The sequence below is a fragment of the Phoca vitulina genome, unplaced genomic scaffold (assembly GCF_004348235.1).
Source record: "Phoca vitulina isolate PV1807 unplaced genomic scaffold, GSC_HSeal_1.0 scaffold65, whole genome shotgun sequence".
Lineage (NCBI taxonomy): Eukaryota > Metazoa > Chordata > Mammalia > Carnivora > Phocidae > Phoca > Phoca vitulina.
In genome coordinates, this window is record NW_022589768.1 from 5,973,208 (window position 1) to 6,114,522 (window position 141,315).

The 141,315-nt window shown below is 47.4% G+C and overlaps 5 protein-coding genes and 1 non-coding gene across 10 annotated transcripts in view; 4 read left to right on the plus strand and 2 right to left on the minus strand.

Annotated features, from left to right (window-relative positions):
• WDR93 (WD repeat domain 93) overlaps positions 1–4,006 on the minus strand; it is a 43,359-nt gene extending 39,353 nt beyond the window's left edge. For 3 of the 4 annotated variants that reach the window (XM_032392047.1, XM_032392049.1, XM_032392048.1), the window contains exons 1-2: positions 3,934–4,006; positions 430–771 (exon numbers count right to left, since the gene is read on the minus strand). In XM_032392047.1, the coding sequence (XP_032247938.1) occupies positions 430–729 (300 nt within the window). In that variant the 5' untranslated portion in view covers positions 730–771; positions 3,934–4,006. Of the gene's footprint in view, positions 1–429; positions 772–2,508; positions 2,598–3,933 lie in introns of those variants that run through there. The other variant, XM_032392046.1, reaches the window with a different exon arrangement.
• PEX11A (peroxisomal biogenesis factor 11 alpha) lies at positions 3,964–13,417 on the plus strand. Of its 2 annotated transcripts, XM_032392050.1 has the most exons (3): positions 4,028–4,182; positions 9,374–9,489; positions 11,476–13,417. In XM_032392050.1, the coding sequence occupies exons 1-3, from the start codon at positions 4,127–4,129 to the stop codon at positions 12,045–12,047; spliced, it is 744 nt and encodes a 247-aa protein (XP_032247941.1). In that variant the 5' UTR covers positions 4,028–4,126; the 3' UTR covers positions 12,048–13,417. The 2 variants fall into 2 exon arrangements, with proteins under 2 accessions (XP_032247942.1, XP_032247941.1); XM_032392051.1 differs by lacking the exon at positions 9,374–9,489 and having other exon boundaries at positions 3,964–4,182.
• Positions 13,418–16,939: 3,522 nt separating this feature from the next.
• Positions 16,940–27,702, plus strand: PLIN1 (perilipin 1). Its single transcript, XM_032392091.1, has 8 exons — positions 16,940–16,988; positions 19,717–19,921; positions 21,680–21,762; positions 23,093–23,357; positions 23,684–23,856; positions 25,626–25,817; positions 26,208–26,453; positions 27,355–27,702. The coding sequence occupies exons 1-8, from the start codon at positions 16,941–16,943 to the stop codon at positions 27,700–27,702; spliced, it is 1,560 nt and encodes a 519-aa protein (XP_032247982.1). The 5' UTR covers position 16,940.
• Positions 27,703–35,178: 7,476 nt separating this feature from the next.
• On the plus strand, positions 35,179–59,114 carry KIF7 (kinesin family member 7). Its single transcript, XM_032392131.1, has 19 exons — positions 35,179–35,304; positions 36,865–37,219; positions 38,486–38,686; positions 39,030–39,423; positions 39,619–40,159; positions 40,664–40,780; positions 41,300–41,527; positions 42,241–42,362; positions 42,748–42,863; positions 43,034–43,186; positions 44,441–44,643; positions 54,994–55,191; positions 55,444–55,569; positions 55,699–55,875; positions 56,008–56,223; positions 56,852–57,058; positions 57,694–57,892; positions 57,973–58,119; positions 58,298–59,114. The coding sequence occupies exons 2-19, from the start codon at positions 36,892–36,894 to the stop codon at positions 58,669–58,671; spliced, it is 4,047 nt and encodes a 1,348-aa protein (XP_032248022.1). The 5' UTR covers positions 35,179–35,304; positions 36,865–36,891; the 3' UTR covers positions 58,672–59,114.
• A 293-nt stretch (positions 59,115–59,407) lies between these two features.
• Positions 59,408–103,616, minus strand: TICRR (TOPBP1 interacting checkpoint and replication regulator). Its single transcript, XM_032391995.1, has 22 exons — positions 102,954–103,616; positions 98,076–98,352; positions 96,900–97,138; positions 95,537–95,771; positions 94,462–94,591; positions 90,300–90,439; positions 89,075–89,293; positions 86,236–86,387; positions 84,976–85,073; positions 84,536–84,629; positions 84,363–84,442; positions 83,960–84,199; positions 83,370–83,466; positions 81,232–81,289; positions 79,716–79,862; positions 68,104–68,194; positions 66,981–67,042; positions 65,640–65,771; positions 64,896–65,053; positions 61,065–63,162; positions 60,854–60,979; positions 59,408–60,100 (listed from the first exon to the last, which is right to left on the minus strand). The coding sequence occupies exons 1-22, from the start codon at positions 103,614–103,616 to the stop codon at positions 59,988–59,990; spliced, it is 5,649 nt and encodes a 1,882-aa protein (XP_032247886.1). The 3' UTR covers positions 59,408–59,987.
• Positions 103,617–112,411: 8,795 nt separating this feature from the next.
• On the plus strand, positions 112,412–112,517 carry LOC116624327. Its single transcript, XR_004297870.1, has one exon. It is a non-coding gene; the product is annotated as a U6 spliceosomal RNA (small nuclear RNA).
• The last annotated feature ends 28,798 nt before the right edge of the window (positions 112,518–141,315 follow it).

The following is a 141,315-nucleotide window of genomic DNA, read 5'->3' on the forward strand; positions in this document are numbered from 1 at the left end:
AGCAAACAAATAAGTTGGGAATAAGTAAACATTTACAACACTAACCATAACCACAAGCCCTGTGATGAGTGGACAATGGCCCCATTCCCTGTACTTTTTTCATCTAGAATGCTGTGGAAAGAGCTACAGCTGAGACACTGGCAGATTCTCAACCATCAAGCAAGAGAGTGATTAATATATTCAGAAATATTTTTAAATAACAACAGAATATAAAAGACTTTCTGTATAATATTCAACTAATCAGAACACCCATTCCTCCCAGGTAATTACTAGATCCATTTTAATCAACATCAGCATGCCTAGTAATCTTTCAAAAATGCACCTATCTTAATGAGTAGGTTCCCTGTAGGAGTTCCTTCCCTGGATCAGGTATTTTCATTTCTTAACCCTCAACTGGGAAATAGGAACTCCTGGTCAGCTGCTCCATACCTTGTTTTCTACAAGTGGAGGGTAGGTGGTGGGCTGGGTCCGGCTGAACTCAACATCCCTCAGTGCATCCCTCTCCTGGATAACTTCCCAACATTTGTCGAACAGAAGGTTCACCATCTTGTTGATCATGCGATAAGGCTGTGGCAGGGAATCCACCTCCTGACCCAAGTCTACGAAGACATAATCATCTTCATCATCCTTAGGCCAGTCCTTCTCTGCTGGGGACGGCACCTCCAGCAGCCCCTTTCTCATAAAGCTGGAGAACCTCTTCTGGACTTGACTTCCTCTGGGGATTGACATCACAGAAGCTGGCACCGGGAACGTCTAGGAAACTCTGAAAAGCTGATAAAGGAAGCAAGCAAAGGTACTTTGAGAAAAAAGGGAAGTTACCAGAAGACAGCACATCATCTTCTCAAGCCCAAAAACCCATGGGGACTATCTATTCTAGAGACTGGCACTTTCCTTATTTATCACAGGATTGTTACCACATCACTAAAGAATGATCTTCGTATTATAAGGATATCAGCAGAAACGGGTATTAACGAGTCACATCTTCCAGGCCAGCTCAAGATGATGGGTGCTTTGGCACAGGGAGAGGAAATGTGGCATCCTTGTTGCCTTTCTCCAGCTCCTACTCAGAGAGTGTCTGTCTGGGTTCCAACTAGAATCCAACCGCTCTCCTACAACTTAGGTCTTCTCCTTCTTCCATCTCTGCAAGTGGCTGTGCCCAGGCCAGCTGGGTAGTGAGCCAGGACTGCTCTCCTTCCTTTCCCTCGCCTCCAACCAGATGCCCTTCAAGCACTTTTAATCCTTGCTGTCTCATTTGGTCCTTTCTCTCTAGGCCCACTGCTACCAACCGGGAGTTCTGTAGACCGAGTGCCAGGGCCTGTGAGATTTTTCTAGGGCCTACAGAAATGTTTGAGACTCGGAAAAAAAAAAAAATAGACTAAAACAAAACAAAATCCTCACAAAATCAAAATAATTAAACATTCACAAAAATATTACAACTTATCAGCTCCAGTCTGCATGTGTGCATAACGTTTCAGTCCATAGAAAAGAACAAGTCATCTGAACTTCATAAAACTCAAAACTGTACAAATTATAAAAAGGCTTTCAAAATTACAGTTAAATAAAGGCATTTAATGTGGCACATGGGGTCCATTTTAAGATGCTGCACCTGCAGCAGAGTGGGGTCTTGCACTGTCAAAGCAATAAAAAAAAAATGACCTGGCATGCAGAGGCAAGAAAACACAGCCATAATAAAAGAGAAAAGTCAGTCAATTGAAGCTGACTCATCATCAACACAGTTATTAGCAGACAAATTAGCAGACAAAACAGTTATAAATGTATTTCACATGTTCAAAAACCAAGAGGAAAGGTTAGCTAGCGATGTGGAAGTTGCAAAGAAACACAAGCTGAGCTTTCAGAGATGAAAACTACAATGTCTGAGATGAAGAATTCGTTCGATTACATTAATCACAAGTTCTCAGAGCAAAACAAATTAGATGGACAGAAGATTCGTAAATTTGAAGATACAGCAATAGAAATATTGAAATAAAGAGAAAAAATGAAGAAAGTGAGGTGTGGGAGAACCTGAAGTAGCCTAATATAAGTGTGATTGAAATCCCCATGAAAACTATAAACTCACAGATCCAAGTAGAAAAACAAGTCCTAAGCAAATGAAACACAGAGAAATCTATACCACAGCACATCATGAGCAAAACTAGTGATAAAGACAAAATTTGAAAAGCAGCCAGAGGAAAAAAGACATGAATAAAGGAACAAAATAAAGGATGACAGCAGATTTCCTAAGGAAACCACCAGTGAAGAACAGCAGAGCAGTGTTCTAGAACACCCAACCCAATAACAGCAGTGGACAGCTTTTTTTAAGTACACATAAAACCGTTATCAAGACAAATCCTATTCGGGGCCATAAGCCAGGTCTTAATAAATTTAAAAGTACTCGAGTCATACGAAGTATGTTTTCTGACCACACAAAATTATTTTAGAAATCAGTAACAGAAAGATATTTAGGAATACACAAAACCTAAGAAGACCTAAATAAGTGGACAGAGATACCTTGCTTGTGATTGGAAGACTCAATTTTGTTAAGATGTCAATTCTCCCCCAATTGATCTATAAATTCAACACAATCTCCATGATAGTTCCAGCTGGACTTTTTCTTTTTTCAAGGAAATTTAGAAGTTGATTTTATAATTCATATGGAAATGCAAAGTACCTAGAATAGCCAAAATAACGTAGAAAAAGGACAGAATTGGAGGATTAATACTACCTATTTCAAGAGCTATTATAAAGCCACAGTAATCAAGACAGTGTGGTACTGGCATCAAAATGCACAAATAGATCAGTGAAACCAAATAAAGCGTCCGGAATTAGACTCACATATGTATGCACAGTTTATTTTTGACAAAGGTGCAAAGATAATTCAGTGGAAAAAGGATAATTTTTTTTCAATAAAGCTGCAGCAATTCGAAATACACATGAAAAAGAAAATGAACTCTGGGGGTGCTCGGCTGGCACAACTGGTAGAGCATGCAACTCTTGATCTTGGGGTTCTGAGTTCAAGCCCCAGGTTCGGTGTAGAGATTATTTAAAAATAAAATCTTTTGGGGTGTCTGGGTGGCTCAGTCCTTAAGTCTCTGACTCTTGGTTTCCACTCAGGTCATGATCTTAGGGTCCTGAGATGTAGCCCCACTCACTGAGAGTGTGCTTGGGATCTCTCTCTTGTCCGCCCCCCACCCCATGCCCTTGAGCACACACTCTCTCAAATAAATAAATAAAAATAAACCTTTAAAAATAAGTATTTTAAAAGTAATAAAATAAAAAATAACCATATGGTATGTGGGTCTCTATTTGTAGTCCTCCCCTGGGGCCTGCAAATGTTAAGGGCAGGCCTGACCAAGGGAATAAAGGTTACAAAAATAGGTGACCTCACTTTTTGATTGTAGGGGGTGTATTTTGTAATATTACTGCTATGGAACGGGTGGGATTCCACGTCTTCAAACCCCAAAGAACCAACGTTCAGTGGTGCAACTTCGTCGTAATCGCTTCCTGTCTCCACTTTGTCCTTATTAACCCTTCTAGGATTTCCTCAGGTAGCCATCTTCTTTGAGTACTCAATGATCCGAACAGAAAATTCACTTTACCCAGATCTTCATGCCAGAACTACACACCACGCATTGGCTTCTCTCTGCTCTAACCATTTCCTTCCCCAGACCTGGAGCTGGTGTTGCTCAAGGGAAACCGAGGTACAGAGGTGGGAAATGATTAGACCCCAAAGTCCCCAAGCAAAACCTCAGGGGAATCTCCATTCGGGATGCCGCATGGGGTTCCTGAGTTCCCAGGATCTCCGGGAAGGCCGGAGGCTGAGCAGATGCCCCCCCCGCCCCGAGTCCCCCTCTAGGAGACCCTAGATGTCGAAGGGCGTCTGGGGACACGCGGGGAACCGCTGAACCCCGGGCCGGAAGCCTAGTTTCTGCTCACCTGCGCCGGGAGCGTGGCGTCGCCTTAGTAACGGCCACTTCCGGCCCCCACCGGAAGCCCGCAAAGTCGTTCTTCGGGAGGCGTGCCGGCCCCCACTGGGGCGGGGAGACTCAGCTTCTCCCCGGGGACCCGGCGACACCCTTGAGGACTCGCGACTGAACCCGGGGCGACACGTGGCCTCGGGCCGGGAGCCATGGACGGCTTCATCCGCTTCACCAACCAGACCCAGGGCCGGGACCGACTCTTCAGGTGAGGCAGGTGCCCGCGGCCTCCACCTCTTCCCGGTGCTGCGACCCGAGCTGGGTCTCGGGTCTTCCGGCGTCGGGAGGAGGGACTCGCCCAGTGGACGGCGGCGGGACGGAGTTCGGGTCCGGAGCCCTTCTCGCCGGCACTCTGCCGGACCGGACCCCGCGGTCCCGCCGAGCCTCCGCCGGACAGCCCGGCGTGTGGCCCCGGAGCCGCCCAGGCCCTGACCCACCAGCGCCCTCCTAACCTGGGAGAGACCGGGTCCTCTCCACTCAGCGTTCTTCCGGGATTTTTTTTTTTTTTTTTAAGGATTTTGTTTTTTTTAAGTAATCTCTACACCCAAGGTGGGGCTCGAGCTGGCAACCCCGAGATCAAGAGGTCCACCACTCCAGCGACTGAGCCAACTGGGTGTCCCCCGGGATTTTTTTTTTTTTTTTTGGAGATGAACTTTGGGTTGGCATTTGCGGCCAGGGAAGTCAGCCACTTGGTTGTGGCTTCAAATACCCCCAGGAAATGCTTACGGAGAGACAGAAGTCGTATTTATCTTCTGTTATTGCCCTGTCTACCTCATTGAGATTGTAGGGAAGGAAAAATTCTTCCTCTACCCTCAAGGTCTTTCAACTAGACTAAGAATTAAGTTTACACGGAACAGGTTCACAGCAGGGGGAAAATAAAAGGTGTGTGCACAGAGGCCCAGTATTGAAATTAAGACCTAGAGAAATGCCCCAGGCAGGCAGTGTTTCTACATTTTAGACAAACAGGCAATACATTTGTGAGGAATTGACAGGATAAAGAAAACAGGTGTTTGGGAGCTTCATTTAGGCGGGAATCCTAAATCGGATTTAGGCTGAGGGAGCAGGATTAGGAAAAAAGTAACGAGGTTTGTTTCTACAACTTTCTCTGTTTTAAAGCTCCTATCTCCGGTGATAAGGATGTCTTTTTACTTCCTTAGGAGAGGGAGGGTATTTTTCATATGGGAGATGTGTTTTCTACTTTCCGGGGGACAGAGGAGGGTCTGAGTATCCTTGCACTGGCTGTCTCTTAAGTAACTTTTATTTAGAATAATCAGTATGCCCAAGTGGCACATTTTGGGGTGGCCTACCCTCCTCCCCTACAGTTGCCTTTTCTGAAACTTCCCTGGAAGTTTCTTACGTTAAAAGTTGAGCTGATAAGTTGTTCCATTTCCTTGAACCAGTGTCTTAGTTCTGACAGTAGGTCATTTTAGTTAAACTCATTTCAGGAGGCAGCGGTGCAAGTGTGTTCTCAAAGTTAGGCCTACGGTTCAAATAATCAGGTAATAAATAAGGCATTTCTATGGAAACAAAAGAAAAACAATGATTCATGATTAGATCAAATTATAAGCCAGTTTCGGAGTTCTCAATGCAGCCAGTCGAGGATTTCTAGTTGTCAGGTTTAAAGCATCTTTACATAAAATGAGGGCAGACTGTGGCAATCTGACAGAGTTGCTTGGTTTGTAGTTTGAGTATCTCTGGTGATCATTTTGAGTGGCTCATAGAGCACCAGGCATGAAGATTGCTCATGTGTGAGCTGTTGTGATTTTTCTGAAGTTCACATCAAGTTGTTCATATTCAGTCTGCAGGGCTTTAGGAGAAAGGTCAGTCTTAGTTATCAAATGACTTCAAGTCAAAAATAGAAAAAATATTAGTTTGGAGAATTGTAGCCAGGCATTGGAAGAAACTAGAAGAAATCAGGATCTAGTCCAGTTTATAATGACTTGTATTTGAATCTAATATCCACAAAGGTGTGTTATTGAAACATAATTTTTTTTTCATATAATCACTCTCATTTTACCAAAGATAGCCAAATCAAGACTAATTTCTTTGCAAAATAAGCCTAGTTTGGATAAACTTGGCCTGATTATTTATATAAGTGCAGCAAAAATAGTGATTAATCATATAGGCTCTTTTAAATCTGCTTTGCTGGAGCTTTTTATAAGGAATATCCATATTGAACTTTAAACGGCCGTTTGATGCCAGAAGCCAAGCCAAATACTTGCCATCAGACTTCACCTGTAATACCTACAGGTTAAGGTTAATTCCTCTCTTCTTGAGGTCCCCCCGAATATCCTGAGGTTCTTGCACCTGTCAGGAAGTGACCTCCTTTACTCACTTGGTAAGATTGCTGGGAGCCCTGTAAGCAAGCTGTCAGGCTGTTTTTCCAAAGGGCTTTGCTTGCTCCATAGAGTCACCCTTAGTGCCTTAAACCAGTCTAGTCATATCCGAGTTAATGCCTGTCTCCCAAATGTGACTTTCCAGTCAAAGCCTTGGTAATATAACCCATGCTTCCAATTGTGTCCTGTTACAAGGAGAACAAACTCTTACTGAACTTACCCAAATAAATATGTTGTCAAAAAAAATACAAGAATTCAATGGGAGTTTTTGAATTCTGGAGGGATCAGATAGGGAGAAAAAGAAATTGTTGTAAATCATAGCTTAAGAGAAGAACTTTTCTTAAATCTGGAGAAACAAAACATTAAAAAATTATCAATGTTTCAAGCAAAAATGTCACAGTTGTAATTATCCTCCTCAGTTCATTTAGTCCCATGTTATTTATTCTTGATCTGCTTTAATTCTGTTCTTCCATTAGTTTCAAAAATTATTTCCCAGTTCAGTTTTATGATCTTAAGGTTATCAGAAACCTGTATTTGTCAAAGTTCCTTTTTATGAATCTCTCAAGATGAAACACATTTGCAGGAAACTTTTGTAAAAGGATCTGAGTAAAGTATTAATTGTCTATAAATGATAAAAAAGTTAAAAATGGCCATGGTTAAAGATCTGATTAAAGTTTGTCAGGGAGCAAGAATTCCTGTTCTCTCAAAGATCCTTCTAGCTAGACTAAGAATCAAATTGACCTGAGACGGATTAAAAGAAGAAAATCAAATTTAACAGGTGTACACACAGGGTATCCACCTAGACATGAAAATTCCAAAGACAGGCAAAATGAGGTGTGTGTGTGTGTCTGTCTGTCTCATCCTGAGCTAAGGAGAAGGGAGTACAGGTCTGGGATTTCAGAGGAAAGAAATGCACTTCACAGAGGAAAGAAGAAGAGCAGATGTTTGGTAATTAAATGTTTACCCTACCATACAGATGGGTCATTCAGATAAAATTTATCTCTGCTAATAACCTTATTCTGGGAAAGACCTTCAGTTTAGATTCTGTACAGTTAAGGGAGGGGCAGAAATTTCTCTTGAGCCCGTAGGGTCTGAGAGTAGTAGGATTAGAAAAAAGAAACGAGGTTTGTTTCTACAACTTTCTCTGTTTTAAAGCCCCTAAAGGATGTCTTTTTATTTCTTAGTACAGGGAGGATATTTTTCATATGGGAGATGTGTTTCCTACTTTCCAGGGGACAGAGGGGGGTCTGAGTGTCCTTGCACCGGCTGTTTCTTAAGTAACTTTTATTTAAAATAATCAGTGGGCACATTTGGGGGCAGCCTGCTCTTGGCCCCTACAAGAGTCTGCGTGTGAAATAGTTTTGTGAACTGTAAAACCAAGTACCATATGGAGAGCGCCAGACAACTAACTGCACCTCTAAGTACTGAAAATACTAAACAGAGATTGTGCTTTCATACTAATTAGTTCATGAAGTTTCTTTTAGAAATTTGATTGATTCTCGCTCAGTAATAAAGAATAAAAAGGAACTTTGACAAATACAGGTTTCTAAATCGTTAGGGTTGTGGTTTCATTTAACAGCTTCCCTTCTCTTCTGGGTGTGCTCGTGCTGATACAAACAGTCCAGTACGCATAGCCCCAGTCATGAGACTTTTGGAAGCCAACTTTATGCCAGATTTTGTTCTCAATGTGTTACCACTGTTAATTCATTTAACCCTCATCACAACCCTGAGAGGTGGATACTCTGAATGATTCCCATTTCACAGATGGGGAAACTGAAGCAGGAGGTTAATAGGAACACAGTGGCAGAGCTGAGATCTAAATCCACGCAGTTGACTCCAATGCCCACCATTTTAATGACCAAGCCATACCACTGTTGTAATTAATTTGGTAGATTTTTTTTAAATGGTCACATTGTATACAAGCTTCATTAAAAAGAAGGCTTCAAATGCAGTGCGCTCAGAATGTACCCTACAAGGTTTACAGTGAGGTTGGTTAATAAAATAATTGTTTAGGATATACTTTTCCGCAAGATCTGAGATCTCTGGTATTCATTTCCCAATCCCTGTGGTGATCTATAGCTCCTGTAAACTAACTGGCATTCATAAAATAATACCTGGGTTTTGGACGCATTCCTGTTATTAGCCCAAATCTGAGAAAGGGGGGCTTATTGGCGTGACAGGCTTGAGCCCTGTAGCCAGGAAACTACTTTAAAAGAGAGAGATTCTTTTTTACTTCATCCCCGATAACAAGTTCACCATTTTGGAAAATGTGCCACATTTTTATTGAGAATAATATGTGTAGCCTGCAGGGATTCCAGTGCAGTTACAGGCCTGGGGGAGACAGGCACCCGCTTTGTTAAATAGACTCCGGTGCGTTTAGATGTTTGATCATGTGATATAAAACTCCTCATGGGTTACACTGCTGTTAGTAAGGCAGTGTTATTTGTAGTCGTAACAATAATCACTTTACTGACTATTTAGTATTAAGCAGGAGTCTGTATTTATATAAAATCCTAACTAGTTTTGAAAGACCAATATAAAAGCATATCTATACATATTCACGTATTGGTGTGTATTTGATCCTTTTACAAAAAATTCAGTAATGTGCCAACTGAACTTTTCATTTGGTTCTGGTTTGAGTGTATGTCCGATCACATAAGTAGGTGGTGATACGTAAAAAGTTCATTTTAGAAATCTGAAAAATCGTTCTAACCGGAGAAAATAAAGAATATGGATCGCTGCAGACTTAACATGAGGGAGATTTTTTGCAATTTCCACTTTGACTCTACCCATTTCTCTGTGCCAGCAACAGGCCTTTTGAAGGGCTGTTCACTATTACTACAGAGTTCTCTTTCATTACCTTTGGGTCACATTTCCATCACATGTTCTACCCTTTGGCCTCGTGGAGTGACTGTTGCAGAATTGTGCTCTTGTAAGAGCCACTTATATGAGAAATTGTCTTGGAAACTTTGCTTTTAGCAACACATGTTTCTCCTTTCCTTACTTCATGAATCAAGTTTCGTTTGGTTTGTAAATCATTCTCATTTTTTTTTTCCATTTCAGAGCCACTCAGTACACATGCATGTTGCTTAGATATTTGTTAGAGCCTAAAGCTGGCAAAGAGAAGGTGGTAATGAAGCTCAAGAAACTGGAGTCCAGTGTGAGCACTGGCCGTAAATGTAAGTACCCTGTCTCCTGAGGGACAGTGGTTCCTGGTTTCAAATCGTCAGACCCTGTAATTTACAAAATGCTTTCTAGATCATTGATTTCTAATCCTTGAAGTTTTTTGATGAAGTTGACCAGTAAAGCTGCCTTCATGAAATGACAGGCCAAGAAGATTGAATGTTTGCTATAGACTGTTCACCAACACCCTCCTGTGTGCACATGTGGTGCTATACCATATCTCTGCTTAATCATAGCCAGTGGACATACAGTGTGTTAGCTCACCTTTAATTCTTAGAATTATACAACGTTTTGGCAATCCCTAACATGAGCTTCTGGCTTGTGGAAGGCCTTTGTATTCTCTAGAACAGAATAGCTTGCCTTTTCCCCTTCTTCTCTTGAGGGATTGCTAGAGGAAATCGAGGGGTGGTTCTCGGCCTGTTTGTGGGATGGTTTCATGTTACAGGCAAAAGTGAAGTCAGTGTCTTGCACTCATTTAATTCATTTTAATAATAAAGCATACTGGGAAACCCCATACTTCTAGTAACAATTGCATGCCTGAATCTTAGTTGTTTGATAAGAATCAGATGTTGTTACAGTAGGTAGGCAGAGATGTTAGAATGGAATGTAGAAATCCGATGTTGAACAATTATTTTTGAGCAACTACTTTGGGTAGAGAGCTGAGCTTTATAAGAGAAATAAGATTACATGGTATAAATAATGTATAAGATTTAGTGCCAAATATATTAGCTAGGATAGAGGGGGGGGGAAAGGTTTGGGAGGAGGTGGAACTTGAGGTGTAGCTAGAGAGAAAGGGAAGGAGAGCCTTTTTTCCCCCCATGAAGGCTCAAAACTGTTACGAGCAAACCATTGTATTGGAAGGTCAATGACAGAAGACTTAAGTTGTCAAGGGTAGGGTGAGCTTTTTTGGATGACTTTGAAGGATAGAATAAGAAGTTCTCAGATTCTTTAGTATGTTAGAACTCACAGGTACTTTAGAGGTCACTAGTCTCTGAAGTCCGGGGAGGACTTACCCAGGGTCATTCACCCAGTTGATGCAAGAGCAAGAACTGGAACCCAGGATAATTCATTACGTATTCTCTTTTGTGTTACTTTTGTTAAAATAATACCAGACATTCTCCTGAGATTCTAAGTCTCTTGAGGGTAGCCACTTTTGAGCGTTTGCTGAGTCTAAGATACAGTCCTTTAAGGAAAGTACTTCTTTTGTATTCTCCATAATGTTTAGGACTATAACTCATTCTAGTAGGTGCTCAATAAATATTTGTTGATTGATACATCCCTTAGTAATTGAATTACATGCTCAGATGAGGATATGCCTTGTAGTGGTTGATTTAATTCAACTAGGAGTCACATACGACAATATTAATAGTTTTCCCAGCCACTAAATCCTACCATCTCTACTTTGTCTTCCTGACAGTAGGGAGCCAAAAGGGGTTTGGACCACAAGATGGCAAAATGATAATGGTGTTTTATAAGAAAAGCCATCTTTGTCTGGAAAGTAAATAAAATCTAAGGCATCAGACTCTCCAGAATGTTGGCATCTGGGTCAGAGAAATAGCCACAGTGAATCAAAGCTTCGTATGTGCAAAAATAAATAAATAAGTAAATAAATAAATAAAGTTGCATCTAGACTTCATGTTATAGTACTTTTCTTCTAACGAAGTATAGCTGGTGACATTCAAATGTCACAATCCATACTCATGATTGACCTTGCCTGAAGGATGTTGTAAGCCAATGTTAAGGTATTTGCTGGAACGGAGGTGATAAATTTAAAGAGTCACTGTCTTTTGTGCCTTCCAGGATCATTTTGGGTGTCCTTAATATACTGCAAAGTCCTTCCTTATTCCTGAGCAAAGACCGAGCCTCAAATGACAGTCATTTGTCAAAACACCAGTGCTGGCCTCTCACCCTGATATAGGGCTTCTGCCTTCATATAACATGGTCATTAAGTATTTGTTACCTGTCGTGGGTTCTTCTTGCAGGGTTCAGACTAGGCAATGTGTTACACGCTGTGCAGGCGACTCAGCAGAGCGTTCACGCCGCCGACCTGGTACCCCGCCTATGCCTGACGTTAGCCAACGTGAACCGTGTGATTTATTTCATCTGTGACACCATCCTGTGGGTGCGGAGCGTGGGGCTTGCCTCTGGCATTAACAAAGAGAAATGGCGCATGTGGGCTGCCCGCCACTACTACTATTCTCTCCTGCTGAGCCTGGCCAGGGATCTGTACGAAATCTCCCTGCAGATGGAACAGGCTGCACACGACAGGGCAAAGAGGGAGAAGTCCCTGTCTCAGGAGCCTCTTGGGTACAGCGTGGCTGATGAGGAAACAGAATGGCTCCAGTCCTTTCTCCTTCTCTTATTCCGATCTCTGAAGAAGCATCCTCCCTTGCTCCTGGACACAGTGAAGAACTTCTGCGATATCTTGAACCCCTTGGACCAGTTGGGGATCTATAAGTCCAATCCTGGCATCATTGGACTTGGAGGTCTTGTGTCCTCCATAGCAGGCATCATCATCGTGGCCTGTCCTCAGATGAAGCTGAAGATGCACTGATGTGGTTTCAGACTGAGGACTAGTGCCTGCCTTAAAGACAACGTCTTAGGATGGACATTTGCATGAGGCACAGACCATGTCAGACTGCGCAAAAGACTTGTTCACGTGAGCATTTAGTGACCAGTGGCGTGAGCAGAGGTGGGGCCAAGAATGGAGAAAGGGGGCGCATGAAAATGTATATGTGTTTTTTAGAGGGCTGGAGTGACTTCTGAATTTCTGAGTATTTTCCTTTCATCCAGCATTTATTGAACATCTCTTAGGCTCATCGTGGGAGCTTACTGTTTGCTGAATGTATAAAAATTGAAAAAGGCCCCCAAAATTGAACATTAATATACAGCGACCTTTGGGTTGTGCGCCTCACTGCTTTTGCCCAACTACCGTCGGTCTGATACCCAGCCCTCTCCCAGACCTAGTACAGGCCTCTTATTCCTCTGACCAGATCCCGACCCCCCCACCCCCCCACCCCACTTCTCCCTAGAGGCCCATGCCTAGGCGTGGCGGGGGGAGGGGGGCTGGGCTTATAGCCTTTCATCATGGCAGTCCTGTCCTTCCTCTGTCCAGAAGTAGAATCAGAAACGCATCAGGCACCTTCATGGTAGATATGCTTACTTTAGGTAGTGCATTGAGTAAGCAGAAATCAGAAGCACATAGGACTGAGGTACACATAATATGGGAGGTCACAACAGGTGCCTGTGGGTGGCCTGTGACAGATGAGGAAACAGGTTTAAAAAACCAGCCAGCACCTCATTCCTCTGACTCCCAATTCAGTGTTCTTTCGAGGATAGTTCATTGCCTTCCTGATTGAGTGGAGGTGTGAGACTCCAGAATCCTGTACAAAAAGCCTTTTTTAGAACTTTGTTAGTGGTTTATATAAAAATTAAAACTGTGTCTAGATTCATCAGCTAGATTTTTTTATTTAAAGCCATATAACAGTTTGGGCACTACCACATTAATTTTCATCGAAAGTTATACAGTTAAGAAATTTCATGAATACTCTGAATGAAGGAGCATCACAATTTTCTATGATAAATCAGACTTCATATGTGTGAGGTGGTTGGGGGAGTGGAAAAGAGCAATAAGGGGCTAGTGGAAAAGGCCATTTATTCATGGTCCTACTTCCCATCTTGGGTGTTGAGTTATTTGTGATTGCAGATCCTCTGATTTGAGGGAAATGAAGCAGAAAAATAAGATGCCATCAGGTAGGAGGCCAATGTCAGTCCTATCAATAAAGCCATTTCACTTACCTGAATGGAAATGAGAAAAGAAATGTACACTAAATAAATCTCCCATAAATGTGAATGAGATTCTTTTTTTTTTTTTTAAAGATTTTATTTATTTGTTTGACAGAGAGCGAGAGCAGGAACACAGGCAGGGGGAGTGGGAGAGGGAGAAGCAGACTCCCCGCTGAGCAGGGGCCCAATGTGGGGCTCGATCCCAGGACCCTGGGATCATGACCTGGGCCAAAGGCAGATGCTTAACGACTGAGCCACCCAGGCGCCCTGTGAATGAGATTCTTAAAAAGCAGGTCCTTGGCTCTCATATTTTTAAAGTGATTAATCAAGATAATGAGATTTGAGAAAATACTTCGGGAATTTTAAGTGAAATGAAAGCTGCTAGGTCAGGGCAAGTAAAAAGTTTAAGCAACTGATTTTACTTTGTCCGGATCCTCTACTGTTGTAGATTAATTATGTCTAATAAATTTCTAGACAAAAGAGACTCCAGTATCTGTGAATGTGTTCTGGGAATGAAGAAGCGCTAAATGAAGGGCGATCCAGAGATGATCAGAGTATGCACAGTTGGTAGAGAGCGCTCTGGTAAAATGAGCTCTCGCCTGGAAGATCTAGGCTGAGGAGGAGGATGAAGAAAGACGTAGATTGGAACGTCTGGGTTGAAAGAGACCTCCGAGGTGATCTCACCCAGGACAGGGGCTTCTGTATCAGCTCTGTCAGGCGGAGCTTTGGCTTCTGCCTGGACAAGTTGGCCTTGAATCTGTGGCGGCGTGTCATGGTGGCATCCATCTTGGTACTTTTGTCCTCTGCGATTTAGGGTGGGTGATGGGGAATTTGGGGAATACTACTTCTTCTAGAGTTTGTGAAAACCTTAATGGTACCCTGGTACCTCCCTCCCTATACATCTTTCTCGTTTCCAACGAACCCTCCCCACCTCCGAGCCTCCACATTTCATGAGGGATTTTAAAAACCAAAGACGTTCCTAAGAGGTGTACAGGCCAGCACATTCACAACTGAACATTGTTCCCGGAGAATTTATTCAGCAACAAATGTTTGAATGCCATGCTTAGCGGTGGGATCCACTTGTGCGCAGGAGGACCAAGGTCCCTGTGCTCATGTGGGAAGGGAGGGGGCGGGGGGGGGGGAGGGGAGGAAAGAAGATAACTCTGTGTCCTTCAAGCTGTGGCTAGAAGACAGACTGCTCCCAGGGGACTGCCCTAGGCCCTTTCACTGCTTCTCACCCCTCACCCACATTCCAGACTCCCAGCCGAAGCTGCCAAAGGACCGGCTTTGTCAGCAGAACTTTCAGGCACAGAGCCCTATACACTCTCTGGCCCAGAGCCGTTACTCCAAAGGCTTGGAACAGGCCTTTGGCCCAGTTTGCTCTCCAGCCTCATGGATAATTTGTCCTGAACCTTGAAGTGAGGGCAGAGGCTCCTTTTTTAGATGCTTCCTTTCCTTTCCATTACTGTCTTGTATTTTAAAAGTCCGGGTTGGATCAATAAGTATTAAATGTATCACATACTTATAACTCCTTTTGGAGGCTCCCTGTTTGACTCTCCCTTTTCTGACCCCTCATTCCCTGCCTTATTATATCACAAATACAGGATTACCAAGAATCCATCAGAAATCTCCCCATCTCTTGCCTCTTTCTCCTATTGCCCACAGCATACAACTTAGCAGAGAGTCAACAATAGAGGTAATTCTACCAACAACAAGGAAAATAAGTTTTGTCCCCTCATTATCCATTTTATCATGAATAAACCCCAACACGGGGCTTGAACTCCCAACCCTGAGATCAGGAGTTGCATGCTCTACCGACTGAGCCAGGCTGGTGCCCCCTCATACCCATTATCCATTTTAAAAGACCCTTCTTAGATATCTGAAAACTATGGCTTACACTACAGTCCTCCATCATCTTTGAAGCCAGGAACTAGAACTTGGGCTCCTGCCTGATTTGTTGCTAAGGAAGGGATGTGAGCTGATAGTTCTTGGTTGTCTGGATGCTGTTGATCAGTAAGAGGATCCTGGTCAACACAAACACTTTTCCAGACTCAGCAAAATCCAGTTGGCTCTCCCACAGCATGTTCTGGTGGCACCTTAGACCAGGTAGAGTTCAATAAACTTCCTTGAAATCTAGGAATTTACAGAGGTTGAAATTGCTCCCTCAAAGGCTAGAATGTCAGGAAGTCAACCCCTAGCTCTGGTCCTCTTCTTCATTGAGAGTAATTTATCTTTTTTTTTTTTTTTTTTAAGATTTTATTTATTTGAGAGAGTGCACACAAGTGGGGGGCGGAGGGCAGAGGGAGAGGGAGAAGCAGTCTCCCCACTGAGCAGGGAGCCCAACGCAGGGGTCGATCCCAGGACCCTGAGATCATGACCCGAGCTGAAGGCAGACGCTTAACTAACTGAACCACCCAGGTGCCCCAAGAGCAATTTACCTTAATAATCGAAGAGTAGCACATTCAGGTGAACTCTGTTCCTGTGTGGGTTCAAATCTTACTGTTCAAAATTCGCTCTTAACAGTAAATAATAAGGGATGAGGGAAATGGGTTAAAAACAGTCCACAGGACACTCTGTGAAAAAGGAGCCAAAGATTATAGAACTTGAGAATTTTTTTGAGTTTTATGACCTATATTCCCACACCTTCCTTCTGGAAGACAGTTTTTTGGAGAACTGGGGGCCAGAAACATGTTACAGAACTGATATTTCATGGCTCTGGAATAATAACTCCTCTGGGGCTGGATCTCTGTCAGCTCTGCAGTCCTCCTCCTAGTTGCTCAAATCTTGCCAAAGCTAGGATATGTTCAGGGGACCCCGGCTCAAATAACCCAACGTTCTCTTCCTCTCTGCCCTCCTCCAACTGGGAGGTGTTAGTAGTATTGCCCAAGGCTTCCCTGGAGCAGCTGGAATTGTTTCTGCTGGGGGAGACACTCAGCAGCCTGGGCTCTGGGGGACTGAGGCAGCGTCAGCTAGCGTGAGTGCGGGGGGCCCGGGAACATCTGCCTTACCTGGTTTGTTTTCGAGAGTTAAAGGAAAGAAGCTGAGGGTAAGGGTCTCCTGAGAATTTCACTGAAGAGGAAGGGGCCGCAGGGAAACCACTGAGGGGGAGAGATTATTCAAGGTGAATAACCAAGACTGTAGGGTAGATATTCTGGGGCACTAGCTTTTCCAGAACACAGCCGAAATAGCTGGTTTTAAGTGATGACTTTCTTCCTAGTTGAACAGGGAAGGACTGGCAGGTACGCTTGCCTAAAAAGAGAGGAATTGTTGCAGAACTTTTGCATCAAAAAAAAAAAAAGACTAAAGCTGAAATTTATTCTTTTAGTCTCTTTTGGATCCTCATCTGGGAGCCCCTTAACTTCATCTAAAACCTCTTATCTCTTAAAGCTACCCTTATTTGTCATTTCTTACCCTGAACCCTTGTCAGAAACATCAGTCTTGACAAGTAGGCTGTGGGGCACCTCCTCCCAATGGGGCTCTAGGGAGTGACCGCTTGTCTGTGACATTCATGCTCCAGCCTAATGCCTTCTGTTGAGGGAGCTGGAGCTCCCCGGCAGCCTGGGCCTCATCGGGGCCATGAGAGGTTGGGAACTGACCCTGCGGGCCTCAAGCTGAGGGCTTTCTGATGGACCTGTGACTCTGCTTTGCAGCTTGAAGAGCTATGACGGCGGTCAACAAGGACCCAACCTTGGTGGATGGAGACCTCCCTGTAAGTAACTTGAGAAGTGGGGGGACCACTGAGCGGGGGAGGAAGGAGCAGGGAGGAGAGGTTCAGGGGACTCAGAACAAGTTATGTCTAGATTATATTCCTCTTTCATTGGCCATTATGTCTTTCATTATTCTTGCCCTCAGTACCTTTTGCAGGGTGCTCTTGGGGTGGGGGGGTGCCTACTGAAAACTGAGCACCTCGGAAGAAAAGAACAGAAATATTGGCTGAGTTGGTAAGGAGAGGAAGGGAACTACTGTGTTCTAAACCCTGATGCAAACGCCCACGCTTTGTCCGCCCAGGCGGGATGTAGATTCAAATGCCAAGCCACTGCATTCTGTAACTCCGGGGTGTCGTGCATGTTCTAGAGTATGAGAATGGCACCTCTCGGGGTTACACGACATACAGCCTGTGCTGCATATGGGAAAGGGTTAGAGGAACATTATTTCCGGGGTTCTGTGTCTAGCCTGGTTTTCACTGTGACTTGGAGCAGTGTGATACCTTTAGGGGTACTTGACCCTTCCAGGCAAGGCCTCTCTGATTTAGGCACAGTTCAGATAGTGGGTGAAACTTAAAAACTGTGAGCCCATATAATGCCCATCTTGTCCCAAGTTAGGCTTTAGCTAACTTTTGCACTTGGAATCACCACCAAGTTTTATATTAAATCATAGAACACAGAGGCATAAAATGAACCAGTGCATAGTTAACCCATCCAAACGGTTGGTGGTTTATTCCCTTCCCAGGACCTCTCTGTCCCTCTTTGGCTTTGCTTACAACAACCCCCGAAGGCTCTGTCCAAATGTTAAAGAAAATATTCTCTTGTTTACAGTCAGATTCTTTTTCTAGTTCAAATTTCAAACTCACCTGCAAAATAAAAGCTAAAAAATTGTAGCCTGCTGTTACAAGTCTCCTTGATGGGTCTCCTAACTCAGCCTACAAATGGAAGAGGCTAGGTCCTCACCTCCAGAGCAGAGCCCTGTAACAGGGACATAGTCAAACTGCAGAGAGCTCCAGCGTCTGAGTCAGGACCTGGGGAGCTTTCTCTCTTTACTTTTCATGTGGAGAATTCTTAGCCTTCCTAAGAGTGGACAGAAGAATATTAATACCCTTCACTAGCCGCAACAGCCATTAATCAATCCTGTGGCCAATCCTGCCTCACCTGCGCTCTCCTTTATCCCCAGACCTTGTGATATTTTGAAGTGAATCTTGCAGATAGGCCATTTCAGGCCTGAGTCGGAATCTTGACTCTGTCATTTACTAGCTGTGTGATCTTGGATAAGTCACCTCACATCTCTGGGTCTTTGTGTCCTCACCGGCAAAGTGCTAGTGCTGACCGTCAGAGGGTCACTGTTAGAATTCAGTGAGGTCTTGTCACCCAAGCCCCCCAGTCAGTGCCTGGAGTAAATATTTCCTCGTGCAGGACTAGAACCCACATTCTTTACTCAAAGACCAGTGTGTGTTCACTGAAATTCCTGGGTGACCTTAAGTTTCATTGTATGGCTGCATTAATAAGAGCACAGCACCCCAAAAATGAGAAGCAACAAGTTCACTGTACCCCACATGCTTAGACCACACCTGGAATGCTGTCTTCAAGTTGGAGTGCTATACGTTTAAGAAAGACAACACTAAACTGTAGCCTCGCCAGAGGGGCCACCAGACCAGGGCGGTAAGCTGAGCCAGGATCTGGAGCTATTTAGCACGGAGGAAGGACCACTAAAGGCAGGCATATTGCCTTCAAGTATGTGAAGGGCCAGCCCATGAATGATGAAATAAATGTGCTCAGTGTTGTTCCAGAGGGCAGAGGGTGGAGCAGCGGGTGAAGGCACATTGCAGCTCAGCAGCGCTGTCCAACGAGGGCCACAGGCCACTCTATGAGGGCCAAGGTCCATCCAAGGAGGCGTGTCAATACAAGCCTGCCGTGGAGGGGAGGAACGTGGGGGGATGGGGTCACTAGGTGATGGACATTAAGGGGACACGTGATGTAATGAGCCCTGGGTATTATGTAAGATTGATGAATCACTGACCTCTACCTCTGAAACTAATATTATATATTAATTAATTGAATTTAAATTAAAGAAAATGAAGAACTTGAGAAAAATTTTTAATTAAAAAAATTTAAAAAAAAAATACAAGCCCGCCAGAAAGACTATGGGAAGCTCTTTTGCTGCAAAGGCTCCTGGAGGCCTAAACTTCTGTGATTCTGTGCAGTTGGGCAGATCTCAACTTACCCCTCCTAGGTGCAGCCCCGACCCATTCATTTATTCAGCCAGCATTGCTGCCCTGGAGCTAGGCACTGGGAGAGGGACGAGTACACACACGATCACAGCACCCTGTGATGGAGGCGAGCCAGGGAAGAAGTGGTGGCTGCTGTTGTGAGGAGAAGGGTCAGGAAGCTTCCTAGAAGCAGTGATGCTCAAGCTGTGTCTTGAGGAAGCAGCATTCTGCCAGATATGTGGGTATGGGAGGGAAGGGGGAGCATGCACAGGCAGGGGACCAGCCTACGCAGGCAGGGAGGCCGTGTCCCAGTATCTCAGCAGAGCCCGGATTGAGCCAGGAGAGCATAGCAGGCTGGCTCTGGTTTTTCCTGTGAGCCATCCAGAGACCTCTGTGGCCTGGGTTCCTCCTAGGTTACAGCCTCCCCAGTGGGCTCCATGACCCGGGGCTGCCTTCCCGTGAGGCAGGAGCGTGCAGGGAACACCTTGATTGCCTGCCTTCCTTCCTTCCGCTCCAGGAGCAGGAGAATGTGTTGCAGAGGGTCCTGCAGCTGCCGGTGGTGAGCGGCACCTGTGAGTGTTTCCAGAAGACCTACACCAGCACCAAGGAAGCCCACCCGCTGGTGGCCTCTGTATGCAATGCCTACGAGAAGGGTGTGCAGGGCGCCAGCAGCCTGGCGGCCTGGAGCATGGAGCCGGTGGTCCGCAGGCTGTCCACCCAGTGTGAGTCCTCCGGGCACTGGCAGGCCACCACCTGTCTGTCTGTCTGTCTGTCTGGTAGATTGCTTGTCTGTCTGCCGATATGTCTGTGTGCCTTTTTGGCTGTCCGACGGCCTTTCTAACCACCTACATCCCGTTACGTGATCTTCTCTCTACAGCTGTAGATGATACAGTGAGAGACGGCTGTAGATACAGGTACAGATAGGGAGGTACATCTCTCCTCCTCTGTAGATGTCCCATCTACAGCCCAATTGGCATTTTCCTGGGATGACAATGATGGGCCAAAGAACTGGCAGGGCAAGGGATGGGCAGAGCTGTGTGGGCAGTGGTGGGAGTGAGGCTCGTGGTAGACCAGATGCCCACTTTGGCCCCAAATCCAGCAGCAACAGTAGGAGCTAGCAGAGTCTGATACAGAAGCAGGGGCAGGAGACTCTAGGTCTGGCCCAGCAGAGCCTGGGGGGGGGGGGGCGGGGGGGGATGGGAAGGTGTCCAGGCCCAGCAGCAGAGAGCTAGCAGCCTGGGCCATGGAGGTGGAGAGCAACTGTCCATACGGGCCCTACTACCTGACCCAGCCCTACTCAAATTGTTCTGCCCCATTTGAAAATATGGTCTCCAAGGAAAGGCTCTCTCTCTCTCTCTTTTTTTAAATCCCAGTATAGTTAACATACAGTGTTATGTTAGTTTCAGCCATACAACATAGTGATTCAACACTTCCACACATCCCCCAGTGCTCATCACGACAAGTGCATCTAAGGCAAGGCTCTTGACAGGGCTGAGGGAAATTCCAGCAGCACCAAGAAGTCTAGGACCTTCTACCATCCTGATTAGAGAATTATGGGTGTGTGAGGATTCTGCCTTGGGCCAGCCTCCTTGCCTCCAAACTCCTTCAAAAACTTCCCTGGGTCTCATTTTGCCCAGTCAGAAGATGGCCCAAGTCATCTGGGCTCTCTGCTGCTTGAGAATTTTGTGAAGAAATGTAAGCTATCTAGAGAGAGAATATATGAAAGCATAGAGAACTGATCTCCATGATCATGACTGCAGAGCTCTGTCTTCAGCAGCCCGTACCTCCCAGAAGCATCTACATACTCTGGCACTTGCTCCCCTCTCTGGGGGCAACTCCTTTCTCTTCCCTGCCACCCTCTTCTCACCGTTGATCATCTTACTCCTAGAAGGTAGAAGGAAGGACATGGACAGTCCGGGGCCTGGGCCAGCTGCGGCTTGGACTTGGTCACCTCTAGGACGAAGCAGTACTGGCCCTACCCCCAACAGGGCCCACCCAAGGGCCCTGTTGCCCCTCCTCTCACACCTTGTCTTCATGCCCACCCAAACCTCACCCAGACAGGGGAGGGAGGACAGGGAAGGAGACACCAGTATTTGTTGGTGATTCACAGAGTTCCTGTCACTCCCTCCTCACCACAACCCAGCACATTAGGCACCATTAGTCCACATCTGACAAACGGGGAACCTGAGGCTCAGGCACGCTGTGACTTACCCGAAGCCACACTCTGCAGACGCACGCACTGGGCTCTGCGTGCAGATCTGCCTGACTCCAGAGTTCCTACACAGAGGGAAGACACCGGCCTGGCCTCCCGGAATGGGGAGCTAAAAGGGGCTGGGGAGCGGGGTGGGGGGGGACTCAGGTTCCAAGATGCTTCCGATGCAGCAGGGCTGGGGGGCTTTGAGGGCTCTGAGGTGCCTTCCTTGACACAGAGGCCACTGCTAGGTCTTTGTGGCTCACCCCACTGTGGCCTTTGCTTCTAGTCATAGCTGCCAACGAGCTGGCCTGCCGTGGCCTGGACCACCTGGAGGAAAAGATCCCAGCCCTCCAGTACCCTCCTGAAAAGGTGAGCCCCTTTCCTCTTCTCTAATGTGCCCCGTACTCTGTTGTCCCACCTCTCAGGAGGAGAGGGCACAGGCTGACGATGCCATGACTGTCAGCCTTTCATTTCTATGGCAAGTGCCCTCCAAGCTTGGGGGTGGCCGCCTGCCCCTAAGGCCACAAGTGGGCTTAGTCCTCTCCCTGTGGTGCCAAATGGAGGCAGGCTTTCTGGAAAGCAGGCACAGCCCAGGGGCTAACTCAAACAGGGGCTTGGGGTGGGTCCCACTGCTTCTAATCCCATGATCCCCCTTCCCCACCCCAGGATACCTGGTGGGCCGGCACTGGCCACTTGGTAACTATAGTCACCTAAGGTCATGGGCCACACTCATCGGAGCTCAGGATTGCAGTCCCATGTCCTCAAGATCCAGCCCTTTATGGACCAGGAGACTGAAAAAGTCCCTTTACCTAGCTGTATATTCATTGGGTATTTGCTAGATAAGGGCCATGTCAGGTGCTTTGGGGGAATAAGCTTCATCTCACTGACTATCTACTCATCCCACAAACATTTACTGAGCCCTACCCTATGCCAGGGGCCACAATGCGATTTATGGAGCCCTCCCATTTAATCCTCTTGTCAACCCTCTGGTACGGGGTGGGTATCCCCATTTTACAGATGAGAAAACTAGTGACTTCGCCCTGGGCACACAGCCTTCAGTGGAGGCCACATGAGAGCAGGTCTGTTTGGCTCCGAGGCCTGTGCTCTTCACATTTTTCCAGATGAAGGGCATCTTTGTCACAAAAGAGCTCCCAGACTACTAAGAGAGAAAGATAAATTATCCCAATACAGAACTGGTAGGAAGATCAGCCACATCTCTGACTCAGTCTAGATGCAGATGGGAATGGGAGCATGTTCTGAGGGAAGGACAGACAAGACATTCGAGGAATTTGGGAGTGGAGATGCCTTGTGAGCATGAGAATATCGAGACAGGTGTCATCAAGGAGGTGGCCTTTGGGGGGTAAAGTTGGTTAGGATGTTGCCAGGCAGAAGTGGGGAGCAAGTAGGCCAGGAGATCCATGCACAGGGAGGACTGGAGCCCTTTCCCTTTAAAGCTCAGCTTAATCAAGGGGTCCAGATATTGGTGCCCCTCCCCTGGGCCTTTATTTTATTTTATTTTTAAGTAAGCTCTATGCCCAGTGTAGGGCTGGAACTCATGACCCTGAGATCAAGAGTCACACGCTCTACAGACTGAGACAGCCACATGCCTCTCTCCTGAGCCTTTAAACGAGGTCTTCCTGGAAGCTGGGCTCAGGGCTACCAGACCCACAGGCCTGACTCCCCTCCCCATCTCCCCCAGATCGCCTCTGAGCTGAAGGACACCATCTCTACCCGCCTTCGCAGTGCCCGCAATAGCATCAGCGTGCCCATCACCAGCACTTCGGACAAGGTCCTGGGGGCCGCTCTGGCCAGCTATGAGTTCGCCTGGGGGGTAGCCAAAGACACTGCCGAGTACGCCGCGAACACCCGAGCCGGCCGGCTGGCCTCCGGAGGGGCTGACTTGGCCCTGGGTAGTGTTGAGAAGATGGTAGAGTTCCTCCTCCCTTCAGCCAAGGAAGAGTCAGGTATCTACCATTATGGGGGGCTGGCAGACCCTTCTTGGGAAGTGAGTTGGCTGCCCATGCTGCCTGGGAATTAGTAAGAGGCAGCCAGGGCTCAGCCGGCCACGGCTCTGGAACAGGGAAGGCCCAGCAAGATTTCCAGAGGGATCTATCCTAATTTAGCCTCCTCTCCCCATTTGTGAGTGGGGAAAGTGAGTGACCCAAGTCACCGGCTCCACTTGTGGTGGAGCTCGGGTAACCACTTTCCAACCCTAGACACAACCTCAGCTTCCCCAGCACCCCTCTCTCTCTGATCAGCTTTCCTTGCTTTCCCCCCAAATCCCATCCAGCCCCTGCTCCAGGACAGCAGCAGGCCCAGAAGCCCTCCAAAGCCAAGCCGAGCCTCATGCACAGGGTTGGGGCCCTGGCCAGCACCCTCTCTCAGCACACCTTCCAGACCACAGCCCGGGCACTGAAGCAGGGCCACGCCCTGGCCATGTGGATCCCAGGTGTGGCACCCCTGGTGAGTGTCTGCCCTGAGCTCTGGCTGACCCCTAGCCTGGGTCCCTCCCATCCCACCCAACTCCACCTCTGGTCCTAGGAACATTCTCTCCTCCAGCTTGGGCTGGGACTTTTGGTTTAAGGACAGGAGGCCTTAAGGGGGTGGAGGGCCAGTCCTCTGGGCTTCAAGGAGAGGGGAAAGGACAGGCTGTGAGCCGAGGGCACTTCTGTCTCTCTCCCTCTCCCTCGGAGTCCTACCCCCTGGCATTCATCCTCACAAGGGAGCTTCTTGCGGTGGGCCCTCCCACCTATGAGGGAGCAGAGACCCCTAGCTGCTATCCAGGGACCAGGAAGTGTCACCTGTAAGTAAGCAAGGTCCCAAACCCCTTCTGCTGGGGAGAGAATGCTGGCTGGGCTGCATCCCTGACTCTGACTGCCCCCAGGTTGTAAAATTTCCCCTTTAGAGGCTTCTAATTTGCATCTTACTTGCACCTAAGGTAAAGCTGACTTTTCTAGGCCCAGGCAGGGCTAACTCGCCACCATACCCCACCCCCACTGTGTATTTTAGCAGACAGAAACTGGAATTTTTTCATAAGAACCTTTATAAGAAACAAAGGCCAAATAAAGGAAAACAAAGGAAATAAAAATTAAAGCATAAAGGTCAGCAAACAAAACAACCACTTCTCAGCCATCATTTGAATAACACTTTTGAAAGCATCATCAGGCCTGACTCATTCATTCAAACAAATGTTTGCTGAGAACCTACTATGCACCAGGTTCTGTGGCTCCAGTAGGGACATGGGAGTAGTGGTTCTCTTCTGTCCCCTGCCCTGGGGGATCATTTACCCGTGGGGGCTGCGACTGACCCATGTCCCAGCCTTACGTGTAGTAGGAGGGCCTGCTGTACTGTGTGACCTGTTCACACAGAACATAATGGTGTCCCCTGAAGCTGTATGAGAAAGAGGCCCTGTTCGGGGAGTTCCCTAGGGCTAGGAATGAGCCAGGCTGTGCCTCAAGGGGGCACCAGCCCACCTGCCCAGGTCTGTTTCCACCCATGGGACACTGGGGTCCTCTGGATTTTTTCACTCTTTAAAGATCTCCAAGTCTCCAAGGAGAATCTACTAAAGCTAAACACGCCTCCCCCCCGCCCCAAGACCCAGCAATTCAACCCAACAGAAATGAGAGCTTACGTCCCCCCATAAGACACGTCAAAATGTTCCTATCAGGCTTTATCCTTAGCCAAGAACTGGAGACAGCACAGATGTCCACCAACAGCAGGGTGTGTAAATTGTGGTGGATCTACATGGACTATGACACAGAAGTGACAAGGAAGGAGCTACCTTGACGTGCAATAGCACGGATGAGTCTCACAACACCATGTTGAACAGAAGAAGCTATTTGTGAAAGAAGACCCATTGCATGAGTCCATTTATATGAAGTTTAAAAATGGGCAAAACCACCCCTCTGTTGGCAGAGGTCAACATGTGGTCCCTCGGCGGGGGGGGTACTGGCAGGGTGGGGGCACCCCCACGGGAGACTTCTGCGGTGTTGAAAGTGGCCTCTATCTTGATCTGTGGTAGTTACATGCGTGTGTGCTTACAAAACGTCACAGAGCTGCACGCTTCCGATGTGCGCGCCCCAGGTGTGTGAGTGATCACTCGGGGACAAGTCTGGGGGACAGTCCGCTGGGGCCCGGCCCCTGGTGAGGGCTTTTGCGCGCTGGGGCTGCCCGGCCCTCTGCAGGCGTGGGAGGCCAGCAGCTCACGGGCCACCCCCCCACCCCCCCCGCAGAGCAGTCTGGCCCAGTGGGGCGCGGAGGCCGCCATGCAGGTGGTGTCCCGGCGACAGAGTGAGGTGCGCGTGCCCTGGCTGCACAACCTCGCCGCCACCCAGGACGAGGACCACGACGACCGGACGGACACGGAGGGGGAGGAGACGGAGGAGGAGGAGGAATCTGACACCGAGGAGAACAAGCTCAGCGAGGTAAGGCGGCGAGCAGAGACCGAGTGGGGACGTGGACGCCTCACGGTCCCACAGCCCACTGAGGGGCCGCGAAGCAGAGGCAGGGGGTGGGCCTCGGCCCCCAGACCCAGAGCCGCACCCCCAGACGGCCGGCTAACAAAGTACGTCCGTGCCCTTCTCTCGGCTGACCCTCCCAACAGCCCCAGCCCCAGAAAGTAGGCAGGGCGGAGACTGTCATCCCCGTGGTGCAGGTGAGGAAGCAGGTCCAGAGAGGGGAAGTGACCTGCCCAAGGCCACACAGCCCGGAAGAAACCGGCGGCCGCGTCCTTTCCCTCCAGCTCTGAGGGCGGTGGGGAGGACAAGGGCGGGGGGCGCGCCGCCGCAGGTGCTGACCTAGCTCTGGCCCCCCAGGTGGCAGCCCTGCCCAGCCCGCAAGGCGTCCTGGGCAGCGTGGCGCACGTGCTGCAGAAGGCCGCGTGGAGCACCGTCTCAGCCGTCACGTGGGCGCCGATGGCTGTGCTGGGCTCGGCGGCGAGGATGCTGGGCCTCAGCCCGGCCCGCGCCGCCTCCCCCACCAAGGGGAGGGCCATGTCCCTGTCAGACGCCCTGAAGGGCGTCACTGACAACGTGGTAGACACGGTGGTCCACTACGTGCCGGTGAGTCCCACCCACCCCAGGGGCCCGGGAAGGACGGGTAAAGCAGATTGGACCCAAGGGGCTGCAGTGGGCCTCCTTTCCCCAATCTCCTGGGCGCCCCAGAAACATTTTGACGAACTACGGCCTTGATGGGGGGCCCTTGCCAGCCCCAAGAGTATAGAGACGCTGGCGGTGGCCTGGGACCCTTTCCCACAGCCCCCCCTTCCAACCATCAGTCTGGGGGTCCCCAGTTGGGCCAGCCCTCACCTCAGGGGGGAGGCTTCCAGGGCGCAGCCGCTGCCCCATCCCGGTCCTATCACCTGTTAGCAACAGGAAAAACCCAAGAGACACCAATACTGTCCCTCTGGCAGTCCCCGGGCCCCTGCCCAGAGCGAGGCACGGGTTGCGCAGGCTCCGAAGGCGCAGTCAGGCGCCCACCCTTTAGAGTGAGCAAGGGTTGGGGGCGGGGGTTACTCAGTCCCTCGCTTCCAAGAGGCACGCAGGGGTCTTGGCTGCCAGCCTGCTCACCTCGGGCTCCACACGGGGCCAGGCAGGGGTCCCCTGCCCCTGGCTGGGACCGCGGGTGGGCTGAGCTGCTGAGCGCACAGCTCAGGCCCAAGGGCCGGTGGGAAAGCCGCTGACTTTCCACGGAGCGACCCCTGAGGGAGACCCGAGGGGTCCAGGCACTTTGGGAGGGGGGTTGCCTGCCTTGCCTTGGGGGTCTGGGCCGAGGAGACCATCGGAGAGGGCAAGGCGTCAGCGGTCTCCCCTGCTCCCCCGCGCGCGTCCCACACCCCAGGCTGTGCGCTCCGGAAGGCCGCTCCCGGGAGGGGTGCATGCGAGGGGCCCGGAGAAGCGGTGGGTGGGAGGCGCAGGGACGAGGGGCCAGGCCGGGGCCCTAACACGGCTGCCGGGCCCTCAGCTCCCCAGGCTGTCGCTGATGGAGCCCGAGAGCGAATTCCGGGACATCGAAGAGGCCGAGCGCCGGGAGGCGGAGCGCAGGGCGTCTGGGGCGCCGCCCGCCGGCCCCGAGCCCGCGCCGCGCCCCCCGCAGCCCCGCGGCAGCCTGCGGCCCGCGCGCAGCCCCGCGGCGCCCCCCGGCCCGGGGCCGGAGGACAGGGTGGACGCGCCCGCCGCTACGCGCCCGGCCTTCCCGGCGGTGGCCCGCGAGAAGCCGAGGCGCAGGGTCAGCGACAGCTTCTTCCGGCCCAGCGTCATGGAGCCCATCCTGGGCCGCGCGCAGTACAGCCAGCTGCGCAAGAAGAGCTGAGCCCCGCGCCTCCGCCCGCCCGGCCGCCGCCCCGCCCGCCGCCCCGACGGCGAGGCCGGGCCCGGCTCTCCGCACAGAAGCAGAACCTGCACTTCCGAGGGAGCGGTGCCTGCTTCCAAGTAGTCCCCTGGGAACCCGAGCCTCATTCCCGCGGCGCTGCCCAGGCACGCATTATCTTTTTAGCACCGTTTTGGGGCTTCGCTGTCCGAACCCATTTTTAAGAAGCGTCGGAGCAGCAGCTTGCTTTGATTCTATGCCTTGTTGTTTTGTTTTGTTTCTTAGCCAAAGGATTAAGCGCCTGACTTGAGCTCTCACTTCTTTAACCAACGTGTGGCCAAATGACATTTGACTTGTTTCCAAAACTTAGATCCATCCTCTGTAGACAAAGATTAAGCAGGAGTCTCTGACATATGTTTAAGGCCTGAGCTCAGAGATTCCTCTGAGTATCCAGGCTCTCGACAGACTACTTTGAAGAGAGCGACAATTAGGTGCAGAAGCTGTTGGATGTTTATAGAAATATTAGCCTCCCTTTCCGAGTACCCAGTACTCCTCGCAGGGTGATTCGCGGCCTGTGCTCTGTAGCGCCACCTCCTGGCTCACAGCCACACTTCATTTGCTTCCTTCCTGACTTCATCTGTACGTTCACTCTTCCACCATTGCTGGCGCCCCCAGGGCCGGGGGACGACAATGGTGACCCGTTCACCTTATAAAGAACTACATAGACCATATGTATGGACTCTGTAGTAGCCACAATTCATTCCAAGTCCTATTTCTGAAAATGTCAATATTTGGTAAATCTAGGGAATGCATACATATAATTGAAAAATTCAAATATTGCAAAAGGGTGTGTGTCTTCCTCACTGAGTTCCCCAGGTCCCCTTCACAAAAACCACCGTGCCGTCAGTCTCTCGGGTATCCTTCCAGGTACAGGTTGTCCATGTGCAAGCCCACTTTGTGCACACAGCTGTGGGATGTGATCCTCTTTCTTCATGTAACAATAAATCTTAGAGATCTTTTTGTATCAGCACCATAAATCCTCCTTGCTCTTTTTAATGGCCATGTAGTAAGTGCTTCATAATGTAGATATGCTCTTTGATTTAACTGGCTCCCTAGTGATGGACTTTCAGGTTGTTTCCTTTTTTTTTTTTGGTCCTGCAAACAGTCCTACAATAAATGTCTGTATGCAAAATGTTTTGTGCAGATGTGTAAGTATATCTACAGGAGAAATTTATAACTTGGAATCGTGACATGTGCATTTTATTTATTTATTTTTAAGATTTTATTTATTAGAGAGAGAGCACAAGCGGGGGGAGGGGTAGAGGGAGAAACAGACTTCCCGCTGAGTGGGGAGCCTGATGTGGGGCTCGATCCCAACACCTGGGATCATGACCTAGGCTGAAGGCAGACCCTTAACCGACTGAGCCACCCAGGCACCCCAAGAGTATGTGCATTTTAAATACTGTTAGATAAGGCCAAGTAGCCTTCCAAAACAAACTCAGTTTTTCTTGTTATTGTCATCTGCAGCTGCACAGGAAATTACTACATCTCTGTCAGTCCTTTTAGATGTCCATATATACAACCCCCATAGGCCCCTCTCAGACCTGTGAGCTCCCTCTTGGCCCCCACTTTGTTGCATACTTGAAAGCCCAGCTTTCTGAAACTGACTCTGGATCCTGGCAGATCTTTGGTATAACGAGTCCTTGGCCTTGATGCTTGGGTTTGGAATCTGAGGATGGACATGCACAGGTGGACATGGCCAGGACTCAGAGCTAGCCTTGGCACCCCACCCCACCTCTACAATCCACACCACCCCCAGCAGTTTCCTGGGGAGGGAGTGTGATCTGACAAGAGGGGCCCTTATAAACTGATATGACAGAGGCTACAAAGATAGAGTCCAGCCTAGCCCTGGCAGGGCTCCTGTGGGCAGCTGCTGGTGCAGTGACGTCAGGCAGAAACAGCCAGCTGTCTGGACTCACCTGCCCACACTGCTTTCTTCCTGGAGCTTGCGAAACCACACTCCTGACAATCCACCCCTCCATTGTCCTGTGGCTCTTCCTTCTAGACCATACCCCAGTTGGCACAAAAACTGCCCTCTCGGCAACCCAGAAGAGCTGGGGCCTCGACAGGGCTGTAGCAGTCAACACACTTGCTGGCCAGGCCCATACCCCTCACCTCTCAGGGCGCTGGGGGCCAGCGTATGGAATAGCACAGCCCAGGAAATAAACAGCTGAAGTTGTAAAAGATTCTATCATTAAAAATCTCTTGATTATGTAGCACAGTGCTCTGAGCCTGGCCCTTGGGGCTTCTGAACACTTTTTGGAGAGAAATGAGAGCAAAGTATCTCCTCTAAATGACAGAAATGTGCCTCGTTGTCTGGTGTGGGACTTTTCACTGTTCCGAGAGACATCACTTTGGCAAGTCTCCTTGCTCACGTGGATGCGAAGGCTCATCTACACTCATCTTTGGACGCTCACGACCTCGGGAAACCCTCCATGTCACACTGGGATGTCGGGGCCCCTCTCCAGAGAAACACCTTACCCCCTCTCTTCTAGTCCAGCTCAGAAAATGCACCTCCAACTCAATCACAACTTTTGGAGATGGAAAAAGAACCATTACCAACCACGAAATACATTTATCCATGCAGTTATTTACCACCTTTTTCTTCCATAATTATTTAGGATCTTAATATCTGAAGGACTTCTGTGTCTAGAGACAGCCCTGTGACTTGGGCTTTCTTGCTCATTGTATGAAGCAGAATTTTCCTAAACATTTAAACACTTCATGCTTAATCAAAACTTGTAAGATGCATAAATCAAATTATTTTAAATCTTGAAATGTTGGTTACAAACAGAAGTCAAATTCTCTTACATATTCCTATAAACCCTGAGTCGGTGGAAACTTCTACATGTCTCATCGGATCTCACTATAGTTAGCAGGCATCCAAGGGTCCCCTGTCTGCAAAGAGGGGACTAAGCCTGCACGTCCTGCTGGGTGGACCCTTCTTCTACCCACCACTCAACGTAAGAGACAGAATGTGAGCGGTACCGTTAGAACGTCCTGTCTGGCTTCTCCATTCCCACCCTGGCCCTGCCCCCAGGAACCATAATCTGGAATTTTGTATTTACTGTACCTTTGCTTTGCTTTATAGATTCCTTTCCTATCCATATACCTCATTCCAATACTATTTCGTTTTGCAGGCTTTGAACTTTAAGCGGAATTATATGTATTCTTCTGAGACTTACTTTTTTTCACTCAAAATGAAGTTCCTGAGAGTCACTCATTTTCACTAGAGATTTTTTTTATTATACAAATATTGCTGTGATCTGATTGTATCCCCCCCAAATTCATATGTTGAAATCCTATCCCCAAAGATGATAGGATAAGGAGGTAGGGCTTTGGGGAGGTGATGAGGTCATGGGATTAGTGTCTTTATAAAAGAGGCCCCAGAGAGCTCCCTTGCCCCTTCCACCATGTGAGGACCCAGCAAGAGGCACCGGCTATGAACCAAGAAGAGGGCCATCACTGGAACATGACCATGCTGGCGCTATGATGTTGGACTTCCCAGCCTTCAGGACTGTAAGAAATAAATTCCATTGTGTATAAGCTACCCAGTCTGTGGTATTTGGTGATAGCAGCCCAAATGGACTAAGACAAATATGTTTTATATTTAATACGTATGTAAAATTAGTATATTAATATCAAATATATTAACTTAGTCATTTGTATTAGAATTGATTCTGTTTTGAGAGATAGAAAGCCCTAAATAACAATGTGTATTAGTCAGCCTTTGCCATAATATTGCTGCATAACAAATATCCTACAGATTGTGGCTACGACAACATACATTTATTCTTACGTTTGTGGGTCAGCAGGTCGACTGCGGTTCAGCTCACCCCTGTGGCACTCCAAGTGGCTCTGCTCTGGCCTGTGGATCATCTGAACTTGGCTTCAGGCTGTGCATGAGTTCAGATCTGCTCCAGGTGTACTATTTCAGGGATCCAGGGTAAGTAAGGGTCAGTGGCTCTCTGGGGCATGCTCTCCCACAACAAATCACAGCCCCCTGCTTGCATCCTGTCTCCTCAGATTCCATTGGCCAAAGCGTGTCAAGTTCCCACCAATGGGGAGAGTGATCTGCTTTACTCAAAGTTCACCAATTTATACGTTAATCTCACCCTAAAAACGCCCTCACAGAGACATCTAACGTAATGTTTGACCAAATATCTGGGCAGTCCCTGGCCCAGTCAAGTGGATACATAAAATGAACCATCACATTTGCCAACACCATGCAGACCTGTCTCATGTTCATATTCTAAGCCGTCATAGTCATTCTGGAAGTCAAACATTACAGTGGTTACTTCCCGGGCAGCAGCCCTAAGCCATGCGGTACAAGAGATGTGAGGGAAAGCCGCTCTTAGGGCTCCCAGGAAAAGTTCCTTCGATCTGAAGAGTGCAGCATGATACGGTGCTCTCTTCCTCCTCTGGATGTTTTATGGTGGAAGGTGATGGCTGGGGAGAGAGACAAGCCAGGTCTTCTGTCACACTGCCACTGACCCAACCTGCCCCAGAGCCTCCTCCCTCTTGTCTTTCAGCTGAAATAACACACAGCCTTATTGTTCAAGCCACATCGAGTTATGGTTGTGTTCCTTGAAGCTGAGGGCTTCCTAATATAGATCTATCCAGAGAGACTTGGTAACTTCTACAGCCTTTAATTGCATCGCCTGTCTATGACAGGCAATCTTTTGTATACATAATAAATTTCTCTACTACAGTGGAGTTCAATTTTTCTTTTTCTTTTCTTTTTTTTTAAGATTTTATTTATTTGCCAGAGAGAGACACAGCAAGAGAGGGAACACAAGCAAGGGGAGTGGGAGAGGGAGAAGCAGGCTTCCCGCTGAGCAGGAAGCCCGATGCGGGGCTCGATCCTAGGACCCTGGGACCATGACCTGCTTAATGACTGAGCCACCCAGGCGCCCCCGGAGTTCAATTTTTCTAATGACATTTAACGTGACAAATATGTTTTTAGATTTTAATTAAAATTCAACCACACGTGGTGCTCCCAGTGCAACCAGTCCATCAGAGGTCACGGAGGTGAAGACACCATCTCCTTGAAGTGGCTGGTGGACGTCCCCATCACCTCTCCTGGTGCCACGTTTCCCCGGGGAATGACTACAAGATGCAACTCCATTTCACAAATGTGACAATGTGAGAAAATGGGAGTCTTAGAAATGAGGAAGCATTTTTTTTGATGTGGGGAGATAGACATTTCTACTGTTTTTTTTGCGGGGAGGGGTTCAGGACTGAGAGTACAAAACAGAGGTGACTGAAGACGGGACTCTGAGCTGAGGACAGGATGGCCTCCAGATGTGGGCCTTGATTTCTAAAGCATAAAATGCCATCAAGAGGATGCTTCTTTATTCTCCAGATGTGTCCTAAGTGCCCTTCTGTCACTTTGTGCCTACGATATGAAAACATGAGCCATAGTGATCCATATCCATATTTCTGCTAATGCAAAAAGGTTTTCCTTCCTTTCTTCAATAACTTTTACTGAAAACCTCTATGGAGTGACGGTGCCAGACCATGGGCCAAGGGAAAGAGACACAGGGGTAAATAAGGCACACTCCTTTCAAGGACCTCTCAGTAGGTCAATGGATCTACTAATGGCTTAGTAGGTACAATGGCTAAGTGACAATATGTGTATTATACGTGTGTAATATGTATGTATGTGCTTGTATATCGTAGGGCCGTAGTCTGAATGTTTGTGTCCCCCTGCAGGTTCATATGTTGAAATCCTGACCCTCAAGGAGGGGCCTTTGGGAGGTGATTAGGTCATGAGAGTGGAGCCCTCATGGTTGGGGTCGATGTCCATATAGAAGAGGCCTCAGAGAGTTAGCTTGTCTCTTCTGCCACATGAGCACACTGTGACCTGGACCCTCTGGGACATCCAGGAAGTGCGCCCTCATCTGACACTGAATCTTCCAGTGCCATGATCTTGGACTTCCCAGCGCCCAAAACTTGAGAAATAAATGTCTGCTGTTTATAAGCTGTCCAGTCTGGGCATGTGACATTTTGTTATATCAGCCTGAATGGACTAAGACACAAAGAGAATAAGAGTTGGAAGACATTGACCTCCAAGACATTGATTGTTCTTACCTGCCTCCTTCATACGTTGTGCTCTTTATTAGTATTATTATTGTTTTAACTGGCGTGTGTTACGGGACAGGGGGGAGACCAGTGAAGAGGCTCTCCAGTGGCCCAGATGGTGGCTTGGGTGGCCAGGGTGTAGAGGACAAAGAGCTTTGCCTGGACTGGAAGCTATGGGGGAGGGGCAGTCAGGATGAGAGGAGGAGACAAGGATGGCTGGAGTGCTGGGGTGGACGGTGGGGGACACACTGGAAGTGATGTGTGGGGCAGTCCCTTGGGCAGCACCTGCCCAGGTAAATGCAGGATGAATACCTCTGCAAGGCTCCCCTAGCTGTTCACCCAGAATAACCTCCCTAACTAGAGGTTGGCTGAGAACTCTACAGCCTCACCTCCCAGTGGCCTCTTTCTGGGGCACTTGTCCCTCCAGGAACCCGAGGCTGGGTAGCCGTGCAGTATACCAATAGACTAGTGGTTCCCCTGCTCATTTTAAACTGGGGGCTTCCAAGCCAGGGCTGTGGAGCCACGCCTTGTCAGGGCCTGCCCTGGTGAGGCTCCCCCAGGGGCAGCCTCCATCCTGCGCTGTCTGGCTTGCCGGCTTCCTGGTGGCATCCACCACCCCACCACCCCACCCGGGTCTTGGCGGAGAAGGGGCACAGCGACGACTCCGGTGTGAGTGCAGAGGGTGCATCCAGGGCCCATTCACACAGGGTGGGGTGGGCCTCCAGCCCAATCTCGAAAATCTCCTGGGGGATGGATCATTCTCAGCTTTAGAGCGAAAAGGAGGGTGGAGGCTTCCTGGGGATGGGGAAGGGAGAGCTTTGCTGAGCTTTGAAGGGGCGTAGGGAGTGCTGCGAAGAGATACAGGGGTAGCAATGGCGGGAGGAGAGAAGGTGTGCACCTGAACGAATGAATTAAGGAACAAACAGTAGCTTATCTTTCGTCCACTGTTACTCAGAGTCTAGGGTTGGAAAATCCAACCTCCCCTCGCGGAGCGAAGTCTCCTTGTTAGTTTTCGTCTTCTCACCTGTTGCAACTTGCATTGTAAGATATAGGTGCCCCGCTCCCTGGGCAGGTGGGCTTCTCCAGCTCGGAGCATCAGGCGGGCCTTGGTGGTCGCCGTGTCCCCAGAATTCCGCAAGTCTGCGCGGGAATCAGAGAGCAGCGTCTGCAGCCCCGGACCGCGCTGGGCCCCCAACCCCTTGGGACGTATGACCCCGCCCCTCTGACGAGGCCCCGTCCAAACCCCGCCCCTTCAGCCCTGGCCCCGCCCCGTCTGCGGACAGACTCTGCGGCGCCGCCCGGCTCGCGCCTCCGCCCCCGAGAGCCCAGGCGGGCGGAGTTGCGGGTGAGGGGCGGGATGTTTTGGGGGGCGGGGGTCCCGATGACGGCATCGGAGCGCGCCGCGCGGAGGCTCGGAGGCTGACTGCACCGCGGGGGGGGACTGTGCTCCCACCCAAGCAGGTGGGTGTGGGCCCGGGAGGGGTAGAGGTCGAAGACGGGGTGGGGGGGGAGGCGCGCGCTCGCCCCCTCCCCGCGCAGGCCTGGGCCGGGTGGCTGGGGGGGGGGGGCGGCACCTGGGGAGCTCTGACCGAGCACGAGGAACCCCCATCCTTGCGTACCAGCCTCCTGGAGGCCCTTTCCTGGGCGGGCGGGAGCACCCCCTTCCCTAAGTCGGGGGCCTGAGGCCAGCATCCCGGGCCTGGGCGGGAGGAGCGAGCGCCGACGCTGCGAGGGTCGGGTCCGCATTTGTAATCACTTTTCCACACTCCGGGAGCTCCTGTCCGGTGCCCGCCTCCGCCAGCGCCCGACCGCACCGGTGGAGTTGTCCGGGCGCCCTCGGCGCGCGGCGCTGGAGGAGCTCAGGGTGCGGGGCGCGCGCTGTGTCCCCAGGGCCCGGCACCCGGGAGGGACTGGATGAGTGAGGGAACGAACGAACCGTTACATGTGTTGAGAGTTAGTGACAAATTGAGGGCTGTGGGCCCGGGGGTAGGGGGCGGTGTGGACTGCGATAAGAGGAGAATGGGGACGGGGAAAGTTTTTTGGATGCAGTTTCATCATCACTGTTGGGCAGCTACTAAGCGACCGACCTTGTGCTGGGCGCTGATGATACAGCACGAAACGGGACAGCAGGGTCCCTGCCTCCCAGGTCCGTCTGCAACAGAGCAGCCAGTGCTGGTGGGAGCACCACTGGGCGCTGTGTGTGTGTGTGTGTGTGTGTGTGTGTGTGTGTGTGTAAGCCTGGGAGCGATGGGAGTGTGTTGCAAGCAGAGAAAGGTGGGCAAAGGTGGGGTGCAGGAGGTTAGTAGACAAGGTAGGCAGGGCTGTTAGACTTTTGAATATCAAGGGCAGTGGGGAGCCTCTTTTGGGAGAGTTTAAGCAGGAGAGTAACAGGATTGCTTTTGCAATTTTGAAAGATGCCCCTGGTTGTCCTGGCGGAGGGCACAGGGAGGCGGAGAGCAGTGAGGAAGCTGGTCAAGAGGTCAGTGGCCAGGACCCGGGCTTTGGCCATAGGATGCGGAGAAGCAGGTGAACCTGAGAGATATTTAGGAGATGGAATTGGCAGATCTGGTGGCGGGAACTTGGTCTCGAAGGATCTGACTGTTTTGAAGAAGGTGGGGCGGGGATGTGAGGTGACAAAGGCAGAGATTATGGAGACCCCAGTGGGTATTGGGGAAAGGAGTTCCCTGGTGTGGTGGTGGTGGTAGTGGGGGGGGTGTCCTAGGAGATGGGGTTCCAGGGGAAGGGTACAGCTAGAACACGGGAGCCCATGGGACTCAGGTGGTGGAGTTAGGGCCTATTTTGCCAGTGATGGGAGCCATGAAGTGTTACCTGTAGGACTGAGTCGGCCCTTGCAGTATTTGGGCGCCAGGCTGGTGCAGAGGACGCTCTGAACTTTAATCACCCTCCCTCCCTGCTCTCCAAGGTCAGGAGCCCCAGGATCTGGCTCCAGGTCACCTGCGGGGTGGGTCCAGCCCCTGGAGTACAGGTGCTGATGGGAGGGGCCTCCTCCTCTCTCTCTAGGGCCAGGGGGAGCCCCCCCTCCCCAACATGGGGCTGGAGAGCCAGAGGCTGCCAGGGGCTGAGGAGGCCCCGGTGAGGGTGGCCCTGAGAGTCCGTCCGCTGCTGCCCAAGGAGCTGCTGCACGGCCACCAGAGCTGCGTGAGGGCGGAGCCTCAGCACAGCCGCGTCACCCTTGGGCGAGACCGCCACTTTGGCTTCCACGTGGTGCTGGATGAGGACACCGGGCAGGAGGCCGTGTACCAGGCCTGTGTGCAGCCCCTCCTCGAGGCTTTCTTTGAGGGCTTCAATGCCACGGTCTTTGCGTACGGTCAGACAGGCTCCGGGAAGACATACACCATGGGGGAGGCCAGTGTGGGTGAGTGACCCTGCTTGAGGCCCCGGGCCCCGTGCTGGGGGGCCTCGCTGTCGCCGAAACTTCTGCCTTTGCCATTCCCTGTCGAAGGTGGGAGCGCTGGGGGAAGGAGAGCAGGTTTCCTCCTCAGATCTGCAGCCCACTGGGGGGACCAGCCATGGCAGTAGGCTGACCAGAGGAGGAAGGGAGAGTCCTTGGAGGTGGGGGGCCTTTCAACTCCAGAAACGAGGTCACACTATGTGGTTCTGGTGATCTCAGCGGGAGGGAAGGGGAGAGAAGTCGGCTTGTCTCTGGAGGTTGTCGGGATGCCTGCCAAGGGTCAGGAATCCGTGTTCGAGTCAGAGTCAGAGTAGTTGGAATGGGGACAGTCCTGGGAGAGCCGTGCTTTGGCTGCCGCCTGGTGAGGCAGCAGGCAGTTCAGTGGGGCTCGGGAGCAGACTCTTGGGAGAGATGCTCTGGGCCAGTTGAAGGAACTGCCCCCATTTTCACTGCCCCCATTTCTCTTAGGTTATAAAAGTATCCATGTTTGTCATGCAAAATTAGGAAAATACAGAAAAACACAAGCACAAAAGAAAACTTACTTGATAATTGCTTTTCAGCCCTGTTAGCATTCCAATTTCTTTCTCTGAAGAAATTATTTTACCTTTAAAAACTGGGATTATATTATACCCATTCTTTTATATCCTGTTTATTTTTCTTAACAATCTATCATAAACATTTCTCTATATCATTATTCTTCAAGCTAATTATTTATTTATTTATTTTTCAAGCTAATTTTTTAATGGTGGCTTGGCATTCTATGGTATATATGAGATAATTTATTTAACCAGATCCCCTATTGGATCTTAGGACTTTTGAATTTTTTTGAAGTTATGAAGAGTGCTGCTCTGAATAGCCTCTTACTACTCCCTTGGGATAAATTTAGGAGGTCCTTTAGATAACTGAGCCTAGACTATAGTAATGAGCTCCCTGTCCTGGGGAGTAATCAACTCAGGGGTATCTGCTGATCTAGCAGGGATGTAGTGGAAGGGATGCTTACATCATGAAAGGGGTTGGTGGGACCTTGAGAGGTTGCTTCCAACTCTGAAATTCTATAATTCTGCCTGACCACCCTGGAGCATGGGCTGGCTCAGGCTACCCAGCCATCCTGGCCTCTGCTGTTGCCTTCATGCTGGAGCCCCAGCCTCCAGTTGCTGGCAGGGGCCTTGCGGCCTTGAGCCCTGTCCCGCTGAAGGCATGGTGGCAGGAGGCTCTGTGGTGTGTCCCCAGCATCCCTTCACGAGGACGAGCAGGGCATCATCCCACGGGCCATGGCTGAAGCCTTCAAGCTCATCGATGAGAATGACCTGCTGGACTGCCTGGTGCATGTGTCCTACCTGGAAGTGTATAAGGAGGAGTTCCGGGACCTGCTGGAGGTGGGCACGGCCGGCCGTGACATCCAGCTTCGGGAGGACGAACGGGGAAATGTTGGTGAGGAACTCCCAGGGCCTCCACTGGCTGGGAGGGGGGCTTCACCTGCTGAGGGGTGCTTCACCCGTCTGGGAGGGGTACCTCCTAACTGGGGAACCCAAGCTCTGGAAGGTTGTGCCTTCCTGTCTCCTGTCTCCCCTGAGTTCAGTATATACTTCTGTACCCAGAGTGCAAGGCATTGAGGTGGGCTTGGGACAAGCTGGAGCCCCGAGGCCCACGCCACCCCCTCCCCCCCGGGTGTCCCGGGCATGGGGAAGGGGCACCTGGGTCAGGAGGAGCCGTAGAGGGCCAGCCCTGCTCTGCCCGCCCTCCTGGCCGGGCTCACCGCCTTCCGTGCCCGCAGTGCTGTGTGGCGTGAAGGAGGTGGACGTGGAAGGCCTGGACGAGGTGCTGAGCCTCCTGGAGATGGGCAACGCGGCGCGGCACACGGGGGCCACACACCTCAACCGCCTGTCCAGCCGCTCACACACCGTCTTCACCGTGACCCTGGAGCAGCGGGGGCGCGCCCCCAGCCGCCTGCCCCGACCCGCCGCGGGCCAGCTGCTGGTGTCCAAGTTCCACTTCGTGGACCTGGCGGGCTCGGAGAGGGTGCTCAAGACGGGCAGCACGGGCGAGCGGCTCAAGGAGAGCATCCAGATCAACAGCAGCCTCCTGGCGCTGGGCAACGTCATCAGCGCCCTGGGCGACCCCCAGCGCCGCGGCAGCCACATCCCCTACCGGGACTCCAAGATCACCCGGTGAGGGCCCTGCGGCCGGCGGCCCACGGGAGCAGGGGCCCCTCTCGGGCTGCCGAGCGGGAGGAGGCGAGTAAGGGATGGGTCCCCTCTGGCTTCGGGGCGCGCCGCCCACCAGTCCGAGGTGCCGGCCCGCGGGGTACGATTCGGGGTCCGGGCGCGCTGGGGCCCCTGACGCGCCCCACCTGGCGTCCTCAGGATCCTCAAAGACTCGCTGGGCGGGAACGCCAAGACGGTGATGATCGCCTGCGTCAGCCCCTCCTCCTCCGACTTCGACGAGACCCTCAACACCCTCAACTACGCCAGCCGCGCGCAGAACATCCGCAACCGCGCCACCGTCAACTGGCGGCCCGAAACGGAGCGCGCGCCCGAGGAGGCCGCGGCCGGCGCGCGGGGGCCCCCGCGCCACCGCTCGGAGACGCGCATCATCCACCGCGGCCGGCGCGCCCCCGGCCCCGCCAACGCCCCCGCGGCCGTCGCCGCCGCCGCCCGCCTGGGCGCCGAGTGCGCGCGCTACCGGGCCCGCACCGACGCCGCCTACAGCCTCCTGCGCGAGCTGCAGGCCGAGCCCGGGCTGCCCGGCGCCGCCGCCCGCAAGGTGCGCGACTGGCTGTGCGCCGTCGAGGGCGAGCGCAGCGCCCTGAGCTCCGCCTCCGGGCCCGACAGCGGCATCGAGAGCGCTTCCGCCGAGGAGCAGGCCACGCAGGGGCCCGGCGGGGCGACGGTGGCCAAGGGCCAGGTGTGGCCCCGCGGAGGGAGGGAACGGGGAAGGAAGAGGCCTTCATGTAGCCGGCCGTGCCCCGGCCCCTTGTCCATCGGCAGAGCGCATTGCCGATTCAGCGGCAGCACTGCTGATGACCTCGATCACATTCCTTACCCTCCCCGAGCCTCAGGGTCTCTCTCTGTGAAATGGGGCTAACATTGGTATCTACCCCTGGGCATGTTCTAAGGGCCCAAGGGGTACCAAGTGCCCAGCCCAGCGTGCTGTGGAGCCTCAGTAGGTGGTTCCTAATAATAGTGGTGATGTTATTATTAATAAAAGTATGATTAATAATGACAAGAGATGGCGCAAATAGCTTGCAGAGGGGACCCTGGCAGGGTGGGCTCTGGAGCCCCGATTGCTGCCAGGGCTTGCAGCAGGGTAGCCAGCTGGGCTAGGGGAACCCCTGGCAGGGCACAGGGAGGGCTGGGGTGTCCCAGAGACAGGCAGGCTTGTCCTGAAGTCTCTCTCGTTGCCCCTTAGGACGAGGAAGGGGCAGTGCAGCTGCTTGCCCTGCAGAGCCAGGTGGCCCGGCTGGAGGAGGAGAACCGAGACTTTCTGGCGGCGCTGGAGGACGCCATGGAGCAGTACAAACTGCAGGTGGGGGGCAGGCTTCCTGGAGGTGAAATTCAGAGAAGAGGGAGTTAGCCAGGGCGGGCTTCTGACAGGGTGGGAAGAGATGGGGGAGGAACAAGTGAGCAGGTGTGGAGGTGAGGAACAGAATGGTGCGGGTGGGTGTGCGGGATGGCGATGAGCGGGATGAGAGGTGGGACTGGAGGGGCAGCGGGTCTGGTCCCTGGAGTCAGGCCCTTTTGTCCCAAGGTAACTGGGTCAGCATTGATCCTGGCGCCCTCTGGCGGCTGTGATTGGCATGGAAGTGGCGGACTGACGGAGGGAGGGATAGGACCTAACTGGGTGGGGTGAGTTTGACCCTGAACTAGTGCGGGGGGGGGGGGGGGGGGGTGCGAGGGCCCAAGAGGTGGTCAGAGGTATTTGGCCCTTCTCAGTTTTAGCCCAGAGAGGGTGAGGTGGCCTCAGACCCGTTCTTCAGTTTTCTGTCTGCACCCCTGCGCCCTCCCCACCCGCGCCCCGCATCAGCACCAGGCACCTGTCTTCCAGAGCGACCGGCTGCGGGAGCAGCAGGAGGAGATGGCAGAGCTGCGGCTGCGCCTAGAACTGGTGCGGCCCGGCTGGGGGGCCCCAGGGCTCCTGCAGGGCCTGCCTCCCGGGTCCTTCGTGCCCCGGCCTCACACAGCCCCCCTGGGGGGTGCCCACAGCCACGCGCTGGGCATGGTGCCCCCTGCCTGCCTTCCTGGAGATGAAGTTGGCCCCGAGAACTGGGGAGAGGTGAGGAGGTGGTGAGGCTGGGTGTCTGTTGAACTGGACAGCCTTGGGCAGAGGAATGTGCCCCTCACCCCAGGCTTTCCTGGGACCAGCTGGGAGACGCCCCTTTCCAGTGCCCCTAGAGGAAGGGCCAAAATTTGGGTGACTCTGTAGGGCCGCTCAGAAGGATCTGCTGCCATTGGGCATCCCTGGGCTGGCTGCAGATTGTGGAGGTTACAGAGGGGATTCTGGCTTCCGGCACTGGATGGGAAGCTTGCATACCTCCAGAGATGGGGAGCTTATCACCTCTGAGGTTACCCCTTCTGTCTTTGCAAGTTTACTTTCCCATGAGCCCTAATCGCCCTGAGCTTGGCCTCCTACTTGGGACCTTTTGGACAAAGCCTGCTCCTGCATCTTCCTGAAAGCTCGGGGTCATCTCAGCTGTAAAAGCACAGAGGAGAGGGAGGGCGTGAGTTTGGCAGGAGTCTGTTATACACCCACCACTCGGGCAGTGTTGTTGGTGAGATAAAGACTTGGGTGCAGATGGCCTGTATACAAAGATAGGGCAGACTGTCACCTGAGGAGTCCCAGGTGCTGGGTGGGGGAGGGAGGGAGCTCCTGCTCCAACTTGGGATGGGCAGGGCGGGGCATGGGGGGCACCAAGACTGGTGATGGGAAATGCCTGGTGGAGGGCGCCCTGGAGCCTTCCTGTCCTGAAGCCCTTGGCACTCCCCTAGGAGGTGACAGATGGCAGAGAGGCTAGAGCCACGGCGGAGGCAGACAGGCCCGGAAGCGGCTCTTCAGCTGCCTCGGACGAGGAGGAGGAGGAGCCCCCCCAGCGGACCCTGCACCTGCGCAGGTGAGTGGGACCAGCTGCCATCCGACAGAAACCACCTCAGGGCCCGGGCTGGGCAGGGGGAGGACCCCGCTGTGGTCTCAGGGTGCCCTCACCTCCATTCCCCCGTGCGGTTGGGAAGAACAGATGGGGGCGGGGGGCTTGGGACCCAGAGTTCTCACTGGGGTGAATGTGCTGCAGGGTGGGCCGAGGCTTCCCGGTTCTCAGCCTTCAAGACGGCCCTCGGTGCCCGGAACAGCCCAGCGCCCCCTAAGCTCAGCCCCCCTGGCCTCAGTTCTTCCAGACTAACACCCTGGGGTTCCATTGGCCCTGAGGGGATAGAAGGCCCAATGGCTTCTCTTCCTTCCTCTGGCTGGGAAGGGTGCAGACTCCTGCTTCTGTCTTCCAGAAACGGGATCAGCAAGTGGAGCCAGAGGGTGGGGGCCTGCCCAGGGAGTCCACTCGACAGGAAGGGCCCAGAGCTTCACCTTGAGGAACTGGGTGCAGCCATCCCGGGGCCCAGAGGTGAGCTGGGTCCGGGGCGGAGAGGGCTCTGACCCTCCCCTCCGTGGTCCTGCACTAGCCATCCTGGACAGTCCACACCTCATCCCTGGCTGCCCCTGCCCAGGGCGTGCTTCTTCCCTCCCCCGCCACCCCCTGTTGGGGCAGCGGCCTTGACCGTGGGCTTGTTACAGTCGTTGGTGGGAGCAAGGCCCTGGCTCGACCCCGTCAGACCCCCGCTGCCATGGCCTCTGAGTGGCGGCTGGCCCAAGCCCAACAGAAGATCCGAGAACTGGCCATCAACATCCGCATGAAGGAGGAGCTCATTGGCGAGCTGGTCCGCACAGGTGAGGTGGTGGGCTTTCGGGTGGGCCTCCCACCTGAGGGTGGTTAGGAGCAGGGGCCAGATGGTTTAAGTTTGGTAACCAGCTAGCCTCTTCCAGCTGTAGGACCTTGAGCAAGTAGGATAGCGCCTCTGTGACTCAGTTTTCTCATCTCTAAAGTGGGGATAGTAATTGTCCCTGTTTTACGGGTTGTTGAAGTGAGTTAATTCAGCTGACGTAATTAGGCTGGTTCTCAGGAAGCATTACCTATGAGGAGGAGTTGTATTTACTAGTTGTCTGCTGTGTGAGGCAGTGTGGTGCACTCAGACCTCTTGGTCTTAGGGAGCAAACAGTGTCCCCAAATCATGCTCTGTCTACCACTGGTGATGTGTGTAAAGGGACTGGGAACGGTTTGAGGTAGTGACCAGCTGAGACTTTTTATTTTAATAGTTACATGTTTGTTACAAAATGCCTGATGAAGAATTTCAAACACATGAGGAGAGACTGGACCAGTGGGGCCCTCACCCCATCACCCAGATTTAGTGTTACGAGGTTTTCCCCACATTGATCTCTCCCTTTTCTCTTTGCTGAGTGTTTTGAAGCAAATCCCCAGCATCTTGTCATTTGGCCCCCACACATTTCGGTATGCTTCTTTTTGGACATTTTAACCAAAATGCCATGAGCACATCTAACAAAACTTCCTGTCACCTGGATGCCCAGGGCACGGCCGTCCCCGAAGTTCCTCGGCAGGGTCTGTGGACCGCTGGTTTGCTGGAACCCAGCTCCACACGTGTCCCACATGCTGTGTGTGCTTGTTAGGCATCTGAAGTCTCCCTTCTAGCTCCTTCTCAAAGTCCTGTAGAATGTCTCAACCCCCACCCCCTCAACCCCATGTTCTCGGTTTGCCTATTTGCTTCTTTATGGTGTTATTTAACTTGTTCCTCTGTCCTCAGATTTCCTGCAAATGGAAGTTAGTTCTAGAGGCTTAGTAATATGCAGGCCCAAGCTCTATATTTGTTAGTATGTATTAGGTAAAACTAAAGCCAATTTAACCCATTAATATCCCTGGATTGCTGTTACTGATAAGGCCCATTTAAAAAGCGGGTGATTTAAAAGACAGTAGATTAAGTAACTCATGGTAGCGGTGGTACCGCGGCCTGGCAAAGCCCGTGCAGGTGCCCCTGGCTGGCGGGTGACTGGAACCCCTCCCAGGGGTGTGAAGGGATGGTCCTCCTGGGGGAGAGGGGCGGCCTGTGATGAGCCCCCCCCTTCTTCCAGGGAAGGCGGCCCAGGCCCTGAACCGCCAACACAGCCGGCATATTCGGGAGCTGGAGCGGGATGCAGAACAGGTGCGGGCGGAGCTGAGTGAGAGCCAGAGACAGCTGCGGGAGCTCGAGGGCAAGGAGCCTCAGGACGCCGGAGAGCGGTCCCAGCTCCAGGAGTTCCGCAAGAGGGTCGCTGCCGCCCAGAGCCAAGTGCAGGTCAGTGTTGGGACCTCGGGGTGGTGGCTGGAGTCCTGGGATCGAGACACGTGGGTCCCAGGGCCCACGTTCACTGGAACCTGTGGATGTTCAGGCCCTTGTGCCCCCAGCTTCGAGCTGGTTTGGCCTCCCGGGGTGAGGCTGGTGTTACACAGAAGTTGGCAGCCTGGGGGGGCGGCTCAGCTTTAAACACGGAAGAGGCAGGGAGGCCAGTCCTGCCTGGAGACCAGTAAGAGGGGAAGGGTGGGCATCGAAAGCAAGGTACCCATTCCTCATGCGACCCTCGCCTCCCAGTTCCCCAGGCACTTACCTCTCCATTCCATCTTCCGTCTGTCTTTCTACCCATCCATCCATATGTCTGTCTCATCCATACACCTGTTTATCATTTTGTTGGTTCGTAACCCCCTCTGGAGCTTCCCAGGTATAACCTGAAATGGGTCCCCACACTCGGAGGGAGAAATGGAAGAAAGAGACAGCCACTCCAAGTGGGAAGGTGGCGGGTTTACTGAGCAAGGGAACTTGTCTTGGGTGCCCCTCTTTCTGCAGTGGGCTCTGAGCCATCGGCAGGGGGTCTGATTCACTTGGAAGTGGCTCCTTTGGTGGCTCTCTGGCTACACTGGAGGCAGATGCCCCAGCAACAGCATAGGCACGTGTAAGAGAGAATGCAGAATAAGACACTGATTCCAAAATCAGTGACAGCTTTTTCTAAGAGCCCCATGATTCGAACCACTGATTTAATAAGTTCCCGAGGCTGGGGGTTGGATCACTCAGGGCGTTCACTTATGTCCTTATGTGATTTAATAAAGATCATACATTAGCAGACTCATCAGCTGTGAACACACCACATTCTGTTTGGATAATGGCACCCAGGTGCCTCCTTGTGGAGTAATAATGTCTCAGGCCATCCTATTTTGGAGAATGGCTATTCTCGTCAGAGACATTTCAGTGTTCAGTAACAACAGACTTTGTTGGCTATCATCTAAGGCTTGCTGGATGAATTCAGTAAGGGCTTCTATGTGTGCTGTAACCTCCAGGCCAGTGAAGGGAACCAAGATGGCAGCCACATCTTGGGTGGCTCAATTAAGCATCTACCTCAGCTCAGGTCATGGTCATGGGTTCTGGAATCGAGCCCTGCGTCAGGCTCTCTATTCAGCAGGGAGTTTGCTTCTCCCTCTCCCTCTCCCCTCTGCTTGTGCTCTTTCTTGCTCACTGTCTCTCAAATAAATAAAGTCTTTGAGAAAAATAATAATACTGCAATAAACATAGGCGTGCTTGTATCCTTTCGAATTAGTGTTTCCATTTTCTTTGGGTAAATACCGATTACTGGATCATCATACGGTATTTCTATTTTTAATTTTTTGTGGACCCTCCATACTGTGTTCCATAGTGGCTGCACTGATTTGCATTCCCAGCAACAGTTCATGAGGTTTCCTTCCCCAACCCCCCATCCTCACCAACACTTGTTATTTCTTGTCTTTTTAATTCTAGCCAGTCTAACAAGCATGAGGTGATATCTCATTGTGGTTTTGATTTGCATTTCCCTGATGATGAGTGACGTTGAGTATCTTTTCGTGTGTGTTGGCCATCTGGAAGTCTTCTCTGAAGGAATGTCTGTTCATGTCTTCTGCCCATTTTTAATTGGATTATCTTTTTGGGGTTGAGTTGTGTAAGTTCTTCATATATTTTGGATACTCACCCCTTATTGGATATGTCATTTGCAAATATCTTCTCCCATTCCGTAGGTTACCTTTTAGTGTTGTTGATTGTTTCATTTGCTGGGCTTTTTTTATTTTTGATGTAGTCCCAACAGTTTATTTCTCTTTCTAGTTCCCTTGCCTCAGGAGACCTATCTAGAAAAAAGTTGCTCCCGCCGATGTCAGAGAAGTAACTGCCTGTGCTCCCTTCTAGGATTTTTATGGTTTCAGGCCTCACATTTAGGTCCTTAACCCATTTATTTCTGTGTATGGTATAAGTGAGTGGTCCAGTTTCATTCTTTTGCATGTAGCTGTCCAGTTTTCCCAACACCAATTGTTGAAGAGACTATCTTTTTCCCATTGGATATTCTTCCCTCCTTTGTCAAAAATTAACCCTATAAGCATAGTTTATTTCTGGGCTTTCTATTCTGTTTTGTTGATCTATGTGTCTTTTTTTTTTTTTTTTTAAGATTTATTTATTTGAGAGAGAGAGAGAGTGCATGCCCAAGTGGAAGGGGCAGAGGGAGAGGGAGAGAAATCCTCAAGCAGACTCCTCACTGAGTGCAGAGCCTGTCACGGGGCTTGATCCCAGGACCCTGAGATCATGACCTGAGCCAAAATCAAGAGTAGGACACTCAACCCACCGAGCCACCCAGATGCCCTATGTGTCTATGTTTCTGCCAGCACCGTGCTGTTTTGATTACTACAGCTTCGTAACATAACATGGAATCTGGGATTGTGATACCGCCAGCTTTTTCATTTTCAAGATTGTTTTGGCTATTTGGGGTCTTTTGGGGTTCCATACACATTTTAGGATTGTTTGTTCTAGCTCTGTGAAAAATTCGGTTGGTATTTTGATAGGGATTGCATTAAATCTATAGATTGCTTTGGGTGGTATGGACATTTTAACAATATTTGTTCCTCCAATCCATGAGCATGGACTGTCTTTCCATTTGTGTCATCTTCAATGTCTTTCATCAGTGTTTTATAGTTTTCAGTGTACAAGCCTTTTACCTCTTTTGTTAGGTTTATCCCTAGATATTTTATTATTTTTGGTGCAATTGTAAATGGAATTGTTTTCTTAATTTCTCTTTCTGCTGCTTCATTATGAGGGTGAAGAACTGCAACAGATTTCTGTACACTGATTTTGGATCCCACAACTTTACTGAATTCATTTATCAGTTCTAGCAAGGTTTTTTTGGTGGCATCTTTAGGGTTTTCTATATATAGTATGGGTATGTCATCTGCGTACAGTGACAGTTTTACTTCTTTCTTGCCAATCTGGATATCTTTTATTTCTTTATGTTGTCAGATTGCTGCGGTTAGGACTTCCAGTACTATGTTGAATAAAAGTGGTGACAGTGGACATCCTTGTCTCGTTCCTGACTGTAGGGGGAAAAGCTCTCAGTTTTTCACCGTTGAGTATGACGTTAGCTGTGGGTTTATCATATATGGCCTTGACTATGTTGAGGTTTGTTCCCTCTGAACCTACTTTGTTGAGGGTTTTTATCATGAATGGATGTTGTTAGTCACATGCTTTTTCTGCATCTATTGAAATGATCGTATAGTTTTTATCCTTTCTCTTATTGATGTGATGTAGCACATTGACTGATATGCAAATATGGAACCACCCCTGCATCCTGGGAATAGATCCCACTTGATCGTGGTGAATGATTTTTTCAATGTTATTGTTGGATTTGGTTTGCTAGTATTTTGTTGAGGATTTTTGCGTCTGTGTTCATCAGAGATACTGGCCTGTAGTTCTCTTTTTTGGTAGTGTCTTTATCTGGTTTTAGTATCATGGTAGTGCCGGCTTCATAGAATGGATTTTCCTTCTATTTTTTGGAATAGTTTGAGAACAATGGGTATTAACTCTTCTTTAAATGTTTGGTAGAGGGGTGCCTGGGTGGCTCAGTCAGTTAAGTGTCTGACTTTTGATTTTTGGCTCAGGTCATGATCTCGGGGTTCTGGGATCAGGCCCTGTGTTGGGCTCCCCACTCGGTGGGGCTTCTGCTTGACTCCCTCTCCCTCTGCCCCTCACCCTGCTCGTGCTCTCTCTCTCTAAAATAAAATCTTTAGGGGCGCCTGGGTGGCTCAGTTGGTTAAGTGACTGCCTTCGGCTCAGGTCATGATCCTGGAGTCCCGGGATCGAGTCTCTCATCGGGCTCCCTGCTCGGCAGGGAGTCTGCTTCTCCCTCTGACCCTCCCCCCTCTCATGTGCTCTCTCTCTCTCTCTCATTCTCGCTCTCTCAAATTAATAAATAAATAAAATCTTTAAAAAAAATGTTAAAAAAAATAAAATCTTTAAAAATAAATAAATAAACATCTGGTCCTGGACTTTTGTTGGTTGGGAGTTTTTTTTGTTACCAATGCAATTTCATTGCTGATAATCGGTCTGTTCAAATTTTCTATTCCTGGTTCAGTTTTGGGAGGTTATGTTTCTAGGAATTTATCCATTTCTTCTAGGTTGTTCGATCTGTTGGCATATTATTTTTCATAATATTCTCTTACAATCCTTTGTATTTCTGTGCTGTTGGTTATTTCACTTTCATTTCTGATGTTGAGTTCCCCCCCCCCTTTTTTTTTAATAGGTTTGGCTAAAGGTTTATCAATTTTGTTGATATTTTCAAGGAACCAGCTCCTGGTTTCATTGATCTGTTCTACTGTTTATTTAGTTTCTATATCACTTATTTCTGCTCTAATCTTTATTATTTCCTCCCTTCTGCTGGATTTGGGTTTTATTTGTTCTTTTTCTAGCTCCTTTAGGTGTAAGGTTAGGTTGTTTGAGATTTTCCTTGCTTCTTGAGGTAGGCTTGTATTGCTACAAATTTCCCTCTTAGAACTGCTTTTGCTGCATCCCGGAGATTTTGGACCACTGTGTTTTCATTTTCATTTGTCTCTGTGTATGTTTTGATTTCCTCTTTGATTTCTTGGTTGACCCATTCATTGTCTAGTAGCATATTTAACCTTCATGTATTTGTGCTCTTTCCAGATTTTTTCTTGTGGTTGATTTCTAGTTTCATAGCGTTGTGGTCAGAAACGGTACACGGTGTATGACTTTTATCTTTTTGAATTTGTTGAGATTTGTGTCCTAATATGTGGTCTGTCCTGGAGAATGTTCCATGTGCACTTGAATGTGTATCCTGCTGTTTTAGGATGGAATGTTCTGAATGCATCTGTTGAGCCCATTCTGGTCCAGTGTGCCATTCAGAGCCACTGTTTATCTTCTGTTTGATCTGTCCATTGATGTAAATGGAGGGGGGGGTAAAGTCCCCTACTATTATTGTATTACTATCGATGACTTCCTTTATGTTGGTTATTATCTGCTTTATGGATTTGGGTGCTCCCATATTGGGTGCATAAATATTTACAATTGTTATATCTACTTGTTGGATTGTCCCCTTAATGATTATATAGTGTCCTTCCTTGTTCTTGTTACCGTCTTTGTTTTAAAGTCTATTTTGTCCCATTATCAGTATTGCTACCCTGGCTGTCTTTTCACATCCATTTGTGTGATAAGTGGTCTCCATCCCCTCACTTTGGATCTGTAGTTGTCTTTTCGTCTGAAATGAGTCTCTTGTAGGCAGCATATAGATGGGTCTTATTTTTTTATCCTGTCACCCTATGTCTTTTGATTGGAGCAGTTAGTCCATTTACGTTCAAAGTAATTATTGATAGGAATGTACTTATTGCCATTTTGTTACTTGTTTGATGGTTGTTTTTTGTAGTTCCTCTTGGTTCCTTTATTCTATTGCTTCTTCTCTCATGGTTTGCTGGCTTTCTTTAATGATATATTTGGATTCCTTCCTCTTTATTTTTAGCGTATCTATTACTGGTTTTTGATTTGCGGTTACCAATACATTTGTGTATATTTTCTGCATGTAGCGGGCTATCTTCAGTTGTTGGTGGGTTGAGTTTGAACCCATTCTTTACTCCTCTTCCCTCCACGTTTTAGGTATATGGTTTCATACTTTACATCCTTTTGAGAGTCCCTTCACTGATTTTTACAGATAAAGTTATTTTTACTGCTTTTGTGTTTGTTACTTTTCTTACTCTTACTTATGGTCTTTCGTTTCCACTCAGAGTCACCTTCAGCATTTCTTGCAAGGCTGGTTTAGTGGTCATGAACTCCTTTAGCTTTTGTTTGAGAAATTCTTTATGTCTCCTATTTTAGGAGGCCACTTTCTTCTGATCTGCAAAGTTTCTGCTGAAAAATCTGTTGATGGCCTTATGGGGTTTCCCTTGTATGTAACTATTTTAACTGCTTTTATTTTTGTTTTATTTTATTTTTTAAGATTTTATTTATTTGAGAGAGAGAGCGAGCAAGTGAGAGCGAGAGAGAACACGAGTGCGGGGAGAGGCAGAGGGAGAAGCAGGCTCTCCACTGAGCAGGGAGCCAGATGCGGGGCTTGATCCTAGGACTCAGGGACCACGACCTGAGCCGAAGGCGGACGCTTAACTGACTGAGCCACCTAGGTGCTCCTCTTAACTGCTTTTAAAATTCTCTCTTTATCACTACTTTTTGCCATTTTAATTACTAGGTGTCTTGGTGTGGGCCTCCTTGGGTTGATTTTGTTGGGGGGGGGGTCTCTATGCCTCCTGGATCTGGATATCTGTTTCCTCACCCAGAACAAGGACGTTTTCAGCTGTTATTTCTTGAAATAAAATTTTTGCCCTCTCTTCTCCATCTTATTCTAGGATCCTTATAAGGCAAATGTTATTACACTGGATGGAGTTGCTGAGTTCCCTGAGCCTATTCTCATTTTGCATTTTTTTTTTCTCTCACCCGCTCACCTTGATTACTTTCCATTACTCTGTCCTCATCCATTCTTCTTCTTCTAGTTTATTTATTCCCTCTAGTGTCTTTTCAATTTCACTTAATCTGTTCTTCTCTGACTGGTTCTTTTTTAATCTCTTTGTTAAGGGTCTCACTGATGTCCTTCAGTCTTTTCTCAGGTCCAGTGAGTATCTTTATGACCATTATTTTAAATTCTCTATCAGGCAGATTACTTATCTCTGTTTCACTTTGGTCTTTTGCTGTGATTTTGTCCTGTTCTTACATTTGGGACATATTCCTCTGTCTCCTCATTTTGTCTAACTCTGTGTCCGTTCCTGTGTCTTCAGAAAGTCAGCTACAGCTCCCACTCTTGAAAGTAGTGGTCTTACGAGGAAGAGGTCCTATAGTGCCCTGCAGCACAGGGTCCCCTTTTTCCCAGAACCTGGCGTTTCCAAAATCTCTCGTGTGTGTGTTGCAGGCACCCTAGTGTTGTGGCTGAGCCACTTCTGCCACCAGGCCAGTCGTCTGCAGTGGCTCTCTTTGCCCGTCGTGGGCAGGGTTTGGTGCTGGTGCTGTAGGGGGCCATTCTGGGACTGCCCTGGGCTTGAGCTGAGTCAGACCAGGCATTTGCCAGAGCTGTGGCAGCACCAAACTGCAGGGCCCTTTCCCTTTGTTTTCCTCCGAGAAGCTTTCGTTGGTGCGTGCAGCTTGTAGTCAAACCAGATGTCTGCCCGCAGCCCACCGCTGGGTCCGCAGTCTGACTGGTGTGTGTGGTTATATGTCCCTCTCCCTGGGGCAAGAGTCACTTTGGAGCAGTGCTGGCTCCTCTCAGGGCTGTTTGCACACCGCCATGCCCGTGGCCCGCATTTGGATGGGCTCCCGCCAAGAGTGGATTGGAGGGGGCCGAGATGCAACACGCACAGGGGCCGGGCATCCAGTTTTAGCAAGGCTTGTGGGCTGGTCCTCTTGTGAGAGGGAACCTGCCGCCACGTCTGGGACTGACCACGGGGTGGGAGGAGGCAGATCTGTAACGCATGGGGCACAGAGTGTTTGCAAGGGTTGCGCCCTTCTTCCGGGGGAGGAATCCTGTCTCGCTGGGACTCAGGCAGGCCTGACTGCAGGGCGCAGATCCGCTTGAGCACGGTGGGATGGGACGGGGCTCAGTGTACGGAAGTTAAGTAGTGAGTGTTGGTGCGGCCTGGTTCCCGCAAGTGGCCGAGGATTGATGCTCGGGGACAGAAGAGGGAGAGGGTGCCTTCCAGCTCCTTTGTTCCTGGAGGAGTCTCCCAGTGACATCTGTTCCTCCAGAACGCCTGAGGTTAGTGACTTACTCTCCCTCCCGTATGCTCCAGGCATTTTTCAAACTCTGGCTTCTGTGCTGTATCTCCTTGGCTCATGTGTCGTGCCATCTCCTTAAGGGTGGGGGCTCAGCTTCCTGTCGCCCTCAGGGCTCTCCCGGAGCTGAGACTGCTGAGTTTTATAGTTGGCTAGTTGCTGGTTGTAAGAACTCTGGAAATTTGGCCCCTCTGGTTTTTAAAGCCAAATGCTATGGTGATCGTCTCCCATGCGGGCTCCCTGGTGTGAGGGTCTGTTTCTCTCCCTTCTCCACTTCCTTGGCATCCGTCCTCCTGCGGACAGACCTGTGGTCCAGTTAGCTCCCCACGGCTCTGCCCTCCCCACCCTCTTCAATGTGCCTCTTCTCTACGTTTCGTTGTAGAGTTTGTTCTGCCATTCTTGGACCGTTTTCCGGGTTGTTTGCACCGATGTGAGTGTTATCTACTTGTACCCTGGGATGAGGTGAACCTGGCGTCCTCCTACTCCCCCGTCTTCCCCCATCCCTCCTGCAACTTTCTGTATCCATTCAGCTTTCGTTGTAGCTCTCTCGCCACGAATCACTGCCCACTCACACGGCTGAAGCTTCCCCTGATACTCTTCATCTTCTGGAGTTTGTGGCCTGGACTTGGGGCAAGGAAACTGTGACAGCAATTTGCAAAAGGACTCCCCCCACTTTTTTCTTTAGTCTCTGTGGGCAGCGCTTTGGTTATCTCCCCGGGTGTTTGTATTTGGAAGACATGATGAGATTTACAAACTTAAGGGACAGAGAAAGCATGCAAGTTTTCTTCTTGAAGTTTTGGGGTAGCTGCTCTTTAAATTTTTCCTTTGTGGGGGCGCCTGGGTGGCTCAGTCAGTGAAGCTCTGCCTTCAGCTCTGGTCACGATCCTGGGGTCCTGGGATCGAGCCCCATAGGGAGCCTGCTTCTCCCTCTCCCTCTGCCTGCCGCTCCCCCTGCTTGTACGCTTTCTCTGTCAAATAGATAAATAAAATCTTTAAAAAAAAAATAAATTTTTCCTTTGTGTCAGGGGTCAGAGTCATGGGCCACTTTATCTGCTTCCTCATCAATTGCCACAACACCCTCCTCTTCGTTCTGATCGCCTTCTTAGAGATTCCATCTCTTAGCGTCTGAACCAGGCTTCGTTGATCGGAGGTGTCTTGTGCCCTCATCCTCATACCTTGCTTCTTACTCTGGCTTCCCACCTTGTCCGCCAGCCCGGAAGGCAGCAGACTGGGGGACATTCCCACGTCCATCTCTAATCTCAGCTCTTTAACTCAAGCCACGGCCTCTAGCTGGGCCTCGGTGGCCACATGAACTGCCCACAGTCGAGGCCAGCCCAGCGCGCACCCTTGCCTTCCGCTTCTTTGCCGCAGCCCACAGTCCCCTAAATGAGTCAGCATTTTCAGGGCGCCCCCATACTCACGCGGCCATCCATAAGCATCTGAGCTAGGGACCGCCCCTCTGTACACAGAGGTCGGTGGCCTGCTCAGGATTTCCCCTGATGCCTTTTGCCCCGAGGCCCATTTCTTCAGTGGTCATCTCCTTGGGAGCTTCCCGGATGTGATCTTAAATCGGTCCCCGCACGTGGAGGGTGGGGAGAGACCAAAGAGGCAGCCACTCCAGGTTGGAAGGTGGCAGGTTTAATAAGCAAAGGGAATTTATTGACAAAGCTTGTCTTGGGCGGAGCCCTGTGCCCACCTGCTACATCTTAAAAGTTTACCAAGAGGCCTTAACTGGGTTCAGTCTTAGGAACCATGCACTGTTCTCAGCTCCATATCACTGTCTCAAGGTCGTGTCCTTGGAGCCCCTTCTGGGAGTGGGAAAGGCAAGCGGAACCCACATTCCGAGGACGGGGGAGGGGGGCAGGCACCTCTGATTATCCGGGTCCAGCTCATGGGTCAACCAGTGATCACATCTTTCGATGACCTTCCCCAACACATTTGGTCACAGTTGATGTGACCCACTGTTCATCCATCCATCCATTTGTCTTTCTATTGCCTTTTATTGATCCATGCATTCATTATCTGTTCATCCTGTTTTTTTACCCTTCTATGATCCCATCCATCCGTCTGTCCACCCACCCTTCCGTCCATCCATCTTTACAGCTGTCCATCCCTCATTCCTTCCTTTTCTCCGTTCAGGTGTCCGAGAGACATTTCAGTAGAATGATCGAGACTGTGGGCTCTGCAACCCAACTGGGCGTGAATCCCAGCCCTGCCGTTTACTAGCTGTGTGTCCTTGGTCAAGTTTCCCGACCTGTCGGTGCCTCAGTTTCCTAATCTGTAAAGTGGGGATAACGATAACCCTGTTTTTCTGTAGGAAGGTCAGGATCACTTGATACCGAGCACTTGCTGGGTGCCTGGTACGTAGTAACTGTCAGACTGGCCTCCGCCACAAGTCTTCTGAGGTCATTGGTCCATGACCCCCTGGACTTCTGTGTCCCCCTCTGTCCGCCCCTCTGTCCACTCCCCGTCCTTTGGTCCTGCCCCCGCTGGTTGGCTGTCACGCATGCTGGCCGCGTCCCAGCGGAGGCTGTGTCGGTCCAGGTGCTGAAGGAGAAGAAGCAGGCGACCGAGCGGCTGGCGTCGCTGTCGGCCCAGAGCGAGAAGCGGCTGCGGGAGCTCGAGCGGCACGTGCAGCTCATGCGACAGCAGCAGGGGCAGCTGCAGAGGCGGCTTCGGGAAGAGACGGAGCAGAAGCGGCGCCTGGAGACGGAGATGAACAAGCGGCAGCACCGCGTCCAGGTCGGGCTTGGCGGGGGGCGGGGGGGAGGCGCGGGCGCCGGGGAGGGGGATGGCCGTGGGGGGGGGGGGGGGGGGGCGCCTCCGCGCCCCCCCCCCCCCCCCGGGGCTGTGTGACCGCCTAGGCCGGTCGCTTGGCCTGGAAGGGAGGAGGGCCGTGGGCACCGCGAGGCTCGGGGGGTGGCCCGGGCAGCTCCTGGACAGACCCGGCGCCCCCCGCGGCCCCGCTGAGCCGCTCGCCTGCTGCGCCCCCAGGAGCTGGAGCGGAGGCACGAGCAGCAGCAGAAGATCCTGAAGATCAAGACGGAGGAGATCGCGGCGTTCCAGAGGAAGCGGCGCAGCGGCAGCAACGGCTCAGTGGTCAGCCTGGAGCAGCAGCAGGTGCGCCCCCCCCCCCCCCCCTCGGGCCGCCCCTCCCCCCCCCCCCCCCCCACCGGCCCTGGGCGGCGGCCCCTTCGGCCCCGGGGGCGGGAGCTGAGTTCCCTCCCCGCCCCCCCCCCCCTCCGCTAGAAGATCGAGGAGCAGAAGAAGTGGCTGGATCAGGAGATGGAGAAGGTCCTGCAGCAGCGGCGGGCCCTGGAGGAGCTGGGGGAGGAGCTGCACAAGCGGGAGGCCATCCTGGCCAAGAAGGAGGCCCTGATGCAGGAGAAGACGGGGCTGGAGAGCAAGCGCCTGCGGTCCAGCCAGGTGAGCCCCCCGCACGCGGGAGGGGGACCCCGCCAGGTGGCCTCTTGAGGGACGGGCCCGCAGCCTCCTCAGCGCCAGCCCTGTGCGGCCGGGGCCTGCTCCCTCCCCGACCCCTGGCGCTGCCGCCCGCAGGCCCTCAGCGAGGACATCGTGCGAGTGTCCAGCCGGCTGGAGCACCTGGAGAAGGAGCTGTCGGAGAAGAGTGGGCAGCTGCGGCAGGGCAGCGCCCAGAGCCAGCAGCGGCTGCGCGGGGAGATCGACGCGCTGCGCCAGGAGAAGGACTCGCTGCTCAAGCAGCGCCTGGACATCGACGGCAAGCTGAGGCGGGGCAGCCTGCTGTCGCCCGAGGTAAGCCCTGCTGCTTCCCGAGTGTGACCCAGAGAAGGGGGTGGTGGCCAGGGACATGCTGGCCTGGCCCTGCCGCCGGCTCTGGCCCCCGTGGCTGGGACACCCGGGCTGGGGCCTCGAGGTTCCTGCCCAGGGGGAGCCTGGGTGCCCCCCGCCGCGTCCTGCACGGTGTCAGCCCGCGTGTCCCACGCCTGGGCCCCCCAGGTGGGAATGAGTGTCAGCAGCACATCCCCGCACCCCGTGGCCAGTCCCAAGCAGCAGGGAGAGCCTCGTTGCAGTCACCTCACCCCCCGCAGACCCTCCGTGGCCTCCGTGGCAGTCCCGCCATGCCTTCCCCTTGGCATAGAGTGTTCTGTGCTCCCTGCCGTAGATCACGGGAGAGACGCTGCCGAAAGCAGCCTCTCAGAGGCCTGGCCTCCCCCTGGGATCGGGGCTGTGATGGAAACTGCCTGTCCCCTGTCACAGCGGGCAGGGACCCTGCTCCTGACGTGCTGACTGCCTGCTCAGGATGAGGGGACACAATGTCTCCCTCATGGCCGGGGGCTGGCCCTGTCTGCCCGGGGCTGTCGTTCCGGGAGTGGGCGCGGGAAGCCGGGCCTCCCCGTCCACATGTGCCCGTGGCCCGCAGGAGGAGCGGACGCTGTTCCAGCTGGACGAGGCCATCGAGGCCCTGGATGCGGCCATCGAGTACAAGAACGAGGCCATCACGTGCCGCCAGCGGGTGCTGCGGGCTTCGGCCTCCTTGCTGTCCCAGTGTGAGATGAACCTCATGGCCAAGCTCAGCTACCTCTCGTCCTCGGAGACCAGAGCCCTACTGTGCAAGTATTTTGACAAGGTGGGTCACTGGCTCCCAGGCCCCCGGCCGCCGCCTTCTGGCGCTTGCCGGGGGCGGGGGTCCTTTTGGCAGCTGCAGAGAAGGCCCTGTTTCCCCCCAGGTGCGGGGACAGAATCAGGGCTAACTCCAGTCTCCAGGGCTGCCCCAGACTCTCCTTTTTTAAAACCTGTCTTAGTGACAGTAAGCCCCAGTCCTCTCCCCGCCCCTTCGGTGTACCCGGGTCAGTGGTTCTCAACAGGAGGGTTTTGCCCCCAGGGGACATGTGGCCATGTCTGGAGCCGCTTCTGGTCCTCACCGCGGCGGGGGTGGAGGCCAGGGACGCCGCTAGGCCTCCTACAACACGCCGGACAGGCCCCCCCCCCCCCTTCTCTGCCTGCAATGTCCGTAGCGCCAGGGCTGAGAAGTCCTGCCCGCGGTGACACCCCGCCGCTCGAGGCAGGGACAGGACGGAAGCTTCGTCTTGAGAGCGTGCTCTCGTCACTGGGAAATCACTGCCCAGCACGCCGTTGGGGAGTCTGAGGCCCAGTCTCGGCTCAGCAGGGCCCCTGGTGATTTCCCAGTGACACGGGCCGCGGGGCAGCGGTGGCCCGGTCGGGGACGAGCGGGGGCGCTGAGCGTGTGTGGCTCCGGGACAGGCCGTGGCGCTCCGGGAGGAGCAGCACCAGCAGCAGGTCGCCTTCTCCGAGCTGGAGATGCAGCTGGAGGAGCAGCAGAGGCTGGTGTGCTGGCTGGAGGCGGCGCTGGAGCGGCAGCGCCTGGACACCGACCGCCAGCTCACGCTGCAGCAGAAGGAGCACGAGCAGAGCGTGCAGCTGCTGCTCCAGCAGAGCCGGGGTGAGCGCCGCGCCCCGCCCCGCCCCGCCGCGCCCCCCCCGCGGCCCCTCACCCCCTGGCCCTGGATCTGTCCCCTCCAGATCACCTCGGTGAGGGCTTAGCAGACAGCAAGAGGCAGTATGAGAGCCGGATCCAAGCTCTGGAGAAGGAGCTGGGCCGCCACATGTGGCTGAACCAGGAACTGAAGCAGAAGCTCAGTAGTTGGAGCGCTGCCGGCCCGGGCAGGGGTAATTCTCCCCCAGACCAGCGAGCCGGCCCCCGGGTTCCCCGCTTTGCAGTGTCAGGCTTCGGCCGTGGGGGAGGCTTAGGAACCACGCTAACCAGCTCTTCCCGGGGCGGCTCACACGCGGCCCACGGTGCGGGGGCGCTGGGAAGCCTCCGTGTCTGACCACAGGGCCCTTTCAGTGCCAGGTGCGGAGAAGAGGACCCTGTGCCTGGAGAACAGGCCGCCCCCGGGAAACGAAGAGGAGCCCCCCGCCGCAGCCGAGCTTCTCTGGCAGCAGGCCCTCCCGGACGGCGCCCCCCGCGCCCGGGACGAGGTGCGGGACTTGGTCCGGGCCCCGCTCCCGCTGACGTGGAAACGCTCAAGCCTGTGCGGTGAGGAGCAGGGCCCGGCCGAGGAGGCGCGGCTGCGGGAGGCCGCGGAGCCCCTGGCAGGGCGGGTGCAACCCGGAGCTGAGGTGGGTCTGCCCTGGAACTTCGGGCCCCTGGCCAAGGCCCGGCGGGACCCGCGCAGAGCCAGCCCGGGGATGATTGACGTCAGGAAAAACCCCCTGTAGGCTCGCGGGCAGAGCCTGTCCTGGGGGGACCCTCCGAGCCCGCTGCACGGTCCAGCCGCTGCCTTCGCTTCTGGGAAGGACAGTCTGTACTTCCCACCGCAGATCCAGGTCCTGATCTTTACCCAATTGGAGTCAACAAATTCGGGCTACAGCCCAAATGAAGTGGGACTCAATTTTTTTTAAATATGCAGCCTCCTGCTCATTTCTTTTGAGCCATGGTACCACCCGCCGTCTTTTGGCTTGAGGGTTTGCAAAAGGCAGTTCTGGTTTCAAGCCTGCCTGTGTGCGCAGCGTTCTGGGGTTCAGCCAGTGCTGGACCCAGAACACTCAGTGGCAACAGGGTTGGGTTTTAAATGGTCTTATGTTTATGGTGGGAACGGGGAAGTTTTGCCTATTTTTAGAATTTTATAAAACCATTTTATAATAAATGAGACTCTCTGAAGGGAGAAATAGGAGTTCTGACTTGGTTTGATCTACAAGATAAGAGAATTCCATCTGAGGACACGACAGGCTTGCAAGCTTTTCAGGCTCCCAGCAGGCCACTCTGCGTGCCCCCCCCCCCCCCCAAACAGCTGCATCTCCCCGAGCACAGTGAGGACAGGGCCGGGCCAGGTTTCAGGGCTGACTCGGAGACGCAGAACCAGGAACCACTAGAGCTCGGCCAGAGTGAGTCAGCGTGAGGCCTCCAGGTTTAAACAGAAAGGCACTGAATGCTACGCAGCCCGAGAGGATTTTATTATGACGTGGGGAAGGTAAGAAATTCTGCTGTTGGCCGCAGCCTTCAGCTTTGTGAGGGGCCCCTGAGGAGCCCTTTCTCCCACTTGGACTGGCCTTGGTCTCTCAGAGGCGGGGGCCGAAGGGGAGCCTGCTCTTACAATTCCTTGTCTGCTTCCCCAGCTGAGTCAGAGCACCCGCCGCACCACCTCCCTAACAAGGGGCAGGGCTGGGAGGAAGGCACCCCCGGAGGGGGACTAAACCCCCCAAGGGACTCTTGTGGGAATCGGAGCGCTGACACAGTAGAGGACTGGGACCAGGCCCCCAGTACCTGTAAGCCCACGGGGACCGGGCTGACTTATCTTTTGAGCCTCCTTGGTTTCCAGGCAGCCCTCCAGGGTGACGTAGGACAGCTTAGTCAGGCCCTGGCTCAGATGAGCCGAGTTTCTGGGGTCAGAAGTCCTCTGTGCCAGGAGCCTGGAATTCCTGACACGTCCAGAGGAAACTGCTCTCCGAGCACTCGTCCGGCCTGGGAAGCCAGTGGCTCTGGCCAAGCTCAGTAGTGTGTGGAGGTTTAGGTCCCCCGACCAGGGCCAGCCTGACTAGCTCAGGAGTTTCTTCCGTGTGTACGTCCTGCTGATGGGGCGTCTCCTGGAGAATGCTCGGCTGAAAGGAGATTCTTCGGCCGTTGGGGGGACGACCTCCATCTCCTCATCTAGAAGAAGGCAGAGGGGGCATGCAGGAGATGAGGACGGGACAGAAGAGCAGGGGCTTGAACGGGCCAGAGGTCCCCACGCAGGCAGCGCCTGCCGGTCCGCGTGCTGCCTTCCTTCCAGGCTCCCCACTCCGTCAGCGCAGGGCTGGCGGCGGTCTGGAAAAGCCAAGTCCTGCGGGCTGAATTCCCTCAGCTGGACTGTGCATTCTGCTGTTCTGCCTGATTTATATCCTGGTCTCGGGGGAAGGGAATCACCAGAGGCTCCGGCCTCCTGGATTCCCCTTCAGTTCTAGATGTTTCTAACCCAGTGCACTGAGCACCCGCAAGCCGGTCCCTTTCCCGGGTGGGTCGAGGAAAGGGACCCCTCAAGTCTGAAGGCCGATCCCAGCAGCCAGTCCCTAATCCTAACGCGTGTACGGAAGCGCAGGGGTGTAACCCCCCCCAGGGGGAGGGGGGGCGGGCTGCCACCGTGCCGCCGGACACACGCTCCTCAGGTACCAGTGACTACACCACACGGTAGGTCCCCTCTGTCACTGCTTCCAGAAGCTGCTTCATGACACAGGGGAGTGCTAGTGTGGTTTCTCTGGGAAGAGCACAGGACACCGCAGGGACAAAGTCCACTGTCCCGGATCGGGCACGCCCTCCGACTCCACCATCCCACCGCCTGGCCACCCTGAGCAAGCTCTGGGGAGTCACCCGAAGGACCCAAGTTTGGTCCGCCTAAGTCTCCAGGACCTTCGCTCAACAAATTACCTCTGGCCTCGGGACACCGCGAGGAAGGCGTCTTCCCCTGGAACAGCAGCGGGGACTGGGTGAGAGCCTGCAGGCCGCTAGCCGACAGGCAGCTCCACGGCGCAGGGCCCGGCGGGGGCGTGGAACCTACGGGAGGGTCCAGGGTGAGCACGGCCCCGCGGCGCCCCCGCCAAACGAACCGCCGGCCGCCACCCCAGGGCCGCGGACTCACCCGGCACGAACACATCGTCGGCCCCCAGGGAGGGGACGTGCCGCCCACTGGCACGTGGAGACCACCCCTCACTCCTGCGCAGCTCTGCGTCTCCTCTCTGCTCCTCACACGCCCTCTTGGCTGGACACTCCGCTTCCTCCTTGGTGGGAAGGAGCCTCTTCCTGGAACCCCACCCGAACTGGCCCCAGGAGAAGGCTTCCTCAGCCTGGGGCGCACTGTCCCTGGGAGGCGACTGGTCTGGCAGCTGGCACACCCCCTCAAGCTCAAAATCCCCCAGGAGGGGAGTCCTGCTGCTGCCGAGGTCAAGGCCTCCTCGCTCCCTTCGCTCCGGCTCGAGCAGGAACACGCCTGCAGGGAGGTCCAGGCCGATGTCGCCCCTCCCGGCAGAGCTGCCGCCCCCCGCCCTCTTCCTCCGCGGCCAGTCCTGAATGGTGTCAGGGGTGGTCTTCCCACTGTGTTTGGGAGATGGGGTCCAGGGAACACCGTCTGTTTGAAACGGAGAGGGGGTGCTAGAGGGGCAGCGGGTGGGGGTACAGGACTGGCAGATGTAGGTCTGTCCCCCGCTCTTGCCGGGGGTACTGTGCGAGGGACGAAGGCAGGGGGGCGACACGTAGGTGGCTTCAGGTTTCCCTGAGGACTTGCTGGCCCCGGGCATGCTGAGTCCAGGGAGGGAGCTCTCCTCCCTTCTCGGGGGCTCGGCTTCCGCCAGGCAGCTGGTGTCTACCTTTTTAATGCGAAGCTTGGGCAGGCCCGAAGCTTGCATCTCCAGCTCCACCTCGTAGGTCTGGGGGCTGGCCGAGGCTTTAGAGGGCCGAGCCTGCAGCTTCTCTGGCGGCGTGGCCGCCTGGCGCTGCCTTCTGTCGGCCGTGCGGCGCAGGGCATAGGACGGGGCCCGGGGGGAGCGGGGCCCGCGGGCAGGAGAGGATGGTGGGCTCCCGGGGGCCGACGGAGAAGGCTTCTCCCGCGCCACCACCGGCCTTGACGCCTCACCTTCCGCTGCCGTGACGTGGCCTGGCGAGCCGTCGCTGCCGTGGTGCTCCGCTTCGTCCAGGAGAGCGAGGTGGCCCAGGACACTCGCCCTCAGCACAGGAGAGGACCTGCGCCGGTCACTCCCGCAGCCGGTCCCAGAGGGACTGTGTCTTTCCAGGGAAGGCTGGTCGTTTCCAGCGTCTGTGAGGGCGGCTGGGCTGCCAGCTGCAGCAGCCCTAGGAGCGGCCGAGGTGCTTGGCTGGCCCTCCAGGGAGCTGCTTTCCAGGTCCGAGGTCTCTCTGTGCCTTTTTCCAGTTTTAGCAGGGGCCCGAGGGGGCACGGGCTCAGACTGGGCGATCTGTGGGATTCGGGGGGGCGTGGAGGGACCAGGCCAGGAGAGAGACGAGGCTACGGGAGGTGCTTTCTGGGGCTCTTCCCAATCCAGTTCTTCGGGGGGAGGAGATTCTATCGAAAATTCCCGAAATGGACTCTTGGCAATTTCACCTAAGGGAGAGGCCAAAGGTTTTTTTGGAGAAAGAAGGCGGGGAGAAGTCAGATTGGTGCTCCGAGGTGTCTTGGGGACTGAGGCAGCTTTATCCCTCCATTTCTGTGTGAGCTCCTCTGCCTGAGAAGCCCCGGGAACATGGGGAGGGGGGTGCATTGGATCCGGAGGGGTTTCTCTTCTCCCCCCTGAGGCTGCTGCTCTCGGAGGGGTTCTCAGCGCGGACCCGACGGGCATCAGACCCTCACTCCCGGTCAGGCCTGCTGGGCAGGAGGTGCTTTCGGGACTGGAAGTCACTGAGGGTGGCCAAGTAGAATTCAGAAATCCAGGTGGCTGGCCCCCTGGCCTTTTGGGAGTTCTTGGTATCTTCTTTTCAAGAGGAGAGGTTCCTCCTTTTGCCAGGGAGTGTCCTTTCCAAGGAGTGACTTTGGGTTGAGATGGTGAATCCCAGCTATGTGAGGAGTCTTTTAAGGACTCCTTAAAAATGACCTGTTTGGCAGGAGTCACTTCTGTAGGGGGTTTCCGCTGCCTTTCCGGGGTGCACAGCGGAGTTTGTGGTGTACGAGGGAACCTTCTTGGGGTAGCTTTAGAAGAACCTGGAGATTTCCGGTTACTCTTCTTAGGAGTCTGTAAAGAGATGCTTATTTCAGTGCCTAAATATCATAACCCCTATTCTCTATTGAGCATTTTAGTCCTCTCTAAGGCAATGAGAAAGGCAGGTGGGAGATTTCTGGGCGGCCGATGGAATGACCGTAAGCTGATTTCCAATAGCGACACGTTTCCACTTCCAACCATGACCCAGATTTCACTTGTCTATTTTTTCCTAGCACCAAACACTGAATCTAATCTTGGGTCTAAGACAAAAAATTTCCTTAATATGCATATGGCAGCTAAACCAGGCTTTGCCTTGAATGGTGTGTCACTCTACCACTCTACCACCCTTCTCTTCAAGGAGATAGCGCCTTCTGAGCTCTGCCTAACGTGGCCTCTGGGTGTCACGTCCTCTGCTGTTCACCTGCATTCAGCACGCGCTTGCTACGCCCCCACTGTGTGCTGGGCCCTGTGTGAGTGTGCGTGCCGGTGACAGGGGACGTGCGGTATGGAGTACCCAGACACCTAAGGTACAGCGGCACAGAGAACGTCTCCAGAAGGAGACTCCCCAGCCGCAAATCTCCCTCCCTTCCTGCAAAAGGCAGTTACGCACCCAGCGTATAAAGGAGATCAGACACCTTTCGTTTCTATCTGATTATCTCAAGGGAATCCTGGTCTAGTGGGCATTTCACGTTCAATGGGGCACAGCCAGATGACAACACAGTGTCACCAGTGCACTGACGGGGCCACGCACAGGACAATGTGGGAGCACAAGAGCAGCTGGCTGTCTAACCCAGCTAGCAGGAAAGGGGGACAGGAACAGGGAGTCAGGTCTTTAAGAAGGGGGTGTCAGCAGGTGAAGGCCAAAAGTGGGGAAGTAGGAACTCTTCCTTTGCCTAAAATAACAGCAGCAGCTGTGTGCAGGCCAGCGTGCAGCCTGATGTGGCCGGGAAAGTGGATTATGAAGCAGGGGGTGGTGAGAGGCAAGGGCCACAGCCAGCCCACAGCGGCCCATACCCATCTGGGAGGACTGATCCTGGTCCTGGAGATCGGTGGTCTTCAAACCCATCCCCAGAGCTTTGTGTCCTCCCCCAACCTCTAAGCCGTTTATTGGGTTTCCAAGCAAAGATTATTTTTTAACAAAAGGGTTCCATTTTAGGAAAACCTAGAAAACCCTGCTTAACAGAGTCATAGAGCTTTAAGCAAAGTGATGCAGTGTGAAAGATCACTCCGGCCTCTGGGGGCAGGATGGACATGAGAGGGAAAAGGCAGTTGAAATGTTCCAGGCAGAATTGAAGGCAGGCAGGAACTGCACGGGATGAAGAGGGAAGGGTATCAAATGCGGTCTATAAATAAAAGTGGTAGGATTGATTGCCTCTGTCTGGAAAGAGGGAGCAGTCGAGAGTGACTCTCAACTTTCTGAGGTGGGTGACTAGACTGGGTGGACAATGTAAGGGAAACAGAGGACTGATCCCTGCACATTTCAGAAAGATATATAGTGTTTGATAAAAATAGTGGATGAAACCAACAGACCAGAGGAGATCATTTCTATTTTCTTCCCACCACAATGGCCTCAGCCAGACTACTGCCTTACATCCCCACATACCCAATAATCATTCATCTGGATCAACCCAACCACCCCCAAATAGCTAGTAGTAGCTACAGATCACCTGCTTTCTCATCCCTAATGTACTCAGTGGGTTTTCTGGGCCATGTCTCTGTTTTCCCCTCAAGACCACACTGTTTTAAACATTACAGAAATGTTATACCTGGTAAGCTGTGGGTATCTCAGAGCCCAGTGGGTTTCTTGAAGGCCTCTGAATTCGAGCTGAACCCTTCTCTGAGGGACTGACCATCTCAGACAATGCCCCAAAAAACAGCCTCTTGGGAGAACGAATACTTGGGTTTGAAGAATTTTCTCTTTGGTCTGCAAGTCAAAAACAGTGAGTCTTTCTTAGCTCCTGCCCTCCCAATACTAATAGAACAGCCAGTCTATACAAGAGTACAATTTTTTAGAGCAAGTGGGAGTGGGGACGGATTCCACCTAATTATGCCAGCAACTACAATTATTGCTGCCATCTTGAATTTTAATAAGCCCGCATACTAACTTCAGCCCTTATATATGTTAGGCAAGTAAAACTATTTGTAAATACAAAAACATGTATCTGAGGATCCAGACTAATGACGGATAAAAGCATGAAGGACAAACAGATATCACCTTCTACCTAGGACGCTTGAGTGTAGAATATGAACACAAGGTGGAAATAATGGGTAATTCCTGTTGAATGGATAAATTACCTCTAAGGACAGTGTGGATGACCAGTTGTAGGAATCCAAAGGGAGGACACTGTTAATGAAGGTCATGGATTGTCCATCACTCTGAACCTCTAAAGGACATACCTATTCTACTGCTCCAGTGTCAAGAAAGAAAATGTCAAATTTTGTACTTTTCCCAAAAACACTTCCCACTGAGTAGACCCAGACTTCTGAAGGCAGGTGAGCAAGCATGTTACCTGACTTGTCTTGCTGGAATGAGTGAACTCTTTGTACACTTCGAGACTTTGGCTGAGACCCAGAATAGAAGGAACCAGAATTTGTCCTGCTGATTGACAACTGCTTGATTCGAGGACTTCGTCTCAAGCTTACTTCTGCAAAACCAGAATCCCAGTTAGTAACCAGGGAGAAATGCAAGCTTTTTACATTTTCCCACATATGAAATGGTAAAATTTACATAATACCACATACAAGATGGAAATTTGACAAATTACTAACTTGAGATTTCTGAAGTGTTGTAACAAAGCTACAAAGGGTATAATATATTGCCCCAGAGTACAAAAAAACCACTGACCCACTAGACTGTCACCCTCAGAAGTTTCAAACTGCCAGCCTTTTAGCCACGGTGGGGAAAAAAAAAGGTTTGTATAGTGTGACTTTTGTAAAAAAAATTTTTTTAAATTGCAGTTTTGTTTATGTTACATACATTTGTATAGAAACGACACCGGTAAGAGTATTATTAAAACTAAAATCTTAACACTATTTCCGAATTGTGGGATTACTGACTATTAAAATTTTGCTTCTATTTTCTGAATTTCTACAATAAATTACTTGAATCATTAAAAAAGAAGGTTTTTTGGGGTAACTCCTGAATCACAAGTACTTTTTTTTTAAGATTTTATTTCTAGGGACACCTGGGTGGCTCAGTTGGTTGAGCGTCTGCCTTCGGCTCAGGTTATGATCCCAGGGTCCTGGGATTGAGCCCTGCATCAGGCTCCCTGCTCAGTGGGAAGCCTGCTTCTCCCTCTCCCTCTGCCTCTTCTCCTTGCTCTTGCTTTCTCTCTAATAAATAAATAAAATTTAAAAAAGAAAAAAGATTTTATTTCTAAGTAATCTCTACACCCAACGTGGGGCTCAAATTCACAACCCCGAGATCAAGAGCCACATACTCTACCGACAGAGCCAGCAAGGTGACCCCACATGCACCTGTAAAATAAGCCCCAGCACTTTGTATTACACAGTGGTTAGCCTGTGCCCTGAATCCCATTTCTACTGTGTAAAAAGATTTCTCCAGAAATCCCTTTGGTAAATTCTGTGTAAGAGACCATTTACTAATAAATATTTACTGATCTATACTGTGGGCCCAGAGCTGTCACATCTCTAAAATATCTTAGGATATGCTGAGCGAGAACACAGGTACAGAAGGGTTTTCAGAGAAACTAGTTAAAATGCAACACAGAAGAGGGGCTCCTGGGTAGCTCAGTCGGTTAGGCATCTGACTCTTGCTCTCAGCTCGGGTCTTGATCTCAGAGTCGTGAGTTCAAGCCCTGCGTGCAACGCAAAACAAATGTAGGCACTACCGTGTGCTCCTTTTTCTGGGGACTCTTCCACAATGTCGATATCAGGACCAGGATCAGAGGACCTTAAGGAACAACAAGCATAAGGATTATTCAGTGTCACTATTAGCTCCTACTTAATGCACAGGAGAGCTGCACCGCCTCTCGCCTCACAAAGCGACGCAGAGCCCGGGTCTGAGAACACCAGCGCGGGCACGCACGCTCATGTGCCTTACTGGCCGAAGGAGAATGGTCAGCACGCTTTTTTAGAAAGCAGTTTTACAACATAAAAATTAATTAGAAATATGTATGCCTTCTAACCTATCAATTTCACTTCTTGCAATTGTCCTGCAGATTCTTATACAAGTGTGTAAAATCTGTACACAAATAATGTCTAGAGGAAGCCCTGACAAGGCTCCCTTTTGTTCCTGTGAAGTGCAGCTAAAAACCCTGGACGTTGTATAGAAAATGAACTACAGACTAAAAGGTGGCAAAAGGAGGCAGATTGGCTGGGGACCTCAGGACCCCAGGAGAGACAGGAGAGTGAGCTCCCGGAGTTACCTTTTTGCTTCACAGATCCCAGACTGGGTGCTGGGGGGGACGGACAACCCAAATACATCAACAGGTACAAACCTGCTCTAAGGAAAGCGAGTTCTCTCCGGCTAAAGAACCAGGAAAGGGGCAAGCTAGCATGATAAACTCCCAGACACTAACTGCCATGGAAAACTTTGGCCCTACCCACCCACAGGCCAAGCTGAGATCCTAGACTTCCAGTCTTGCCCAGCAGCCATGACGACTCTCTCCATCCAATGATGAATGCTTTTTTAAAAAAATGCTGAATATTCATTTGATGGAATGCTTCTCAGCACGCGCACGTGCACGCACACACAGATGAACTATGGACACATGCAACACCATGGATAAATCTCAAAATAATTATGCCAAATGTAAGAAGTGAGACAAAAAAGTACATTTTGTATGGTTCTCTAGCCTTTGTAGAATTTATAGAATGCTGAACGCTTTTTGGTTATAAACCAGACAGTTAAGATGGGAGTCACAAGAGGCTTTTGGAGATGGACAGCAGCCCACAAGACCATTAGCAAGGCCGTGTGGGTGCAGGAAGCAGCTAGACAAGGATGTTACTCACCTGCCCTTGATTTGTCTATGAAGAAGCCTTCTGGACACCTGCTTATGTACTGGAGTCTCAGCCACACTCCTAGTCAGCAGTCTGTGATAACCTAAAATGTAAACGGCATAAATCTCATTTAACCTTATCAAGAAGTAGCAGCAAGCCAAAGAGGGCAGTTTAAACTTATACATGGCTTACTACTCATGCCAGAGTGGTTTTTGTTTTCACTTAATGGTTTTTGGACTAACATCTAACCAACCATAGGATTCAATTTAACATGATACAACAGTTTATTAGCATTAGAGACTAAATAATAAGCCAATATAAAATACTGTAAAATTATTCTCTAATAAGCAATCCTGAAAAAAATAAAAAACTTATTAGAGCTTATACATTCACTCATCAGTGGTTCTTATATTTATAATTAAATGAAATAAAGTACGCAAAAATGCTGATATGTCATGCAGCTTTAAGGTATTTAATACGATCCAGCCAGCTGGCATAAATTTCCGCAGATTATGTAACTCAGCTGCTCATGGGAGGACTCGTTTAAAGGGAGTTAAAAGTGACTAGGAAGTGGGACGCCTGGGTGGCTCAGGGTTGATCGTCTGCCTTCGGCTCAGGTCATGATCCCAGGGTCCTGGGACCAAGTCCCACATCAGGCTCCGTGCTCATCGGGGAGCCTGCTTCTCTCCCTCCCTCTGCCTGCTGCTCCCCCTGCTTGTGCTCTGTCAAATAAATAAAATCTTTAAAAAAAAAGTGACTAGGAAGAGAAGGGATATCAGCAGGAATGTGGCATAAGGACCTCTGAAATAACTCTCCTCCATAAAAGGAATGAGAACACTGGGCAAAAATAGGCAAAATCAGTTTTAGAATTCTGGAAATTAACCAGTTTATAACAATCCATGGAGTATTTATCCAAGAAAAACAGTGAATGTAGTAACAGCGAGCTTCATAGAACTTTATCCTGCCTGGGTCCTGACCCTTCTCCCCAGCCCTGTAGCCTTGGGAACCAAGAGTCTGCAAACACTGTGCAAACCAACAGCCCAGGGGCCTGTGAATGGGCCGAACCGGACTGAGGCTTCTCCAAAGCGCCACTCCCAGCTGTCATTATCTGACCTGTCTGGCAGCTTCCTGCAAAACCCTATGCACCAGGGTGGTCTCTGTTTGACCTCAGAACTCACCCAGGGCAAACAACCTCTTTCCAGGGAGCACTTTCTGAAACCAATCGGCAGCAATTGTAAACATCACAGCTGCCAGAGGGAGTGGTAACAGCTGGGGCAAACAATATGCTAACCAAAAGTTTAAAAGGGAACACTGGGGAAGGAGACGTCTACAGGAGCCTCTGCAAACCTCCAACATACTCTTAGGAATCTGAAACTCCGGGGCGCCTGGGTGGCTCAGATGGTTAAGCATCTGCCTTCAGCTCAGGTCATGATCCCAGGGTCCTGGGATCGAGCCCCGCATCAGGCTCCTTGCTCCTCGGGAAGCCTGCTTCTCCCCCTCCCTCTGCCACTCCCCTTGCTTGTGTTCCCTCTCTCGCTGTGCCTCTGTCAGATAAATAAATAAAATCTTTAAAAAAAAAAAAAAAGGAATCTGAAACTCCATGCAATGTAGGGGTGTGTGCATGCCTGGGAGAAACCACTAAGGCCTGGGTGCCTGGGTGGCTCAGTTGTTAGGCGTCTGCCTTCGGCTCAGGTCATGATCCCAGGGTCCTGGGATCAAGCCCCGCATCGGGCTCCCTTCTCGGCGGGAAGCCTGCTTCTCCCTCTCCCACTCCCCCTGCTTGTGTTCCCTCTCTTACTGTGTCTGTCTCTGTCAAATAAATAAAATCTTAAAAAAAAAAAAAAAAAAAAGAAACCTCTAAGGCCTAAGCTGTCACCCATGGCTAACCTGAGGCCTTCAGTACTCAGCCAGGCAGCTTACATTTCTAAGAAAATGAGCCAACGCACCTAGGACCCTCACAGCAAAGGCTGAGAAACTTACTGGTTCCAGGCGTTTAAGGAAATCTGCCCGATCATTAGCGGGATCACTAAGCTAACTGAGTAGATGTCAGTGGCCACTCGTGACAGAATACAGGCTTTAAAGAATTAAATTCAGGAAAGTCACCAAGCAAACAGTGGCACTAATAATGACAACAAACCCGGGCTGGAAGGGGACAGGTCTGTCAGAACTGCCTTATTATGTCTAATTGTCAATAAAACATGAGACATGCAAAGAAGCAAGAGAGTTTGGCCCAGGTGCAGGAAAAGAGAAAAAAAAAAAACCAACAACAACAAAACAGTCATTAGAAGCAGTCCCTGAGGAATTCCAAACATTGGATTTGTTAGACCAAGACTCTAAATTAGCTGTTTGAAATATGTCCAAAGACCTAAAAACTTCCATCCAAAGAACCAAAGGGAAGTAGGAAACTGAGGACTTGCCCCAAAGGGACAGAAATCCCAAAAAAGAACCAAACAGAAATTCTAAAGCTGAAAAATGAAAAAATTAGTAGCCAAACTACGGAAAGAGCCAAGATGTCCATCAACAGATGAATGGATAAAGAAGATGTGGTATATATACAATGGACTATTATGCAGCCATCAAAAAAACAAAATCTTGCCATTGGCAATGACGTGGATGGAACTAGAGGGTATTGTGCTAAGTGAAATAAGTCAATCCGAAAGAATTATCATATGATCTCACTGATATGAGGAATTTGAGAAACAAGACAGAGGATCATAGGGGAAGGGAGGGAAAAATGAAACAAGATGAAACCAGAGAGGGAGACAAACCATAAAAGACTCTTAATCTCAGGAAATAAATTGAGGGTTGCTGGAGTGGTGGGGGGGTGGGAGGGATGGGGGGGCTGGGTGATGGACACTGGGGAGGGTATGTGCTATGGCGAGCGCTGCGAATTGTGAAACTAATACATTATATGTTAATAAAAAAAATTTTATTAGAATGGTTTAGCCACAGATATGAGGTAGGAGAAGAATCAACAAATTTGAAGATGGATTAATTTATATTATCCAGACTGAGGGTTTCTCATCAGAAACCGTCTCAGACATCTGTGAGACACTGTCAAGCGCAACATCCACATATGGGGCGCCCCAGGAGGAGAGGAAAGAGAAGCATGAAGAACATCTGAAGAAATATGGGCTGAAAACTTCCCAACTTTGATGAAAGACATTACACATCCAAGAACCTCAATAACCCCAGAAGGATAAAGTCAAAGAGATCCACACTTACACAAATCATAAACTGTAAGAAGTCAAAGAGAGAATCTTGAAAGGAGCCAAAGATCAGGGAATTCATCAAGTACAAAGGATCCTCTAGAAGAATAACAGCTGATTTCTCATCAGAAAGGAAGGCCAAAAGACACTGTGATGATGTATTCAAAGGGCTGAAAGAGAAAAAGACTCAACCAAGAATTCTATATCCAGCAAAATTACTGTTCAAAACAAAGGAAATCAGCATGTTCCCAGATTAAAAACAAACTCCTCCCAAAAAAACAAAACAGAGAATTCTTAAGTAGCAGACCTGTCCCACTAGAGGGAGTCCTTCAGGCTGAACGGGCACTCAAGGGTGAGATGAATCCATGGGAAGAATTAATGAGCACCAGTGAAGGAACTACATAAATAAATATAATGTACAGCACAAAAGCATTTTGTGTAACTCTTCCTCTCCTAGGAGTTAAAAGATAAAGTGATAATTATAAATTGGTGTCAATGGGGGCGCCTGGGTGGCTCGGTAGGTTAGGTGTCCGACTCCTGATCCCGGCTCAAGTCTCAATCTCAGGGTCCTGAGTTTGAGCCCCGTGTTGCGGCTCCACATTAGGTCATGGAGCCTACTTTTAAAAAAATAATAAATAAAAATAAAAATTGGTGTTGATGGGCATACGATGTACAAAGATGTAATGTGTATGACAATAGAGCACAAAGGAAGGAGTGGGAAAGAGAACTGAATTTACAGGAGCAAAGTCAGAATACTACTGAAATTAAACTGGTATTAATCTGAATAAGGCTGTTATAAGATATTAATCATAATCCGGGACACACACACACACACACACACACATAGTGCCATAAGAAGCTCTCAAGGTTGGTCTCTCCACCAAAAACAACTAGTAAGCTAGGGGGAAAAATGATCAGAATCAAGTATTTTGGAACTATGGAACCCAACTGGACACTTGCAACAATAAGGAAAATGCTTTACAGGAAAGGGAGATGCTGATTTTTGGTAAGGGAACACCATGCACGAACAGGTATGATCTCCTTTCCTCAGCCCTGCTGCAGCTGTGGGGAGAGGCCCACCTTCTGGGAGCGGCTGGCTGATGGGGAGCAGACAGACAGTGGGGACTCGGTCCTCCAAACCTGGGGTTGTGTGCTTTGGTCAATCTGGTGGACTCCTGTGGGGCTAGGGCAGACACTTGCCTTGGTTTTGGACCTCTCAGGATGCAGTGGATGCAGCGGCTTTCCCTCAATGCACCCCCGGCAAGATTTTTAAGATTTTTATTTATTTTGAGAGAGAGAGAATGCGTGCAAGCGGGGGGAGGGGCAGAGGGAGAGAGAGACACTCAAGTGGACTTCACACAGAGCACAGAGGCCGACTCAGGGCTCGATCTCACAACGCTGAGATCATGACCTGAGCTGAAATCAAGAGTCAGGTGTTTAACCAACTGAGCCACCCAGGCACCCCATCCCTGGGAAGATTTAAAGGGACAAGAATACCTTCTTGCTTTTCCCTTTTTGGAGTCAGACATTTAAGGAAATCTTTATCAGGTCACTGGTTAACAGAGCTAACAGAACAGAAACTTCACTGACCACACAACATGGAATACAATGCTTTACAAAAAGTTTGGAAAACAGAGTTGATGCCCTCAAAATGCCAAAAAAAAAAAAAAGTCACTGGTCAAGGACATCAAAATCAAGTCTTCTAAATATGCTCAATGAGCTCAAGAAAATCATGAAGAACTGAAGGAAATCAGGAAAACAATGTATGAACAAAATGAGAATATCAATAAAGTGATAAAAATTATTAAAAGAGGGACGCCCGGGTGGCTCAGGTCACGATCCCAACATCCTGGGATCAAGTTCCACATCGGCCTCCTTGCTCAGCAGGGAGTCTGCTTCTCCCCCTGCTTATGCTCGCTTGCGTGCTCTCTCTGACAAATAAATAAAATCTTTTAAAAAAATTATTAAAAGAAACCAAATTCTCAAACTATTCCAAAAAATAAAAGAGGAAGAAGACTTGTAAATTCATTCAACAAGGCTAGTACTACCCTCATACCAAATTCAAAGACACTACAGAAAACTATAGGCCAGTATCTCTGATGAGCACACATGCAATAATCCTCAACAAAATATTAGCAAACTGAATCCAACAATACATTAAAAAATCATTCACCACAATCAAGTAGGATTTATTCCAAAGAAGCAAGGGTGATTGAATATTTGCAAATCAAGGTGATACTTCACACAAACAAGAGAAAATACAAACCATTACGATCATCCCAATAGATACAGAAAAAGCATTTGACAAACTACAACATCCATTCATGATAAAAACGCTCAACAAAATAGGTTTAGAGGGAACATACCTTAACGTAATAAGGCCATAGATGAAAAAACCCCACAGCTAACATCATACTCAATGCTGAAAATCAGAGCTTTTCCTCAAGATCAAGAACAAGAGTGTCTACTCTCAACCACTTTTATGCAACACAGTGCTGAAAGGCCTAGCTGCAGCAATCAGACAAGACATAAAAGGCATCCAAATTGGTAAGGAGTAAGTAAAAGTACTTGGAGATAAAACAATACCAAATATAGAAAACCCTAAAGATTCCATCAAAAAGCTACTAGAACTGATAAATGAATTCAGTAAAGTTGCACAATATGAAATTAATATACAGAAATCTGTTACATTTCTACACACTAGTAATGAAGTAGCAGAAAGAAAAAGAAAACAAGGACGCCTGGGTGGCTCAGTTGGTTAAGCATCTGCCTTTGGCTCAGGTCATGATCCCAGGGTCCTGGGATCAAGACCCACACTGGGCTCCCTGCCCAGTGGGGAGTATGCTTTTCCCTCTCCCTCTGCCCCTGCTCGTGGGCTCTCTCTCGTGCTCACTCTCTCAAATAAATAAAATCTTTAAAAAAAAGTTTAAAAAGAATAAAAAAAAGAAAAACAATCCCATTTACAATTACACCAAGAAGAATAAAATACCTAGGAATAAACTTAATCAAGGAGATGAAAGACCTGTATTATGAGTATAAAACACTGATGAAAAAATAGAAGATGGCACAAATAAATGGAAAGATATACCATGCTCATGTATTCGAAGATTTAATATTGTTAAAATGCCCATATCACCCAAAGCAATCTACAGATTCAATACAATCTCTATCAAAATACCAAAAGCATTTTTCACAGAACTAGAATAATACTAAAATTTGTATGAAACCACAAAAGACCCCAATTAGCCAGAGCAATCTTCTCAATCCCAGATTTCAAGATCTACTACAAAGCTGTAGTAATCAAAACCTTATGGTACTGGCATAAAAACAGACTCACAGATTGACGGAACAGAATATACAGCCCAGAAATAAGCCACACTTATATGGTCAATCTACAGCAAAGGTGGCAAGAATATGCAATGGCACAAAGACAGTCTTCTCTTCAATAAATGGTGTTGGGAAAACTGGACAGCTACATGCAAAAGAATGAAACTGGACCACTTTCTTACACCATACACAAAAATAAAATGGATTAAAGACCTAAATGTGAGACCTGAAACCATAAAATCCTAGAAGAGAACACAGGCTGTAACTTCTTTGACATCAGCCTTAGCAACTTCTTTCTAAATATATCTCCTCAGGCAAGGGAAACAAAAGCAAACTATTGGGACTACACCAAAATATAAAAAGCTTCTGCACAGCAAGGGAAACTAACAAAACAACAAGGCAACCTACTGAGTGGGAGAAGATATTTGCAAATGACATATCCAATCAGGGGTTACTATCCAAAATAAGAACTCAGGCAAGTCAACACCAAAAACTAATCCAATTAAAAATGGGCAGAAGACCTAAAACAGACATTGCTCCAAAGACATCCAGATGGCCAACAGACACATGAAAAGATGCTCAACATCACTCATCATCAGGGAAATTCAAATCAAAACAACCAATGAGGTATCACATCTGTCAGAATGGCTAAAATCAGCAACACAAGAAACAACAAGTGTTGGCGACGATGTGGAAAAAAGGGTATCCTCGTGCACTGTTGGTGGAATACAAGCTGATGCAACCACTGGGGAAAACAGTATGAAGGTTCCTTAAAAATTTTTAAAATAGAATTACCATAGGATCCAGTAATTCCACTACTGGGTATTTATCCAAAGAAAATGAAACTGCTAGGGGCGCCTGGGTGGCTCAGTCATTAAGCGTCTGCCTTCGGCTCAGGTCATGATCCCAGGGTCCTGGGATGGAGCCCCGCATCGGGCTCCCTGCTCGGTGGGAAGCCTGCTTCTCCCTCTCCCACTCCCCCTGCTTGTGTTCCCTCTCTCACTGTGTCTCTCTCTGTCAAATAGATAAATAAAATCTTTAAAAAAAAAAAGAAAATGAAACTGCTAATTCTAAAAGATACAAGTACCCCTGTGTTTACTGCGGCTTTACAATAGCCAAGATATGGAAGCAACCCAAGTGTCCACTGATAGATGGATGGATAAAGATGTGGTATACATACAATGGAATATTACTCAGTCATAAAAAAGAATGAGATCTTGATATCTGTGACAACATGAATGGTCCTAGAGGGTATTTTGCTAAGTGAAGTAAGTCAGAGAAAGACAAATACCATATGGTTTCACTTACATGTGGAATCTAAAAAACAAAACAAACAAAAAAACCCCTCAGACTCTTAAATACATAGAACTGGTCGTTGCCTGAGGGGAGGTGGGTGAGGGATGGGTAAAATAAAGGGAATTTTCAATTATAAAATAAATAGGTCAAAAGATAAATAGTAATGCACTCCACCCAGCAAGAAAATGCACATTATTCTCGAGCATACATAGAACATTCTCCACTAACAGGACAAATGGTAGAGCATAAAATAAGTCTCAAAAAATAAGACTAAAATACAAGGTTTGTTCTCCAACCACAATGGAATGAAATTAGAAATTAACAACAGCAGGAAATCTGGGAAACTCACAAATACACGGAGGTCAACATACTCTTAAATAACCAATGGGTCAAAGAAGAAATCACAAGGGAAATTAGAAAATATTTTGAGATAATGAAAACACAACATACCCAGACTTAGAGGACACAGTTAAAGCAGTATTAGAAGGGAATGTGTACCTGTAATGCCTGTCTTAAAAAAGAAAGCTCTCAAATCAATAACTTAAAGTTAACCTTAAAAGATCAAACTAACACCAAAGCAAGTAGAAGGAAGAAAATGGTAAAGACTGCATAGGAAATCAATGAAATCAAGAATTAAAAACAAAACAAAACAAAAATCAATGAAACCAAAACTTGGTTCTTTGAAAAGATCATTAAACTGACAAACTTTTAACTAGACTGACCAAGAGGGAAAACCCAAACTACTATGAAAGAGGGATCATAGATACCAACCTCACAGAAATTCAAAGGACTATTAGGGAATGCTATGAACTACTGTATAACAGCAAAGTAGACACACACAAATTCCTAGAAAGACACAAACACTGAAAACAGACTCAAGAAGAAACAGAAAATCTAAATAAATCTATAACAAGTAAAGGATGGAATTAGTTATCAAAAAACTTCCCACAAAGAAATACTCAGGACTAGATAGCTTTAATGTTGAATTCTACCTAACATTTAAAAAATAATTAACACCTTAAAATATATGGTCATTTTACTTTTGACCAAGATGCCACAACAACTCAATGAGGAAAGAAGTCTTTTCAACAAATGGGATTGGGACAACAGGATAGCCACATACAACAGAATGACATTGGGCTCCTATCTCACACAAAATAATGCACAAAAGTTAACTCAAAATGGATCAAAGACTGAAATGGAACAGCTTAAACTCTAAAATTGGATTAAGTAGTAGTTTTTTTTGTTTTTTTTTTTTTAAGATTTTATTTATTTATTTGACAGAGAGAGACACAGCTAGAGAGGGAACACAAGCAGGGGGAGTGGGAGAGGGAGAAGCAGGCTTCCCGCGGAGCAGGGAGCCCAATGCAGGGCTCGATCCCAGGACCCTGGGATCATGACCTGAGCCGAAGGCAGACGCTTAACGACTGAGCCACCCAGGCGCCCCTAAGTAGTAGTTTTTTAGCTATGACACCAAAAGCATAAGCAATGACAAAAATTCATAAATTGCTTTAAAATGGACTTCATCAAAATTAAAAACTTTTTGTGTATTGAAGGGCACTATCAAAGTGAAACGACAACCCACAGACTGGATAAAATATCTACAAATCATGTATCTGATGAGGGACTAATATCTATAATATATAAAGAATTCTTGCAATTCAACAATTATAAGACAATTTTTATCTGACATTTCAATTAAAAAATGGGCAAAAATTTGCATAGACATTCTCTAAAGTAGACATACAGAGAGCCAGCAGGCACACGAAAAGATGCTCAAAATTAGTCATCAGTGAAATACAACTGAGAACCACAATGAGATCCCACTACACATACACCCAAGAGGACAGTCTGAATCAAAAAGAGGGACAACAGGGGTCCCTGGGTGGCTCAGTCAGTTAAGCGACCGACTGTTGATCTCAACTCAGGTCTTGATCTCAGGGTTATGAGTTCAAGCCCCAGTTGGGCTCCACGCTAGGTGTGGAGCCTACTTTAATATTTTATTTATTTAATTTATTTATCTTTAAAGATTTCTTTATTTATTTGAGAGAGAGAGGGAAAGAGAAGGGGGGAAGGGCAAAGAGAGAGGGTGAGAGAAACTCAAGCAGACTCCATGCTGAGCGCAAAGCCCGACCCAGGGCTCGATCTCACGACCCTGAGATCATGACCTGAGCTAAAACCAAGAGTCAGAGGCTCAACCAATTGCACCACCCAGGCACCCCTTATTTATTTTAGAGAGAGAGATAAAAGGAACACACAAGCGGGGAGGGCGGGAGGGAGATGGACAGGCAGGAAGGAGAGCGAGCCTATCAAGCAGACTCCATGCTGAGTGCAGAGCCTGACTCGGGGCTCAATCTCCTGACCCTGATATCATGACCTGAGCCAAAATCAAGAGTCAGATGTGCAATCAAATGAGCCATCCAGGGGTCCCCAGCCTACTTTAAAAAAAAAAAGGGGGGGGGTTCAACAGAAGGTAGGTGTGGAGAAACGAACCCTCATACATTGCTAGTGGGAATGTAAAATGGTATAGCCACTTTGGAAAACGATTCAGTAGTTCCTCACAGTTAAACAGAGTTACCATATGGCCCTGCAATTTCATTCCAAGGCATGTGCCTGAGAATGAAAAACATGTCTACACAAAATCTTGTACATGAATGTTTATAGAAACATTATTCACAATAGCCGAAAAGTGGAAACAACTCAAATGTCTAACTGATAAAGGGATAAATAAAAGGCAGTTTATCCATACAATCGTATATTATGGGCAATAAACAGAAATGAGGTGCTAAGACATGCTACAACACATATATAAGGCTTGAAAACATGCTACGTGAAAAAAGCTGGTGTATAGTGTATGATTCCACTTATAAGAAATACCCACAAGAGGGCGCCTGGGTGGCTCAGTCGGTTAAGCATCTGCCTTTAGCTCAGGTCATGATCCCAGGGTCCTAGGATTGGGCGCCACATCGAGCTCCTTGCTCAGCGGGGAGTCGGCTTCTCCCTCTCCCCTCTGCTCATGCTCTCTCTCTCAAAATAAATAAAATCTTAAAAAACAAAACAAAACAAACCCAGAAATACCCACAAGAGGAGAATCCACAGAAAGAGCAAGTAGATTGATTGGTGGTTGCCTCCAGCTAGGAAAGTCAGGGGAAAAGGAGTTTCTTTCTAGCGTGATAAAAACGACCTGGGGGGTGCCTGGGCAGTTCAGTCAGTTAAGCAGCTGCCTTCGGCTTGGGTCATGATCCCAGGGTCCTGGGATTAAGTCCCATGTCGGGCCCCCCGCTGAGCGGGGAGCCTGCTTCTCCCTCTCCCTCTGCCCCTGCTTGTGTTCCCTCTCTGTCTCTGTCAAGTAAGTAAATAAAATCTTAAAACAAAAAACAAAAACAAAAAAACTCAATGATCCGGAATTTATGATGATGGTTGCGTAACTTTGTGAATATAACAAAGACCGGTGAATCATACTTTACTCAATTACTAAAAGAACAAAAAAGAAAAAAGAAAACAAAAAAAACCCTCAAAAGACTTGAAAACAACTGGTCACTATTCTTCCTTTCTTTTTCATTGGTTTTGTAAAATAGATGTTTGTCTGTGGGGGCGACTAGGAAGGGAAAGACTGAGCAGATACCAGGATCAAGTCTTCATCCAAGCTTGGAGGGAGAGAGACCCCAAGGGGAAAACTGATGGTAACCACAGAGAGGAAAACAGATCAATGAGCTTTTGCAACAAAGAGTCTGGATGCCGCTTTGGATCCAAGAGCCCCCCCCTTCTCTTGGCTACCCTAAAAGATAGTACCTTTGGTCCTCTTGAAGTTGTCAAGTTTACACTCCAGACCTTCCACTGCGGACACAGAGTGGCTTCTAGGCAACCCCCGCTTTGCTGATCTCTTTGAAGGAGAAATCATTTCCTTGTTGAAGAGATTTCTTCGAACTTTAGTCACTTCTGAAAGCATTAAAAAAAGAAAAAGCAACATTTACTAATATTCACATTTACTAATAGGATTTCCTTAAATATTATACTCACATGATGCATTCAAACTATTTACTCTTACAAATTCAGTTTAAATCCAACTTTTCAGGAACACGAGGAAGGCCCACATCACTTAAATTAGAGGCTGTCCTCATTGTAAAATGGACACAGTCCTTAAGAGGCTGGCTAATGGAGATCAGAGTCCTCTTACTATACGCCACTGTTATGATGATTTTCTTCACTTTAGACCTTTTGACTGCTTTGTATTCTGCTCAACTCCAAGGAGAGGAACTGCTCCTTTCAATTCCACAAATCTCATTCTTCTTATGATATTTTACGGATTTGCTAGGTTATTTTAAATGCTCTTCCTGACTCCAGGACATGAGAATTGTGTGACCACTTAGACTCAAAGTTAGGAGAAACAGCTCCCAAGTCAAAAACTACTTGACAAAGCTAGCAGGATGGCATCTTAGTCCAAAGCAAGATGGCCCAGAGGCGGCTACCCAAACACTAAGGATAAACTCCTCTAAGAGCAGGTCATTTAAATACAAACCAAATTAACCCTGATCCACGAGCTGGGAGCAGCCCTGATATTTACCCACTAGTGACCGACATTACTGTTGAGGACCCCAATAACACCCAAGTTTCAAAACAAATGCCTGAAATGGATTTAGGACCTGACAGCCAAGTTTGATTTGTTCCTTGGTTTTCCCAAGTTTTTCAAAGTTTAATATTGACAGAAAGCTTCAAAGAGTAACACATTACACATAGAATCAACACTAAAATTCACCAGCCATCAACATGTTTTCTCCCTGCACCTCTATGTTTACAGAATTTTCCCCCACCGAAGTTGCACAGTAAGGTGCGGACATCCCAACCCTTCAGTTCCCTGCACGTCAGTGCACATCTCCCAAGAACAGGGGCAGGGCACCCGGCATACTATCCATCTTCCCACTTCTCTCATGGTCAGCAATATCCCTTACCGCTCCCCCACCCCGACCCATGAAAGTTAAGATGGAAGCAGATCATGTGGTGCGTTCAGTGGTCACACTTTAAATGCTTTCACCTAAACCAGTTTATCATCATTTCTTTTCCTTTTTGTGGTTTTCATAATAATAGCGTTTTTAAAAAAGATTTCCAGCCAGTGATTTTGCAGAATGCAGTATTTTGAGACCATGTGAATACCTCATTCTCCTAGCACGTGGTATTTGGACAGATTTCATTAACCAACGATTATACAAAATTCTAATTTATAACTGTATGCAGCTGCTAAAATACGTGCAATTAAACTAAGTTTGTCATGCTAGTCAATAAATGTGTGCACTGCTAGAGCACAGTATACCTTGTACTGGATCTTTCACCGGAAGTAGAGGCTGCTGAAGAGGAGGACGAGAGCTCTCCTGGAAGAGGAGCAAATCGGCATTCATTTAAAAGAATAAAAATTCCACATGAAATCCTCTGACCCCTGCAGTTCCACTTGTAGGAATCCCTAACAGTAATACTTGTAAAATGCACAAAAACAGATATATGTTCCAGGGACACTGAAGTCTGCATTGTAATACAAAATAAGAAACACCCTCAACATCCATAGAGTGAAGCAAATTTTGATACATCCATCCAACGCAGACATTAAAACCTCAGGAAGACCTCTAGAAATAGAGAAGGAAGGAAGACCTATCTGTACGTACACAGAAAGAAGTCCATGATGGGAAAAAGGGAAAAAAGAAAAAAAAAAAACAGAACAAGTACAGCAGGTTTGTACAGCTTGTAATGTGTATGTATGTGTGTAACAGGTATGAAGACACCTTTGATGTGTGCTATTGGTATATATAGAAAAGGGCCTGGAACAGACACAATAGTCATCAAGGATTACTTCTGAAGAAGGAATGGAGGAGGGGCGACTGAGTGGCTCAGTCAGTTGAGCATCAGACTCTGATTTCAGCTCAGGTCACAATCTCAAGGTTGTGAGATTCTCAGGGCTGTGAGATCGGACTCCTGTGGCGGGCTCCGCGGGGAGTCTGCTTGAGATTCTCTCCCTCTCCCCCGCTCCTCTCTCTCAAATAAAATCTTAAAAAAAAAAGAATGAATGGAGAAGGGACACGCTTATTAAATTTTAACTTTATAGGATTTTTAATTTTTTTAACGATGATCATATATACTTTTTATAACTAAAAAGTAAGGGAAAACCCATATAAATTAGAGGATGACTATACTCTTAAGGACTTCTCTGCATTAATCTATTTACTATTCAATAGTCTAAAAATCTAGATGCATCTAAACAACGGAATTGTTTTTAAAGCTTTTGTTTCTTTCCAGTTATGCCAATATATTTCTTGAAGAATGAACTACCATATAGAGGCTGACGTAAGGAGTGCTAGAAAGGACTGCAAATCATTGTAACATCTAGAGAGAAAGGAGGTCTGACACCTTTGTGGTCACCCACTTCTGGATTTCCCGCTCTCCAATCAGGATTCCAAGATACACAAGATTTGCATTTTTTCACTTATACTTATTAAGGCATACTAAGGAAGTGAACACCACTAACTCTTAAAACAACAATCCCACCTCCAATTCCAAAGGACAGCTATACATCTCTAGAAACAGAAGCACTACTGTGATGATTAATGCTAGTAAAGCTAGTTCTTACAGAATTTTAACTCTTCTCAGATAGTTCACGCAGTTCAAAAAGTTTCAATGCACTGTCTCCCTTCTTTCCTTAACAAGATATCAATTCTACTTAATAAATAGACTCCAGCTGGGTTTCTTTCTTTTTTGCAACCAACAAAGCCTCAAGTTCTCACACCTTCCACCAAAAAAAAAACAAACCAGCAATCACCTGGCTTCACGACAGCTGCCCCGACCCCACCTTACTGAAGTAAAATGTACTGAAAAGTACCTTCTGGTCTGCAAGTCCTGAAAGTCCTATTATGATGCACATTATTTTTCAATGTCTCTTTGCTTTGTTATTATTTTGAGTTTGCTTATCTAAAGATTTTTTTTTAAAGATTTTATTTATTTATTTGACAGAGAGAGATACAGCGAGAGAGGGAACATAAGCAGGGGGAGAGGGAGAGGGAGAAGCAGGCTTCCTGCTGAGCAGGGGCCCGATGCAGGGCTCGATCCCACGACCCTAGAACCATGACCTGAGCCGAAGGCAGACGCTTAATGACTGAGCCACACAGGTGCCCCTCTAAAGATTTTTTAATTAACTTATTCATTCCTTTCTGTTTTTCTTTGTATCACCTCTAACTGTTATACTTTTGAGTAAACTGGTTTATCTTTAGCAAATTTATAGTTCTTTAGTTGTTGGATTCCAGTTGAATACTCATTCATAAAAACATCTTGTTTTATTTCTGTAACCTCCAGTGTCCACTTCCTCAAAGTAGAGACACTGCCCTTCAAGCTTATTTATTGTGTCAACTCATGCTGGAAGAAACAGATCCTGTAGCACTATTTCCTGTCCATTGGGAAAAAACTTACGTTTTTTGTAGCTCTCTTGGACACTTTGGGGATCTCAATTTGTCGAAGATTCTGCGAAACCTCTGCAATGCTTTTATGTCTTATTAATGCATTTTTCCTTTTAAAAATAGAAACAAACAGCCATTATACATTCAACAGAGGTTACGAGTAAATTAGAAAAGAATCAGAGTTGAAAATAATACACTAATAAAAGCCAGTTATGTTGGCATTGGTCTGAATTTGTAGCAAAACACGCCAACTTCACAATTTCCAAAAGTTAACTACTATCAATTCAACTAGTTATGAAGAACGAAGAGCATCAAGGAAAAGAGAAAGTACACTGAAGTCCGAAGCTTATCTCATAAAAGGCTCCTAGCTCCTGGAGACCCCACGTGGATAGGCAAGGGCACTGGGGACTACATTATCAATTCTGTATATTCCTTGGATAATAAAAAGGATGCCAGATGCTGCATGTTAGGAATGCCAATAGATGGCTTCTGGGATTCAGACAGAAGGGCAACTAGTAATTCAACAAGTTATATACCAAGACAACTGCCCTCTGTCAGAACTACAACAGAGCAAGTAATTCCTTCAATTCCTTGAGCTCCCACCTTCTCTTCTTAGCTGATCGGGTTCGAAGCTCCTCCAGCTGGTCAGATTCAGTGCCACCCGACACTGATCTATGAGCACTTGACAGAAGAGGCACAGAAAGAAGGGGGGATATGTTCTCTTGTGTCACGGAGTCATCACTGAAAAAATCTAGAGGAAGGACACCAGCCAGCTTCTGAGGAATCATAAACCCTAGGCTGTCATAAAGATTTCCAAGTGTCTTCGGGATCGAGTCAATATATCTGTGGAATAGATTGGTTAAATATGCAATGGCCACCATTCCACCCTCTCTGTTCCATCCCTCATCCAGCAGGACAAACAGTCCTGAGAATTCCACAATTCTCACATAATACCACATGCAGTTCCTGGTAAAATAGTTCTAAAGTTAGTAGTCATCGAACTCACAATCCCAAAATTTCTTCCAGAAACTTTGTTAGGTATGCCAAATCCTCAGTCAAACACACCATGCGCAGCAAGTCTGTCACCTGAAGAAGATATTCGAAAATTACCATATGCCTTCTGCAGGGAAGCTAAGAGCCTTCAGGCTTATTTCCAGCAGCACTGAGCTATATACTTGCCTCCTTCACCACCTGCTCCATCTCAACGATGCTTTCGTGGACGGAAGGGCACTGCAGACACAGCTCCAAACGAAGAAATACCTGAAGCTGGCACCTTGACAGAATAAAACACCTGGGTCATATCTATATTGAGTGCCATTTAACTGAAAGCAAAGATCTGTTTACAAAAGAACCGACAACCAAAAAGGAGAAGAGCCACTGCCTTCTCCAAATAACGACATGCTTATCAGGTAAATAGGTAACTCAAACTGCACATCAGAACATCACCAAGAATCAACCACAAAAAGCCTCTATGAGCAACTGGCAATCGAGTTGGTATTTATTTATTTACTTACTTATTTATCTATCAATCAAGCAATTTTAAATGGATCCAAGCAAATCTTGGAGCTGTTTTGGAGTGATGGTAAAAAATAAGTAAATAAATCAAGGTAGTTACTTACTCTCTGACTTTATCTTCATCCAGTTTTTCCCCTAGATTCTGTCGAAGACTTTTGCTAGTTTTTAAGAGGCTATTTTTTACTTGATTGACGCAGTTCATCTGAAAATAAAAAATTATTACATAGAATTCTGAGTTACTAATTATTTCTAATTCATTTCACAGCTGATTAATGTCCTAAGAAGGGAAATACATTCCCTTACGAATTGCTCCCTTATTTCATTTGAATGAAAAATAGTTGAAATGAATGTGCAGGGTGTCTGGGTGGCTCAGTCGGTTGAGTGTCAGACTCTTGGTTTCAGCTCAAGTCATGACATCAGGGTTCCTGGGATCAAGCCCCCCATTGGGCTCTGTGCCTGATGCAGTCTGCTTGAGATTCTCTCTCTCCCTCTCCCCCACCCCACCCCCTGCTCACACACTCTAACAAAACCTTAAAAAAAAAAAAAATGAATGTTTTTCCTTCATATTTTCAAAAGGAGCATGGTAAAAAGTATTTGAGAGCAAGGGGCATGGCTACAACAAGCCTGCATATCTGCCCTTCCTTAAAAAAGAAAAAAAAAGATTCCATTAAGTTAGTGACTGAGAAATCTAAGGACCATGGGAGTGCCTGGGTGGCTCAGTCAGTAGAGCATCTGACTCTTGATCTCAGGTCTTGATCTCAGGGTTGTGAGTTCAAGCCCTGAGTTGGGCATGGAGCTTACTTAAATAAGAAAGAAAAGAAAAGAAAAAAAAAGAGGAAGAAAGGAAAAGAAAAAAGACTGTAAACAACTCCTGTCCACTTCAGAGGCGCCTGGCTTGTACCACTAACCATGAATAAAGACAACGATAGCATGGTCTAAACCAATGATTGGCAATACTCCCTGTGCGTAAGAATCATCTAGCAAGCTTTTTATAAGTACATATGCCCGGGACCCAAGCCCCAAAGATCTGTTTCAGTTGGTCTTGAGGAAGCTAGGCATCAGCATTTTAAAAAAAAAAGTGTTCTAGGTGACTCTGGGTAAGAAACACCAGCTTAATTCATGCAGCTAACATGCAGCTGAAGACAGAGATTTCATTAGAAAAGAAGTATATGTAATTACCACTACCTTCACTTGGCCTATTTCCTGGGTTTCTGCCAGTTCACCATGTCCACCTTCCAAGGTCTGGAATTATGTTCACCCCCTTGCTTATCTTACTTGTGAATCACACACCACATAATAGTCATTTCCCAAGACATATGAACCAAACCCACCAACAAGCAACCAACCACCCCATACTCTCTTACTTCTAATTCCTTGGTGCCTTTGGATTTTAGGAATGCATTAATGGTTGATATCATATTCCGAGCACATGAATGCAACGTGATTTCTCCTGCGGCCACAGTCTTTTGGTAATTTTCATGTATGTAAGATAGGAGCTCCTCTTCGGTTTTAAAATCTATGAAAAAAAAAACAAAATTGATCATCACATCTAGTCATTGTATTGTTTAAGCCAGTGGTTGTCAACTGGGAATTTTTGCCTCCCAGGGGACATTTGACTGTGTTTGGGTTGCCAGACTGGTGGGGATGAGGAGGATGCTCCTGGCATCTAGTGGGCAGAGGCCAGGGATGCTGCTAAACATCCTACAGCACAAAGGACAGCCCCCACAACATTATCCCACCGAAAATGTCAATAGTGTGGAGGCTGAGAAATTGCAGAGATGATAATTTTAAGGCTTTGCAAATCAAGTGTGCATGTTATAAATTTAAGGATAATCATTAATGGAAAATAAACTATAGGGGTGCCTGGCTGGCTCAGTTGATGGAGCATATAACTCTTGATCTCAGGGCTGTGAGTTCAAGCCCCATGTTGGGTATAGAGACTACTTAAAAATAAAATCTTAAAAAAGCAAAACAAAACTATATAACCTCCAAACCTAGCAGAAAGGAAAAAGAGAAATAAACAAAACTTGATTAATCCCAAGTCTGCTAGAAAGGAAAAAATAAAAACTATAGAAAGCACAAAATAAGACACTAAAAAACATCCAAGCTTATCAGTAATTATAAACATTTATTTTACAAATATACTTGATGGGTAAAAGAAACTATCAGATTGGATTAAAAAATTCCCTTACATTATGGATGTCAGAAATTATTTAGAAATAAGTATCAATGAAAACAGAATATGGCAAACTTGTTTAATGCAGTTAAACTTAAAGGAAAATTCATAGACTTAAATAATCTTTTAAAGAAAAAAAAATAGGGGCACCTGGGTGGCTCAGTTGGTTAAGCATCTGCCTTTGGCTCAGGTCATAATCCTGGGGTCCTGGGATTGAGCCCCCCATCGGGCTCCCTGCTCAGTGGGGAGCCTGCTTCTCCCTCTGCCCCTCTCCCTGCTCATGCTCTCGCTCTCTCCCTCTCTAATAAAATCTTTAAAAAAAAAATAAAAAATAAAAAAAACCAATCAGCTAAGGGCCCAACACAAGAAATAACATGAGAGTAAACCCCAAAAGAAAGGAATAAAGATAGGAACAAAAATGAATAGGAAAAAAAAAAAGGAAACAAGAGAGATCAACAGAAACAAAACAATGATTCTCTGAGAACCCAAATACAGAAACCTATAGTAAAACTGAGCCGTTTAAAATGGGAGAAAGCATAAATAAGCAACATTAGAATGAAAAAATAGAGCAGAGATTTGAAATACTATTAAGAGGTAAGGTTGAAGTTCATTTTCTCCATACAAACACCCATTCGTTCCAGCACCATTTGTTGAAAAGATTATCCTTTGGCCACTGAATTACTGGGGCACCTTTGTCAAAAAGCTGCGTGCCCCTGTCGGGCAGGTCTATTTCTGCTCAGAATCTAGTCCAGAAACTGTTAATAGCACACAGTCTTGGGTGCTGTTAATTTTGCTCTCCCTTGAATGAACCATCCACATTCTCGAATACTTTTATTAGCTCATTAAAGACGTTCTGTCTCATTCAGACTGATGATTATCTATGACTCTAACATGCCACAGGCAAAAAAAAAAAAAGCCTTCAAGGAGAATTTATTTATTTATTCCAGAATTCTCAAAAGAAATCAAAGGTGACATCATGCAGTTACTGCCCGAAGTCCATAAGCTATCTTTACAGTCCTCCCACAGGACTGGCTCTGAACGTGCCCTGAGAAATGAGAAACCTACTGCAATTTTATCCCTTTTTTAGAAAACAAAGAATGGTAAAAATTAGGGGCACCTGGGTGGCTCAGCCAGTTAAGCATCTGCCTTCGGCTCAGGCCATGATCCCGGAGTCCTGGGATCGAGCCCCGCGTCAGGCTCCCTGCTCAGCAGGGAGTCTGCTTCTCCCTCTACCCCTCACCCTGCTCTCGTGCTCTCTCTCACTCTAATAAATAAATAAAATCTTAAAAAAAGAAAAAATAGTAAAATTAATGTTACTGGACAAAATTCTTCTGCCCAACTCTGAAAGACCTTAATACCCTAGATCACTCCCAAAGCTTTCTCCTCTCCCTTAATTCCTCAATGTATAAAGCTTCTTTAACCACCTCTCATATGGCCATGCCATGGCCAGTCTTGTGACTTTGCTTATGCCAATCCCCTATCTAGCATGCTCTCTCTTACCTTGCTGCCATCTCAACTCTGCTCGCTCCTCAGCATCTAGCCTGGGCTCCCCTGACTCCTGAGAAGCCTCCTCAGCCTGTTCTGGCCCAAGACTTGCCCTTCCCGTTCTCCAGTCCTAGTATGTCTTTACTTCCCCAACAGGCAAGTCCTTCCTGTTGTAGATTCCTGGCTCTCTCGTGTATTAGGTTGCATTAGTTCATTATGTATTTTGTGAGTGTGTGTGTGTGTGTGTGTGTGTGTATCTGCATATATCTTGTGTATTAGGTTGCATTAGTTCATTATGTATTGTGTGTGTGTGTATCTGCATATATGAATTCATTATTATCATCTTTGCTGCTGGATCATAAATCTGAGAATAGGACATGATCTTATTTTTATTGTATTCCCCATAACATACTTTGAGGAATGCAGCAGATGTTTGATAAATATTCATTAATTGATGGATAGGATTAAAACTTACAAGAATCTGAGGGTATGAAAGAGTAAACCTGGCCTTAGACACCAAAAGCTGTGGAACTGAGGAATACCTTTAGGTTTAGAGCTTCTTAGTGCCCTTCCTCTGTTTTCCCATTTATCTGCTGTCCTCCCACCGGCCGGCCTTTGGACCCCCTTCTCCCCAGCCGCCTCTGGACTGCCGTCTGGACACAGCTTCTGCGCCTTCACGTTCAGCCTCGCCACGTTCAACATCTTCAGGGAGCGGCACATGGTGTTCATCTTCTGCCGCACTGGAGTCCGAGGGACCCCTCCTTCCAAAACAGCGTGGAGAGAAAAGGAAAATAGCTTTCACTTCTGCCAATTTAGGAACCACTTTAATTCAGATGAAATAGTCTGTGAAAGAATACTAAAATAAAGTATATCCCTTCAGGAGGATCTCAATTTGGTGGTTCATGCATCTCCTTGTACCTACAACCTGGAGTAGAAAGAGAGCTCTTCTTTAAACTGAGGTTTAGGAACAGAACATCGCAACAGGATCAGATGATTTTTAGCAAGGCAGATGCCAAACAGACCCGTTTTGGTGTTCCCCAATGGTCAGAGTTATGACGAAACTCTCCTAAAAGGCAGTTGAGCAGGCTGCATCAGAAGCTACTTTCTCCCACTTTTTGGCACAGTAACTTGTTCCTGACAACTTATTCTAAGGAAGGCACTCAAAAAATAAATCGCACGCGGGGCGCCTGGGTGGCTCAGTAGTTAAGCGTCTGCCTTCGGCTCAGGTCATGATCCCAGGGTCCTGGGATCGAGCCCCACATCGGGCTCCCTGCTCAGCGGGAAGCCTGCTTCTCTGTCTCCCACTCCCCCTGCTTGTGTCCCTGCTCTCACTCTCTCTGTCAAATAAATCTTAAAAAAAAAAAAAAAGAAAGAAAAAAGAAAAAAAAATCACATGCATGATGTACACTCTAATATTATTTATAATGATAAAAACTGAAAATCTGTTCGACAACGCAAGAATTTTGTAAATTTTGTGAAGCAATGAGGTAGAATAGTAACCAAAAAGGCAAGGTAGCAGATGAGTAAGTATTTATAAGCAGCACATAAAGTTGGATTTATATTTCTGTCATATCTAAAAATGGAAATGGCCTATTAAGAAAGGATTGTGAGCGATTTTTTAACATCACTTTCATAACTAATGTAATCATTTTCAAATTTGAAATATAAGAACTTGTCCTTCTCTTATTCAGTTACCATTTCAACCACATTTTAGGGAATGCCAATCTTTTAAAACATACACGCTCAAAAAACAGTCTATGCGCATACGTTTCTTTTTGCTGTCTTCCTGATTGGACACAACGGATTCTTCCCGAGACTTTCTCTGGTAGAGCTCGGACAGGCAACATGTTAATTCATTTTCAGTTTTGGAAGACTCTTCCTTATTAGACGAGGCAGCCTGTAGTAACCTGTGAACAAGGCAAGATGTCTAGTATAAAGCTGAAATTCTGGTTTTTCTAAAATGCTATAACAACAAAATTCATTATCCTTTTAAAAGTTAATCAAAAGATGTCCACACAAGAAGCCTTCAAAAATATTTTTTTCTCAGGAGGGAAAATGTCCCTGTCTTCTCACGATTTAAACACTCACACTAGAAGACAGGAGAGAAATATGCAGTAGACTCCCCCCTCAGAGCTCTCAGAAGAAACCAACCCATGCAACACCTTAATAATCAGACTTGTAGACTCCATAATTGTGACACAATAAATGTTGTTTAAGCCCCTCAAAAAAAAAAAACCACTCAGGAATGGAAGCAACCTGTTCACAAAACCATTAATCATGACATATAGTATTGACTTATCCATAGTTATTTTTTACTCAGTGTATTTTTTACTCACTTAATATACTGATGTAACAGTATATTAAGTGTCACAGTGACTTCTGAATAATTCTTTCACATTGTAGTAAACTAATTTGGGATTGATGAGAAGGGGATGAAGTGGGGCTGAGGGGGTGATTAGTTATCAAATGCTTTTCTGCCTAGGACTACAGATCAGTCACTAAGCAAACTAAGAAAATGGCACAACTTTCGGGGCGCCTGGGTGGCTCAGTCATTGAGCGTCTGCCTTCGGCTCGGGTCGTGGTCCCGGGGTCCTGGGATTGAGGCCCGCATCAGGCTCCCTGCTCGGCGGGAGGCCTGCTTCTCCCTCTCCCACTCCCCCTGCTTGTGTTCCCTCTCTAGCTGTCTCTCTCTCTCTCTGTCAAATAAATAAATAAAATTTAAAAAAAAAGAAAGAAAGAAAGAAAGAAAGAAAATGGCACAACTTTCAAAATGCATTACTTGTATTTCACTGTCCTCCATTATGTGATATTATTTGATTTAAAGTAGGAGGAAGTTATGGCGACATGAGTTGAATCTGCTGGGGCTCTCAGTTTCACACATGTAGCAGGTCTGAAGCAGACTAATTCTCCCTAAGTGTGCTGGGATTGCCTTTCACTGAGGGGAGGGTTTGTTTAGAACTTATGAACCTTTCAAATACACAGTAGAGAAAGCATTATTAGATATATACCTCCCAGCAAGATTAAATACTTGCTAATGGTTTACCCTATCTACTTCAGATTTTTTAATGAAATTAAGCATTATAGACACACAAAAAAGCCCACTCTTATCTTTTCCCATCGCTTCCTTCCAGAGATATTCCTAGACCTGTGTTTATTTATAGAGACATACATATGTATGGAAACCAATATAAATTGCTATTATATGCATTCTAAGTTTTTAAAAGTATCATACATCATCCTTTTGCACTTTTTTGTCTGTACTCAACATTTTTCATGAGCATATAGATAGCTCTAGTTTATTCAGTTTTACTAATCTGTAATATTCCCTTGTATAACTATATCACAGTTCGTTTCTCCATTTCCCCACTGAGAGACAGCTGGTTCTTTCCACTTTTTCACTTTTAAGGACTGGCAGTGAACAATCAAGAGTAGCTCTCCTCACGTTTGTGCAAAAACTTCTCTAATGTAGACACATGTAAATGGAATTGCTGGTTGTCAGTATGCAAAGTTTCTGCTTTACTAGGAATACAACCTGCTCTCTGAAATGGTTGTAATCATTTATAATTCTATTGTCCAAAGTGTCATTTCCCCTTGTTCTAGATCAGATTTACTGACCTGGGACAATCTAATGGTATAAAATAGAATCTTGTGGGGTTTTTCTTATTATGGTTTTCATTTCCATTTATCTAAACTGACCATCTTTTTTTTTTTTTTTTTTAAGTTCTATGTCCAATGTGGAGCTTGAACTCAGGTCCCTGAGATCAAGAGTCACATGCTCTCCAGACTGAGCCAGCCAGGTGCCCCAACTGAGTATCTTAGCTTTTCAAATTACTGCTCTATTGGATTTCATTGCATGAACCACTTGTTCGCATTCTTTGCCCAATTGCTTGTCTTTTCATTGTTGATTTTTAGGAACTCTGTACTAATTTAGATACTAATCCTTTCTTAGTTATATGGATACAGCCACCTAGGCCTATGACTAGTCCTTTTCATCATACAGAAAATTTTAAATTATAGTCATCTATTTTCCTTTATGGTTTGAACGCTTTAGGTTTTATATAAGAAATCCATTCCCAGCCTAAACTACTCATCTTCCCTTCTTACGATTTTAAAGCTTTACTTTTCATGCTTGTTTTTAAAATTTTATTAGGACTTTATCATTGTGTATGTTGTGAAGTAGAAATCTAATTTTTATCCTTTTTCTTCTAGAGAGCGAACTGTCACACCACCATTTATTGCACAGTCTATTCTTTCCCACATTTATAATTCTGCCTCTGTCATATGCTGAGCTCCCATACAGGTGTGGGTCATTTTGGGGGCACTCTACTGTTGCATGGGTCTCTCTGTTGATCATCTCACCCATGCCACGCTGCCCTACTCATTAGAGCTTTACGGTAAACACTGCTTTCTTATAGGGGAAAGTGCACCTGTTCTGTCTTAGCCCTTTTGAGCTGTACCATGTTCATGAATCAGAAGACTCGTTATTAAGTCAGTTCTTCTCAAAATGGCCTATAGACTCAATGCACTCTTGGTCAAAAATCCCAGCAGGCTTTTCTGGTGGAAATTAACAGATTGATTCTATAATTTACATGGAAACACAAAGGATCTAAAATAGTCAAAGCAATTCTGAAAATAAAACAAAGTTGAGAGGACTACCTGATTTCAGTACTCAAGACAATGTGATATTAACACACTGTCTGGACTAGGTTCTTTTCATAAATAGACCTACATGATGGTGGTGAACTGATTTCGACAAAGGTGCCACAGTGAACTCAATGAGAAAAAGACTATCTTTTAACAAATGGTGTTGGAACAACTGGTTATCTCTATGGCAAAAAATAAATCTTAACTTTACATCTTAATACTATTTTGAATTTCTTCTATATCTCTTACATTTCTTTTTTTAAAGATTTCTTTACTTGAGAGAGAGTGGGGGGAGGGGAGCAGGCAGAGGCAGAGACAGGATCTCAAGCAGACTCCCTGCTGAGCACAGAGCCTGACGCAGGGCTCAATCCCATGACCCTGAGGTCATGACATGAGCCGACACCAAGAATCGGATGCTATACTGACTGAGCCCTGGGTGCCCCCTTTTACATTTCTAATGTGGTTGTGTCTGGGTGGCTCAGTCGGTTAGACGTCTGCCTTTGGCTCAGGTCATGATCCCAGGATCCTGGGATCCAGCCCCACATTGGGTTCCCTGCTCAGCAGGGAGCCTGCTTCTCCCTCTCCCTCTGCCTGCCACTCCCCCTGCTTGTCTCTATCTCATATAAATAAAATCTTTAAAAAACAAAAGCACTGCTTGATTTTGCTATAGATAATTCTATTTTATTTGGCTTCTCAAAGAATCACTTTATGTTTGTTCATTTTTTTTTTTTTTCCTGTGATTCATATTTGTTCTTATCTTTATTACTATCTTATTTTTGGGATTTACTCCCTTGTGTTATTTCCTGTACTGGACCCTTAGTTAATTGGTTTTTAACTTTTCTTCCTTAAAAGATAAGTTCTATAAATCTTCCTTGAAGTATAAACTTAGCTGCATTACACAAATGTTATTTTTCATTATTACTGAGATTTAATACCAAATATTTTCTGACTTCCATAATGAGTGCATTTTACTTTCGTAATTAATTTTTTCCAATTTTTTTTTAATCGTGGTAAAACATACATACCATGAATGTAACATCTTAACCACTTTTAAGTACACAGTTCAGGGGTATTAAGTAGATTCATAATTAAGCTACCATCACCTCCACCCATCTCCAGAACTCTCTTCATCTTGTAAAACTGAAACTCTATAACCATTAAACAATGCTCTCCATTTTTAATTAGTTTTTAATATTATTGGACTATACTACACAAACCAACCCATGTGCAGATAAGTGAGAGCTGATTTCATCCACCAATATCCAGAGAAATAAAAAAGTTTTACCAAAATGACTCCATCAAACTTGAACTGGCACCACTAAGGTTAGAGCAAGGAAACCACTTCTCCACAACAGCCGCACTCCAGGGACCAGTGCGGCCGAGCTCCTGCTGGGCCCACTCTGGAACAGCGGTAGCTATAGGGACAGGAGCAGAGATGGGAGAGGAAGGAAAGAAAAAGAGGCATTAGGCCCAAAGCGGAGAACGCAAGCGCTTGCTCCGCCCTTGGACAGGCGGCATTCTCACAAAGGACACACAAGGCCACATCATTAACAACATTCCTTCATCCACACCACCAATTCCAAATGGTACCCCAACAATGTACAAACGTAGGCTAGCTCACGGCTCCTCAAACACACCAGACACACACCCTTCCAGAGCCTTGGTGCTTGGGGTTGCCTCTATCAGCAACATTCTTCCCATTTCACCTTCCTTCAAGCCTTTGGTCCAATATTACTCTCTCAGCAAAGCCTGTTCAAACCCACCCCTTACACTCCCCATTCCTTTTTTCCTGCTTTATTACGATGGCACTTATCTCTTTCAAACATACTATGCAACCTCCTTACTTATTGTTTCCCCCGACTAGATGGTACACTAAGAACAGAGACTTTTGTCTATTTTGTTCTCTGATACATTCCCATGAGAACAGTGCCTGCCACAGCAGCCACTCAATAAATCTGTTGAATAAATGAATGGAATAAGTATCAAATTGATTATATTTCTATCTACCTAGCATAAATAAGGTTTGTGTTGTATTAGTAACAATGCAACAAATTGGAAGGTAGACAGAATCACAACAGTTTTATATGCAGTCTTCATTAAATATATTAGTACAAGTTTCATCTTATACCTTTGATTTCAACCCAGTTTCACAGAGCCTTTGGACCCCTCAGAAGTGCTTTAGGATTTCTATAAATAATAATGACTTAAGTTGCCTGAAGCATTCATTGTAGCTTACTTTTATCCGTTTTATAATAGATATTGGGGTTCTACTAAGAGCACAGTGAAAAAAAAATTCTGATAGTGGAAAAAACTATAAACCACTGCCCTGGAGTATGTTAGTTATTGGTTCAGAAGCTTACCACAGGTAGCAGGATCTTCGAGTGAATTGTGAATCTGATTCAATACAATATCTACAACATCAGAGAAAAGGGAAGCTGTATCCTGGGGGCTCTCTGCCACAACTGTTTGGAGAAAAGGTCTTTGAAATTCAGCCTCCTCAGTGCGGAACACGGTGAGGACTGTAGCGCTGGTAGAGAGGGGGGAAATAACTCCCGTGATGGGGGGCCAGCCTTCACCAGGGTCCACACTGGCAACCTACATCAGAAGTTCTAATTAGTTGAGAAGATGGTTGTCCTATGGCTAAAGAAGAATGTAGCTTAGTAAAAGACAGAATGATAGTTTCCCCCGATGACTGTTATTATAAAAGAGAAAACTGTAGAAAAGACAAGCTGGATGGGTATTAGTGCTAGAATTGAATTTAGTGACCATATAATCCTAATCTCTCAATTTATAAATAAGAAAAACCTAAGGTTACCAGGAATATTTACTAAGCACTTATTATGTGCTTATTATAACTCCCCGAGTCCTCAAAACTGAGGACCTCACAACCTCACTCTGAGGTAAAAATGATTATTATCCCCCTTTTACAGAGGAGGAATTAAGGCTGAGAAATAACCTGTTTAAGGTCACCCAGTTAGATGCAGAAGCCAAGCACATATGAATTCGAAACCCACGCTCTTAACCATGAGGCACTACTACCACTTAAGGGATTTACTCAGATCACACAGTTGGGCAGCAGAGCTGAGACCCAATCCAGACCGCCTGACTCCCGACCCAGTGCTCTATCAGAACACACAACTCTTAGAACAACATCGGTTCAGAGACTATACAGCTTTTCTCTAAGTGTCTCACAATGGGATCCAGAAGATAGAAGCCTTCTGAGGTAACAAAGGCAAAAGACAAAGTAAGGTAAGAAATTTGCTCCTTGTTTAAAAATAACCATCACCTTTCAATCAAATCTGGGTATATATGTATTTCTCAGAAGACATTTCTAAGTTTGTGTAACTACTGAACCCTACTACACCTAATTTTACAGTGTAGGGCTTTTAAAAAATATTTATTATATAAAGTTAATAAATATATAGTAGAACACTTACAAAATAACTAGAAACCAGGCATTACTTCACCACCCTAAACTAATACTTGCATTCCATTCGGCCCACTGCCTTTTGTTCCCATATAAGAATATAATTTAACTTCGTTGGAATTAAGGTACATGCAGTTTTATGAACTGTTTCTTCACTAAGGAGCACTGTCATGATGCTACATGTGTAACTGAAACTACGTCATGTAGAACAATCGTTGGCATTTGATAATCACATTAATTTCACCTCACCAGTGTGTTTTTAGACAAGAAAAATTTAGCATGCACCAGGTACCTACCAGGTGTAACTCCTCAGCAGTCAGCCTGCTTACCAGCTGCTGAAATAACATCCTCTGAGTTGATTTGTTCTCCTCTGGACTTTGTAACATCCAGCTCTCAGTGCCCAACGTGCTACTCGCTGGGAGAGACCACTGGCTTGCCGTGCCTTTTAGAAAAATTCTGACTGGTTTTTGAAAATGTCTCTGATGCATGGCCAAGGGCTCTAGGGTGACCGTCCATGTTTCTTGAGTCTCTTTGCCTGTTGGAAATAAGGAATATTAAGATTCTAATATAATCATTACTAAAAACAGATTTAATAGTAAGAAGAAAAAAATGAGACTGTCCGTGTGGTACGAGTATCGTCACTTCGCGCTTCATCCCTCATCCCACGGCCCACAGAGCAGCAGAGCAGGCACATTTTGTTCTACAGGAACAGCTACATATGAATGGAATCACAAGGGTCCAACTAAATGTCAGAACTTCCCAATAATTATGCCTTAGAAATAAGTGTTCAAGCAATACTCATGAGTTATAAAAAAGACAACACTGCTTAAATCTGTAAAATACAGTGTATCACATCTTAGAAGAATGTTGAATTCTAAAGATTATGTATGACAAAACTGCTTAAACAAAACTACTCTTGAAATTTCCTTAAACTGCACGCAATGTATGTAACATAGTTTTACGTATACATCTCTACAGAGTAGGACTTTGTGTGGATATGGGATTCAGAAGTGAGATTCACTCTACAGATCATAGAGTAAACTTATGAAGAGTCTAACATGCGGGCTCTTCCTGGTAACAGGCACCAATTTCAGAGGCTGTTCACTAATTTGTTATTTCTTCTCTTAATCAATCATTGCTTCTCTATGGTCTTCCATTTATCAGTCTCTTCTATGAGGCAGGAAATCTTACCACCCCTTTGCTTGGGCACCTGAACACTATTATCCTTCTTTTCAACAGCTGGGAAATTCTTTAAAAATCACTCACTAGTTCTTTTTAAAGGTGGGCTGGCAGATACACTGAGCCCATGTTCAATGCTTTCCTGTGGTACCTGATTCTGCACAGACACCTTTTAATTACAAGCATTAATGGAGTGCCTAGGCTGTTGGAAACTCTAAAGAAAAGCATGGGCTTGCCTTGAAGAAATCAATGTACCTGAGACCATAAAACCCCCCCAAAGAGTATTTGCTTACCTTCAACAGGGAGAAATAACGTTCCTTCCATCCGTGGAAATGAGGCTTCATAGGCAGATTTATAGAGCAAACAGTTCAAAGTAGCATCAAGTGGCAGAGTTGAAATCCATGAAGAGAGGGGAGATTCACTTGCCAGCTTTTTTTCACTACCAAGCAGTCTTTTCCCAGCTTTAGTACAATCCTGGCTGAAAGTCTCGGATGGTAAGATAGTGCCTCCGACAAGGTGGAGCAGTTCGCACACTGTCCAGTACCCACGGTGGTCCGGGGATTCCCACAACTGAAATAAAAATTACAAAGAAACTCAGGTGGTTATAAAGGAGGCATCCATAAATAAAGCTTGGGGAGAGCAGGAGAAAGTAGACGTCTACATTAAAGGATCGAATTACTCAATTATTGTATTTATTAAGCCACACACAAACGGTCGGTGTCCTATTACCGTGCAGCCTGCTCTCACTACAGCCCTTGTCATCTCTTGCCTAGACTTACTGTACAGCCTCTCCAGCGTGTGTCCTGCCTCTCATCTGTCCTCTCTGTTGCTCCAAGTATTCTTGCAAATCATGAATCTGATCGTGCTACTTCTCTAAAAACTTTCAAGGGCTTCCCACTGCCTCCACGATAAAGTAACTCTTGGGGATAGCCCAGCCCTAAACAACCTTTCCAAACACATTATCTTTCCCTCACCCACTGCTACCTTCCAGGACACTGAACCATTTACTGTTTCCTGAACATGCCATACTTTATCTTCCATGCTTTGGTTCATGCTGTTTCCCATGCTTTCCCCTTCTTCTCCAACTTGGGTAATCTAGCTCAAATCCTGCTTTCTCTGTAAAAGCCAGTCTTTACTTCCTCACACACAGACAACTGTTCATTCAACTTTTTTTTTTTTTTTTAAATTTGAGAGAGACAGAATGAGAGAGAGAGCACAAGCAGGGGGAAGGAGCAGAGGGAGAAACAGACTCCCTGCTGAGCAGGGAGCCTGATGCGGGACTCGATCCTGGGACTCCAGGATCATGACCTGAGCCAAAGGCAGTCACTTAACCAACTGAGCCACCCAGGCGCCCCATTTAACCTTCTTTTAACAAACTTTTTTTTTTATTTTTTTTTTTATAAGAATTGTCCTTTTATTTAAGATTTTACTTATTTTTTTGACTGGGAAAGACATAGCGAGAGAGGGAACACAAGCAGGGGGAGTGGGAGAGGGAGAACAGGCTTCCCGCGGAGCAGGGAGCCCAAAGCGGGCTTGATCCTAGGACCCTGGGATCATGACCCAAGCCAAAGGCAGCCGCTTAATGACTGAGCCATCCAGGCACCCCTTAACAAACTTTTACTGAGCAACCTTTATATGCCATGAATTAGCAAGACCTAGTCTCAGTCTTCTAGAATCTTAAAGTTGGGGGTAGAGTAAAACCGCAATAATGTGAAATGTTTAACTCAGCATCACAATATAACATGACAATATTCAAGTAGTATAGGAACATGATGGAAGAGCGTCTACCCCGAAATACAATTATTATGCTGGTTTGCCTACTCCACAGGAGTTAACAATTATAGATCATAAATTGGTATGGAATGTGAGGTCTTCAAAGTCATCTCCAAACTTTTCATATATTCAAGTTCAAAAAGGGGCATAAGAGTACCCAAGGTCACAGCAAGGCAAGAACAGACTAGTCCAAGAACCAAGAACTATCTTGGATAGTGCTTTTAAAATGAGGGTCATGACCCTTTGGTGGACTCAGATGGATCCTTTGATGGATCAACTGACTGGCTCATGATCAGCATCAAAAAAAAAAAAAAAAAAACCAGAATAGAAAATATCAGAGCACAACAGAAAATATCAAATGTCGTGAAGATAAACAAAATATTGTAAAACTTTTGTTCCAGTTATGCATGCCAGTTTGGAAATTAATCAATTAAAATTTGCTGTTACCATCCATATGTCCATGCCTATGTTCACCGCTATGGGAGAAAACAGTAAGCTAGTTCATATACCATAGATCCTGATTAGGATTTTTTGCCAAAGGGAAACAAAAAATTTGTTGAAATAGTCAGATATTCTGGCTAGAGGACAGCTAGGGAAAAAAAAAATCTGCTTATCAGTTGAAAGGTAAAGCTTCAATAAGAGTTGAAAAAGACATCAACTTTTGATGAGAATATATGCACATGATTAAAAAACAATAACACAATCACTATATAGAGTATGGTCACATTTTTCATTTTTATGCATATTACAGATTAAATGAAAGACAAGTCTTAGTGATAAGTTTCAAATCTGGAGATTTATAAATGTCCACAAAACTATAAATTCAGGGGCACCTGGTTGGCTCGGTCAGTAGAACACGGGACTCTTGATGTCAGGGTTAAGTTCGAGCCCCACGTTGGGTGTAGAGATTACTTAAAAAATAAATAAAATCTTAAAAAAAAAAAAAAAAAAGACTATAATCTCCAAGACAGCAGGAATTACATCTGTCTGATTCACTAATGATACATCCAGCACCCAGCAGATATGTAATAAATGTGGCTGAATAAATCAGGTATAAAGTCGAAAGCATGCCAGTGGTCTTCTATGCTCCCTTCTATCCTGCAAGAGTTCTGTGCTTGGATGCCTCCTCTCCCAGTCTGTGAGTCCAGGTTCTGTTTCTTCCAGTTCTGTTTCCCAGACTGTGAGCTCCACAAGATAGGACCTGGATTTTTTCTCCTTCCCTTCTCTCTACCCCTGTAGTGAGAGCTCTCCAAGGACTAACCTAAAGCTCCCTTTTATCTCCTCCGTGTGGCTGGGCAGAGGCTTTTTGAATAGGAAAAGATGAATCTTCACCAGAAAAAAAAACAAAACAAAACAGAAAAGCGTGTTTGATGGGCATTTTCTTAGGGTAAACAACATAGCAGATGTGAGAAGGGAAGCCTCAGAGAAGACCCATCCCCTCAGATGGTAGAATGTCAGAACTGGAAGAGATCTTTAAGAAGATACTGTCAATCTACTTATTGTAATGCTATTCCAAAAAAAGAAAAGGTAGAAGAATCTGCAAGGCCCATGTGCCAAGATTTCTTTCTAGCCAGTATCTGATATAATTCCAGAATAAAGTCTTTGGTGTGATTTGGTATCAATTACCCCAAATCAAGCAGTTACGTGTTGTGTACTATGTCCAATACTTATTTGCTGCCTTAACAAATTTTAAGTTCTAGGATTCCATTTTCTCCATCAAATGTTCACAATCCCCTTAAACACCTTTGTTCTTTCCCTTTCTTTGACAAGCCACTGCTGCCTTATTTTACATTTACCATTTACCATTTCTGGGCTTTGAATGCGAAAGCATGGTGGAAATTTTATCAGTGTATATCATTTTTTAAGTACCTGCTCATTTTCCATATGTAATCTTGCAATTTAACCCACTCCTAGTTTAGCCACATGTGTTTCCAAGAAGTGGAATCACATCTTTTACCTGGTTAAGCCATTGCTCATCAATTAGAAGAAAATCCGCACTTTTACTGCCTAGGTCCTACAGACATGTGCTTTCTGAAACAAACTAAGCTCCTTTCCAGTTCAAGTATTTATACCTGCTCTTTTCTGGAATGTTCCTTCCCAACCTTCCTGTTCCTCCTCCTTCACCTCCTCTGCTCATAAAGCTCGCCCACCGCACCCTTCTACCTCCTCTTGCTCACCTGTTTATTCGTATCTGTTTAATGTAGCTTCCTCACTAGAAGGTAAACCACCTCAGCTGACCACCACGCCCTCCGCAACTTTAACAGAGTAGGCAGTTGGTGCAATGGCTTCTCAATGACTATTTGTTAATTAAATGAAGGTGAGAGGAGGAAAATGGTGAGGGTAAAAATACAGACTTATTGGGCGCCTGGGCGGCTCAGTCTCTGCCTTTGGCTCAGGTCATGATCTCAGGGTCCTGGGATCGAGCCCCGCATTGGGCTCCCTGCTCAGCGGGGAGTCTGCTTCTCCCTCCGCTCCTTCCCCCACCCGTTCTCTCTCTCTCTCAAATAAATAAAATCTTAAAAAAAAAAAAAACACACTTATCTCGGAGTACTTAACAGGAGCAGGGGCCCCAATGCCTCAACAAAAATCCAAATGAGCCACTTACAACTGTAAGCTTTAGTCAACGACTATTTACGGAACTCGTACAATGTTCAATACCCATCTGCAGGGGATACAAAGGTGCTGTGTGCCTGCCTCTGAGGTATTTTTAGACTAGATGGAAGGTAAGAGGCTTGCATATAGGAAAATATAGTGGGGAAAGGGTAAGTGCCACAAAAGTGCGTGGAAATTCACAAGTTGAGACTAAGTAGTTGCCACGGGGCAACGCGTTAGAAGTTTGGACTGGCACAGAAGAGTGAGCACTGGCATTCGGGGTGACGGATGAGACAGAACACGCAGTCAAGATTTGTTGACCGAGGGGCGCCTGGGTGGCTCAGTCGTTGAGCGTCTGCCTTCGGCTCAGGTCATGATCCCGGGGTCCTGGGATCGAGCCCCGCATCGGGCTCCCTGCTCCGTGGGAAGCCTGCCTCTCCCTCTCCCGCTCCCCCTGCTTGTGTTCCCTCTCTCGCTGTCTCTCTGTCAAATAAATAAATAAAATCTTTAAAAAAAAAAAAAGATTTGCTGACCGACTAGACGATGCTTCAGCATGCTGGAGTATTCGTCGTGTGTAGGAAAAACAGAACCTGGGAAGGCAGGTAAGGGCCCTAAATGCTTACCTTAGTGTGTACCAAGGACCTACCCATCGTCCCGGTTTATGACCACAGGACTTCCCTTCTGAAGGGACACATGCTGGTCGTGCTAGTCTCGTTCTGAGTCTCCCGGCGGCTCTGCAGACGCTTCCAGGTTCCGGTCGACCAGCAGGACACCGTGCGCCACGCCTGAGTTTGCCACGCACTTACCTTCGGCCACTCGGTGGTATCCAGCCAGTACAAGGTGATTTTTCGGGCGGTCATAACGTCCTGCACTCTCTTGGGCAGCAGCTTCTCCATCACCTGCTTGGGGGGAGGCGGCAGGCGCTGAGCCTGGGCCTCGCTGCCGGACACGAACTGCAGCAGCTCCCTCTGCGAATGCGGACAGGGGGCCAGCAGGAAGACGGCGTTCACGAAGCCCCCGAGCGCACTCTCGGCCTCCTTGGCCTCGCCCTCCACGTCCAGCAGCCTCCTCCCGCTGCTGCGCAGGACCGGCTTCGTGGGCGACGTGATCTCGGGCCGGTCCCACTGGTAGTCCAGCAGCGTCTCCATCAGGGCGCTGTGCGTGTGGCTGGCCCTGGGCGCCGGGCCCGGCAGGTGGGCGCCGTGCGCGACGTCCCCGAGCCTGGCGTCCAGCTCCTCCTCGAAGTCCTCCCAGGAGCGGGCCCCCAGTTCGCGGAAGTCAGACGCGCGGGACGGCCGGCTCCGCGCCCCCTCAGAGTCAAAGAACTTGAAGGCCCAGCGGACCCTGGCCAGGCCGAAACGGCAACTCAGGTAGGTGAGGAGGCGCAGGGCGGCCCGCCGGACCGGACTCCGGCCAGTGGCACCGCCCGCGGTGTCCAGCAGCAGCATAACGTTGTGACAGCAGGCCATGTCGGCCGCGCCGCCGCCCCGGGGCTCCGGCCGGGGCCCGCGCGGCTCTCTTCTCGGCCCGAGCTTCAGAGAACCAGCGCCATTCACCGCTTCCCTCAGGAGCCCTGGTGGAAAAGCTCCCGCGCTCTCCAAGTGCTCCTGCCATTGGCGGAGTCAGCCCCCAAAGCCAGCTCCTATTGGTCAGTTGCCTTACGTAACTTACGCGAGGAACTTCCATCCTTGGCGCTGATTGGAAGGGCGACGGAAAAGCTCTCTGCCTGATTGGTGGAGGGCGTGGCTGTGAGCGGGGCACCGTGTTCCGGGAGAAACTTAACATTCATTGGCTTGGGCCTTCGTTTTAAAATTTAAAGAGGTGGCGCTTCGGGGGCGTGTCCTTAAGTTTCCCTTTTGGGCTGGAGGGCTGCGTTTGGGCGATTGTGCGCAGGCGTAGGTGCGGGCTGCTGGGAGGTGTTTACTAAGACTTTTGAAAACTTGGTACTGGGAGGGATTTGGAGATGGTCTGACTCAAACTGGGATGAAGCCACCCTCGAATCCGATGATGAAGACTTTAGTTTTCTGTAATTTAAGAAAAAATTATTAACAATTTAGAGTTCACTTCCTTTGCCCCAATAATTTCAAGGAGTTTCTCTGAAGAAGGTAATTAGATTCAAATAAAAGACGTTTGTACATCATAGAGTTACCTGACTTGAGAAAAATTGGGAAACAGCTCAAGTGCGAATGACTAAAGTATAGTACACCCTAAGGGGAAGGAACATCATGTCGCTTATTATACGTAACAATGGTTGAAAAAAGGACTGCGAAAGAGAGAGAACCCCCGATTTTCTATGTGTATATTTTTAAACTGTTAAAACTGTACTGAAAGTTGTCTGTGATGGTGATGACATGATGCTGATTTTTTTTAAAAAAGGATATATATTACACTTTTCTAAATTTTCTATAATTCTGTATTTCCTTGTTTCATAGTCGAGGGGAAATATACTTAATGAATAAAAAGTATTTCCTGTTGCAAATAGAAGAGGCCAGGTTTCCAAAAGGGCAAGAAGGTAAAGGGAATATTCACGGTAGAGGCTGACGACAAAGGGGGAGTTTGTTTATGGTATACTGTAGGAAGGTCAAGGAAAGGGGGAATCATGGGTCAAGGTCTCCTTAGGGGTTGGATATACAGAGCTGTCAGGGGTTAAAATCCAGATGATGAGGATGACATTGGGAGGCTTAGTAAAAGCTGCGGGTTCAGTTCAGGACTCCGTCTGTCTGCAGGGTCTGCAGTGAAACCTCTGTTTCATTCATGATGTTGGTAATTTGTATTCTCTCTTTCTTAATATCAGTCTTACTAGAGGTTTATCAGTTTTATTGATCTTTTCAAAGAATGAGCTCATTTCATTGATTTTTTTTTTCTGTTTTCAATTTCATTGATTTCTGCTCTTTATTTTCCTCTTCCTTCGTTTTGCTTTAGGTTCATTTTGCTCTTCTTTTTCTAGATTCCTTAAGTGAGAACGTAGATTATTTAGGTGAGAGTTTTCCTCTTTCCTAAGGTATGCATTTAGTGCCATAAATTTTCTTCTCAGCACAGCTGTGTCCCATAAATTTGGACACCTTGTATTTTTTTTCCACTTACATCCATGTATTTTTTAATTTCTCTTGACAATTCCTCTTTGACCCATGGATTAATTAGAAGTGTGTTGTTTAGGGCGCCTGGGTGGCTCAGTTGGTTAAGCAACTGCCTTCGGCTCAGGTCATGATCCTGGAGTCCCTGGATCGAGTCCCGCATCGGGCTCCCTGCTCAGCGAGGAGCCTGCTTCTCCCTCTGACCCTCCCCCCTCTCATGTACTCTCTCTTATTCTCGCTCTCTCAAATAAATAAATAAATCTTAAAAAAAAAAAAAAAAAAAGTGTGTTGTTTAGTTGCCAATTGTTTGCAGATTCCCTGTTATCTTTCTATTTTTGATTTCTAGTTTGATTTCATTGATTGGTGGACACATTCTGTATGATTTCAATTCTTTTAAATTTATTGAGGTTATTTTATGGCCCAGGATATGGTCTATCTTCATATATGCTCCTTGAGTATTTGAAAACAATGTATATTCTGCCATTGTTGAGTGGAGTGTTCTATAAATACCAATTAGATACTGTTGGTTAGTGATGTTTTTGAGTTCTTCTGTATCTGTGCTTTCTGTCTAGTTGTTCTATCAGTTGTTGAGAGAGAGATGTTGAAGTCTTCAACTCTAATTGTGTATAAGTCTATTTCTTTCAGTTCTATCATTATTTTGCTTTATATATTTTGCATCTCTGTTGTTTGATGCATACACATTTAGAATTCTATGTCTTCTTAGTAGATTGGCCCTTCTATCATTATGTAATATCCCTCTCTGTAACTGGTGATTTTCTTTGCTCCGAAACACTTTGTCTGCTATTAATATAGCTCTCTTGCTTTCTTTGATTAGTGTTTGCACAGTATATCTGGTTTCATTCTTTTTCTGTCAACCTACCTATATCATTGTTTGAAGTGAGTTTCTTTTTTTTAAAGATTTTATTTATTTATTTGACAGAGAGAGACACAGCGAGAGAGGGAACACAAGCAGGGGGAGTGGGAGAGGGAGAAGCAGGCTTCCCCCTGAGCAGGGAGCCCGATGCGGGGCTCAATCCCAGGACCCTGGGATCATGACCTGAGCGGAAGGCAGACGATTAACGACTGAGCCACCTAGGCACCCCTGAAGTGAGTTTCTTTACGTGACATAAAATTGAGTCATTTTAAAAAATCTGTTCTGCCAGTCTCTATCTCTTAATTGATGTATTTAGACTATGTGTAATATATTATTATTAGGGCTTACGTCTGCCATTTTATTTTTTTGTTTTTGGTTTTGGTTTTCTGTTTTCCCCCTGCTTCCCTCAGGGAACTTTTTTTTTTTTTTAAAGATTTTATTTATTTATTTGAGAGAGAATGAGAGCAAGAGAGATCACAGAGGGAGAGGGAGAAACAGACTTGCCTCTGAGCAAGGAACCTGACACGGGGCTCAATTCCAGGACCCTGAGATCATGACCTGAGCAGAAGGCAGAAGCTTAACTGAGTGAGTCACGCACGTGCCCCAATTGAACATTTTTTAAATTTAATTTTGATTTATCAATTTTGTTTGTTAGTGTATTTCTTTGTCTAGATTTTTTAGTGTTTTGTCTGAGTATTACAATATGTACATATAACTTACCACAGTTTGGTGAAGTGTAGTTGTAGTAAAGTATGGAAATATTACCTCCTTTTGAGTCCCTTACCCTCCCTCACTTAAAACTGTCTTAACTATTTCCTTTACAAATATTGATAACCTATTAGTTATCATTTTTGCCTTAACCATCAAACTTACAAAACTTGAGAAGGAAAGCTTATTGTATTTACCCATACTTTTCCTCTTTCCATTCTTTCTTCCTTCCTGATGCTCTCAGATTCCTTCTTTTATCATTTTTTTCTGTTTTACAACTTCCATTAGCCATTCTTTTAGGGTAAGTCTGCTTGCAGTAAATACCTTAATTTTCCTTCATCTGAGAATGTCTTAATTTTCCCTTTATTCCTGAAGGACATTCACCGGATATAGAATCCTGGGTTGACAGTTCTTTTTGTTTGTTTGTTTTTTCCCATCACTTGAAAAATGTGGGGCTGCTTCCCCCTGGCACTCTGTGGCTTCCTCCGCTGATGCTGTAGGTAGGGGAGCCGTGTTATTGGGGGGGCAGTCCTTTGGGAGTCGAGGTTCCCTAAGGGACCTCTGCTGACATGCGGGAGTTGGGCCTCATTACCATCAGGTGGGGATAAATGTCCCAGCTCCCCACTTCACCTCTGATACCACCTGGCAGGAGAAGGCTCTGCCTCATTATGCCGGGCACGGGGCGTGGGGTGGGGGGCAAGTGTAGGCTCCCACTCAGTCTTTGCTGATGGGGCTGGGATATCGTTTTTTGGAGTTTGACTGGACTGGAGTGATTATTGGCTACAAGTTTCCTGTCTTGCTTGTCTGCCCCTGTCCTGGTCTTTTGACTAAAGAAAGCAGACTTCTCTTGGGGCTTCTTGCGGTCTGCAGCCATTGAGGTATAGGACATCAGCTTCTCCAGTATCCCGTCAGCTATAAAAGGGCAAAAGAAAACCCAAAGAACTCATTGCCATGTCGTTCTTTGCATCTCAAGGTCGCTAGCAAGTCGGCCTCTTCTCTCAACCTCAAAGAGTCTTCTCATGTCTGTTTACATACAATGTCCAGGGGTTTTAGCTTTACTTAGTGGGAAAAATAGGAGTAAATATGTCTAGCCCATTTTGTCTGGAACCAGAAGTCAGGAGTCTTTTTTATTATAACTTACCACATTACACTCTATTCCAGCTCTTTAAGAGTTCGCTTTACTTTTTTTTTTTTTTAAGATTTTATTTATGTATTTGAGAGAGAGAGAGAGAGAGCATGAGCAGGGGGAGGGGCAGAGAGAGAAGCAGACTCCCTGCTGAGCAGGGAGCGCAACTGGGGGCTGGATCCCCGGACTCTGAGATCATGACCTAAGCCGAAGGCAGACCCTTAACAGACTGAGCCACCCAGGCGCCCCAAGATTTCGCTTTACTTGATAAACTGTGACTTGTTAGAGGGGAAGAACTGTGTTTTATTTGTCTGTGTCCCTAGTGCCTAGCAGAGTAGCAATACATTATTTTTGTAATTGAAATGTAGTATGTTACCGAGCATTTCCCAGGTTAAGAATTTGTGCAGATACAGCTATATTACCACCAGAGGGCAGTAGCAGCAACCCCTCATTAGGGGCTCCCAAGCCTGTATGCCCCACAGCAGAATGAACGCTTTCCCCAGAACTGCTTGTCCTTCTTTTGGGTGAGAAAAGCTGAAGTCTGGGAACTTACTGTAATTGGGCCTCTCAGGGATAAAAAAGGACCTTGGGGTGGCTGACAAGGCTGCACCTGGATCACGTGGGTTCCATTCTTTTGGGTTACGATGTGTTCTGTGTTCCCATAAAGGGAGGGGAAGTCACTCACATATATCTAGCATCTAGAGGCACAGTCATGGTTCTGGGCACTCCTCACAGTAATCCTACAAGGCAGGCATTATTTCCTCCCTTTTACTGAGGAAACTGAGGCTCAGAGGGTCTCTCACAGCTAGTAAGAGGGAGCACTGAAACTCTTACACTGCTTCCCCCCGGGGGATCCAAGGACAGCCTCCTCCTCTGACAGAGTGGTGGGGGGAAGGGACCTCACTGGCAATGGAGGGCCAGGTCAGCCCCACATCCAGCAAGCCTCTCAGCCCCGTGTTCTTCATCCTTCTTTAATGGGATGATAGTCAACTTCGCTTTTAAGAGCTGTGTGATCTAGGGACAGGACCAGCAGGGCCCAGTACAAAGTGAAAATGTGGGACCCCTTATTTAAAAAATTAAAAATTTCAAAACAGGGGTGCCTGGGTGGCTCAGATGGTTAAGCATCTGCCATCGGCTCGGGTCATGATCTCCAGGTCCTGGGATCGAGCCCCATATCGGGCTCCCTGCTCAGCGGAGAGCGTGCTTCTCTCTCTCCCTCTGCCTCTCCCCCTGCTCATGCTCTTTCTATCCCTCTGTCTCAAATGAATAAATAAAATCTTTAAACAAAACAAAACAAAAATTTCAAAACAGCAACAGCAGAGCATTAAACCAAGCACGGGGCCCTTCTAAACGTGAGGGGCCTGTGTGACCATACAAGGCACATGTCCATGAAGCCAGCTTTGTCTAGAGCAATAATAGAAATAATGAAATCATAATACCTTCCCTCTTTAGCACAACTAATCTGCACTATATTCTTTCACTATAAATCTTTTATTTCTTTCAATCTTTCTGGGGTTTTCTCCCCCTGTGTGTGGGTTTTGTTTGTTTGTTTTTTCAGAGAGAGAGAGAGAATCTTAAGCAGGCTCCACGCCCAGTGTGTGACCCTGATGCAGGGCCTGATCCCACAACTCTAAGATGAGGACCTGAGCTGAAATCAGGACAACTGAGCCACCCAGGCACCCCTCCCCCGGTGTGTTTTTATCTCTACAATGAGGAGGTTGGACTAAACCAGAAGTTCTTAACCCTGGTTACACATTAGAAGCACCTGAGGACTTGAAAAAACTATCCAAAGCTGGCCCTACCCCCGCAAAGATTCTAGCTGAACTGGGTGGCGGTGGGGCCGGGACATGTCACTAAACTCCCTCCCCAGTTCTGAGACTCTGATTCCTACTTGAGGGTGATGATGACAAAAATGTCCTTCCCCTCCTTTGAAAAAGCAGCGGAGGTATCTGGACCGCTCTAGCTCCTGTTGGGCAGGGAGCCTTGAGGTCTCAGGTCTGGGAATTTTTACTGGCAATGACACGAAGAGTATGTGTCCTTGGTGGGTCTGGATAAGGGGCGGGTCTTCTGAGGAGCTTGTTTCTAGCCACAGCAGTCATTTGTTCAACTCTCCATTCTGCTCAGGGTCCCGGTGCTCCAGTGTTCCCTGGGGGTCTCGGGGGACGCCGTCAATTTGTGGCAGGATTCCTGGGCACGAAGGAAAAACAGTGGCTTTCCCGAGCCTTCTGGGAACTGCCAGCTTGCCTAACTTCCTCGACAGAGCCAGAGCAATGTGCGTAAAGCTGTGAGGGAGAAGAAAGCAGAAAGGAAAATGTTTATCACACACTTTCTGAGTGCCTGGCATTGCACTAGGAACACTCACATTTAATCTTCCCAAACCCTTCTGGGTAAGTATTTTTTTAAATCTCCATTTTAACAGTCCAGAAAAGCTAAGTAAGTTGCTGGATGTCACACAGCTCACTGAGTGGTCCCTCTACTTACTGGAGGGGGAGGGCTGTGGTTCAGAGATACGGTGGAGTGGGGTGAAGGCTGGGTGGTGCTTGCTTCACCCCTGCCCTCTCATCTCTCTGACCCCTGCTGGCCAAAGGCCTGGGACCCCAATCTCTTGGTCAAACCCCACCTCTACTCTCACCCCAGCAGTGCTCCCTGGGAAACCGGGTCTGAGGGCCAGTATGCTCCCAGAGTCTGTGGGACTGGCCCTCTTTTCTGGCTGAGAAAGCCAAGCTGTGGCCGAAGCCAGTGAGGCATGGCCTAGGCCTGCCTTATCAGGCCTGCACAGAGCTCAGAAACCCTTCACCCTGGGTCCTGTGGAAATGGTTTGGAACACTGGGTCCATTCACTGATGTGAGAACCCAAGGATGAAAGGAAGGTCCCCTGGGAAGGCAGCCCAGGCTCCTCACAGAAGCCCATCGGGAGATAGGGCTAATGCAGTGATCCTGGGGCCACTGAGCAGGCTGAAACTCCTTCTAGAATGAAACTCCTTCTCTGAAGTCAGTTATACTGCCCAGAGCCTGAATCTGCCACACAGATTGGGGTAGTTCTGTGAGAATGATCATCAGCCTCAGGCTCTGCTCAAGGGGGCTTAGCCTCACCTTTGAGGAAGGGTCTCAAATTCCCCTCCCTACACTTGGAGGGGCTTGTAGAGGGTCAGGAAAGTTGTGGGGTCCTGGTGGAAGGGTGGTAAGGGAGGAAACCTTAGACAGTTTAGGGGGGTGGGCAGGACTGCAATCTCCCTAATGGATTCACGGCCAGACCAGAGGGGAAGGCTGAAGCTGATCTGAAGGCCCCACCCCCTAGGAATCCACCCGCCCCCCTTCAGGAGGGGGACCTGCAGTTTCAGAGCCCTGGGTTGGGCTGAGCCAGTGAGGCCTGGACCCGCTAATAAGTGCCATGACGAAAGATTTCTATCACATTGTGACTCCCAGGACTGCCAAGTGGCTCAGGAGTGGAGGGCTGGGGAATATTCTTTTAGTTCATTCTTCAAAAGCAAAGGTCAGATGAAAAATATTTTGTAAGATGAACTGTGATATGGGATGAGAGACAGTCCAGGAGATGGATGGGGGTGATACTTGCACAACAGTGTGAATATACTTACTTAATGCTGCCAAACTGTTCACTTTAAAATTATTAAAACAGGGGGCGCCTGGGTGGCTCAGTCGTTAAGCGCCTGCCTTCAGCTCAGGTCATGATCCCAGGGTCCTGGGATCGAGCCCCGCTTCGGGCTCCCTGCTCCGCGGGAAGCCTGCTTCTTCCTCTCCCGCTCTCCCTGCTCGCCCTGCTTGTGTTCCCTCTCTCGCTGTGTCTCTGTCAAATAAATAAAGAAAATCTTTAAAAAAAATTATTAAAACAGTAAATTTTATGATATGTGTATTTCACTACAACTAAAAAAAGAGGAATGTGAAACTGTGGTTAGCTTAGGAAGCATGTCAGGTGAGTCTCCTCTGAGGCTGAAGAGAGGATTCATGCGCTCCAAGAGCGCATGCAGGCTGTGGCCGCCCAACTTCTGAGGAAGGCATTGTCTTCTCCTCAAGGCTCACAGTGACCCACCCAAGGGGTTAGAAATAGATTTTGAAGAGCCTGACAGATGTGCCTCTCTTCTCACTCTTTCTGGCTATCCTTGGGTCAATGAGACAGGATTTTCTTTCTCCAGTAATATTTGGGGATGAATGTGAGGAATGAGCCAATAGATCAGGTCCTGGCTCAGGAAGCATTTTTTGCTACCATGTTTTAGGACTGATAAACCATTTTACAAATCACAGCTGGCGTGATTGTGTGGAGTTTGTAGTGGAGAATGTAGGCATCCAACCTCAGAGAGCCAGATAATGACCCAGAGGAGAAGACACTCTGGGCAGAGATCCCAAAATGCTCCCTGTAGGGGTCCATAGAGGTATGCTAGGAGCACAAGGAGCCCCAGGAAAGAAGGGACTTCCTTGCCTGGAGTGTATCTTAAAACTCCTGTATCACAGGAGTGGATCATATTATGTTTTTAGACTTCGGCAACCCATACACTGAAACAGGAGTGATAAAGAAGATTAACTTGGTCCCTGCACAAGGATGACATCAAATTTGTGAAGCATTCCATACTTTTTAGTAGTAGATAGTTGAAAAGTAAAATTTTAAAAACCATCCAACTTGGGGGTGGGTGGCTCAGGCAGTTAAACATCTAACTCTTGATTTTGGCTCAGGTCATGGTCTCAGGGTTTTGAGATTGAGCTCTGCATCAGGCTCCATGCCCAGTGTGCTTAAGATTCTCTCTCTCTACCTCTCCCCCCCTTAAAAAAAATAATCCAATTTACAATAAAAACAAAAAACAGAAAATACTTAAGAATAAATTTAACAAAAGATGTGCAAAATTTACACACTAAAAACTATAAAACATTCCTGAGGGAAATTTTTCAAGGATCTAAACACATGGAGAGATATACCATGTTCATGGATTAGAAGACTCAATACTGTTAATTCTCAATTGATTTACAGATCTCATAAATCATAATTTCCATAGGCTTATAGAATTATAAAAATTGACATGCTGACTCTAAAATTTATGCAGAAATGCAAAGGACCTAGAATATCCAAAGCAATCTTTTTTTTTTAAGATTTTATTTATTTATTTATTTGACAGAGAGACACAGCGAGAGAGGGAACACAAGCAGGGGGGATGGGAGAGGGAGAAGCAGGCTTCCCGCCGAGCAGGGAGCGCGATGCGGGACTCGATCCCAGGACCCTGAGATCATGACCTGAGCCGAAGGCAGACACTTAACGAATGAGCCACCCAGGTGTCCCCAAAGCAATCTTGAAAAGAAGTTAGAAGACTTACATTACCTTACTTCAAGACTAAATATAAAACTATACTAATCAACATAGCGTGGTACCATTATAAGGATCAACCAGTAAATCAAGGGGCAGAACAGAGAACCGAAAATAGACTCACACTTATTTAGTTATTTGGTGTTTGACAACGGTGCCAAAGCAATCCAAGGGAGAGAGAAAAATCTTTTCAATAAATGGGGGCTGGAATAACTGGATACCCAAATTTAAAAAAAAAAGAGCCTTAACTCCTATTTCACACCATACACAAAAAGTAACTCAAGACAGAGCACAGATGCAAAATAAAAGCTAAAACCATAAAGCTCTTAAAAGAAAACCAAGAATACCTTTGTGGCTTGAGAGTAGCAAATGTTTCTTAGGAAAGTAATAGCCATGAGTTAAAAAACTGATAAATAAGACTTTAACAATAACATAAGCTCATCAAAGACATTGTTTAAAAATCAAATAGGCAAGGGGTGCCTGACTGGCTCAGTCAGTAGAGCATGTAACTCTTGATCTCGGGGTTGTGAGTTTGAGCCCAACGATGTGTGTAGAGATTACTTAAAAAAAAAAAAAAGAAAACAGGTTAGCTATACACTGGGGTCAAATTTTGCAAAATATATCTGAAAAGAACTGATATCCAAGATATATAAATAATGTCTACAACTCAATAATAAAAAGACAAACAACCCCAGTGAAAAATTGGCAAAAGATTTGAACAGATGTGGGGTGCCTGGGTGGCTCAAATTAAAAAAAAAAAACAAAACTTTTTTTTAAAAGATTTTATTTATTTATTTGTTTGTCAGAGAGAGAGAGAGAGAGAATGAGAACAAGCAGGGGGATTGGCAGGCAGAGGGAGAAGCAGGCTCACTACTGAGCAAGGAGCCTGATGCAGGGCTCGATCCCAGGGCCCCGGGACCATGACCTGAGTCGAAGGCAGACACTTAACGACTGAGCCATCCAGGCGCCCCTAAATAAATAAAATTTTTTTTATTAAAGATTTTATTTATTTATTTGACAGAGAGATGAGAGCACAAGTAGGCAGAGAGGCAGGCAGAGGGAGAGGGAGAAGCAGACTCCACTGAGCAGGGAGCCCGACGTGGGGCTCAATCCCAGGACTCTGGGATCATGACCTGAGCTGAAGGCAGCCGCTTAACCAACTGAGCCACCCAGGCACCCCTAAATAAATAAAATCTTTTAAAAAAAATTGAACAGATGCTTCACAAAAGATGATATACGAATGGATGACAAGCACACAAAAAAGACAATATTATTAATAATCAGGGCAATGCAAATTAAAACAATAAGATACTACTACATACGCAACAAAATGGCTAAAATTTAAATGACTGACCCCTACCAAAGGCTCATGAGAATAAGGAGCAACCAGAACTCTCATATATTGTTAGTGGGAATGTACGCTAATACAACCACTTTGGAAAAAGCCAGTTCTTTTAAAACTAATTATACACCAACCCTATGACCCAGGAATTCCACATCTAGGTATTGACCTGAGAGAAATGAAATTATGTCCCCAAAAAGACTTATACAGGAATGTTCATAGCAACTTCTTCGTAATAGCCAAAAAGCTGGAAAAAACCCGACATCCATCAATAGGAAAATGGGTAAAATGCTATATTCATAAAATGGAATATTACTCCAAATAAAAAAAGAACAAATTACTGGTACATGCAGCAACATAGGTGACACAAAACCATTATGTTGAGTGAAATAAGCCTTACACAAAAGAGTATATTCTATATGATTCAATATATATAAAGTTCTAGAACAGGTAAAACTAATCTATGGTGGAAACAATCCAAACAGTGGTGTCCTCTGAGAGGTTGGGGGCAGGTATTGATTGGGAAGGGGCATAAGGAAGCATTCTGGGGTGATGGTAGGGTTCTCTATCTTGACAGAGGTTAGGGTGCACAGGTTTATGTATTTGTGAAAATTGGGCAAATGCACACTTAAGATTCTGTGTTTCATTGCTTGTAGGTTTCACTTCAAAAAACTATAAACAGGGGCTCCTGGCTGGCTCAGTTGGTAGAACATGCAACTTTTGATCTCAGGGTCATGAGTTCAAGCCCTACATTGGGTATAGAACCTACTTAAAAAAATTTTTTTAACTATAAACAAATAATACCAAGCTCTAGTTAAAGATAAACATACTGAAGTAACTAGGGGGATGTTATTGATGTCTGCAATTTACTTTGAGATGCATAAAAACGTAAAATGTATTGATGGATGGATGGAGAGGTAGAGAGAGATATGATAAAGCAAATATAATAAAGTATTAAATTGGGTGATGGGTATAGGAATATTTTCACTGTGAAAATCATTATGTTTGAAAATTTTCATTAAAAATATTGAAAAAAGACATACAGCTATATCATGGATAGCATATAAAATTTATGTGAATTTTATATTATAGAACAGGAATGTTCCAGACAATTCTTGAACATATTCCCTTTATTGGCCTGAAGTGCCCCCTTCTTCCCAACACTTGACCATAGTGATTTTTTTCCCCCGTTCCTTTCTCTTGGGAAACAAAAATTCTAGCAAATTGTGTCTGATGGCTCTTGTTCTCTCTGTAACCAGAGATTCGGCTTCTGGCAGTTTTAATTTGCTACTAGAGACTCAAGAGGACTGCCCACTGTGCTTGTCTAAAAGAGATAATCAAGTTATAGTTGACCAATTCGATGATATCAAGGCCTCTGGAGGACAAATCCTTCAGCATTCGCCAAGTGGAGACACAGCAGGGACCCAAGGCCAGAAGCCCAGCACCCTGCAATAGGCACTGTGCAGAAGCTAACTTTGGTTTGGAGCTGGAGGACGTTGGAAAGAGGAAGCCTTTTATCCCAGCCCCTGGGGGGAGTAAAAGGAGGAGTTGGAGTGGGGTCTGCTGAGCCAGTGCTGGGGAGCTGAGCATCAGGGCATCAGGCCAAGAGGACGCTCCCAGGTCACTATGGCCCCTCCCTGGCTCCTGGCTTGGTGACTTTTACTCCTGGGTTGGGTGATTGCTCAGTTAACCTGAGAGCCCGGTGACCAGCCTGAGCTGCTCCTGCCAGAACTGGCAGGGCTTGGAGTGGGGATCGGGCTGGCTGGGAAAAGGTGGTCTTCACGGGCAGGGCCAGAGGAGGGAAAAGACGAAGGCGACTTGACTTCTTTCAGCTGAGGGCCAGTGGCAGCCTGCCTGGTTAGCCCGTCCTGCCCACCCCACCCCGCGATGAGTGTGGTAACCGTGCGTCGTGAAGATAATGGAGAAGGAGAGTGGATGAATAGGGGTGCAGTGTCCCCACAGTCGCCTACGGGCCTAGAGTCCTTGCATCTGAGCATCTCTGACCTTGTGGGCGTGGTCATGGATCACCCCCATTCTTGTATCTTTCCTTGTTATGTCTATTTTTTGAGTGTCTTTGTGTGTTTATCCTGATTTCTTTTCTAAAAAAAAAAAATTATCTCTTGTTAAAAAGTAATATGTACTTATCATAGAAAATTCAGATAAACAAATTAAATAAATTGAAATAATCACCCAAAGGTAACCTCTATTAAGCCTGCGATGTGTTTCCTGACAATGTTTATTTCCCAGTGGGTATATACGCAATTTAAAAAATGAGATTATAATATGTGTGCTGCCTTGTAGCCTGCCTTTTCCACTTAACAGTGCATCATGGAGGTCTTTCCTGGTCATGAAATACAAGGAAATAATGATCATTTTCACCAGTTGCTTAGCATCCCAATAACACGGATGTGCACTAAGTTGTTTAATCTCCTCTTAGTGGACATTTAGCTTGTTAAAGCATTTTGCTATTATAAACAGTACTGTGATTATAAACATCCTCGGATTCAAATCTGCCCTTGTCTGTGATTTTTTTTTTCATGAATTCTTTGGTGTGGAATTATTCTCTTAGATGGAAGGTAGACTGCTTTAAAGTCTTTGTTGACTTTTCTTTTGCTAAATATAAGGGACATCTGATGTGCTTCCCTGCTCAGAATTCTTTATCCCCCTCCTTCTAATAACAACAGCCTTTGTTTTTCCTTTAGGGAGCCACACCTCCCCTACTCTCTCTGGCCCTTGTGGGCTGTCAGTCACTCTGAGCCTCTCCTCTAACTGGTCTGAACATGTCACTTGAGGCAGCCAGAGTACTCTCTTCCCTAGGCTGCGTGTTCAGTTCAGAGATGGGCATAAGATCCAGAGAGAGTTAATCAGAGTATTCCCTGAGACTTTATATGAAGCTTCTGTGAGTGGTGGTGGTGGGGGGGGGGGTCTTTCTCTCCCTTTTTGATCAGAAGCCACAAAGATACGGGCTTGAGACTCTAGGAGGCCATCCTCCCTGCCATGTAGATTGAGTCTCATCAGAATTAAGCCAACACAGTCAGAGAAACAGTCAAGAAATAGGGAGACAGAGCCCTGATGACCTTGGTCAAGCCCCTGAATCCAGCTATGCCTAAAGCCATCCCTCCGTAGGTCTTCCCACTTAACTGAGTCAATGAATATCCTTTGTTTGTTTGTTTGTTTGTTTAAGCTAGTTTTGTATGGATTGCTGCCATTTGTAAGTGAAGGAGTCCTGAATAATATTCTATGTTGTCCTCCTGAAAAGTGGTACAAATGTATACTCCAATAGGGACCAAATTTGGGAGCTGACAAGGCAAACCTAGATTATTAGAAAATTATTCCTTAGAATTCTGCATGAAATGAGAATATTCACAGGCTACAGTGAGCGTAGTAGTTAATGGATAGGTGGGTCCTGCACAGGTGTTTATTATGTTTAAGAATAAGTAAGGATGCATGGGTGGCTCAGTCTGTTAAGCGTCTGCCTTCGGCTCAGGTCATGATCCCAGGGTCCTGGGATCAAGTCCCGCATCGGTCTCTTTGCTCAGAGAGGAGCCTGCTTCTCCCTCTGCCTTTGCCGCTCCCTCTGCTTGTGCTCTGTCTCTCTCTCTCTCAAATAAATAAATTTTTAAAAATCTTTAAAGAACAAGTAATCAACAAATAAGAACAACAAAACAATGCAAAGACATTCGATTGCCTGTATCGTGTAGCATAAAACCACAGAAACTTAAAAGCTGAGGTGGCAAACTAGCCCGCCATGGGCTATATCGACCCGAGGAACATGGTTTATTTAACTTGTCCACTGCCTTTAGAATATTTGAAAATGGAACCTGGAACTCTTGCAGAAATGGCTAATGTCAGGGCTGGAGCAGGAACAGTTCCCTTGGGAATGTGAGACATCAAATTGTGCCTGAAAGGAGAAAAGTGACCAAATGCAGCAGAGAGATGTAAAAAAAAAAAAAAAAAACACCCACCGGGGGCGCCTGGGTGGCTCAGTTGGTTAAGCGACTGCCTTCGGCTCTGGTCATGATCCTGGAGTCCCGGGATCGAGTCCCACATCAGGCTCCCTGCTCGGCGGGGAGTCTGCTTCTCCCTCTGACCTTCCCTCCCTCATGCTCTCTCTCTCTCTCTCTCATTCTCTCTCTCAAATAAATAAATAAAATCTTTAAAAAAAATAATAACCCACAGAACCTACCTCGAAGGGCTCCACTAGCCAACAACAGTCCAATTTGAGCATCAGAAAAGAATAAAGACTGTAATTGATTATACAACATTGAGTACAGAAAAATCCAGCAGTCCATAGTGATACTTAAAAAAGGAGAACACTTTGTCATGACAGTCGTCCCCCCTTACCTGTGGTTTCAGTCAACTGCAGCCTGGAAGCCGATGATCCTCCTTCTGAAGCATCATCAGAAGGCTAAGTCACTGAGCCTCCGTCATCCACTTCGCTTCGTCTCATCACACAGGCATTTTATCATCTCACACCATCACAAGAAGAATGAGTACTTAACAATAAGATATTCTGAGAAAGAGAGAGAGACTGCATTCACATAAGTCTTATTATAGTATATTACTTACACACAGTATATTACATATGGTATATTACTCTTATTATAATTGTCCTATTTTGCCATTAATCTCTTACTGTGCCTAATTTATAAATTAAACTTTATCATAGGTATGTATGTATAGGAAAAAACACAGTATATATGGTGTTCAGTATTGTCCACGGTCTTAGAACATACTCCCCAGGGATAAGGGGAACTACTGTATTGGCCAAAGTTGTTACACCAACTCCTTACTTTGAGAAATGTTAAAGCCAAAACATGATGCGTTTTTTTCTGCCTTCCAGGAACCAGTAGTTCCGGTTTCAGGATAACCACGTAGCCACAGTTGATGATACAAGAAAGCTTTTCCTTACCGAACAATGCCAGCAAATAAATGTCGAAGGCATAGTATTCGCAAACACCCTCTTGCAATAAATAAAATCTTTACTAAAATTATTTACTAATGGGGCGCCTGGGTGGCTCAGTTGGTTAAGCGACTGCCTTCGGCTCAGGTCATGATCCTGGAGTCCCGGGATCGAGTCCCGCATCGGGCTCCCCGCTCAGCGGGGAGTCTGCTTCTCCCTCTGACCCTCCTCCCTCTCATGCTCTCTGTCTCTCATTCTCTCTCAAATAAATAAATAAATAAATCTTTAAAAAAAAAATTATTTACTAATGAAGTAATTGATTCAGGCAAGGAGTATCAATGGATGCTAAACCCATTAGGTAAAATGTTTCTGGGGGCAGTGACAGATCTAAGGAAGAAAATACAAAGTTACAAGGTAGGGAATCATCTCCACCTAGTCTTTCATCTGACATCTGTACTAATAGGACAGCATCCTGGGCCTTCTGAGATCGTGGATTAAGCAGTCAACATCAACAGTTTGCAGGAAATGCAGAGGATAAAGGAACAAGGTAAGTAACATCACAGGAAACAATCAGACCTATCTAGATAAATAAGACAGTCAACAAGACACTGGTCTGAGTTCTTCAAATCCATGTCAGTAAAAACACACACAAAAAAAATAGCAAAACAAAACAGTGGAAGTCTCTTCTAGATTAAAGTTACTTAAAACACATAACATCAAATCTAATTCTTGGTCCTCGATTGGATTCTGGTTTGAACAATCCATCTTCAGCATTGTCTCTGGGGATAGTGAAAAAAATCTGAGAAAAGACAAGGTATTTGTTAATATTATTATTAAGTAGCTACTACTTGGGAAAATATCTATGTTTTGAAGAGATACCTATTGAAGTATTTAGGGATAAAATATTTTATTAGCTCCTCTGATTTTGTTACGTTAAAATACTTCAGCAGGATGGGCCCCCCTCGCTGGCTCAGTTGGTGGAGCATGCAGCTCTTGATCTCGGGGTTGTGAGTTCAAGCCCCACATCGGATGTAGAGATTACTTAAAAAAAAAAAAAAAAAAAAAAACTTATAAAATACATAAGCAGAAAAAAAGTAGATGAAACATGACGAATTGTTCAGTGTTAAATCTGAGTGAGGAGTGTATTTGGGTGTGAGTGTTCATTATACTACCCCTCTATTTTTCTGTATATTTGGAGTTTTGTTTTGTTTTGTTTTTTTAAGATTTATTTATTTATTTATTTGACAGAGAGAGAGACAGCGAGAGAGGGAACACAAGCAGGGGGAGTGGGAGAGGGAGAAGCAGGCTTCCCGCCGAGCAGGGAGCCCGATGCGGGGCTCGATCCCAGGACCCTAGGATCATGACCTGAGCCGAAGGCAGACACTTAACGACTGAGCCACCCAGGTGCCCCTATTTGGAGTTTTTTATGATAAATTTTAACAGATCAAGAATATTTGAACAATTATTGTTAAATCTGGATATTTCATGTAGAGAAGTCCACAGAGCATCTGGTCACTGGGTCCATATTTCCAAATGGAAACCTCTCCCCTTCCGTCCTTCTGACCCCAACACACCCTTCTTCCATCCACTTCCTTCACTCATTTACCTTCCTGGCCCTTGAAAGTATTTGCCTTTGCCTACAAAGATCCACTCAAACATACAAGCAATAATTAAACCATTACTTCTGGGATACACACAGGATGAAGGTTCCTGGTAAGGAGGCAGGACCAACTTTAGGAGCAGCAGAGTGAGAACCTCAGGACCCAGGCAGCGGGTCAGGGCTCAGGGGCCTTTCTCAGGGCAGTGTCATTGGCTCTGGGGCTGTCTGAGTCGTGTGATTTTAAGTCACTGATTATGTGTGAATATTTATCCTTCCTCTTGGCTGCCCACGAACAATTTTCTGATGTTTAGGATTGCCTCCACCTTTGGAGTCTGTCTCCCTAAAGTAGAAAACGGAAACGTACCTTCCCAGCTTCCTTTGCAGTTAGGGCATAGAGGTGAGACCGGGGTCCACCGATCAGATGCAGCCTCGGAGCCTACCAGTTGGGAAGTGAGTGCCAGTTTGGGGGCGGTGGTGGCAGAACTGTGTGCCCAGCATCAGCCCTGGGAGGGGCCACGCCTGGCCACAGTCCACTGGGGTGCATGAGCTCTCCTTACAGCAGCTCTGCCTTGTCCCAGCTCTCACACCCAGCCTCGTCTCCTCACAGTGCTTCTCAGAGGCACCCGAAAGCTTTTTCTGCTTACACTCACCCCAGTGGGTTCTGTTCGCAGCCAAGAACTCGGAGTATTTGCCACCTAATCTCTCCAGGCCTGTAACTGAAGAGTGAAGGAGAAAACTTCAGTGGGATAAAGTCAGAGCCCTTTTCGCCCATATCCTCTACTTCCCCAAACCCCAGTCATTTGGGGAGTGAGCCCCCACTGAGATGTGAAGCTCCAGGGTGTGGGGGCAGCCTCAGAAAGACAGGTTCTGAGTGAGGGAGTCACTGTTCCACCGGTGAAGTCTGCCAAAAGAGCAGCTTTGTCTACCTTGGCCATTAACTTCATGTGTCTTGGCACAGAAGAGTTCGTCTCCTAAATCAGACCACACAAAGGAGAGCTGAATGCTTTCCAAGCCAGCCCAGCAGATTTTCCCTGGGGCTTGTTTGAAATTTAACAATCTCCTGTGATGAATACTTCCTTCCAGATGTTCCCAGAGCTCAATGGATAGTATCACCTTGGTCTTAGGACCCCATGAGCCTTTGATCCCCAAGATTCCCAGAGACCAAGTACAGTAGATATGGTGGGAGGGTGGAGAAGAAAAAGAAAACCACACCCATAAATTCAGAATATTGAGTTATCCAAATCAATTAGCCAAATGATACATAGCAGCCGTGTCTAAACAATGCACTCTGACTCAACTCTATTGATGCCATTGTGGGGATGAAGCCCATGCACGTCCTGGGCCCCAGCCACCTACCCAGAGGCCCCTCACAGCTCACAGTGGGCAAGAGGGGAAGACTTTCACTGCCCGTGACCCACTGCATTATCCACTCACCCAGCCCAAACTCCTCCCTACCCTCCTGGGTTTGCCCACCTTCCTGCCTTTCTCTGGGACTTGAACCAGATACATAACTCTCCAGGAGTTGGAGACAATCCAGCAGCCAGCCGTACTCAAACTCAGGAGTCATCCCCAGGTGACTTGGACCGCAGATAATAATAAATAATAGCCAGTATTTCGGTAGTCTTCCAGTGTGCCATGCACTGTTCTAAGAAGCACACATCAAGCTTTGGTTTAATGTTTTATTGATTGTCTAGACTTAAGAAAGTGATGGGAAAATGTTAATTCAGATTAAACTTAAAAGTGTGTTATGTCTGTGCCCATTACCCTGTGAATAGCACACACGCACACACACACACACACACACAGAGCAAATATTCTCTCATCATTCGAAAATAATTCTCTGCTTTAGCAAAGCAGCAGCTCACGTTATTGACTAGTGAGTGAAGTTCCAACATGTCTTGGTTGTTTCATTTCCTCTTCCTCGTTCACATCAACCAGAAAAGTGTTCACCAACATTCACGTTTGGACTACAGTGAACGGCAACCATAGGTTGGCTAGGGATGCAAGAGTTTGGCAAAAATCAACAAAAGCGTTTGTGTGAATCAGTTGTGTAGAATTTATAGCACAGAGTATGTTTTATTATTATTTATAAATGATGTGCCATAGAGTCTTTGTATCAGTAAAATGTAGGTACATATGCATGCATACATTTTTCCCTACATCCTCGGATGGACCCTAAGATTTATCTTCTCATCTCTTATGGGGTGGTGGGGACAGGGGAGGCAGCAAAATGCAAGCTCACGGTCTCCAGCATCCCGCAGAAAACCTCAGAGTACCAGCTGGCTCTGGGGCTCCTTAACTCCAGTTTTGGGGTCTGTGGATTGCTCATTTTTGTGTCAGTTCAGTGATTCATTTAAGAAAATATTGAGTTTCATCTTTTACTCAGCATGCAGTTTTTTAGTTTTTTCCCTGGGAGAATCTCTCAGGTATCCAATCTACCACACTCCCATTTTCCACTGATGTGCAGGCACAGGGGGCCCGGCTAACCTAGGAAGCAGGCTTTGTTTATTCGTTTTATCTGTCTGTCCCACAAGGACACAGACTCAGTCATCTTGGAACAGGGAGAAAATTAGTGGATGGTACCTGATTACTGTGTCATTTCCTGTCTTCTCATGAAACATGCGTGGATTTAGGGTGTCAGGTTTGGGATAGCTACATTGTTCTGAGCTTGTTTTGTTGTGTTTTCATTTTGTGAATGGTACGGGTGGTTTTGTCTTGGGTGTGAATTATTATTGTTACCATCACCATCATTATCACCATCATCATCACCACCGTCATCACCATCATCACCATCGTCATTGTCATCACCGTCATCATTGTCATCACCATCGTCATGGTCACCATCACTGTCATCACCACCATAATGATTGTCGTCATCACCATTGTCATCATCACCATCATCATCACCATCATCATCATCGTCATCACCATCATCACTGTCATCACCATCATCACCATCATCACCATCACCAACATCATCATTGTCATCACCATCATCACCATCACCACCATAAACATCATCGTCATCACCATCATCACCATCGTCATCATCATCACCATCACCACCATCACCGTCACCATCATCACCATCGTCATTGTCATCCTCATCATTATTGTCACCACCATCATCACCATCATCATCACCATCACCATTGTCACCACCATCGTCATTGTCATCACCATCATTGTCATCACCATTGTCATTGTCACCATCATCACCATCATCATCACCATCATCACCATCACCACCATCGCCATCATCTTGGCTCTCCTCCAGTCCCGCTCAGTTTGAGAAGAGCAACATTCCATGCAAGGGGAGCCATTCATTTTAATCGGCATCCTTGGCTGATTGGTAGCAGCTGGGCCCGTCTCAGTGTGCTAGGGCTGCCAGGACAGAATACCACGGACACAGACCGGGGGGCTTAAACAACAGAAATTTATTTCTTACAGTTCTGGAGGCTAGAAGTCCAAGATCAAAGTGCTGGCCAGTTTGGTTCCTGGTACAACCTCTCTTTCTGGCTTATAGCTGGCCACCTTCTCACTGTGCCTTCGTCCTGTAACAGAGAGAGAAAGCGAGCTCTCTGATGTCTCCTCTTTTTTTTTTTTTTTTTAAAGATTTTATTTATTTATGTATTAGAGAGCGAGAGAGAGAGAAACAGCATGAGAGGGGAGAAGGTCAGAGGGAGAAGCAGGCTCGCCGCTGAGCTGGGAGCCCGATGTGGGACTCGATCCCGGGACTCCAGGATCATGACCCGAGCCGAAGGCAGTCGCTTAACCAACTGAGCCACCCAGGCGCCCTCTGATGTCTCCTCTTATAAGGACACTAGTCCTATTGGATCAGGGTGCCACCCTTATGACCTCATTTAACCTTAATTACTTCCTTACTCCAAATGCAGCCCTGCTGGGAGGTAGGGCTTCACCATTTGAGTTTTTTGGGGGGAGGGCTCAATTCAGTCCATAGCCATCCCTCTGAGCAGAAGGCCCAACATCAGCCATGGAGTTGAACAGACCCAAGGTCAAAGCCCAGCTCTGCTACTTACTTTGTAAAATATTTCACCTTTCTGGCCCTCAGTTCCCTACTCTGAAAAGTATATATTAAGTCCCATTTCAGAGCATCGTTGTAATTAGTACATAGCACAAGTGTAGAAGGTAGCTTGCACAATGCCTGGCAGATCTCAGGGGCTCAGTATAGAGTTTCCTGGATGATGCCACTCAAAGTGTGGTCCTTGGACCAGCAGCATCGCCCGAGATCAGGACAGAAAGGCAGAATGTCAGGCCCCATCCCAGACCTGACAAGTCAGAATCTGTGTCTTAGCACCATTCCCAGTGATTTGAACACACGTTGAAGTTTGAGAAGCACTGAAGTAAATGGTGTGACTTGCCCCGGCTTGGTCATGAGCCATACTGAGAATGCGGTGGTAGAATGCAGGGGGGCTGGGGAAGGGAGCCGGTGCCAGGCTGCATTGTGAGTTCCCTTGGCCAGCGCAGCCCTGGGGAATGCTGGACTAGAGGAAAGGAAAGGAGCCAAGCCTGAGGAATTGGGACTGCTGAGAACTGACCCTGGGCAAAGCTCCCAGCCAGCCACTTGCACTGTCCAAAGGGCCCCAGTGGGCGAGGTCCCCACGGCTGTGCTTCTTTCCAAAGAGTCTGCCTGGGGCTTGGGCCAGTGGTCACTGGCCATTACAGAAGGCAAGTCCTCAGCCAGTTCCTCTCTGGTCTGAACCCTTAGTTGTTCACAGAACCTGCTATTTCTCTCTTATCTCTGGGTCTTCACACCTGATGCGCTCTCCGCCTCCTCCCCCTTTTCTGCTGGCTCCTTTCTACTCCTCCCCCAAAACTTGGCTTGAAGGACACCTTCCCCACGAAGTGGTCGCTACCCTTCCCTTACCTGCTCCCTTCCCAGCCCCCTACCCCGTGCTCATGCGCCCTTGCCACACACATACGCATGGCTCTAGGGATGTGGTGCACCTGCCCACCTTCCCCTTTGGTTTTTTGGAAAAGTCTAAATAGTTTTTAAGTTTGGAGGCTGAGCTTGAGCTGGAATGCTGCCTTTGCCACTTCCCAGAACAAGTCTCTGAATTTCTAGCAGCTTCACTTTCCTCATCAGTGAAATGGAGACACAGTTCCCTTGAGAATTAAATAAGATATGGGGGTATGGCAAGCAGGCTTTGCAGTTACACCAAGGGTGCGAGAAATAGCACACCTGCTTATTCTCTTTAAATCAGCTTACATCTGACTCCCAGTGGGCTGGAGGGACATCCAATCTCAGTCCTTCCTGGGGCCTCCTTCCTCCCTCTCCCTCCACTACCCCTTCCGCTCACACAGGAATCTTGGTAACTTTCATGACGTGTGAAGAATGGGAGAAGGGCCCTAGATCTTGAGTCCCACTGTGGACGTCAGAGATTGCATGTTTGAGTGTGTAGGATAGTGTAGTTGTTAAGAGGGAGTCTCTGGGGTGGGTCCTACCTCCACCACACACCAGCTGTGTGACTATTGGAAATTCGCTTGACCTCTCTGATCCTCAGTTTTCTCACTTTTTGAAGGAGGATGGTGATAGTACCAACCCTACAGAGTTGTTCTAAGGACTTAAGCTGATCCATAGAAAGCACTTAGCACAGAGTAAATGTAAAGCTCATGGCACCTGGAAAAAGTTAATCTAATAAAGGTTAATTATTATTATTATTACAGGGCACAATGTGAGATCAGTGAAAATAAAAATGATTGTCCAGGGGCGCCTGGGTGGCTCAGTCGGTTAAGCATCTGCCTTCGGCTCAGGTCAGGATCCCAGGGTCCTGGGATGGAGCCCCCGAATCCGGCTCCCTGCTCAGCCGGGAGCCTGTTTCTCCCTCTCCTCCCCACTTGTGCTCTCTCTTGCTATCTCTGTCTCTCTCTCAAATAAATAAATAAAATCTTTCTAAAAAATGATTGTCTATTACTGATCATGTAGTCAACCATCTTGCTAAATTCTATTATTTCTAATAATTTGTTTGTGGATTCATTTGGCCTCCCCTGCAGACAATCACATCATTTGCAAGGATGGTTTATCTCCTCCCCTCTTCTCCAAATCCTTTTTCCTTTCCTTTCATTTTATGACCTGACTCCGACCTCTGACGCAATGCTAAATAGAAAAGGTGGTAGCGAGCCTTGGTGTCCTCATCTGGATTTTAAAAGAGATATTTCCTACTTTCCCTGCTAAGAATGATGTTTCCTACAGGTTTTCATAAATTAAGGTCATCAGTGTGTTTACATTCTTTTTTTTTTTTTAAGCTTTTATTTATTTATTTGACAGAGAGAGACACAGCGAGAGCAGGAACGCAAGCAGGGGGAGTGGGAGAGGGAGAAGCAGGCTCTCCGCGGAGCAGGGAGCCCCATGCGGGGCTCGATCCCAGGACCCCGGGATCATGACCTCAGCCTAAGGCAGACGCCTAATGACTGAGCCACCCAGGTGCCCCAATGTGTTTACATTCTTATCAGTTTGCCGACCTCCCCTCCCCACTGGCCTTCAGACCCTTGCCGACAGGGATGCACCTGCCATGATACACCTGTCATGAACTGGACTATTCCCCCAGGGGTTCATTTATTAGACGACTGGTGTTAGCCAAGGCTCCTGGCTTCCTTCCTCATTTTGAGGCTGCACTGAGTCCAGCCTTCAGCTGCACCCTCCACCCCCCATCTAACCCTCTTGCCCCTCTTCTGGTTGATTATAAGAATTTCATGGTTGATTATAAGAATTTCACTACTTTTGAGTGGAGAAGACTTCCCGAGTCTCCGGTACTGTCACACACAACCATTCCCACAGTACTTCTGACCCCAGATGTGCGGGGTTCCCCCCACCAAGCAATTCTCTGTGACCCCAGTAGCATGTTGTACAATTTAACCCAATCCCGACACCATCTGCCTGGAGATAGCCTCAGACCCCACAGGTTAAGGGCTCAGCCCCACGAGACTGTCCCCCCCTCAGGTGCCAATCGCAAGTAGTAGCCCCCAGGTTACCCATAACCTCTGTCTGACTTAGCTGCCAACCAGAGGTTCCCGTGACCTCCCCTCCCTGCCACCCTTGGATTCAATTCCTTGCTAGAGCGGACCATAGAACCCAGGGAAACATGTTTACCAGTTTATTAAGGGACGTGATAAAGGATGCAGATGAACAGCCAGATGAGAGAGACACACAAGGCGGAGACTAGGAGGGCCCCGAGCGCAGGAGCTTCTGTCCCCATGACGTTGGGATGCATGACCCTCCCTGTGTGGACATGTTCACCAACTTGGAAGCTCGCCAAACCCCTGACTCTCAGGATTTTGTGGCAGCCTCCTCACATAGGCAGGATCATTTCCAGCCCCTCTCCCCTCTCTAGAGGACGGGGTGCTACTGAAAATTCCAAGCTTCTGATCGTGGCTTGGTCTCTCTGGTGAGCAGCACCCCCCCCCAAAAAAAAGCCATCCAGGAGCCCACCCAGAGTCACCACCCCAGAACAAAAGACACTCCTATGACCCAGGAAATTCCAAGGGATTTAGGAACTCTGTGTCAAGAACTAGGGTCAAAGACAAAATATTAGAACAAAAGATGCTCCTAGTGCTCTTATCCCTTAGCGATCTACAAGGGTTTTCGGGAGCCCAGTGTCAGGAACTGGGGCAGAAACATACATACATATACATCTCTACCTTGCTTTCACACCCAGGAGTAGATGACCGAAGGGGTCACTGCCCAGACCCAGGGATCAGGTGCTGGCTGACTTCTTCCTTAGACTCTGGCTTTTTTTTTTTTTTTAAGAGAGAAAGAGAGCATGCAGGTGGGGGGTGGGGAGCAGAGGGAGAGGGAGAGAGAAAATCTTAAGCAGGCTCCATGCTCAGCATGGAGTCCAACCTGGGGTTCAATCTCACAACCCTGAGATCACAACCTGAGCTGAAATCAGGTGGGGTGCCCCGGACTCTGGCTTCTAATCTCAAGCCAAACAAAGCCCCAAGTCAGATCCAGCCCAGAGGACTGGCCCAGAGGTCACTTGGCAGCTTTCCTAGAGGCAGGAAGGCTTTCTCCAGACTCTTTTTTTTCTTTTTTTTTTTAAGCAGCACAGGGCTCAAATTCACGACCCAGAGATCAAGACCTGAGCTGAGATCAAGAGTCCGACACTCAACCAACTGAGCCACCCAGGTGCCCCCCAGATTCTTATTTAGGACCTTTCCCCTTTCTGGGGAGCTCCAACAAGCCAGGGCCCTGGGTGGTGCTCAGTGATGCTTTGGGGAGTCCGGCTTCCTCATACTGCCAGTAATAAACAACCCCCTTTCTCCCTGTCTTTCTGAGACTCTTCCCCCCAAACACACACACACTGTTCCCCTCTCTGTCTCCCTGCCCAGCAAGGCCCCCCTTGAAACCTCACTGCTCACTCTTACCCATGTGCCTTATCAGCATCTCTTTATAATCAGCAAGCCTCAGGCAGCCACTTCCAGTCCCCAGAGATGAAGGAGGCAGCCTTCAGGCCATTAAGCTGAGCCAGCACCTTGTCACACAGGGCAGGACCTCCTCTAGCCCTGGTTTTGGGAGCAGCCGCCATGTCTGCTCAGACCTCTGTTTCTACTCCATTCCTAATTTTCTGGAACTGTCTGGCTTTCTCACAACTCCATGTACCTACACCATGTAGCTACATCTCCCTACTTAGGACATAGGGAGAGAGAAACATATCCACTCCGAGACAGACATATGCTTCATAAAGAAAACAAACACCCACATGGTTCTGCAGGGCCCACGGTGGGCAGCTGATCATTCATCCCAGGTAAGGACTCTGGGGCCTGGAGGAGCCCAGGGCTTTTGGAAGCTCTGCCTTACATTATATAAAACATTTTAAAGGACACCCCTCCACACATTTCACATTAAATATACATTTGCTATAAAATTGTTTGAAATTGTGTGGGGACATTTCTTTCTCCTCTTTTTGCTACCAAAACATATTTTATTTTATTATTTTTACTTATTTATTTGAGAGAGAGCATGAGCAGGGGGGAGGAGCAGAGGGAGAAGCAGGCTCCCAGCTGAGCAGGGAGCCTGACGTGGGGCTCAATCCCAGGACCCTGAGATCATGACCTGAGCCAAAGGCAGTTGCTTAACCAACTGAGCCACCCAGGCGGCCCCCCAAAACATATTTTAAACTTTTATTGCATTTTTCATATGTAAAAGAAGAGATAAAGAATAATCTTTATTATTGTAAATAATAATGTGGTATGGTGGTCACCACCGCCCTTAGAAATAAAAAGTTACCAAGATAGTTGAAACATTCTAGAAGTATACCCCTCTCCCCTCCCTGCAGAGGAAACTAACATCCTGAATTTGGAGTGTACGGTCTCCATTCGTTTCTTTAAACTTCTTATATATACATATTTATATATTTTTAAACAGATTTAATTTTTTTGCATTTTCAACTCTGTCCCTGTGATCTACTAAAACGATTTCTACAGTTTTTGCCTTTCAGTTATTTGGCTACAAATTACTTAAATGATGATTGGTTCTGATTTCTTATCATCCCTGCAATTCTTGCAGGATGAGAAAACCTAGCCTATAAATGAATTTCAAATGTTATTAAATGTTTAGGAACACAGTTCATAATGTTAAGATAATAGTGCATTTAACAAAGCATTCACTAATTTTGACTTTACAGTTTTCCTTTGACAGTTTGAAGCCAATCATTGTTTTCTAGGTCTTTCTATAGAAAAACCTCTCAGGCACCAATCTGTGTCTAGGGTTTCTGGGGGCACCACAAAGCAGGAGCAACAAAATAAGGCTGCCACGTTGGGGCACCCACTGAGCCCGGCCCTGTCAGAAGTCTTCCGCATCTATGAGTTCACTTACTCCAATCAGGTGGGTGCTACTGCTCCCCAGCCCCACCCCCACTTTCCGGTAGAGGAAATACGCGCACTCCCGCGCCAGGTGGAACCGGAGCTGGGATTTGAACCTAGGCAGTCTGAACCCTTCTTCATGCTGCCTTCCATTTTCTGAGCCACACGTGTACATACATGGATGTGAATTTTCTCAAAATCCTCCCAGGGCCAGGAATCGATAGCCCCATTTCACAGGAAGGCAAACTGGCTTAGTGACGCCCAGGTCATACTGGCTGAAAGTGCGGGATTTGAATCCGCATCTGTGTGATTCCAAACACTGCCTGTGATTTTAAAGACACCAAGCCGCCGCCCCTCCCGAACTTGCCACTTTGTAGCCAGGCCGAGTCCCCTCCTTGCCCCTTGCAGGGGGGAGGGTCCTGCAGGTGTCGAAGAGAGGGTTAAGGCATCAGAGGCCAGACAAACGGACTGACCCTCACCGTGATGCCCTGCCCTTGCTAGCCCGAGACCCCTGCGGGGGCCGGGGAAGAGGAGAGTGCTATTTATTTGCAAGTCCTTGCCCTACGCTCCCTCCTCCGTCCGCCTTCTCCTCTTCCCCCATTCCCCCAACCCAGGGCCCCGCGTAGGGGGCTGGGAACAGGCTAGCTGTTCCGCAGGTAGGCGATAGTCTCAGCTCGCTGCCTCTCCTCCCCAGCAACTCTCGCTTATCTTGGGCCATCAGGCTCTCTCCTGCCTTGCCCCCCCCCCAACCCAAGGTCACCTCCAGAGGGTTTGGCACTTGCTCGCTGCACAGGCCCCCTTCTGCCTGGACATGGGGGATGGTTTTAAAGAGCCAGCTCCCTTCCTGGAGTCCTCCGCTTGCCATGCCAGGGAACTGGGTCAGAGTGTGGAGGGGAAAGGACAGTGGGCTGCAAACTAGGATTTTGTCCCAGGCTCTGAGCTTCACTCATTGTATAACCTTGGACTAGTCACGTCCTCTTTCTGGGCCCCAGTTTTCTCAACTGGGAAGAATGTGGCTGGACCAGACGCTTCTCCAAGATCTTTTCCTTCTAGGAGTATGTGTGACTAAATCTATACCCTCCACTGTTTGTTGAGTTTGTGACAGACATATATATATATATATATATCCCCCTTTAATTAGGAATACTGGCAAACCTGTCCCCTACCATCCCAGGATGAATTCTCACTGACTGTTCAGCCCAGAGAGGGGAAGAGAAGACCAAGAAGAAACCCATACCCCAGGGGTGGGAAAGAGCAGAGGCTGAAGCAGGAACGGGAAGGGAATCCCAGGGTTCAACTTTGGCAAGGCACCAGAATCAGAGATGGAGCTTTTGAAAGCGGGGTGCCTGAGCCCCCCTCCAGACCAATTAATTCAGAGCTTCAGGGGGGCCGAGAGGGCTTGGGTGTTCATGTTTTTTAGAAACTCCCCTGCTGAGTCTGCTGCACAGTGAAAGTCAAGCACCACTGTTTGGGAGCACTGGTTCCCAAACTTCAGCTCATCTCTGCACCCCTGGAAAGGCTTGTAACACACAGGGAGGGTGCCGCCCCCCACCCCCCACCCCGTGGTTTCTGACTCAGCAGGTCCGGGATGGAGCCTATGTCCTTTTCCTACTGCTGCATTTTTTTTAATTGAAGTATAGTTGACGCACAGTGTTACATTAGTTTCAGGTGTAGGACACAGTGATTCACTCTGTACGTGATGCCGTGCTCACTGCAAGTATACCTCCCATCTGTCACCACACAGCCATTACAGCATCATTGACTATATTCCCTATGCCGTACCTATTATTCCTGTGACTTACTCATCCCATAACTGGAAGCCTGCATCTCCCACTCCCCTTCACCCATTTCGCCCATCCCTCCTCCCCACCCTCCCCTCTGGCAACCATCAGTTTGTTCTCTGTATTTATGGGTCTGTTTCTGATTTTTCGTTTGTTTTGCTTTGTTTTTTAGATTCCACCTATAAGCAAAATCATATGGTATTTCTCTTTCTCTGTCTGACCTCTTTCTCTTAGCATAATACCCTCTAGGTCCATCCTATTCATGCTTTAACAAATCACCACAAACTTAACCGCTTAAACAACGCAAATCTATTATCTTACAGTGCTGGAGGTCCGAAGTCCCAAGTGAGTCTCAGTGGGCTGAAATCAAGGTGCTGGCAGGTCTGTGTTCCCTCTGGAGGCTCTGGACGAGGCTGGTTCCCACTCCTGTCCCAGCTTCTGGAGCCCCTCAGCCTTGCTTGGCTTGTGGCCCCTCCCTCCATTTTCAGAGCCAATAATGGCATCTTCCTGCCTCCCCTTGTCCACATCTCCTTCTCGGCCCCTAACACACCTGCCTCTCTTTCACTTATAAGGAACCTCTTGATTATACTGGGCGCACTCAGAAAATCCAGGATAATCTCCCCAGGTCAAGATCCTTAATTTAATCAATCGGAGAGTCCTTTTGCCAAGCAACATTTTCACAGGTTCTGGGAATTAAGAATGGGGGGCCAGGGGCACCTGGGTGGCTCAGTCGGTTAAGTGGCTGCCTTTGGCTCAGGTCATGATCCCAGGGTCCTGGGATCGAGCCCCGCATCGGGCTCCCAGCTCTGCGGGAAGCCTGCTTCTCCTTCTCCCACTCCCCCTGCTTGTGTTCCCTCTCTCGCTGTCTCTCTCTCTGTCAAATAAATAAAATCTTAAAAAAAAAAAAAAAAAGAATGGGGGGCCAGTATTCTGCATACCACAGGTCCCAAGAATTGACCTTTCTAACAAGCTTCCAGGGGAGGTTGCTGCTGCTGGTCTGGGGACCATGCTTTGAGAACCACCGCTTTAGAGTTTACAGAGAATAGGATCCAAATGAGTCGAAACCATGCTGAGAAGTGGTTGTCTAGAGGTAGAGATGGGTAAGGAGGATTTTGGCTGACATTGGGGGAGATGATTTCTCTTTGCTGCTCTGATCCCAAGTCCAGGAAAGCCTCCAGGAAATGCATAAACAAGACATGCGAAGTAAAATTGGTGTTTTCTTTGGATGTGACCACGGGGAGACCCACCCCAGAGTGGGAGCAAGTAGGCTCGGCCAATTTAAGACCTAGGCGGGAGAGACGATTATGAAATCTTTCTTCCCGTGCCTGGGATGCTGCAGATGGGCCCCACAGGACGGAGCCACGTAAGATGAAATTCCAGAGGTCCAGGTGGTGCTGAGAAGGTTCATCTCTCTATGGACTGATCCCTTTTGGACCTACGGCCTGGAGCCTTCCCATCCCCTCTCCCGACTCTATGGCACTGTAACCTCCTCCTTCCTAAATCTCTTCCTCTTTCCCTTCCCTTCCCCTCCTACCAGGTCTTGGCCAACCTCCAGGAAACGCTTCCTTCTGGAGTGCTTCACAGATTTCCCTTCAGTGTTTCACCATGTCCCCCAGTTGCTCAACGTTTTCCCTGACAACTGAGAAGAGCACTCATTTCATTACTGTTTGTCTGTTTTGTACTTATTTGTATTAGGTCTGGGTTCAGAAAGGTCTTAAAACAAATCCCCCAATGACTCTCATCTCACATTAACCCCCCAGCTAGAAGGGGCCTGTCTGATCCAACCTCTTCGATTCAGCCAGAGAAAACGTGCCAAGGTCCCCCGTTTGTCGGCAGCAGGGTAAGACAAGCGTTTGTAGCCCTAACTCCTGGACCAGTGCTCTTTTAGGGAATCATCTTCCTGGGGCACCCGGCTGGCTCAGTCGGTTAAGCGTCTGACTCTTGATTTTGGCTCAGGTCATGATCTCAAGGTTGTAAGATCGAGCCCCAAGTCGGGCTCCGAACTGGGCGTGGAGCCTGCTTAAGATTCTCCTTCTCTCTCTCTCTCCTCTGCCCCCTCCCAGCTCCCTCTCTTAAAAAAAAAAAAAAAAAAAAAGGATCTTCTTCCTTTGGTTCTGGGGATTAAACCTGAACCATAACTAGGGTGACCCTAGTTATCACCAAAACCAGAGTGAGGGGGGCATTATTAATAATTACACCAGGACAGCAGGTGTAAACAGGCCTGCCCTGGGCACATGGGACACATGATCACTCTAGCATGACAGCTGAACGCCCCCTACTTGCCCACCAGGAAAGCTTCTTTGTAGCCTTATGATTAAAGGGACCTGAGAACTTGTTATCACCCTCGGCACCCAGTGAGGGGCTGGAGGACCAAGCAGCCTCGCGGGTCTGGTCTTCCTTCCCAGAGATTTTCAGGATGCCCCAGCACTGGCTGCTCCGTGGGTGGCCTCCCTACCCCACCCAGTGCTGTGTATGCATAAACAGAGGCCCCATTTTACTGCCCCTGCCTAGGAGAGGGCAAGCGCCCTGCCATGTGCAGCGGAACTCCAGTTTCGGGTGCTTCCCTCTGGGTGATACCCACTGAACCAAAGCTCTATGTTGTGGAGTTTGAATCTGCTAGAGCCGCCCCCCACCTTTATTTTTACTTGCACAGCTAGTGCAGATTGGAAATACATGCAGGGGTCTGAGATTTTTCTAACAGAAGGACCTCTAGGCAGGCTAGCCCGGGCTTCTTCACTAGACAGCAGTGTTCCAAGAGGGCAAGCCCCGTGCACAGGTGCTTTTCACGCCCATGACTACATCAGATTGCTAGCCGTTGGCGCGTGCTGGTCACGTGGTCGGACCCCTGTCATTATGAGAAGAGGCTTCACAAAAGTGTGTGTCTGGAGAGACACAATGAATTGCGGGCAGACTGTAACAATCTCTCACAGTCAGTAACAAACGCATAGACCAATGGCAAGTTATGATGACGACTCTGAAGCAAGTGAGCAGGTGCTGAGAGAGGGTCAGAGGAGGGACGTCCCTAGGTCCATGAGGACATTGCCCCTTCTCTAGTGTTGTTGACCTCGTGGCCTGCTGGGAACCCCACATTCTGCTAGTACTTCCTCCAGGCCCTGCTCTCTGTGCCCACAGCTCATGGGGGCCATAGGCTTGTGTCTCTGCCCAGGGCTCTGTGGTGGCAGGGCTCCAGGGCACCATCAGCTGCCTTCTGCGTCCCTACACTCCACCCCGGTGGGACCCTTCTCTGGCCTGCACTTCCTCATTGTGTGATGTTGGGGACAAATAATTTAATCAGCTGCAACTGTGTCTCCCTCCATAGGGAATAATGACGTCAATATGAAGACATTAGGGATGGGATAATATTCATGAGGTGCCCTGTTCATGGTAGGAACTCACCCAGGGATTACTAAGCCTATTTCCCATCTTAATGTTAATACATTCTATTTCTTCATCTTCAAGTTAACTACCTGCTGGGGGGCTCAGCCCAGGTCTTAACAGACTTACCTGAGAACTAACGGAGGTGATTTACAAGCATGAAAGCACCAGAAGTTTCTGCAGAAGTTCTCCCCCCACCCTCACCAGGCTCACCTCATGGACAACATGTTCTGCCACTCATCTGACTAATGGGAGGGCCAGGCAACATGGGCACGTTAATTCCTTTACAACGATCACATAGCTGTAGTCATCTTTATTCTTGCAACATCATGTGGTTAAATTGAACTTTCTTCCCAGACTTGCTCCTTTACTCTTGCTTTTGGGTGCTTTGTTCCACCAGGAAGAACGCCAGCTCTGAGTCTGACACTTAACCAGCTGCAGCCTTGTCTCTTCCTCATTTCAACCGGGGAAGAATTATCTCCAGCTCACAGAATAGTGAGAGTTATATGAGGTAGTGTATGAAAAGGATCTGTACTGAGGCAGGACCCAATAAATGTAGGTTTTATTGCTTTTATCCCATTATTTTTCTTTTGGCTGAGAATATACAATTTTTTATGGGGCAAAATAAGCAACCAAGTAAGCCAGAGTTTCTAGTTTCTATTGCTGCATAGCAAATCATCCCCAAACACAGCAGCCTAAAAAAATCTTTTTTGGGGGGCGCCTGAGTGGCTCAGTGGGTTAAGCATCTGACTCTTAATCTCAGCTTAGGTCTTGATCTCAGGGACGTGAGTTCAAGCTCTGCACTGGGCTCCATGCTGGGGGTGGAGCCTACTTTTTAAAAAATCTTTATTTTGGTCATAATTTTATAGGTCAGAAATTTGGGAAGACTCACCTGGAAAGTTCCCCCAGGCAGTTGTTGAATGGGGCTGTCATCATCTGAAGGCTCAACTGGGCTGGATGTCCAAGATGACGCACTCACTTGGCTGGCTATTGATGATGGCTGTTGGTTGGGAGCTCCATCTGGGACTGTCCAGTATCTTGGTAGTTGGATTTCTTTTTTTCTTAAAGGTTTTATTTATTTATTTGTCAGAGAGAGAGAGAGCACAAGCAGGGGGAGCGGCAGGCAGAGGGAGAAGCAGACTCTTCACTGAGCAGGGAGCTTTATGCAGGACTCGATCCCAGGACTCTGGATCATGGCCTGAGCTGAAGGCAGACGCTTTAACCAACTGAGCCACCCAGGTGTCCCCTGGTAGTTGGATTTCTTATATTGGGGCTGACTTCCCCACCAGAGCAAGCCTCTTAAGGGGATAGGCCAAAAAAGACATGGCTTCTTATGACCTAGTTTTAGAAGTCACAGAGCATTCACTTCTGTCATACTTTACCTGTGGAAGCCTGCTCAGACTCAAGAGGAGGGGACATAGACTCCACCTCTCCATGGAAGGAGTGGTTATATTGTCAATCAGCATGTGGGATGGGAGAAATTGTTGGGGCCATCCTGGGAAAATGCAATCTGTCACATCCTCCAAATTCATATGTCAGTCGGGACTTTTTATCAGACAGGATTCTTGCTCATAAACTAAAGAAGTTGGCTCTGGTTAACTTAAGCAAAAAATTTTTGTAAGGCCTTTAGGGCTCACAATTGATGGAGGCTGGAGGGCCAGGATTGGCAAATGGGCCAGAACCAAGCGGGTCTGGAGGCCTGGGCAGCAGGTACCCCCACAAAAGAGGAGCATAAGGACTGTCCAATCCAAATAGTCTAACCCATCACTGCTAGAATACATACGACCTTTAGGTGCCCAGCTTCCTTAAAGCACTCTGAAGAGCAAAGCCCAGGAAAAGTGAGTTCACGGGTTGAGTCACATGCTTTCCTTCTAATTGGGCCAGTTTAGACAGAGGGAGGACCCACTGCTACATTTTGCTTTCATATTGGGAAGTTGGGACATCCTTTTCAGAGACTGTACATAGTAGGAGATTCTCCAAAGGAGAGGCAGGGTGCTATGGGGCAGGGGAAGTAGATGCTGAATATTCCCAAACCACAGATGTCCACCAGAGAGTCCACAGACTCAGACACCCCTCTGCAGTGATTGTTCCCCCGGTACTGAGAAAGAGGAACAAAATGCTGAAGAAGATGCTCAGAGTCAGCAGACTATTGTCTTAAGGACTTAAAGGGCTGTCACTTAGAGGAGGCGTATGTCTCGTTCAACATGGTTGTAGGACAGATCTTTGGCTCAATATCAGAAAGAACTTTCTTTTTTTAAAAAAAGTCATTTTATGTTTAATGTTAACAAGCAATAGGTTCATTGGAGAAGTATTAAAGGCACGTAGTGAAAGTCTACCTCCCTTCTCCACCTCACTCCAGTCCCCACCCCCACTCCAGACACTCATCTTAGTAGTGATTTGTACATGCTCCCATGAGGGTTTGTTTCCTTTTGAGTTTTTTTTCCCCGAAGTTTTATTTATTTAAGTAATCTCTACATCCTACATGGGGCTCAAACTCCTAGCCCTCAGATCAAGAATCACATGCTCTTTCGACTGAGCCAGCCAGCCGCCCCTCCTTTTGAGTTTTTAAAATTTAACTTTTAGCGGTACCTGGACGGCTCAGTCGGTTAAACCTCCGACTCTTGGTTTCGGCTCAGGTCATGATCTCAGGGTTGTGAGATTGAACCCACGTGTGGCGCTCTGTGCTCAGCGTGGAGTTGGCTGAAGATTCTCTCTCTCCCTCTGCCCTCCCCCCTTCATGTGTGCCCATGCACTCCCTCTCTCTAAATACATACATAAATAAGATCTTTTAAAAATAAAATAAAATTTAACTTTTATTTGTGGTAAAATATACATAACATAAAGGTTACCATTTTACCTGTTTTTAAGTGTACAACTCCGTAACATGAAGTCCATTCACACTGTGCACACATCGCTAACTTTTTTCATCCTTTTTTTCATCTTCCCAAACTGAAATTCTGTCCCCCTTATACGTGAACTCCTAGTTCTCCCCTCCCGCCAGCCCCTGGCAACCACCATCCTTCTTTCTGTCTCTATGAATTTGCCTATTCTAGGTCCCTCATGAAAATACAATCATACAGTAGCTGTCTTCGTGACTGGCTTATTTCAGCTAGCAAAATGTCCTTATGGTTCATCTACGTTGTAGCATGTGTCAGAATTTTCTTTCTTTTAAAGGCTGATTAATATTCCATTATATGTATATACCACATTTTGTTTATCCCTTCATCCATCAGTGAATATTTGGGTTGCTTCCACCTTTTGACTATTGTGCACAATGTTGCTATGAACACGGGTATACAAATATCTTTGTATACCTGCCATCAATTATTTTGGATGTATACCCAAAAGTGGAATTACTGACTAATCTGGTCATTTTATTTTTAATTTTTTGAGGCATTGTAATATTGAGTTTTGAGACTTCTTTTTGTATTCTCGATGCAAGTCCATTATCAGCTATTTAACTTGCAAATATTTTCTTCTAGTCTGTCATTTGTCTTTTCATTTTCCTAACAGTATCGTTCAAAGATGCTTAAATTTGATGAAGTACAATTTATCAAAAAAATTATGGATCAGGCTTTTGGTGTCATATCTAAGAAATCTTTGTCTAGCCCAAGGCCACAAATATTTTCTCCTGATTTTTTGAGAAGTTTTATAGTCTTAGGTTTTACATTTAACTCTAGTACCCATTTGATTTAAATGTTAAGTAGTATGAGGCATGGATTAAGGTTTTTGTTTTTTTTAAATAGGCCAGCATGGAGCCCAGTGTGGGGCTTGAACTCACGACCCTGAGATCAAGACCTGAGCCGAGATCTGGAGTTGGACACTTAACTGACTAAGCTACCCAGGCACCCCTTTTTAAATATTTTTATGTGGATAGCCTATTGTTCTGTTCAAAGTTTACCCTTTCCTCATTGAAATGCCTTTGCAGCTTTGTCAAAATTCAATTGACCATATATGTGTGGGTTTATATCTGGACTCTATTTTGTTCCATTGATCTATACTATCTTTTTGCCTACGCTGTCTTAATTATAATAGCTTTAGAGTAAGTCATGAAATTAGTGTGAATTCTGCAACTTTGTTGTTCTTATTTGTAATTCTTTTGCTATTCTAGTTCCACTGCCTTTCCAAATAAACTTTAAAATCAGCTTGTCAGGGGAACCTGGGTGGCTCAGTCGGCTGGGTGTCTGCCTTCACCTCAGGTAATAATCCCAGGGTCCTGGGATCAAGCCCTGCATCAGACTCCTTGATCAGTGGGGAGTCTGCTTCTCCCTCTCCCTCGGCTACTCTCTCCCTCTCTCTCTGTCAAATAAATAAATAAAATCTTTAAAAAATTAAAAATAAAAGAAAATAAAATCAGCTTGTCTATTTCTACCAAAAAAAAAAAAATTCTGATGGAATTGTTGATACAATTGCATTGAATTTATAGATTGATGTCGGTAGAATTTTAGTAAGCCTAGATTCCAATTCATGGACATGGTATATCACTCCATGTTTTCCATTTTCTTTGATTTCTTTCACCAATGTGTTGCAGTTTTCAGCATACAGATCTTGCACATACTTTGTTAGATTTCTACCTAAGTATTCCATGTTTTCTGGTGCTAGTGTAAATGATGTTTTCAATTTTTTTTTCAATTTCCACTTGTTTATTGCTAACATACAGAAATAAGTTTGATTTTTGTATATTGACCTTGTGTCTCATGACCTTGCTAAACTCACTAATTAGTTAACACTTACTAGTTAGTATTAGTTAACACATAATAACACTAATGTTTTGATATTAAAATTGCAATCCAATCCTTGCCATTCCTGATCTAGTCTAGCATACTTCCCCTCCTCTTTTTTGCTATAGCGTTTATTACTACCTAACATTTTATAATTTACCTATTTTGTTTAATGTTTGTTCCCCCCAACCCATGCCATTAGAAGCTAAACTTCACAAGAGCAGAGATTTTTGTCTGTTTTATTCACTGATTTATTTCTAAGTGTATAGTAAGCACTTAGTACATAGCACTGAATACATACCATTTGATTGAATGGATTAATAAATAGTGGTATCCAATAGAACAATTGGACCACGTTGAGAGATAAAATGCTTCTTGCCACCTAAGTTATCCCCTGAAGGGAGGCTGGGGAATCAGAGAGAAGATTCAATCCTCAGCAGACCAGGTCAGTTAGACAAGGTGACCTTTAAGCTCTTTGGCGGCCTCATGAAAACACATGTGAAACTGGCATGTGCTCCAGAATGGTAGTACAAAC

Excerpts from the sequence above, each read along its gene's own strand:
- PEX11A (XM_032392050.1), top strand. The coding sequence starts at position 4,127 with ATGGACGGCTTCATCCGCTTCACCAACCAGACCCAGGGCCGGGACCGA. Across the intron at positions 4,183-9,373 it reads GGCCGGGACCGACTCTTCAG|AGCCACTCAGTACACATGCA; the intron begins GTGAGGCAGGTG and ends TTTCCATTTCAG. Across the intron at positions 9,490-11,475 it reads TGTGAGCACTGGCCGTAAAT|GGTTCAGACTAGGCAATGTG; the intron begins GTAAGTACCCTG and ends TTCTTCTTGCAG.
- PLIN1 (XM_032392091.1), top strand. The coding sequence starts at position 16,941 with ATGACGGCGGTCAACAAGGACCCAACCTTGGTGGATGGAGACCTCCCT. Across the intron at positions 19,922-21,679 it reads CCGCAGGCTGTCCACCCAGT|TCATAGCTGCCAACGAGCTG; the intron begins GTGAGTCCTCCG and ends CTTTGCTTCTAG. Across the intron at positions 25,818-26,207 it reads AGGAGAACAAGCTCAGCGAG|GTGGCAGCCCTGCCCAGCCC; the intron begins GTAAGGCGGCGA and ends CTGGCCCCCCAG.
- KIF7 (XM_032392131.1), top strand. The coding sequence starts at position 36,892 with ATGGGGCTGGAGAGCCAGAGGCTGCCAGGGGCTGAGGAGGCCCCGGTG. Across the intron at positions 40,781-41,299 it reads TGGAGCAGTACAAACTGCAG|AGCGACCGGCTGCGGGAGCA; the intron begins GTGGGGGGCAGG and ends CCTGTCTTCCAG. Across the intron at positions 55,876-56,007 it reads AGCGCCTGCGGTCCAGCCAG|GCCCTCAGCGAGGACATCGT; the intron begins GTGAGCCCCCCG and ends TGCCGCCCGCAG.
- TICRR (XM_032391995.1), bottom strand. The coding sequence starts at position 103,616 with ATGGCCTGCTGTCACAACGTTATGCTGCTGCTGGACACCGCGGGCGGT. Across the intron at positions 85,074-86,235 it reads AAGGCACCAAGGAATTAGAA|ATGAACTGCGTCAATCAAGT; the intron begins GTAAGAGAGTAT and ends TTTTATTTTCAG. Across the intron at positions 84,630-84,975 it reads GATGAAGATAAAGTCAGAGA|GTGCCAGCTTCAGGTATTTC; the intron begins GTAAGTAACTAC and ends TATTCTGTCAAG.